Source organism: Pantherophis guttatus, chromosome 8 (genome assembly GCF_059756535.1).
Source record: "Pantherophis guttatus breed Tessera chromosome 8, ASM5975653v1, whole genome shotgun sequence".
Taxonomy (NCBI): Eukaryota; Metazoa; Chordata; class Lepidosauria; order Squamata; family Colubridae; genus Pantherophis; species Pantherophis guttatus.
Window position 1 is genome coordinate 32,778,857 of NC_142070.1, and position 144,179 is coordinate 32,923,035.

The window sequence follows — 144,179 nt, forward strand, 5'->3', positions numbered from 1 at the left end:
GGGTACACTTTTGACATAAATGATATTTTAGAATTTATTTTTTAAATTTTCCTTTTTTAAAAAAAAATAAACCACATGCTGTACTATTTCTTATATTGTGAATTCACCAAACCTTATCCTTTACCTAATACTATTTTAAACAATAAAGCCTGTATAAAAACAAATGTGAAATTATTTTGGTCACATGTTATTATATACTAAATTAAAATATTAAATTTAGTTAAAAATATAGTTCAAATAAGCTATACTGAAATTTGATGATGGTGATGATGTGCACAATGAAGATGACTGTGTCATGGAATAAATACAAAATAGAAAACAGGCAATCCCATTTTCTCTCCATATTTTATCAGTAGCTTAAAAGTTTAATAATTTCCCCTTTTTGATATGGCTCCTACTTAATGTCTCTCAGCTGTAATAGGCATATTGTCAAAGATGGGTTTAAATCTTTGAAATGAAATGAAAGCATAGTAGACATTTTGAAGATTTACATTTCAGCAAAGAGTTGAAATCCAAGACTAAACAAGACATTTTCTCATGAACACTGATTTGATTTGTACAGTTTTTTTGCAGCCCTCCTGTCCTAGCTATGGAGAGTTGTGACAATGTATAGTTTGTGCTCATGTGGCTACAATGGGCTTCTATGCCTGCTATGTGCACAATTATTGCCAGGTAATGATAAAACATGCTATCATGCTATTCTGGGTTACACATATACGTTTTACCCTCTATCTCTCCTTAGGTGGACAACACCAAGTCATATGAAAATAGATGCAATTTTGCTATTCTAAGCAACTAAGACATAGAACCAATTTTTCTTCTATTTTCCTATAGATTATTTCTATATAGTAGCAACCCTGAAGACATGCTTGAACGTTAGCTCTACTACTGTAGTGGGATGCAAATCCCGGCATTACTGGTTCGCCTGAATCGGGAGCAACCCACCACTGCTCTACTATAACAATTGATTTTTGTTACATGTTAGTTTGAATAGAACAGAATATCAGAGTTGGAAGGGACCTTGGAGATCTTTTAATCCAAATCTCTGCTCAGGCAGGAAACCCTGTACCATTTCAGACAAATGGTTGTCCCATCTCTTCTTAAAAACTTCCAGTGTTGGAGAATTCACAACTTCTGGAGGCAAGTTGTTCCACTGGTTAATTCTTCTAACTGTCAGGAAAGTTCTTCTTAGTTCTAGGTTGCTTCTCTCCTTGATTAGTTTCCATCCACTGCTTCTTGTTCTGCCCTCAGGTGCTTTGGAGAATAGTTTGACTCTCTCTTCTTTGTGGCAACTCCTGAGATATTGGAATACTGCTATCATGTCACCCCTAGTCCTTCTTTTCATTAAACTGGACATACCCAATTCCAGCAACCGTTCTTTATATGTTTTAGTCACAAGTCCCTTAATCATCTTTGTTGTTGTTCTCTGCATTCTTTCTAGAGTCTCAACAACTTTTTTACATTGTAGTGACCAAAACTGGATGCAGTATTCCAAGTGTGGCCTTACGAAGGCATTATAAAGTGGTATTAACACTTCACATGATCTTGATTCTATCCCTCTGTTAATGCAGCCTAGAACTGTGTTGGCTTTTTTGGCAGCTGCAGCACACTGCTGGCTCATGTTTGGGTGATTGTCCACTAGGACTCCAAGATCCCTCTCACAGTTACTACTATTGAGTGAGGTACCACCTATACGGTACCTGTGCATTTGGTTTTTCTTGCCTAAATGTAGAACCTTACTTTTTTCACTATTGAATTTCATTTTGTTAGATAGCGCCCAATGTTCAAGTATGTCAAGTTACACATATACAGTTTTGAAATACAGATTAGGGCTGTGTTCTCTTTAGAATTGCTCTTATTCATTAGAGAATAAATAATACAAACAAAAATAAATGAGGGGTTATGATTCGATGAAGTCCAAAGCACTTCTGTCAAATCATTTTTGGAAAGTTCACAGTCCTACAATAGATGAAGTTTAAATTTGTAAATAAAGCTTTGGGATGTGAGATATCTTATACTATATGTTTTCTTCTGTGAATGTATGTTTTACATATGTTTGCATACATATGTATGTAACACATATAAACATCTCCATTTTTATATTCATACACAGAATAATCTAAAAGAAATATTTATTTATGTATGATGAACAGTTTCTAGTGGTTAAGGCTCCAGGCTCAAAACTAGGAGACTGAGAGTTCTAGTCTCATCTAAGGCATGAAAGTCAGCTGGATGATTTGGAACCAGTCACTCTCTTTCAGCCCATGATCTAGACACAGGTGGCAAGTCAATTGGTCAATTTTGTCATAACCAATGGATTGACACTGATTTAGACCAATCTTAGTCCTGTTATAAGTAAACAGTGACAAATATATTGATGGGGAAGAAATTCATGCAAATCTAACAAAGGACTGTTTGAAGGACTATATAAAAGAGTAATCCTAATCTTAGAGATAATCAGACCAGTTTTTATAATTTTATGAGCATAAAGTCTTTAAGTCGTTTAGTCTAGAACATTTCTTCTCTGATCTTTTTAATGTAATGAATACCGAGTTCTAAACACGTGCAAAAGGGTGGAGAAGGGTAGATATGAAAAAATAAGTAACTTCTAACTAATGCCCTTTGATTTAAAATGTTGTGCTCTTTTTGAAATATAAAAAGGAAAACTCCCTACAGGCACAGTTATTATTTCCTAGTACCTTTTAAAGGAAACTAAAAAGAACATTTTGTGAGGAAAATTTTCATTTCATTATGAATATGATAATTTTTTCATGTCTAATATTAAACATGCAAAGACAATATTAGAGATGCAGGAGGCAAAATGAGGTTCATTAATAAGCATCATAATACTAATTCAAAGCAAATCGCGTCGCTCTATGACCTTTTGAGACTATGTTTATCTTGGCTCAGTTCACACAATATGCTAAACTCTATAGTTTTGGTTTTGTTCACATAATGTGCTGTGCTAAAGCAAAGAAATCTTATTATAGCTACACATAAATATTAGGATGATGGCTAAGCGTATGCACTATACTGAACTACAAATTATCCAAACTCCATTTTGGTGTCCTGTACTATGCTGTGCTGTGCAATGTGAACCAAATGCTAGATTACTCATCCATGCCTGGCAGAACATAGTTTTTAGTAAGTATTGTACAAACATTATCAAGGAACTGGGTCTAAAATATATGCCCAAACAACATGCAAACATTAAGTTAATATAGGAATCCAGTGGGGTTTTTATAATAAATTGAAGATAAACCAGAGTCATCATCTGAATATGTTCACTAATCTGTTTCATCTATTTTGCTCATTGTTTCTTATTGTACAAGTGTCATCCTGATAGATACTGTCTGGGACATATTAGTTCTGTAAGATACTACTCTGAAGTGCTGTATCAGACATTACCAGCATTGTTTCTTGAAGAAACTTGGCAAACTATTTGAAGTGTTCATGCTCTGTAATCTCTTCTGAGAGGAATTTCTTTGAATTCTATGTCTCATCCCTGGGACTGCTGTCTGGTTGAAAGCCAAACATATGGTGCCTGCTTTGTGGGCAGAAATCCTCAAACTGGCAGGCACAATCCTTGCTCACTCTGCTAGCTCCTCTGCCATTTCTGTGCTAAATTTCAGGGATTAAATTTTGTTCAGACTCCTTCCAATCTGAACATTCCCTTTTTCCATTTCTTAGTTAATACTTTCAACATGAAAGTCTTTTCTTCGATTCTAATTTTTGAGCGCTTCCAAATAGATCAAAAGAAGACACATAATTTGAACAGAGTCAAAGACTATATATTCTTCTTCCAATTAAATTAATTTTTTCCAAGTGAAAAGTGTATATTATTAGTTATCTATGAGATTAATACTATACATTGACAGTGCAAGCCTGGTGGATTTTAGAAACAATTTCTGTTGGTTTTTCATTTGGAATGCTCAATTGCACTTTGAATCTCCCCAGTGTTGAAACCTGGTCCAATGAAACATCTGTGCAAACACAAAATGTGATCCAACCTGGCTTTTAAAAGCAGCAAAAACAAGTATCAGTGCAATTTGTCTGATTGGTTGTGTCAGATTTACATCTGTAATAAGAGAAGAATATCCCTCTGATAAATTACATATGAAAACATTCCTCTTTAGAGAATCTCACAATATGTTTGAATTTTTTTCCCTTCAAAGAGTTACTTGTGGTGCATAAGCTACGGTAAATAATAAATGATTGTGAGTGTTCAAGCTACTGGGGGTTAAAGAGATTTCTATTTTAAGAAGTAGATGTAAAGGTAGAGAACTCAGTACCTGTTCTCAAAATATGGTAATGTTCATAATTTTATATAAAACTTCTGTATTTTGGAATTATTGATGGGCAATAAAGAACACCATCCATATTGTTACAGTACAGCAAACATGCACAGTCTTAGGACTCCAATCAGTTGGCAAATTGAGATTTTGGATTGTGCACAAATCAATTTGTGCACACCTATATTCATGTACTTCTACATGTCATTTCTTCAATACAAACCATGATGTACAGTACTGTCTTGAGAAAGCCAGAGGAGGAAATTTTGCTCACCATGGCTAAATTTCCTTAGGCAAAAGTGGACAAACTACAAAGTCACATGTGTCTTACAGCATACTTTCATATGTTCTTCAACCTTGCTTCAAAAAGTCCTTTGCTTTTTTGCAATATTTATAATATTTATAATACAAAATATATTTGAATTCTAAAAAGGACTGCCTAATAAGTTAAGCAGGCAAGAGCCATGTTTAGATATGTTTTTTTTTTAAAAAATTTACTCCTTACCAGTTGTCTCTTTACTGGGTTGTTGAAAAATTTATCCTATTCATCATGACTTTATATTTCTTAGCTTACATTATTTTGGTGTCCTTTCCAAACTTCCCCCTCACAATTGTAGATTCTTTCCCTATCATCATGGTCTTATTTAAAAAAAAACAAACACCACAGAGTATAAATCAAAGAGTAAGTACATTCATGCACTGTCTAAAATGCAGGCTACTAGAAACTATGAAATGGAGTTCTTGCTGTATAACACCACTTCTGAATATAACAGAGGATTATATTATTAGGTGTGAGATTTTCAGAGGTAGCCAGAATTTAGTCTTTAAAGGCAATGATAGGAGACTGCTGTGATATGGGACCATCATAACCAACCATAATATTAATATTAATACAATATTAAGTGTTGTACCTTATGATTCTTGACGAATATATCTTTTCTTTTATGTACACCGAGAGTGTATGTACCAAGACAAATTCCTTGTGGGTCCAATCACACTTGGCCAATAAAGTATTCTATTCTATTCTATTCTATTCTATTCTATTCTATTCTATTCTATTCTATTCTATTCTATTCTATTCTATTCTATTCTATTCTATTCTATTCTATCCTATTCCTACCATCAGACAAAGGGTTCTGCCTTCTCTGATAGCCAAGTTTGTGATGCTAAAAGGACAAATTAAATAGTTTGTTGTAGTCAACGTGGTTGATACTACAAAGGCACTTAATATGCTTGTTTTGTAGCCCACCAGAGTTTTTTGCAATTTGATGTTAAGAATGACCATGATATCGGTATTGTTAATAGATCTCATGGGAGGGTGGAGATATTAAACAGTTAACTGAGTTCCAATCTTTTATATGATAAGCTGTAATTTTGCTAGGATAGTTTCAGAAGTTTATAATTATTTGAAACCCTGCACCAAAGACCTTTCTAACCACTCTCCTTAGTAGAATATTTATTACACTGAGAATTCTTCATATAAAAATATATAAATATGCTTTTAAGGAAGGACTGGTGCAAATTGTTTCTGAAGGGAGTAATACTGCTGTTTTCAGCAAACTTGGCAGCAAAATGGTCTTGTTTGCTTTTTTACATATATTTAAAGCAACTAGTCCCAAGAAGGTCAAGTACCAAAAATAACAGTAGAATGCCTATGATGGATAACAAAATGACTACAAAGTGAAATTTGGACACTAGCTGTTTGAACTTAAAGTCCAATGCTAAAAATACAAATAAATAAGTAAATAAAATTAAAATCTGCAAAGTGTAGGATAAAAACTGTTTTTACTAGGACAGAAAGTAATCACTTAGTTCAAATTTCCCAGAAGAATTTACAAAGAAAACTTATTTATTATCTAATGGTAGAAGAGGATGCTGGTGTCATTTTTGTAGTCTGGCATTTTTAAATCTACTTTCAGAGCCATATTCAAGATTATGAATTCACATTATGAATCACATTCACATTATTCTCAGTAAATCTGTTACCAAATATGCCTGAATTTTTCCACAGTTTAAAAACATTGTTCCATTGTATTAATGAGTCACTTCTCCTTTAAATGCAATTTTTAGTTCTCTCTGGTTCCCTTTAATCAAACTTCAAAGCCCACTTTTATCATGTGCCTTTTTTAAACTAATCAATAACACTTTCCCACAAGACACTTTCTTATAGTTAGTTTCAAATTCTCTCTCTGTCTCTCTCCCCCTCTCTGTGTATACACAGATATACACATATATATGTAAAATTCCCACAGGAAATATTATCTGGCTCTTTAATCTGTTTATAACTTTCTAAAGTCTTCTGGTCACTCTTTTGTTGTTTGTTCACAATTAACTAAAAGTCCCTAAACTTACATGAAACTTCTTTCATCCAGAATAGAAGGAAACTCATCCAGTATACTGAAAATTGCCTTTCTCAAGTTTCTTCACATCCAAAAAGCCATTAACAATTTCCTAAGGTGATTAAGATAGGACATAAATGAACCCAGTAACTTTTTGAAAGTGTTGATCCATGGTTTATTGCAAGATGACTTTCCCTGTCTCTGAGAGCTGTAAACCTACCAGAGACCACTATCTTACAGTTTCCTCATGTGGAGCTTTTGTGTGGGGCATTTGTGGGCAATCCTGCCTCTGCACTGCTCCAGAGCCAATCCATTCACACATTCCTGTTTCTGCCCTAGCCTTCAACTTCACTCTCTTTGGACACATCTCCAGCCCACCATTACTTCCCCAGAAGTCCACAAACTCTCTACAGAAGTATTTTTCAACTTCAGTAGCTTTAAAATGTATTGATTTCAACTCCCAGAATCCTCAGCCAGCCAATTCTGGGAATTAAAGTCCATACAACTTAAAGTTGCCAAGGTTGAAAAACAGTGTGCCAAAATAAAAGCTTCTATAAGCAAAGGAAACCAAGTAACTGTATTGTTGCCAGAAAGATGTTCAGGGAGTTACCAGGCAAGCCACTGTAGGAGAAGATTGCATAAATGTGAAAAATGACCACTCTGTCCCTGGAAGTCACTTCTGGGTGAAATCAATGTTATTATTATTTTTTTTCTGTTCTCATATTCAAATGAAACTGGCTTTTCAGCATTTTGAAGCACTTCAATAACTGCTTAACCAGAAGTGGAGGAAGGATGAGCATGTGGCAAAAATATCAGTGTTACAGCTTAAAATTTCTTGAATAAATTATTGCCTAATACTATTGTATATTGGAACCATTTGCTAATATGTACTTAGTCTGATTAATTTGAAACACAGAATTAGAAAATGCATTTATTCATGTAATCCAATGCTGTAGAATACATCTATCGTGTTCACCATTATTTAAAGTAAATTAGAACCTTCTATCCTGTTAGCATCAAGGTTTTAATACATAGCTAGTAGCTAATGAATTCTGAAATATTTTAATATTTTAGGAATGAGATTTTGAATACAGAGATTCTGGTATGAACATCAAATTTGTCAGTTGTGGAGACATATATTTTAAAAATAAGCTTGTCTTCCTAAACTTGTAAATAACTAATTTAGGTGCACTAGTTATGCAGAACAAAAAAGATGCAAATGTATTATTTGCATTGTTTAGTGAACCTTAAAACAAGCTTTTCATAAAAGAGATTTAACTATTATTTCATGCTGTAATTCTTTGAAGAAATAGTTTCTTACATTGGGTATTATCACTTGAATAGTTTCCAAGGACAATTACAATAAGAGATTTGTTATCAGATTTCATTTTGCATAATGCAGCAGCATTTCTTTGGTGATATTTCTAAATATCAAGTTGTTTTTCATATATTGAACATTCATTAAAACAATGAGATTGAACACTTCAAAGTCAGCTGTTGACCTGAGACGTAAAATAATATTTTTATACATTTGCACTAACAAATATTTTAATAACATCTAAAAGGTTGGTCAATTTTCAAAATACTGATTATCTTGAAATATTTGCACACAACCCAAAATTGGAGTCTTTATAAGCAACATATTGCATGAAGTCAATCAATGTCAAGATGCAGAGTAGATAGATATGTTTTACAATTTTTGCAGGAAGTGCCAATCTGAAATTTTTCAGGATATTCATGAGAAAGAAAAAGAGAGAGAGAAAGAGTAAAGAAGCCCAATTATGTAATAATACAAAACTTAAAAAAAAAAAAAGACGTAGTAGCATTGTGTTGCTCAAGTTTAAATGTGTGGATTTAATTCCCAGATTTTCCCATGCTGGCAGGGAAATTCTGGGAACTGAAGTCCATGCATCTTAAGCTTTTCAGGTATAAGAAACACTGTTATAGCATATATTTATACTACTTGTATTTATTATGATGATTATTAATAATTAATATTTTATAAATAATAATATTAATATTATTAATTATTAATACAAAGCTTATATTCTTTTTCCTTTTCCTCTTCCACTTCCACCACCATAAGTTGGAGCAACCTGACATTATGTCTTCAGTATCAAGACTGTATGACCTTGCTGTGTCTCTGATAAAGAATAGTTGAATATATTTAATGAAAATTTATTATTTTCAATCTCCTCCTTATATGTGCACTCATACGGTATCATAGGAGATCGTATGGTTTTATTCATTTGACAAAGCTTCTGGAAGGGTAGTGCATTATGTAGATAAAGAAGCATAATGACACAAAACCTTTTAAAAATTACACGTAAACCACTTAGGAAACCTTTGTGAAATTACCTCATTCGGGTTGGAAATACTAGATTTAAAATTATATTTTGATGCTTGCTGTTTCATTTGGATAAAGAATGGGTGACCTTGAAGAATAAGTGGCCATTGGTTTGGAGGGCCATGATTTGAAATTTGCGTGGCATGCTTCTTGTGGCAAATAAAGTCTAGGTGAATGCAGATTTTAAGAATAATTTTGTTGTATGTGCCATCCTAAATTCAGATTAAATACAAAACAAGACTCCATGCTAAAATACCTAAGATTGTGACATCTAAGAAGCTTTTTTAAAGAAAAGCAAAAGTAGTAAGGCCAATATGGTTGACCTATGCTGAGCTACTATGCTTTCCTCAAGATAAATCCAGTTTGAAATTGAAAGAAGAACTAGATTTGGAAGGTGAATTTGTCATTGCTTCACATATTTCCAATGAATAGAAAGATTTAACCTAGATAAGAAAAGCCAATTTTTGAGTATACAAAAATTGAATTTGAAACTGAATTGTGGGTCAATGATGAACATGTTATTGATACTTTTATAAAGGAAGCTGTTGAAACTTAATTGAAATTTGAAAAATAAATGAATTTGGAAATTGTGATGTCACATGATGTATTGTGACATTTTTTTTGCCTTTGCAGAGCTGGGATGAGTGTGGCCTGCATGTGATGTATCCAGCTTGTGGGCCGCCAGTTTGACACCCCTGATTTAGAGCAGGGTATAACTAATATGAGACAGTTTAGTGTACTGGTTAAGGTGTCAATCTATAAACTGGCCAATCATGAGTTCTAGACTCACCTTGGGTATGAAACCAGCTGGGTGATCTTTGGCCAGTCATTTTCAGCCCTAGGAAAGAGGCAATGGCAAATCACTCCTGAAATTTTGCCAAGAAAAGTACAGGGACTAGTTCAGATAATTGTCAACATTCAACACTGACTCAAAGGCACACAGACAAATTAATATGGGTACTGAATTCATGATAATTATTTATTTAATATATTTATAGTCAATTTTTCTTCTGATTTAGAATTCAGAACACCTTACATTTATTTATTTATATATTTATATATTTATTTATTTATTTATTTATTTATTTATTTATTTATTTATTTATTTTATTGTCATATTTATATGCCGCCCTTCTCCCGAGGGACTCGGGGCGGCTCACAGAATAAAACAACCCAACAATAAATAGAATTAAAATGTTAAAATCCAATTTAAAAACCCCAAATCTCCCAAATTAAAATGCATGGCAGATCAGGGAATTTGCTGAAAGAGCCATGTCTTTAGGTCAGCGCAAAAGGTGCGGAGGTCGGGGGCCGTCCGGAGCCCAGTGGGTAAACTATTCCAGAAGGTCGGTGCGACCACCGAGAATGCCCTCATCCTGGGGGCCGCCAGCCGACACTGTCTGGCCGATAGGACCTGGAGGAGGGCAGTCCTATGTGAGCGCACTGGGCGGTGGGAGGCTGATAGGAGGTAGTCCTGCAAGTACCCTGGACCCATGCCATGAAGGGCTCACATGACAGTGAGTAGTCGCCATTCAAGAGTTGTGAAGTTTTAGTCTTTACTAGCTTCAGGAAATTTATTACCTCATATTCCTCATTTTAATTCCCAAGTGTACATCTATTGTGCTGCATGGATTATATATATATATATATATATATATATATATATATATATATATATATATATATATATATATATATATATATATATATATATACACATACACACACACATATACATATACATATACATATACATATACATATATATATATATACACACACACACATATACATATACATATATATATATATTTCTTACTTCTTCGTAGGGTTTATGTGTATTTTTCTTCTAGCCAGGTTTTCCCTACGTAGCCAAGGTTTTTTTGTAGCTCCAGCTCAGTAGAATCTCATCTACTCGGTTCTGGGCTTTTTTCTTTTCTAACACCTAGCAAGCTCTCACTGCTAGGTGGGAGACCTAAATAGATCCATTTCTAGCTCGTTAGCTGTCATCAGTAGGCCACACCCATATCCTCCCTGTAAAGGCATAGTATCAATTTTCTTACTTCTTCGTAGGGTTTATGTGTGTTTTTCTTCTAGCCAGGTTTTCCCTACGTAGCCAAGGTTTTTTTGTAGCTCCAGCTCAGTAGAATCTCATCTACTCGGTTCTGGGCTTTTTTCTTTTCTAACACCTAGCAAGCTCTCACTGCTAGGTGGGAGACCTAAATAGATCCATTTCTAGCTCGTTAGCTGACATCAGTAGGCCACACCCATATCCTCCCTGTAAAGGCAGGGAAAAGAAAAGAAAAAAGCCCAGAACCGAGTAGATGAGATTCTACTGAGCTGGAGCTACAAAAAAAACCTTGGCTACGTAGGGAAAACCTGGCTAGAAGAAAAACACACATAAACCCTACGAAGATGTAAGAAAATTGATACTATGCCTATATATATATGAAACGATAGACATCACGATCTCCGGAACGTTTAAAAGTTTAAAAAAAAAATATTTTAAAACTTGTGCTAAGCTTTCATTGGCTCCTACCGACTTCGTCAGAGTATAAAATCACCATTGAAGAGCTGCTTGCTTTTATGTATCATTTATATATATATGAATTTCCCTAAAGTAGACAATACAACACAAGAATAAATTTTACCAACCAGAATGATTTACCTTGCTCTATGTTCTGAAGAAATAAAGAAAAGCTAGACAAACTTCTCACAGTAATTTTCAGCCTTTCCGATAATAAGTCTGCTGGCAACTGCTGACAGTAACACATAGATTGCTACAGTTAATTGAAGAAAGCAGCACACAGATTGCCAAAGTTTAATGGTAGGACACAGAATGTGATGTTCTCAAGACCTGAGTAAGCAGATGGTGACAATAGAAAGCCTGTGATTGTTATACATAAAAAGGCACAAAGGAATAGAAAAGAAGAGAAAAATGTAGTTGTGGCTATTTTCTTGACTGAATCAAAGTTTTTTTATTTGATGGGTTTGCCTTTGACAACACCAACTTCAGCTCATGATCTAGCAGATTGAAAAAAATGGTACTGAATTCCTTTCACCTCTTATGTGTTTTGCATAGCATGCTTAAAACCTTTACTTGAAAATTACTTGAAAAACTTATTTCATTAGAGCTCAAATCAGTGACTTGTAAATCATGTATGGGCATAATTTTTACTCTCAATACACACATTGCCTCATTATATGTTAGGGGGGTTTATGCCAATAGGTGGATGGGTCAGAAATTATCTGAGCTGTAATCAGAAACTGAAGTAGGTAGGGTCACAGTTCTCTCTTGTTGGCAGTCTTTTAGGCTCTATTGCATTCTTTCTCCCATCTTTACTTTTTCTTGTACTATTTTTTATTCCTCTCTTGCTCCCTCCTATTTTCTCCAAGGAATACATTAATAGAGGATCATTTTAAGTGTTTGCTTAAAGAAGCATTTGAAATTAGGTGGTGAGTTGCAAGTTGCCTAGTTGCTACAGCTGTCAGTGAAATTGTATTGCATAGTTTTCACATGAAAACATATTTTGTGTATGTGGGAAAAGAAAAAAAAAGAGTGAAGAAGAAATGATAAAAATGTAGGTGGGTCACAAGTAGGAAAATGAATTTCCTATGAATGAATAAAGGGGATTGCATTGTACAAGTTTCTGGCAGAGATGACATCAATCAAAAAAAGATTAATTAGGATTGATACTTTATCTTTTGAATATTGATGGGAAGTACTCTATCACTCATCCATTTCTTAGAAATGTACATTTGCAATGTAGTTATGTAGCTATAACAAAATTAAGTTTAAGATATAATTTTCATTTTGTGAATGGAATGGAATCAAGATTCATAGAATAACACTTCCCAAACATTTCTCTGTTTCTCTTACAACTCCCAACACTGTGCTGTCAGCCCTGGAGGCCATCTTTTTCTTTAGATCTTCAGGGCTGCCACTTGGTGGATGGGCATGCTGTGGGAACTGGGAGGGGGGGTCGGATGGCAATGGGGTGAGATGTATAGCCATAACAATATTCTTTGTGAGATTTGTGAATTGAACAGGAATGGTATTGGATATAATCCACATGGAGAGGAATAAGAAAACAGAAGGAATTGATGGAAATGTGCAGATAGTAGAGAAAATAAAGATCCACGTTAATAAGTGTTTCACTCTTGACTTTTTTTTAAAAAAAAATTACAAATGTTATAGAATAAAAAGGTTTTCATGATAGTTTGTTTCACACATACATTATAGGATGAAAATACAAAAATAAAGTCAATACATGCATGACCTGACATACCACTTTATTTATTTATTCAATTTACATGTCTGCCCATCTTAAATGCATGACTCTGACCAGCTTGCAAAGTAAAAACAAATAAAAAATATATAAATAAATAAAAATAGAACAACAAGTATGCAGCAGCTGGTGAATCATAAAAAGTCCACAACACAGCCAAGAAATGGGTCACATCCCATAGGCCTGGCACAGATTCAAGTCTTCAAAGTGTTGTGGAAGGCCAGCAAGGTAAAGGCCAATCTAATCTCAGAGGAGTTGATGTTTTAGAGGGTAGGTGCCAGGATAGAAAAGGCTTTCTTTGAGCCCAGACAATGAACATTTTTCTTGGCTGATGATATCGGCAGTATGCTCCACTTTGCCAGATCAGAGAAGATGGATAGAAATAAGAGGGAAGAGACAGTCCTATAAGTAACCTGGCCCAATCAATGTGGGGCTTTAAAAGTGATTTACATAACCTTGAATTGTACTATGATGAAATCTTGTAACTAATGCATCTTATAGAGAAGTGGTGTCACATGCACCAAATGACCAACATCATTAATTTCCTGGGCCACTGCATACTGCACCACCAAACCTTCCAAATTGCTCTTTAAGGACAGCCTAATAGAGTAGAGTAACCATGAACAGGACTTCTGATCTAGAAGATGCACAACCAGGAGTGAAATCCAGCAGGTTCTGACAGGTTCTGGAGAACCGATAGTGGAAATTTTGAGCAGTTTGGAGAACTGGTAGCGGAAATTTTGATTAGTTCAGAGAATCGGCAAATATACCACCTCTGGCTGGCCCCAGAGTGGGGTGGGAATGGAGATTTTGCAATATCCTTCCCCTCAGGAGTGGGGACGGAATGGAGATTTTTCAGTATCCTTCCCCTGCCATGCCCACCAAGCCACCCCACACCCACAGGTAGTAAAAAAAATTGGATTTCACCACTGTGCACAACTGATGCATAGCATGAAGCTCTATAAAGTCCCTTCTAACTATGGTTACCATCTGATGTTTGAGCAGGAACCCTGAGTCCAGAAGGATTCCCAGATTGCACAGTAGTTCTATTTCAGGCAGTGCCACAACATCCAAAATAAAAAATCCCCAGAACTAGGAGGTCCAAAAACTCAAAGCCACTCAGTTTTGCTTAGGTTAATGTGAAGAGTATTGCACTTCAGCTCAATCCAAGCATTAATTAAAACATGCAGCCTTTTAACTTGAAATCAGTTAAAGAAATATTCTTGACTCACTAAAAAGTAACTCTCTTGAAACAGTGTTAGCCATCTAATTTTTTTTTTACTTATTGTACAAACATCATGTCCTGAAGCATGTAGAATAGGTATGATTTTTAAAAGAAATATTCTAGCTGGATTGCCACAGAAGTGGCTAAATGTATGTAAACAACACATTATTCAGCTGAATAAATTCTTGAAAAGTGGATGAAAGTACAGAACCCAGATGAAAATGCATTGGTAGGTAAGATAGTACTGTTCTGCAATCTAGTTATATGATTTTGGTTGATACTAGAAGTCCATTTTGAGAAATGGAGGTGCCCACCAGCATTGAGTCCCTGATTATCAGAGCACTGATGTGGTGGATTGGACATGTTATCAGAAGGTACAATCACCATATGCCTTGCCAGTTGCTCTATGGTGTACTGGTGTACTGTACCTGAAGTTGTCCATGCAAGTGCTACAAGGATGTTGAGAAAGACCCTACACTACTGTAAATTCTATCCAAGGGAATTGGAAGCTATGGCTGTGGACAGAATCTCTGTGCTATGAAGTCTCCACTAGCTTTGAAGATAGGCACAGCCAAAAACTGATAGAAAAAAACATGAGCAGCATCACAGAATAACACCCACTTATTACAAAAATGAACTTCCAGTGCCCCCCATTAGGTTAGACTCTGTGGTTCAGTGCCTGACACAAAATGCAAACAACATGTCTTCTTCGAACCTGAAAGACTACATATTCTATATAGTTATTGAGTTATAAATTTATGGTAATCATTATATTCATGGTCAAACCACATCTATATCCATTTTTTTTCAATGGAAGTCTGGTTTGATTCAGCTGTATTGTATGTAATCATTTGTGAGAAGCCCCTCACTCTGCCCCAGAAGAATGAAATATTTTGGGAAATATTAAAAAAAGGCAGGATAGAATATTTTCCCTAAAGGAGAATGGGAAACATCTTAAGGGAGGTAGAAACCAGCACCAGTCTCCCTGCTGCCAAGCAGAAACTGAGGAGGCCAGCTGTTAGAAATGCAGATTTGGTGAACCATTCAAGACAGGATATTTCGAAACTCCTTGCAGCAAAGTTTGACAGTTAACAAAGACAGAATGGTAGGATTAGAAAGCAGTCCCTCACCCAAGATCCAACAGAGGACAAAAGCCATTAGCCACAATAGGAATTGCCTCAAACCTTTTCAGAACACAAGCCCTTCATTGCACAACCCCCAGAACAGGTCAAACTTCAAAGTCACAAAAACCTATAAAGATCCATCCACTGATCCAAACATTTTGTCAGCTGCACCAGAACCACAAACCCTGGTGGTTCTGCTTCATCATTAAACCTTTCTTTCCAACCAGCCTCCATGTTGTTTCCAGCATCTTTCTCCCAGCTTGGAACTGAATCAGATGGATTTTTCTTCCAACAGATCAAAGGAAAAAAACAGAAAGACGAGATAAAATCCAGCAGGGGGATTGAGATAAATTGTAATTCAGCTGATGTGAGTGACAGGTGCTCACACCTACACACAGTGCTAGGACTCGAACCGCTGCAGCAGAGACCATCTCCAGTGTCGTTAATTCACTGAGCCACCATGCCTTTCAAATATCTAAGTTATTAGATTGTTTATTTATTTATTTTATTTTATTTTTGGCCTGGAAAATTATATTTCGAAGAGTGAATGTATCAGTGAGTGAAAGACTTAGAAAAGAGAAAACCAGACTTCATTTACATGTGACTTGTACATAAGAAAAATTTTCCAAGGTTAAGATGCTTGATAGCAATTTGGATATATAGCTAAAATAATATGATAATTAATATAATATAAATATTTTTTGATATGATATAAAAATATTCTAAATGTGGAAAAAGAGAAAAAGGGGAAAGGGGAAAAAGTATCTAAAGGCCTTCAGGTTAAAAATAGCTCCTTTTTTAAAAAATAAAAAGAAAAACATTCTTTTTCTCCTGTGTAATTTGTTTTTATTTTTTATTTTATTTTTTTTAAACCACATTCTTTTCAGCTACTAGGCCCAGAGCGGGTCACATGGAGAATAAAATAAAGACTTAGTGGTTTTTTTTTTTTAAAGCCTTAAAAACCTTAAATGTAGAAATAGAATTGGAAGAGAAGGCAGTGTGCACTTGGAATGAATTGTGTGGGTTGGCAAAGTGTTTCAGAAACCATCTGTTTTTTAAAAGCAAAAACTTTGTTCCATAAAATCTTCCTTTCCCTTCCTTCATTCTTTGTTACAAGAGTTTGCCAAAGTTCCATTGTATTTAAAAAAAACACAGCATACTGTAATCTAAAGCATCTGGAGCTCTACATTTATGCTCTCACTTTCAACCTTGCAATAAAGTAAGAAGCAGTTCCATACCATTAAGAAAGAGTGAACTGTTCTGAAGAAAAAAACCTCTTTTTTTGGTCTAAAATAAACCATCTATATTATCAAGCCATTAATAAGCCTGTGTCTGAGGTACACTCTCCAAATTGACAGCATCAAATGTATATAGATAGGGCCAAACATTTCTGTTACAAAGGAATTCTAATATTTTGTCCTTCCCTCCTGAATGAGTTTGCCATTCAGCCACAGGCTGTAAAAAGGCTTTGAGCCAACATCCTATCCAGTCTTTATTTCTAAAAACTTTATTTATTCAAACATTTTCTCCTCATCTGTTATAGGAAGAGTTTACTTTTTGTAAGTGCTGTGTATTACTCCCCAATTTTAAGAAAAGAGGGATTATTCTCTTTAGAGATTACACATAGGTTGCTATTTCTCAGCCATATCCCAGACTGAAAGTACTTCAACAAAAAGTAAGACGAAAGAAAGAGGAGCAAGAAAACTTAATCCTGGTTACATATGCTTAGCTGTAATGTTTACAAGTATATTTCAGAGTAACTCATAAATCAATAAAGGAAAATATTTGTAGCTCAGGGTTGAAATGAAAGGTCCTTGGTGCTCTTTGAGTTTAGGTGTTTCTTGAAGATTTTTCATTACCCAAACTAGTATCCTCAGTGCCAGTCTGTAAGAAAACAACCAAGCGCAGAGAGCACCAAGGACCCAACTCATAAATATTAATGCAACTATTGAATGGTTTGTCTTTACTGAAAAGATATAGCATATCTTTTCTCAACAAAAGGTCAAGAGTGTAAGACTCATGGAAAAAAGAAGAGCCATCTATTTCAGTAAAGATAACCCACAAGAGATAGAAATACCTTTACTCTAAAGATACTTTAAAAGAAAGAAGTAACAGATCACTGTTACTATAATTTAAGATAGAAAAATATCCAGTGCCTCTGCAGTTCACTCAGGATAGCCATTTAGAACAATAATCTCAACTAACACCAGCAATTAAAATGCATTTTCTTTTGGTTCAATTTATCTCAGAAGATAAGTAGGAAAATAGCACAACTGAATGCCAGAAATCCATAAATGTTTTCCCCAAATGAATTTGTTTTCACCCATCCTTTGATGGAAATGTAAATAAAATGCAAAAATCATTAAGACTGAAAGGGGAATTAAAAGAGATTCAGATCCCAAAATACGTTACTTTAGATGATAACTAATGTGTTAAATTGTTAAAACCTGTAATCTAGTAATATGTAGAGGTAAGATAAACCAGTGTAGCACAGCATTTTAGTTAATGCAGGAGTGAAATGCTCCCGGTTCGGACTGGATCACCCGATCCAGTAGCGATGGAGGCGGGTGGTTTGGAGAATCGGTAGCAAAAATCCCGGACCCGCCCCATGCCCAACTAAGCCACACAATCATCAGAGGCTTTTTTTTTTTACTTTTAAAAGCATTTTTTCTACAACCTCTTCGGCGGAAAAAATGCTTTTAAAAGTAAAAAAAAAAAGCCTCTGATGATCGCGCAGCTCAGCTGGGATCGTCAAAGGCTTTTAAAAGCATTTTTTCTACAGCCTCTTCAGAGGTTGTAGAAAAAATGCTTTCAAAAGGCTCTGACGATCCCAGCTGAGTTGCGCGATCATCAGAGGCTTTTTTTCTTTTAAATGCCTCTGATGATCAAGCAACAGAGGCTTTTAAAAGAAAAAATGCCTCTGATGATCAGGTAACTCAGCTTGGATCATCAGAGGCATTTAAAAGGAAAAAAGCCTTTTTTCTGGGATGGGAAAAAAGGATGGGAAAAGTCATGTACCTTTTTTCCAAGTGCTATTTATGAAATACACATCACTTCTGGCCCAAAGATGTTGAACAGAAGGAAACAATGTAGTCCTGACATAAAGATATCTAAAATGAATCTGTATGGTAGCATTTGTGTGTATCTTTCCTGTTGAATCAGGATTCCGTTTCATTTTTTATTCAGTCCCACATTTTTCCAAATTTTTCAATTTCTTTTGTTGCCTTTCCTGTTATTTTTTAATTTAAAATAACAACTTGTATGAAAAGTTATACGCACATTGTCTTAAAGCAAAAAGCAACTTCCATGGAAATCTGTCTTCACTTTTTGTTTTTACTGCAACAATATTCTTGGGTAGTTTGGTCCAAGAAAGAATAATCAGTCCAATGTAATCCAGTGATTTCCATGATTAAGGGCAAACTCGAAATGAGGTGTTTCCAATCCTAGTCTAATACCTTAACCACAAATAAACATATTTCTCATAACATGTTTTTCATAAACATTTTTTTCTAGTATAATAGTTGTTTTTTTTCACTACACATATCATTTGGGGGCATATTAACACAATTTGGAAGTATATAAAGTTCAATATATGTAACATATTTTTTACTTGCTTTATATTGACCTAATCAAATCAGAATAAAGTATATTGAGAAGGTATTGAAAGGAGGAGAAAACAGAAAGGGAGGTCTCATATTTTCAATAAGCCAAAAACTGTTCTGTTTAGTCAAAAAATATGATACTGATCCCTTGGAATAGCAGTTGAATCCTGCTGGAAATCATATATATATATATATTCTTTCTTGAACTTGAGAACAGAAACCTATCTTTGGAAGTTTGTGAAATTTTATGACAGATTTAGATTATACTATTTTGCATGTATAACCTCCTTGAATCCTCTAAGCCAAATTTCTTTGGTTGATTACCAAGATAAAACAAATCTAATAAACTAAGAATATCCCCCAGGTTCAGTTAACCATCCAATCCCCAACTTTTAGTTTTTCCCAGAAATCAAAAATTATAACGTTGCGGTGCCCCTTTTGGTATTATGTGCCAACAATTTGATTTAATTTTGGTTCAATATATCTTGTGTAACTTTGGTTTATTTCAAGAAGTGCCCAAGGCTAAGAAATCCAATCCCTTCCATCTGCTGCTTCTTATCTCATTGATGTATAGAGCCCATTAGCTTAGCCTGCCTGGTCCTTTATGTGAAACTGGTAGCATTTCTAAGAAAGTTATCTGAGCTATTCTAATTTTCAATCTGTTACTTAGCATTCTAAAGTTGGATTGGCTGACTATATTTTCCATTATAATTGGTGCTGATATAGACATGGTTTATCATGAAATGGATGTGAGCCCCAGCCCCAGAATGGCATAGAACAATCCAGCCAAAGTTATTTATTTACATACAATAGACAGAATTTTGCCAAACTAAATTTTTGCTATTCTCTATATACCCTGGAAGATTCTAGGGAGTATCCTAACTTCCTTCTTGTATGCTCTTCAGCTCTGGGTTGTGTTTCTCATCTCAACCACCCCGTTTCCTTCAAATCTTCTCCCTCTTTTCTGAAAACTGCCACCTCACTGCAGTCCACCACACTATCTCCCCTCATACACATCATTGCTCATGTTGGGAATGACCTTGTGGAAATGCTGCCTAGGAAACAATCAGACAAAAGAAATAGGAAACCCTAGTGATTTAGAAATGACCTGTCCTATTGGATCCAGCAGTGGTGATGCGAAGTTATGTACTTTTGAATTTACAAGTTTCTTCTTGTAACAGAAACTTACAAGATTCTGTTAATGTAGCCTTACAATAAAAGTAGATTTAGCTCATTTAGTTAGGTTTCCTATATAATTTACCCAGGAAGGATGACAATGTCTGCCATCTTTGCCTCATCATTGTCCAGCAATTTACCTATATGCCTAGAACCTTTGCATCAAGCATACAAGTCATCCTGAAATATACACAAATGTCACAAATCCATATGATTTGATTGATCAAATTAACAATCTGTAACAGCTTTCCATCTCTTGGTAGACTATCCTTGGTATAAAACAATGTGGGTTTATCACCCAATAATTGGTTTTATCATATAAAAACATTTTCTTTATGTTCAAAAAATATTCTTTTTCTGTGAGACCCTCTTTGTCTATGACAGTACAGAGGCCTGTAATTCTTGGAATAGGATAAATACATTTTATAAAGTTTTGTCAACCATCTAAAGTTCAACCACCTTGATTCAAGGATACAAATTTTATGTTTGAGAGACCAGAAGCTAGGTCTACTGAATACTCATGACTTATCCCCAGCAGGTAACCTATCATACATTTGACACACTGTGCAATAAATGGAAAGCATTGTCTCTCCTGCTGGCTTTACATAAGTCAATTGGTAACTTGGCAGTCTTTTTGTTTAGAGAATGTTTGACCTAAAAGATAGTCTCTATGTTATATTTTAAGAAAGTTTGGAGCCTTGCCTTTCTCAAACAAGAGAAAATTGCTAAAATTGTCTTGATGCTTGGTCTATGTAGGTGAAAGCCAGCATTCCTGTCCAACTCTGATTTTTCTCATAAAACTCTTCATTTTCTGTTGGCCTTATTGTTCCCATGATTGAGTTGTCAAATTCCAGCTGCTTCTCCTCTGAAAGAATACAGTAGTAGTGCAGTACCATTTTATTGTTAGCATTAGAAGTCAGGCATTTTAAAAGCCTTTCATGAGTTCTCAACAACAATTATTGTGGGTACTTATGGATAATCACAAAAGTCCAACTTAACACAAGACATTTTGTTGACTTTAACAGAAAGGCATCTTCATTAACAGAAACACAGATGTGGAGATCTTCTGGTCCAACCCCTTGCTCAAGCAGGACACTCTATACCATTTCAGGTAAGTGATTATCCAATCTCTTTTTAATTTATCTCCAGTGATGGAACTTCAACAACTTCTGAAGACAAGCCATTCCATTGATTAATTGTTCTGTCAGGAAATCTGTCCTTATTTCCAAGTTGATCTCTTTTTTATTAGTTTCTAGCCATTGCTTCTTGTCCTGCCTTTAGGTGCTTTGGGGAATAGGTTGAGCCCCTTTTATTTCTGACAGCCCCTTAGATATTGGAACACTGCTATCATATCTCTCCTAGCCCTTCTTTTCATTAACATAGACATATGCAATTCTGCAACCATCCATATGTTTTACCCTCCAAGCCCCTAATCATCTTCATTGCTCTTCTCTGCAAACTTTCTAGAGCAGAGGTTTCAAACTCAATTTCATTGAGGGCTGCATCAGGCCTGTGGTTGACCTCAGGGTGCTGGGAGGGCATGGCTGACTGGGTGGGCGTGGTCAGCTTGATGCCACTCCCCAAACTGCTGGCATTTTTTCTCTTTGCATTGGGTAGACCGGGACGAAGCTACACTGACCCGATGTTTCTTCTTTACACTGGGTAGACCGGGCCGGGCTGATGTTTCCTCTTTGCACTGGGTAGATGGGCCGAAGCCACGCTGGGCTGGCCCCTTACTTTTTCCAGGACAGCCCTGCAGGCCGGATCTGACCACATCACGGGCTGTATCCAGCCTGCGGGCCTTGTGTTTGAAACCCCTGTCCTAGAGCCTCAACATTTTGGTTGGGTGGCCTATAGTATACACATACGGCAATGTCATTTTTTCCCTTTTATATTGATCCAATTTGTTCATTGATCTGCTGTATTTCTATAGAGATGTAGTTATTTCTTATGTATATAGCACAACTCCACTTCCTCTTTTATTAAGTCTGTTTCTTTTTAAACAATTTAAATAGCTGTATATTCTATTCTTGAATTTTATCTCACTAAGTTTTGGTAATGGCAACAATAACAAATCTGAGTTCCAGGAGTGAAATGGTACACTGAAAATTTGGCCCTGATGGCTGTGGTGAAATAGGAAGTGGTGAATGGATTAAGTCTTTGTAATTTCTTTCTGGACAGGGAGACAACTGATAAATGCTTCTAATAACTGCTTTTCATGAGGAGAGTGCAAAAGAGAAGTTTCCAGGGAATTGAGAAATCAAAGAAGTCCAAACTGCAGTTTGAAACTGTTAAAAAGAACACAGGATTCACACATTTCCTTTCTTAATCACTTTTGGAGATTATTTGTTAACTGATTTTGGACATTAGGAATCTCGATACTGTAGGTTTTATGTACTGGGTGAGTTTCTTCAAACCTTACGAAAACAAGTCTTATAGAAGATTAAGAACTTTTGTTAATAAATAGCAAAAAGGTGATTAGAATATTGATTTTCTAAAGATATAAATGGATTTAAGGTCCAGATGTATTTAAAATAATATTTTGAAGCTAATTATAAACATTCTTACTTACCATGGCCAAACTCTGTTGTTTTGAATTCTTAAAAAATGAATGAAATGAATTTTGAAGATTGGTCACTAAAAGAACCAATTATATGTTGAAATTAAAGGAAAAGAGCACTTAAATTTGACTAATAAGGAATTAAAATATTTTAATATTGGATGTATTGAAGATTATTTGTGAACAATGGAACCAGAAGTTAATTTTTTAAAATATCAGCCATTATAGACAGACTGTGTTTCAAAGATGATATGGAAGAGAACCAAGCTTTACTGGATAGGTCTGAGACTGATTTGAAAGTGGATCTAAAAATAACAAGCTAAGAAAATGCCTTACCAAACCAAAAAGTAATCTAGATAATTTTCTTATATTGGATTTACAAAAAAGATGTCAAAATTGTGAAGAATTTTGTGAGAAGGGACCAAGAAAAAAAATAAGCATTAATAAAAAATAAGCATACTATTTGAGGGGTTGAAGAATCAAGGTTGTTAAAAGTAAAAGGATTTCATGTCCTGGCTTTCATTCAGGAGCCAGATACAGTTCTTAATCACAGGTGGTGTTAAAGGGAGGATTTGTTGCATTGAGTTCTAAGAACAAGGCAGCAGGAGATAGTGGAGAAAAAAAAGCAAAAACAGGGGAAAAGGGATTACTTGAAGATAGGAACATAGTTGGAGAAAGATAAATTTCAAGTGAAGCAACTCAAGGTCAAAACAAAGATTTATGATGCTAACTCAAGGGAGAGATGAAGTCTTAGTCAGTTAACAAGCTGGGGTCATAAATAACTGGATTCCAAGCAAAAGTCACATAATATGAAGCCAAATGATCAAGTTGCTTCTAGAAAGAGAAAAATGTTACTATAAGATTTTAATTTTCTCCCTACTAAATGTGCATAAGTGTTGCCAATATTTCTTTAAGCTTTGCTGGTCAGTTTAGTTTAGCATCTGGATGCTTATTCTCTATCATATACTTTGGTGGGTTGTAGAAATCTTAGATGGAATAGCAGTGGGGAGGGAGGGGGAGAGGCAAAAAGAAAATACCTGAAGTAGTCTGTGCTGTAACTGAATCTGACTCCAAAGGCATGACAAAGGAAAGAATATACAGTTGGTTTATTTGATCAAGGTTAAAGTACATATGTTGCTATCTCCAGTGATCCTTAATGGACTTTTGCTGATCATATTTGAACAATGAAGCTTTAAATATTTAATTATAAATAAGAGATGCAATATAGGAAGAAGGTAACATTTGTTATTTTAAGAACAGGTGATACATAAACAAAATTATATACTTGTTTTGAAGGGGGAAGTATTTTCTTTTCTTTTTTGATTCTTTCTTTCTTTCTTTTTTTCAGTTTGTATCAATTCTTAGCTTTTTAGTTGCAGTGTTCAATAATGTTACCATGAGAATGAAAGAGCAAGAGAGGGAATTGATTCTGCTTCCCTGACCTTTTTTCAGGCTATTAACTGCCTATATATATATATATATATATATATATATATATATATATATATATATATATATATATATATATACTGTATGTATATATGAATGCATTTCTGCTGAAGTGAACAATTAGTGTGCAACTACTTGCTATTTTTATTTTTCAAAAATAACTGAAATTAAAACCCAGTTACTTTACAAATTTATTAAAAGTTAAAATAATTTTAAAAATAGAGTTGCTTAATGATGCTAAATGAAATACTGTATCCATGGACAAAGTAATCCTCATAACTAAATTAATTCAAATAACTTTTCTAGCACACATAGTTGGTTGAGTTGGTCACTATTTAGGTTTAAAGAAATGTGTCTGAAAAAGTATGCCTGCTAATAGAACTATTTAAACATTAAACATTAGCACTGAATGTCAGTGTTTGGATATCATTGGAAGCAAGGCTTTTAAGTCATACAGCAAAATTTGACTTTATGGCTCACTGTCTCACTTAGGAATGAAATCATGCTATGAATTATGTCTTTCTCCCATCAATAATTATTAATGATGAGATCACTGTTTTTATATGAGCTGGAATAGTTCCAGCACATATTATAAGCCATTAAAACTTACCAGTCAAATGAAATGCAGCACCTTTGTAAAGCTTTGGTTAATGTTGTGTTAATCAAGCCTTTGCAATCTGTATGACCTAATGAGTTTAGGACAAAGGTCTGAGCCTACTGAGTTTGCAAATGCAAATTTTACATTAGGGAATCATATATTGAATACATGCTGCAAAACATGAATTTTGTTGGATTCATGCTTATGTAGAAATCAAGAAGTTTCATATTTCAAAATTATAGAAAGTCTTTGCTAATAGAACATTGCATTAATTTTAAACTTGAAAGGATTGCAAAAGCCAGTCTTTACAAATGTTAGTTACTTATTCCAATTTTCAAGGATCAAATACCCTTGGATATAAATGCCCCTGGCAGAATTACAAAATAAAATTGCTTTACAATAGCAAGCACCACACATTTCTTCTGAAAATTACCTAGCTTGTAAATTTGCATTTCTTTTACATTTTTTAAAATATTTGGTATTATGTAAGATTACCATGCTATCTTTTATAGGGTCCCTTTCACAAAGCTTTACATGTAAAAGGGATACCTGGGAACTTTGCATCATTAAATATATACCAGAATCTGATGAAGTGATGGGAGCAATGCCCTGCAAATGATTTGGTATGCTTTTGAGTGGCATACCAACCAAATATGGAAATTGTGGAAGTGAATAAGTATACTTTATAATAACAAAATTTTGCAACTCTGATAGTGATTTATCTCCCTACTTCTCATATCCCAATGAATCAAGGAAGTGTTATCCTGAGTTTCTTCCAAATATTATCTTGTTGAATGGCCTAGTGGCCTAGAGGTGAAGATGTTTATCAGGGTGCAAAGAGAAAATATCTGCTGTGAACTCTGCGTAGGCATCAGGAATGGCACCCAGCTAGTAAATGATCAGCTACATTCAGTTGCCCAACTCCATCCTGAATAAAGGCATTAAAAAGAAAAAAAATCTTGTTTCTCTTAAAAAATACTTTTACCCCCTTTGTCTAATGACTCTTGCATATTTTCATCAATATCGCCTTCCTTATTTTCTAAAATATAAAAGGGAAATAATAAAATCGTTTTATTTTATTGCCTGGCAATGAGAAATTGCCAGGTAAATTTTATCCGAAACTCTGGATTAAGGGGAATTTAAACTAGCTACAAACATCAAATAATTTAGATGGATTTTATGAGAACCATTGATTGTCAGGCAGTTAATTAGTTAGTTACCTAATGCCAATATAGTTAGAGATCTAGACTAAAAACTTAAAATGACTTTTAAAATCATTTTAAGGCTTTCTGAACTTTTTTATGACAGCAAAGGAAGAGAGAACTAAAATCTGTGAAACCAGTTTTAATTGCAGATCATTTATCTAACTATAAATCATAAAGTCTGCCATGTTCTTAATAAAATGATTTTTTTAGAATGGTTCATAAGATAGTTTTTGTGTTTTCTGCTTTCATCTGTTTAGTTCTGAGAATCCCTACATTCTTTCAACAGAATCATTAATATCAGGGGTGGGTTCTACTTAACTTTACTACCGGTTCGCAACCGGATCGCGGTTAGAGGTTCATGGACCCAGAGACAATTCCTTTTGCTTTCTTGAATTATTATTTTATTTGCTTTCTAAGTTATGCCTATTATGTTCTCTTCTAGCTTTCCTCCATGCTATCAAAAGTGTCATTTTAAAGTGGGAATTTAATTCTTAAATGTTTATTTTTAAGTATGCATCACTGACCTTAAAATTGGTTTGATGCTTGTTTTGATTGTTGGTTTTTTAATTTAATTTTTACATATTTTAATATTTAGTTTTGTAAACAACATCATAGATACATTCTAATAAATAAACAAATAAATAACACACAAATATTGTTTTGCACCTATTGACAGCCAGTTTGGTTGTTAAGGCATTACACTAGAAACCAGAAGACTGAATTTTAGTCCTGCTCTAGGCATGAAAGCCAACTGGCTGACTTTGGGTCCGTCCCTCCCTTCCTCCCTCCCTCCCCACCTCTTTCATCAGGCTAGGGTGATAACCCAATTCAGTGAATTCCTGTTACAACCAAAGAATAATCAAAGATCAAAGAATTGATCTTGAAAAAGTGGATCTTTCCTTTGTAGGATGCTAGGAATCAAGAAACATTGTATAATATTGCACTTCTTACTAAAAAAAAAAATCTACAACTATACTATTTCAATAAACACATTATATTTTAGCTGGGCCATTCAATTTCTATTCAATATTATATCACTTCAAATATACTTTATGGTTGAAGGCTTCTTAAATACTACATCAATATAAATTGAACAAACTGGGAACAGCACCTGTATTTTTATACTATAGAAAATATTACATGGAAAGCTTTATTTTGTAACAGTAGAGTGTATAACAAATAATCTTTATCAGTGTATTGAGAAAATTCAATGGAATCATACAAACTAGTTTCAAAGATTAAAATTAATAAAAGTGGTTGAACACTCTTGCCCTTCAAATGGAAGGAAAAGTTTGACTTATCGTGAACAGTTAATTCAATAATGCATGAGATTTTCTCATCAACCTGACACGTATATGTAGCTCTACTTAGCAGTACATTTCTTATTTGTGCCTTTATTGTTATGCAAGGAAATTAAACTAGCTTGCAATGTTCTTTCATATTCTTTCATACCCAACTGAGAAATTGCAGACAATCTCAGCTTATTCTTTTGTTGCCATAATGGCTACCATAATGAATCTTGCTGACATAATGAAGCATGAAAACATTCAAGATGAGAGGCATGATATTTTCTTAAAACAACAAATGTGAGGAGCCATTTGTTGAAATTGATCCCTACACTTTCCCACATGATTACAAAATGAAAAATAGTGAAAAAACTGATAAGAATATTAGAATTGTCAATACAGAAAAAGGTGGCACTACCCATTGCATAAATAACTATGAAGAAATTTTAAACCATACTAAGACAAGGCATAGGTGTCACCAAGAACAAGTACGACAAGATGATACAATGTCACCTATCCTTTTCTCAGCCTGTCTTGAAGAAGTATTTTGCAAAATACACTGGGCAAAAGATGGAATAAAAATCAATGGCACCTACTTAAATTACTTAAGATTTGCAGATGACGTGGTTCTCTTCCCATTCAGAAGAGTTATAAAGACACATATAAAAGTTACACGAAGTAGGAGAACCATTTGACTTAAAAATAAACCTGAAAAAGCCACATTATGTATAATAAATTCACCCCCCCCCAAAGATTTATATATATATATGGATAAGAACTAGATTTAGTAGAGCACTATATATACCTTGGCCAATGGATCTCAATGGAAGGTGATACAATAAAGGAAATTGAATGATGTGTTAAATGTGGTTGGCAGGCATTTGGCAACCTAAGTGTAATTTTCAAGAACAACCTCCCCCTATGTCTGAGGAGAAAAGTTTTCGACCAGTGTGTGCTACTTGTTTTAACATATGCTAGCGAAAAATGAACAATAATCTCACAATTTATACCAAAGCTATGAATGGTGCAAAGAGTCATGGAAAGATATGTGTGCAGAACCAGAGGACAAGATAGAAAAACATGCACATGAATTAGAGAACAAACAAAGTGTACAAGAGAGTGAAAGAATTGAAAATGGGATGGCCACATAGAAAGAAGGCCGCATAGCTCCCAGAGACCGGTAAGATCCCACAGAGTTGGTCTCCTCCAGGTCCTGTCAGCTAAACAATGTCGGCTGGTGGGCCCGCCGGGGAGGGCCTTCTCTGTGGCTGCCCCAGCTCTCTGGAACCAATTACCTTCTGCGGTCCGGACCATCCCCACCCTATTGGCCTTCCAAAAAGCGGTGAAGACCTGGCTTTTCTGGCAGGCCTGGGGCCGTTGATCTCACTCTTGTGATCTGGCGAGATCCGGCCATGAATGGTGTGAATGAGTTTTTAATGTTTTTAATGTTTTTAATTTTTCAATGTCTTTTATAATGATTTTTCAAATGTATTGTGAGCCACCCTGAGTCTTTGGAGAGGGGCGGCATATAAATTTAATTAATTAATTAATTAAATTAAATTAAATTAAATTAAAGAAGAACTGATGGCAGGTGGACTAAAACAGTTATGGAATGGATTCCACTTTATTTATTTATTTATTTAATTTATATACCGCCCTTCTCCCAAAGGGACTCAGGGCGGTGTACAGCCAGCATAAAACACACAAATATAAAATTTAAAAACAATTTAAAAATATTAAATAGTTTGGCCCATATCTAATTAAAATAAAGCCACCCAATTTAGACATTTAAAATTAAGAATTAACAATTAAAAAATTAAAATTAGGCCAGCCCGGCTTGTTGAAATAAAACCATCTTGAGGGCCCGTAAGTCGGGAATCCTCTGCATCTTGGGGGGCAATTCGTTCCAGAGGGCAGGAGCCCCCACTTGATAAAAAGCATCCACAAAAGAGACCTAAAACAATATGTATCAATGACATCAGCAAGTATTGTGGGCCCAATTGGCAAAAGGAAGTTTAAAACCATATTGGTTGTAAACTTGCAAAAGAGGCCTTCATCCTGCAGTGGATAGACAATGGCTAGAATGATGATGATGATGATGACTAATACAAGATAGTATATTCAGACTAATACAGTCTGAAACTTAAGTCTTCAAGGATCATCTCCCTCACATAACGTCATTTTGTAGATCCCATAATTTTCCCAGATTATACTATTCAAATCCAGCTTCAAAACAGTTAATTTTTATATCAAATTTTGTGAATATTTTTTAATCAAAAATACAGGTGAAAATAAATATATTTATTTATAAATATTTATAAATATTTCAGTTTCTGTAAGAAAAATAACACATTACCTTAAAAACTATTACTCTCCACTCCTCCCCAAAAAGATGATTTTTTTTCTCAGCGTTTCCCTCAGAAATAACTGAAGACATTGCCTGCTGCTCTTATTCTGCTCAAATTTTGTTTCTTGGTTTAAATCCTATTGAATAGGAATATTTTTTTGTTAAAAAAAAAAAGAAGTTTAATAACTAACTTTCTGGAACAGGAGATAATCTTTGGTACATTTGATATGTCTTATACAGAAATGCACTCAGACTACTGATAGCTAATGTGACTTCCTAGACCTTTTAACCCCACCGATTGCTTGGAATGACATGAACTGAACCTGAAATCTCCTCCATGTAAATTGCATGCTCTTGTGCTGACCTAACCTAAACTTCAGGATGTAATTCAAGCTTAATTTGAAGCATATAAAGAGTAGATTTTTTTATTATTATTTTTTTTTAGAAAAAGCAGATTCTGTGAACCATGAAAGTCATCATATTGCAAACTGTTGGTAACCCCTGAAAGGGAAGCAATATTAAAGTTTGTCAAAAGCCTATTAATTACAGTTATTCAGAAGTATTTGAAAATGTCAAGAATGTAAGCTTTCTGTTGATTCTGAAAAGATATTTTACATCTGATTTCAGGCATAAAAATATGCTGAAGTAACCTGCATATTTGAAGCCTCACTTGACTAAATGATAATACAGCATTGCTAGAGGATAATATAAACCCATTTACGCTGGGCTTAATTCAAAGGAAAATTCCATATAAAGATGGAATAGGATCCCCAATTACTAACTATACTTATGTCTGGTATAATATTCCTATACAAAAAGAGAGAAAATGGGACCATTATTGTGATTGGCACTTATTGTCCATTATAATTTCTTTTCCAATGAGAAAAAGAGAGAGAATTGCTCAAATTAAATCCTTGCAAAAATCAATTCATTTTCCAGTGCAATGGAATACACAACTGATATGAAAAAGATAGTGAAATAAATATTTATCAACAGGAGTAAACTAAAGAAAATAAAAAGTAGCATCATTATATATTTGGCATCATAGCTGAAAATATAGTATTTAATAAAGCATAAATCATAAATACCTGGGACCAAATAATTAAAACAAGAGAAACGTTTCTAGCTATTATGGTTGCTAATATGGCATTCCCATGAGAGAAATAAAACATTTTTAATGACTCTTTCCTGCTAGGGAATTATCACATTGCTGTTGAATAAATATTTTTTTCTTTCTGAGAGCGATGCCAGTTAGAGCTCTTGCTATGATTACCCTTCCTGGTAATCCTTTTTTTCCTTTTTTTTTTTTTTAAAGGGAGGATAAATCCCAACTGATATTAGAGTAATTGTAGCTCTGCCAGCATTAAGGAAGCATACCCATCCTGTATCAGATCAAAGGTGATAGCAAATTATTTCTGTATTGATACAAAAATGATGATTTTCTCGACTCTAGTCAGAAGTCAGTCCTTTAGTTACTTTACTCAAAGTGATGATTTGTCCTCTTCAAAAAAGCTGCAATAAAGCTGCATGATAGTCTGATTTAAAATGCAGGAAAAATGTAGTATTAATGAAAAAATATTGTTTACTTTAATGTGACATTATGCTTTCTCATTAGACATACTTGAGGGACAAAACAGGAAGACGTCTTTGATAGAATGGCAAAGCTCAAGAAACCGTCCTCCTTCAGTTTTCATATTATAGAGCAGTGATGGCTAACCTTTTTGCCATTGTGTGCCAGGAAGGGGAGTGGGGGAAATTCGTGTTAGCACGTGCCCACGCCCATAATTGTATGCGCCTGCCCTGCGCATGAGCGTGCAATTCCCCTGTCCCCCACTCCTGGCACGCGAAGGCCCGGTAGGCCTGTTTTTCTTTCTCACCTGGCTCCAGATCCTCTCTAGGAGTCTCTGGATGTTGGAGACAGCAAAAAAGTCACTTCCTGTCCCACTGGGAGTTGGGAAATGGGCCGTTTCAGGCCTCCGGAAGACCTCCCCAGATGCATAGAGTGGATCTGGAGCCAGGTGAGACAGAAAAATGGGCCTTCCTCACCCCCCAAACCCTCCGGAGGCAGGAAACAGCCTGTTTCCGTACTTCTGGTGGGCCCAGAAGGCCCAAAAATCAGCTGGCCGGCACGCACATGCGCGCCAGAGCTGAGTTGGCATGCCCACTGATATGACTATGCGTGCCACCTGTGGCACACATGCCATAGGTTCGCCATCACAGTCATAGAGATATCACACCTTCTTAATCCTACCATCACTACACAATCATCCAGAACACACAAAACAAATTTTACTTGGCCACAACATACAGCATTATCAGCATTATTATGTGCTTTCAACGTTTGCTGGAAGAAGACTTATAGCTTGTGTGTAGTGCCTAGTCTTATAGTTTGGTCTCAGTATGGCCCTCGCCTGACACTATAAAGTGCCTAGCACTTTATAGTCTCTTATCTTATTACACTTACCTTCATATATTTTATATAGCTTTTAATGTTTCCTAAAGCTTTTTTATATCTTTTATGTCCCAATGCTTTCCATTCTTGGCTGTATTCCTTCCTGTGCCTTATGCTGGTCTAGGATTGTAAGAAATATTTAAAAGCTTGGAATTGTTGAAGTGGAAATGAAATTATTAAACAGTATGTATTAGGAATAATAAATGTAAAGCAAATGATTTAACCTGCTGGAGGACTGCTGTACATCAGCTTACATCAGCTGTAAGTATCATTTTTATCTGTTATAAAGATTCTTATCTACACCTTACAGACAGGTGAGTCATGTCTGTAAATTTCTGAGAAATCTTGCACTAGGAACTGAGTTAAGATATGTAAAAATAGGAGATCTATAATTTTCTACAGAATCCTGTTCAAAGAAGACTGACAATAAGATAATTGGAATACACATATTGGAGGAAGAGAGAAGATGGAATTTACAGGAAGGTTTGACTTACAGGAAATAAGTCAATATAATTTTGCAAAGAGAATAATTTGGCAATGCTAGTACCTGCTTCAAGCAAGATGAATATAATCTATACACCTGGATATAAGCAGATGTTCCATGTCAGTCAAATTGTCTACATAGCAAAATATAGAAAAGTATAATCCAGTGAGACAGTAGAAATCCAGATTGTTAAATAGAGCATAAATTATTTGTGTCAAATATACACATCACATTTAGAAAATTAAATTAAATTAAATTTGGGTGAAGAACAATTGTAAGAGGTAAAATAAAATTGTGCATGCACACACTCACAAACAACCCTCCCCCCCCCGCAGTAATTTTAAAGAGAAGAAGCTAGTCAGTTAAAAAAAAAGGAGAATTAAAGTGTTTGGCAAAAGGGAGAAAATATATAATTAAGGTAGGAATACTCAACACATTTTTACATGGATTTTAAATGTGATTATAAAGTGACAGACACTTTTTCAGGGAGGATATATTCACAAAAATAAAAATTAGAAATAGGATAGGTAATGGATTAGCTGTCAAATAGGGAAACACGAGAAATATTTGAAATACCCATTGACTTGTTTAAAATATGAAAAGAAGAAACTTAAACCATTAACATCTCTATACAACAAAATGGAACAAGACGGTAGTCTGGGTAGTGGAAAATATCAGTAGGTATACCTATAAGTGAAGAGGGAAGAAGCGAGTAAAATTTCAAATATTATTGTTGAACTAAAATAAGTTAAGTTGGTTAAGATCTTACAAATGAGTATGTAGCCATATGTGAAGAAGAAAATGGCAAATGAATAAGCAGGATTCTAAATAAGGCTGACAAACATGGAATTACACCTTTTATTTAAGCTGGATAATGGAGAGAGTAGAAGAATACCAGAAGGATAGTTACTTTTATTCATACAAACCTTTGTTTGTATATATCAGGTTGGAATGTGGAATATATTAAAGCTGATGAGAATGTCAGAATATCTGGCTATAAATATTCCTCAGAAGAACAATGAATAAGAAGTTAATGTAAGTGAGGGAAAGATTAGCAGCCATGACTGCTTCGGTTATACAACAAACATTTACAATAATGGCAAGACTGGAAGAGATGATAAATCAAACTTGGAAGTGACATTTTATAAATTGATATTATGCATACAATACCACTTGGTTAGCTGAAAGTTAGAAGAAGTCATCATGAAAGTAAAATAAGACAGTGGAAAAAAATTGTGTTGAATTGTGTTCATAAAATTGATGTCAGTGTGCTAAATGAACTTAAAGTGTGGTGAAGAGATGTAAGTTGTATACATTGACTGCATCACTATCACTGTATTGGTTCATCAAATCAATCTCTTTTAACCACTGGCAATCCACAACTTATAACGGTGCCTGTCCACTATAGTCATAAGTCATGACAATGGTAAAACGAGTCAGTCATGTGACTGATTTGATTTCATAACACTTTTTTCAGTGATCATTAAAGCAAATGGTAGGTCATGAAATAAACTAATGGTTCATGATGGTAAAGTTTTGCCAAAAACAGAAGTAAATGCTGCTTTTCAGCAAAACTGTTAGAAAGTGTAGTCATGTGACTATGGAACAAATAGCCATTAATGCAGTTGTGCTAATGAATGTCCAAAATTTGGTTTCATGACTGAAGGCAGGAGAGGAATTTCTGAACTTCAAATCCAAGTTGTAAGTAGCCCAGGGTAGGTTCGTTGTAAAATCAAACCGTTGCTAAATGATCGGTCCTAAATCGAGTACTACCTTTATACCGTTCTTATTTCTAATTAATTTATAGCAGAAGGGAAAATTGAGATCTCTATTGGATGACCATTTTCAATACAGTTTTGGTTGTGTTTCGTGGACTTAAAAGATCATTATTGTGCTGTCCTGTTTTAATAGGGAAGTGCTAACTCTGCTAATAACATTAAAGAGAGAGAGAGAGAAAGAAATCCTTGACACTGCACTTCCTGTAGTATTATCCTAGTAAGACCAAGGACTCCAAAAGTGTTTCTGAGCATGAATTCATATCATGTCAGCACAATTTATTTTTGATGTTACCTCATTTCTCCAATGTTAGTGACTTGGCTGCTGAAAAGATTAATACTGATGTGTGTGTGTGTGTGTGTGTGTTGACTTAGAAACTTAAAAAATAAGTTTTCTTATTATCCACGTAAATTCAAAAAGAAGTTAACTCATGCCTGAAACATTACAAGTGATGCAGAGTAAGCAGTACTAGAAAGAAGGAAATCATAGTAAATGTAGGGAAGAAGCTTTCATGAATACACATCTACAAAGAGAGTACAATTTAACACTGATTGCTATGAAGGCTCAGGGGTATGCAGCAGTGTTGAATTATTATTACACTGTGGAATTTTTATTTGACTTGCCAAACTCTATAGCACACAGCTGAACTCTCTAATATGAAACTGTCTGGCAGGCATATTTTTCTTCTTACAAAACTTTTACTACTCACATTAACATTTCTCATTTGTTCCAAATACTTGCTGATTGCTGGAGAGATGAGTGAAAAAAAATGTTTTCTTTGCATTTGGAAAGAAAAATACATCTTTCAAAAAAGAGGTGAATCAGAATGCATTTGCTAGCCAATGTTTGGGTTTTCTTGTGCTCTGCAGAGCAGCTCTACCCAATATCATTAGGGCTAACCAATAATAAATTAAAATGTGTATAGCTTGGGAACACACACATGTAATATATATATATATATATTCAATTGTAAATAATGTATTCTAGAGTATTATACTAGGAATTCTTATTGGTTAAACATGTGTATATTTGGATAAAGGTTCAGAAAATGACTACATATTTTTGGACAAACTTTTGATGCAGAAATACATCTGAAAAAGATAATTACCAATGTAAGTAATGAAGGCGAATCATAAATCCTTAACAAAATTGTACACGTTCAATTATATGAATTTAGCAGGGCTTCACACTTTCTAGCTTGACCAGTTGAACAACCAATTAAAATTTTGCTGCTCAAAAAGATGACAAAAAATATCAGAGATCATATTAAAAGTGATGGTTCCACAGGAAATGGGCAAAATTAATTGGAGCTATAAGATTGCCAGCATGGAACACATAATTTTAGGATCATCAATCTAATGCACACCAAAGTTCCCAACATTGCCTGCCCATAGAATCTTGAGGCAGGATCTGTAATTTGAATGAAGAAAAATATATGTGTCCCAGGATAACGTTGGAGGATCCAATCTGGATCAATCACTGGGACTCTTCTGAGCTTTTGAACTCCTGTTGGAGACCATCCTCAGGAAACTTCTTTCTCACCATAATGTATATTTCATGAGTCATAGGTCGATGCTCCAATCTCTGAAAGCGTATGATGTATCTCAAGTTTGTAAAGTGTGATGACAAAATAATCCTTCAACACACACTCTAGTTTAAAGGGATATCATCAAAGCAAATTAGTTTTAAAAGAATCAAGACAGAAACTTGACTGGCCAAGCTTTTGACTCCTCTATTGAAATCCAATGCATGGTTAAAATGTGCATTTGAAACTAATCCAATTACAGTTCTGTTCATTGCTAATAGATGCACTGCCATAGATAAGTTAGTATAACAGACTTCTATTTCCCATCAAATGTTGGTAAGTGAACATCTGAAAAGGATTATTTATTTATTTATTTGTTTATTTGTTTATTTATTTATTTTACTGTTGATCTCTCTGCAAGGTAAAACCTATATTTGGTTTTAATTAAAGTTTGGCTGCAAGATCTGAAATTCTTGTTAAAATATACCATTCTGGAACTGGAACTGGTTTATTATGACATTGCATACATCTTGGCTTCAATTACTTAAACAGTATTATCTTAATATCAAAATAATAGCATTAGGAAACTTCATATTTTAAGATCTAATTGAAGGAAGATTTTCTTAATTTAACTCAGAAAGCAAATATAAATGAAAAATGATTTATTACTAGTATAATCAATTATATTTAATGGTTTAATATTTAATATTAATATTGAAATAATTTATAAAATAACTGTAGCATGTATAATATACTGTAGAGCAGGAGTGTCAAAATGGTTACGTTCAGGCCACACCCATCCCAGCTCTGCAAATGGGAAAAATGTTGTGAAATGTTACATGATAGTAACGTGATATGGCAAATTTGACACCTGTGATGTAGAAGGAAAAGGGAATGAAAGGAAAAGGTTTTGGCGGGAAATGAGAGAGAGCAAGGGAAAAAGAGGCGATAGGGATAGGTGAGTCTCTTTAGGGGAACAGGCCTGACGGAAAAGAGAGAGAAGAGAAGCAGGGCCCATGGGCTCATCTGGCCCCAAACCCACCGAATAAAGGGGAATAAAAAGGAGAAGGTTTTGGCAGGAAAGGGGAGGAGAGCAAGAATTAGAGAGAGAAGGCAAGAGGGAGAGGTAAGTCTCTTTGTGGGACAGGCCTGAGGGAAAAGGGGGAGAAGGGAAGCATGGTCTACCAGCTAAATTGGCCTCCACCCCACTGAGTGAAGGGGAGGGGAAGCATTGACTGAGGATAGGTTGAGAAAAAGAAAGAGAAAGAAGCCTGAGGGAAAAATAGAGGAAGAAGCCTGCGAGGAAGGATAAAGAAAGAAGCCTCCTTTCTCTAGGAAGGGGAAAGCGAAAGATTGAGAGAAAGGCAGTAGAAGGAACAGAGGCAGTGGAAGGAGAGACCAGGAGAAGATGAAGAGAGAAAGGAAAAAGGCTGAGCAGCCATCTGACCACCACTCCACCATGGGACCCTGCTGAAAAGACTGACCACCACCACCGCATGACCTACCCACTGGGAGAAGGCTACACAAGAGATCGGCTGGAATAACAAAACAGCAGAATCCAGCTGACCCAGGCAAGTGCAGGTGCTGAGCAAGGGACCAGAGTGGGCTTACCCCTATAACAATGGAGTGTAGCAGGAAAAGGCACCTGGATAGTTGGAAAAGAGGCCCAGACTCCAATAACCCTTTCAGGGGTAGCACTACAATTGCAGTCTTGGACGAGGACCTAGCTACGAGCTTCAAAAACAGCTTGTATTTGCTTATATGATCTAAAACTATGGAGTCTTTTATTTTGCTTCTTAAAGAAAATACATTTTAAAGCAGAGGTGGGACAATATATAGGTTCCATCATACTGCTGAACTAGAATTCCTAATAATCCTAGGCAGGAGAGCTCATTGTTTTATGCTTGCTTAGATAGGTAAGTCTTCACTATATAGAATTAATAATGCCACTATATCCACTCCAAAGCAAGACCCACTGAATTAACTCAAGGTTTTTGTCATATCACTGGATTTATTTCCAATTTTAAAAGGTCACCTTCAGTAAATACATATGATTATAAGTAATAATAGCCTAGTTACTATAAATAAATAACCACATTAACTGCTTTTTTTCTTTCTTTCTTCATTGCAACACATTCATTTAAAAATCCAGTTGCAAAGTTTGATAAAATGGATTCCAGATTTTATAAGGCTGACATCAGTACGATTGAACAGTTTGAGCACAGCCTTGAATAATTCATTCACAGAGGTTTGAAGTTTCATCAGATTGTAGATTGAGCAAAGAAGCTTGTCGCTGTTCCTCAGCTGGCTAACATTACATTTTGCAGCTTTTTATACCAAAAGCATGTTTCTAATTAAGCTTTCTAATAACATTTTTTCTTATGCAGATCAAACAAGAAGGGGATTTTCTTTTAAGAATTCCTTTTTAGGTCTATTAAATGCAAGTTCCTTCTCCAACTAAAATCTATGCAAGGTTTTGAGAAAGACAGTTTAAAATATGCCATTATTAAATAATGAGTTGCTGTTTTATTTCTGGGAACAGATAGAGGCCAACATCTTGATGTTAAGTGGGAAATTCTTGCCAATGCATTTTATATCATTGCAGGGAAAGTTGGGAAAAAGAAACTTATAAAATAACAGAAATATCTTTATAAGGGAAAGGAATGCTGCTTGTAAAAAAAAATGCTGCTGTTTTCAGAACATCGATTCCTATTGTCAATAAAGCTACAGAGATACTATAGGGAATCTATAATGATTTTATATTGTCCCCCAACTATTATTGATCATGCTGATGGGGATTATGAGATTTAGCATGTTGGAAGGAGCTTGATTTCAAAGTGCCAGAAGATAGAAGGACAAAGGTAGAAGGAGAAAGAAGAGGAAAAGAATGGGGAACTGCAGCTGGCAGTCTGTGTATACATGTGTGCTGCTCAGGGCTACTAAAGAAGTTTTCTATAGCAGAGAAGAAGAGGAAGAAGAAAGGCTTTAGTAGCTGCAGAAAAAAAAACAAGTGAATTTAGTTGTAGCAAGTGGGGGAATAGGGAAATAGAAGACAGACAGACAATAGTCCTGTTTTGCAATGTCAAACTAAGTCCAAGTGGGAAAGAAAGCAGAAATTTTGGTTCTCTCGGAGAACTTACCTTTACTACTAATTCGCAAATGTGAGTGCATGCGAATGCCTTCCACACATGCGCAGAACATCAAAAATGGGACATGATGACATGCGGGTGGGTGGAGCCTTCCACAGCCAGTTCCACCACTGGTTCTTTTCCTAGAGGAGGAAACCAAAGAAAGAGGAATGGAGAGAAAAGTGATTAGTCTTCCTTTATGTGAACTTCCCAATAGTTAAAATCACCATACCATTGCTAAAGTTCAAAAAATGGAAGTGAAGAAATAGTTTTAGTGCTAAAAATATTATGTACTAATATTTACATATTAAATCAGAAAAAACAAATGGAGGAAGAAGGAAGAGTGGGAATTTAGGAACGATGAAGGAAAATAGCAAAGTAGCAAAAAAGATTGAAAACGAAGAGAAGTTTAAATTAAAAAAAACGAACAAGGGATGATAGGAAAATGGCAATCGATATAATGAATTAACTAACCTATGTTTAAATTAGATTCATATTGACCATATCAACCAGTATGTCAGGTTTTTTTTTTTTTTTTTAGTTTTTAATCACAAGTTCTGGCCTAAGGATTGTGAGATGAAAGAGTTTTGTTGAAATAGTGATTTAAGAATTGGATACAATATAATGTAATTCTGCCTCACTTGCATAACTCAAAAAAGTTATTATTATGGGTAAACACATTTAGGCATGCATAATATGGTTCTTATTGCCACAAAGCCCAGTAATAGTACTTGTAGTACTATAAAAATAACTTAATTATAGGAATAGATGTACTTGTTCTAGAGCAGGGGTGTCAAACTCAAGGCCCGGGGCCCAGATCTGGCCCAGGTGGCCACCCAGAAAACAGCAAAGGACCAGCCTGCAGTGGCTCTGCCAGCAAAAATGGAATTACATTTTCATTGGCAGAGGGTTGCAGGAAACTGTCGCAGCCAAAAATGGACCTTGGGAGCCTGCTTTTGCTGGCAGAGCACTTGGGCCGCCACAAGTGCCCCTGACATGAGTGATGTCGAATTGGCCACACCCACCCTGGCCACACCCACCCTGGCCCCTGAGGTGAAACACAACCCTGATGCAGCTCTCAATGAAATCGAGTTTGACACCCCTGCTCTAGACTGATCTAAATATAAAGCCACACATACAGAATATTTATGAACCAATTTATACACACATAAGATATGCTTATGCTTTGTATTCAATTTTTTTTATTCTAGATTTACTCACCACTGCCACCTTTCAATTTGTCTAAATATGTAGTTATTTATTAGATATTATATGAATTTATTTAGAAGTTCTCAGACAGATAATCCAATCTAAAGGTACATCTTTGGATTGTTACAACATTTTGGTAAACATCACATATAAATTTGCACACAGGACCATGGGATCTGACAAAAATTGTTGACTTAGACAACTTTAATAACACATTTTCTGCATTTCACTAAATTCAGTGGGGTTTAATTAGGGAACATGAATTATTGAATATATACTATTGCTTTCTGCAAGCCTTCACTAAAGGAACAAGACAAATAAAGTTTAATTGTTCTCTAGAATTCTTTTACTTCTTTCAACTACATCTGTTTAGCACTAATTTTTATGTGTATCCTTAATACTTTGAATTAAAAATAATCTCTGACTTGAACCCAGAATGGGGTAGCTTCTTAACTCATATCGGTTGTATTATATTATATTGTATCATCTATTCAATATCCTCCTTATTATGTATGGGATTATGTCTGGGAATCTGGCATGTAATTGAGAAGGGTCAAAAAGATAAAAATATTATTGTTTCTTTAAATACCACTTTCTGACACTTGGTAGCATACCTTGGTGGGAAAAAGTGGGAGTGAGAATATTTCATTTAGTTACTGACAGGTCTACCCGCAAATAAAGTGATCTTTGCATTCAAACTAATATTAGATGTTCTAATCTAGGGATGTCAAATTTGTCTTGTCACAGCATCATCACATGACGTATCGGGATTTTCGCCCCCTTTGCTAAACTGAGTTGGGTGTGGCCAGTGCATGATGCATCCAGCCCATGGGCTGTGAGTTTGGCAGCCCTGTTCTAATCATAGCATCTTAGGAATGGTAGAGATGAGAATTTTAAAGAATTCTTAGTTTTACATTTTGCTCACCTCTTTGATCCAGTTGTTGATTCTAGATGTTATGTAAAATTTACAGCTGTGTTCTCAAAATGCCTGGTTTAATTTATTTTCTTCTGTGGAAAAAGATGACTGCATTAATTTCTTGTGCTTCTCTCAGCCCCCTATTCTTATCTTTAAGACTTCTCTAATCCATTAATGAAGGAACATTGCAAAAAAGCATTGGGAAAGAATAATACCACCAAAAGAAGAAGGTAGCATTGTTGTTTACTTCCATGCTTCCTTCTTCACTTTACCTATTTAGCAGTAATTTTCCTTGATTCTCTTCTCTTAAAGCATGAACTTGGAAATATTTTTATGTATTTCCTGGTATGCTTTTTCCCTTAAAGCCATCTAGCTTTCTGTAAATATTTTCTTTCTGAATGTTATTTTGTTGAAAAGAAACACATGTGCACATATACACATATTATAGGCATAACAAATGACAAGGCATAAAGATGAAAACCTGCTTAAAATTCTGTATCATCTTAGCATGCTTATTTCATGTAAAATATTCTATTTTCTCCAGTAACTATAAACCTACTCTAAAACAGCAGAAGCATTGTTGTTGCTTATTGATGCTTCTCCCATGCTAAATACTGGAAGGGAAGTTTTTCTTGATGTTTCTGAGAATCAGGAACCCACAAGACAACAACAACAATAATAATAAAGTTACAAAACAGCCCATTCATTTTGGTAAGTTATAATAGCCTTAAGGAGCATCAAGGCTAATAGCTGGATAGTAGAAGATAGATGCACATTATGCAGTGGCTATCTTAGTAGCAAACCTAAGATAGGACCAAAATAGTACTGCTGCAACCTTCATTAAATGTATGATAACAAAGCAAAGGGGTATTTGATAGCCTCAAAAGCCCTGTTTCAATATCTTTATGCTATTATCTCTTCTTCCAACTGTTGCAGGGACTGACAAAGTTACAACTATATCACAAGAATAGGCAGTGGTAGCAACATGAGCCATCATGAGTGAAAATATAAACTATTTGTCCTACCATTGCACTGGGCAGAATATCAACACAATGGATCCAGGACTTATTCTGTTACTCGTTACACCTATTTATTGCCATCTCCAATGCAATAAGTAGAATATATTCACATACAAATTATATCATGTTTAAAGATACTTTTCTTCATATGTTTCAATAAATGTTCTTAAAATGTTATATGCAGCAGGATTTTCAGTTGTAAGATTGCTCCTACTCTCATTCAGAAAAAGACATTCAGAACTTTTTTACAGGGTCGGTGCCTATGGAGATATTAAGAGTAAAACAAATACGTTTATAACAAAAATACGTCCATGATAGTTGTACAATTCAACGTCGTTCCAACAGTACAGAAATCTTAACTCTATTCATATATTCTCAGATATTCCTTCTTGATCGAATATATGTAAACACAATTTATGTCTTATTTTGATCTCTATATATAATTATTTATTATTTTATTTATTTATTTATTTTTATATGCCGCCCTTCTCCGGAGACTCAGGGCGGCTTACAATGCGTTAAGCAATAGCCTTCATACTTTTGTATATTTTATACAAAGTCAGTTTATTGTCCCCACAAACCAGGTCCTCATTTTACCCACCTTAGAAAGGATAGAAGGGTGAGTCGACCTTGAGCCTGGTGAGAATTGAACTCGCAGTAATTGCAGGCAGCTGGATGTTAAATGCTGCCACTATTACTATTGTAATAGTATTTTAATATTTTAAATTTTAATAAAAGTTTTATGAAAAAAAAGAGTGAATTTGGCCTTATCGTTGATGAATGTTTCATGTTCATATCCTTCAAAATCCATATTCATAAATAGGGCTTATGTTGGTATGATATCATTAGCTCTGTTTTAAACTCCTGAAGGATAAACATTTGAAATATAGAATTACAACATATTTTCTCATTTCTTGTTTCATTTTTGGTTAAAGAAACCATGTGAAGAAGTTTGAATATACAGATAAGATCCTGTGTTCCTTAAGCAAATTCAAGAATTATTTGGGGTCAAAAAATTAGTACATTTTACTTGTTTTGTTTAATGTACTGTATGTACTACCTGCAAGATAATTGTTATTCAAACTCTAATAATGCTCTTTTAGTAATGCATTAATAGAGTAGAGCTGCTTGAAAATAATTCTGCAAAGCAGAAAAAATAGGCTGCTAATTAGATGAATATAGTTCTACTTTGGCACAGATTACTGTGGTTTAGATACGGATGGGCATGCCTTGATATGTCCATGCAACTGTTCTGTGCAATTGAAATGTGCAATTCAATATGATAGTTGCTATCTATAAAGCCCGACATGGCATTGAGCCAAGTTACTTGAGGGACTGCCTGTTTCCCATAGTATCTGCCTGGCTTATCCAATCTGGCAGGCTTGGCATGTTCTAGGTTCCTTTGATTGGATCTACTTAGTGCTTGAAGGGAAGACCAGCAGGATATTCAGAATTCAATTTAAACTAATGAAGTAATAATCTGAAAGAAAGATATTGAAAACAACTTTGGAACTGTCACTAGTTTGCTATGTGTAGGACTCAAGCTCAACTTGAGATTTTTTTTTCTCTTTAATATAACATGCTAAAATCATAGAATCATAGAGTTGGGACAGACTTTGGAGATCTTATAGTTCAAGTCCTTGCCCAAAGTGCAAAACGTCTTTCCACCTCAGACAAATCATTGTACAATCTTTTCTTGAAAATTCATAGTGATGAATGGATGGAGTAACTGCAATTAGTGATGGAGTAACTGCAATCCTGGGAGACAATCTGGTCCATTGCTTAATACTTGTCACTGTCAGAAAATTTCTCCTTATTTCCAGGTTGGATCTCCTTCTGACAAGCTTCCACCTATTGTTTCTTGTCCTGCCCTCAGGTGCTATAGAAAATAAATTGACACCATCTTCCCATAACAGTGCTTCAAATATTGAAAGACTGTTATCATGTATCTTTCAGTCTTCTCTTCATGAAGCTAAATATACCTGGTCTCTATAGTCACTCTTCATAGGATTTGGCCTCCATGCTCTTATTATCTTTGTTGCACCTCTTTGCACTTTCTCTAGGCTCTTAGTATCTTTTTTACACTGTGGTGACCAAAACTAGATGCAGTCTTCTAGATATGGCCTTGCTGGTGTGATATAAAGTAGTACTATTACTTCCCTTGATTTTGATGATATTCCTCTATTGATGCAGCATAGGACTGTGTTGATTTTTTTGGGAGGTGCAGCAAATAGTTGACTTAAGCAGTGGTCCAATAGACCCCTAGATCCCTCACAGTTACTACCTATTCAATATTTGTGTATCTGGTTTACTTTTCTCACCACTAAACTGCATCATGTTGGAAAAGGCCTGGTGTTGAAGTATGACAACATTCTTCTGAATCTTGAATCTATCTTTTGAAATGTTAGCAATTCCCCCCAACATTGTGTCATTCACAAAATTGATAAATGTCCTTCAACCCTCTCATCTAGGTCCTTTATGAAGATATTGAAGAGCACTAGGCCCAAGACAGAATCTTGAAGAACTCCACTGCATACTTCTCTTCACATATTGTAGCTGTAGTCCCATTAAAGACCACCAGCTGAGTGTGGTTGTAAACCCAACTGGTAGTGGTACTGGGTATCCCACATTGTTCTATCTTATCCAAACTTAGGCTTGGGTCTACTATATCAAATGCCTTACTGAGTAGTATACTCAGTAGTATATACTGAGTAGTATAACCTGCAGTATTACATTGGTCCAATAAATTATTCATTTATCAAAGAAGACCATAAGATTCATTTCCTATGTTCTGTATTTAACAAATCCATACTGGCTTCTAGCAATCACCTCGTTCATTTCTAGGTGCTCGCAAACCTGCTACTTGATTACCTTTCTGGGATTTTTTTAGAAATATATGTTATAATGATTGGGCTATAGTTTCCTGGAGCTACTTCTTCCCATTTTAAAAGATTGGAACCATATCAGTTCTTTTCTGGTCCTCTGGCAATTTACCCAAGCTCCAGGAGCTGTCAAAGATTTCATTCAGTGATTCTGAGACCACATCTTCTGGCTCCTTCAAAATCACGGGGTAAAAACCAACTGTTCCCAGAGACTTGAACTCATCCATGGCAGCTAGTTGTTCTCTAATCAACGCTTTACCTATTTTGACCTGCATTCTATGTCCAAAAGTCCAATGTTGGACTTTTTTTCTTTTTTTCTTTATAAAGACAGGTGCCAAAACTGAATTATGAAGTTTTACCTTTTCCCTGCTGCCTGTCACCTTTTTGCCATCTTCTCCACTAGTGGACCAATGATTTCCTTGATTAAATTCTTTCTCTGTACACACAGACACACAAATATACATATATGTATATGTAAAGAGCAAGAATAAAATCAAGGAAATGGTTGGTCCATATATATAAATTAAAAAACTTGCTTTGTTTACTTGTTTGTCTTGTTTACTCCAAGTTTTAACTCATTCTGAGCCTTAGCTTTTCTGATTCTGCCCATATGGATCCAGCCTATTTGCTGGTATTCTGTTCTATTGCAAACCTTCCTTTCCATTTTTTTATACTTATCCTTTTTATCCGTCAGCTTGTCAAAAGGCATTTTGTGCAACCACATTGGTCTTGCCTGGTGACTTTGTTTTTCTTTCTCTATGCTATTGTTTTTGTTTGGGCTTTTACTATATCATTTTTCAGAATTTTGCAAACACCCTGAATGGTTTTTCCTGTATGGCTTCAATCCATGAAATATTTCCTATTCTTTAGTTTAGTTTGTTGAAGTCAGCTCTCTTAAAAGCTAGAACACTAGTCTGATTTGCATTATGATGAACCCTAATATGACATTCTCTCTCTCCTGTCTCTCTCTCTCTGTTTTCCTACAACTTTTACTTCTTCATCCATTACACTTCTATTAGTAAGTGTCAAGTCCAATACAGCTGACCCTTTCCTCCACATTTTGGATGATAAAGTTGTCATAAAGTAAAATGTAAATATAAAGATAGCCACAATGTATCCAAGTACTAAAGTGCTTGGATACAGCTTGGATAGAGAAGTGCTAAACATACATTTCTAAACAAACTTTTTCATACCTTTTCATTATATATTTTATACCATAACATGCCTCTCAGTATCTTTACAGTACAGGTCATCACATTAAAGATTGCTATGTGGTTTGAATTTCAATACCTGAGGTATTACAGTATTGCCGTAATATTCCAGAACCATTCAAAACCTTTGAAAATGGAATGACATACAAGTTCAGTTAATCAATTGTCAGGCCAATACATACAATAACGCTTCTTGCCTCTAAAGGAACTAACACATTCATTAGCACTGTTTTAATATTTGCCATTCTGTTAGCAATGTTTTGGTCTTTTGTTATTCTATCCCATTCTTAAGCTCTTCTTTGCTCTTGTCTTGTGCAGAAAAAGTGTTTATTATAGTAATGGTAGTAACGAAATAAACATTAGAAAAATAATATTAGCAGTGATGATTTATTCTTAGAATGAAGTATACTTTAAAAATAAAAATATATTAAACATACAACTCCACACCTACGTGTCCTTTTCACATTTTCTCATGTATGCTAGAATCCATATGGTAGAAACACCTGTTCTGCACAGTATAAGCTATTTCTTAGTACCATTGATTTCAAAAGGGCATACATACAAACCCTACTTTTTTTTAAAGCATTACTTATTGGCCAAGTTAATTACTCTTTTATTTTTGGCACACTTTACAGTAGTGCTATTATTATCTTACATATTGTGTGCTAATTTTGAGGTTGAGATGAATGTGATTTTCTGTGTAATTCCTTGAAAGCATTCTTATATGAAAGAGAAACAGAGACAGAGACACAGAGCAAAACACAGAATGAAAGAGAGAGAGAGAAGGAAGGAAGGAAGGAAGGAAGGAAGGAAGGAAGGAAGGAAGGAAGGAAGGAAGGAAAAATTAGATAGATAGATGATATATAGATAAATAGATAGAGAGAGACAGAGAGAGATAGAGAGATGGAGAGATGGCTGGCTAGATAGATAGATAGATAGATAGATAGATAGATAGATAGATAGATAGAGACAGACAGACAGACAGACAGACAGACAGACATGCAGAGAATTTTTAGTCAACTGGAATGCAGAGTCCTTACCATATTCTAAAAAATGGGTGTCAAATGCCAATGTTTTCAGATATGGAAAAGAGTACATTTGTACTTTTTCATCTGGCACAGTTTTTCGTAAAGAACTTGAGCTCTAGATTGAACTCTGAGAAATTCAACTCTGAGTAAACCATGAAACTATCACTCAAGCAATTTGGTATAACGTCATAATTTAATGGTGATACTTTGACTAATATACTGTAACTGAACTCTTTTCTTAATTGCCAGCTAAGTTGAATTTAACAAAACTTAGAGGCAAATCAGAGCTGAAGAACAGGGAAAGGAAAAAGGAGACCTTCAAACTTTGATGAATGATATACCAGCTCAAGGACCCAGAAACAGCAGATTCAGTCTCTCTTTGAGAAATAAATCAAAGCATTAATCAGGCTGTCAGTAAAGCAGGTGTTTTGATGCCTTTATGCTTCATTTTTATGCAAAATAATTGTGAGGTACAGAAATCATGGGGGATTGCAAATAAATGGCACTGACAGGGTTGATCCCACTAGGCGAGGGGGCCAAAACAAGGCTGTCTTTTCATATTATGAAATATATTTAACGGCAGCCTCTTTAAGCCCCAGTTACACAATGTGCTGTCAGTGAGTCTAGGACTTTTTCTTTCATTTTTATCCCTTTCTTTTTTGATATGCTGGAGGCTCTTTTCTATTCTTTCATGATAAACTGCTCCAGCAGCCATAGCAGGTTTAGAATGTAAGAGCCATTGCTCACACGATTTGACAAAAGGATTCGGTTTTAAAGGGTTTAAAGGACATTGAACACACTATCTACAATCCCATTTCAGGATAACTTCTTTCCCTTTGGTTTTCATTACTCAGCAGCAGCAGCAACAAATACAACATAAAAATGTGTCAGTGTAAATTTTCCAGATTTGGAGGAGTAGAAAAGCATCAGAATAAAAGAAAAGAAGGTGGAGAAGTTGCCACTGCTGGTGGGGCTGAGACCCAGGGACTTCTGATGCTTTACAGTGGCAATGTACAAGCCTGCCTCTAATCAATTACACCAATCATATGCTATATAAACATAATTTCTTAGGGGTTACTGACAGTTTGGTACCAAATTATAGTTCATATTGGGATACAAGAAATTTCAGTGTGATTGATGAGTATGATGTTAATGGTGCTTGACAAAATAGTGCCCTGGACATCCACAGATATTAGTCCATAAAGAATGGCAGGACAGTACTAATAAATTTTGCTTATCATTTATAAATCATTTAGCAAGAAACCTTTTCAAATGGATTTGTTTCAGTTTGCAAAGACTATGTTTTCAGAAATAGGTAAATTTGGTCCAAAAAACTCTATTCACCAATGATCATCTCCTCCGACTGTATTAAGAAATTGATTGGATTTTGTCCCTTTTTTATTTAATTAAAATATATTTTAAAAGTTGCACAGCTGGCACTTTCTTTGTACAGACAGCCTCGAGACCACTTTATTTAAATCTTTAATGAACCACTTGTGCCATAAAAGAAAAGAACAATGCACCAGAGGGCAATTGTAAAACTCCTTTTGCTGAATCTTGAAAGGAAAACTTTGCACCAAAGTTAGAGGGTAAAAGAAAAGCTTTCAGTTTAACCTAACAACACAGGACATACAGTAAGATCAAGGGTTCTTCATGAATGGACTTTGATTTGTTAAATAAAAATTTGGGTGAATTAAGCTGCTTGTGTGCAAATATTGCATCTCTCTTCCTCCCTCCCTCCCTCCCTCCACAGGCAGCCCCTGTTGTGAGCAATACCAGATGGCCACGCCCACCACTGATGAGGCTCTTTTTTTTTGCTTTAATTTATATGCTGTCCTTCTCCGGATACTCAGGAGTTAAGCAATAGCCTTCATACTTTTATACAAAGTATAAAAGTATAATTTATACAAAGTATAAATACAAAGTCTAAATATAACTAGGGCTTATTTTAGGTATAGGGCTTATATTGCGAGCAGCATGAAAAATCAGGCTAGGTCTTATTTTCAGGGAAACAGGGTAGTTCTTAAAGGAATTTGAAGAAGCTTTTTAAAGGAAAAACATTATTAATCAACAGCTTCAAGGGCAGAAAGCCAGCATTGACAGGCTTGTAAACAATTTATTTTATCAGTGTGGTGCTTTTCTATGAACCTGTCACTGGAAAGAGTTATTTGCTTATCACCTTTCAAATCTTCAAATATTCAAGACTCTTAGGATCTTGGCCTTGATCCTAATGAGACAAACAGTACACAGAAGATGGTTTAGACTAATTTCTTAACTGCATATAAAAGGAGGACATATGAAATTCTAGTCAATTGAAATTTATCCATTTATGCTTTGGGATTCTTAATTTACTTTAAATACAATAGTTCTCTATTGGTACAACTTTATCAATTTATAATAACACTTCATTCATGTTGCTTTCTGATTGACTGATATCATCTTCATCTAACCACTTGTTGATGAGCAACTTCAAAACCACCCTTCCCATTTTGTCCTGATTTATGAATTTTCTTTCTTCTCTTCTGCCCCAGACATCTCCCATTCCATGCCACATGCTCATTTTGCATAATGGATTTTTATGAAAATATTAATAGCTATTCAACTATTAAAAATCAATACATTGATTGCTTAATCATTGCCATAATATCTTGAGACATATTATTGACACCAGTACCACCACTCATGAACTTGGGCGGGCACCAAAATTAAATGTATTTATACATGACCCTCATAAGATCATATAGTTATATGAAAACATACTGTATCTAGATAATGACAACATGAATCCATACTTGTTGTATGGCTGTATATTTATTTTGTGCATTAATCATTTCTTATTTCAGAAGATTTCTTATTTCAATGTTTAACATGTTTGTCTCTTGGTAGTTTCTACAGTTCAAAGGAAAATACATAATCAGTCATGATGCAAGTGCTGTTGTAACAATTGAAAACTTATGTATATAGGAGTAGTATAAGGCCTTGAGTCCAGACGTGAAATCCGGCAGATTCTGACAGGTTCTGGAGAACAGGTAGTGGAAATTTTGAGTAGTTCAGAGAACTGGCAAATATCACCTCTGGCTGGCCCCAGAGTGGGGTGGGAATGGAGATTTTCCAATATCCTTCCCCCAGGAGTGGGGAGGGAATGAAGATTTTGCAGTATCCTTCCCCTGGAGCAGGCTGGGAATGGAGATTTTGCAGTATCCTTCCCCTCCCACGCCCACCAAGCCACGCCCACCAAGCCACGCCCACAGAACCGGCAGTAAAAAAAATTGGATTTCATCACTGCTTGAGTCCCTTGCTTAGTTTATCTTTCTATGTTAACCTATATAAAAGAGTTGTTTTCAATAGGAAAAATCATGCAAAGAAACATGAAGATTCTGGATGAAGACTTTTCAAACATACATATGACTGTGATGCTATTTGTTAATATTTAGCCTTTCTACTGGACAAACCTCAATGTTTGGCAAAGATCAAATTAATTATAGGTCAGAAAGCAACCAGTAAAATATGTTAAAAGAGCAGCAGTGGCATAGTGATTAGAGTGCAGTACCACAGGCTACTTCTGCTGATCACTGGCTGCCAGCAGTTTGGCAGATCGAATCTCACCATCTCAAGGTTGACTCAGCCTTCCATCCATCCAAGGGCAGTAAAATGAGGACCCAGATTGTTGGGGAAAATATGCTGACTTTGTAAACCGTTTAGAGAGGCTGTAAAGCACTGTGAAGTGGTATATAAGTCTAAGTGCTATTGCTATTGCTATTAAATTAACGAGATTAGTTACCAATCTTACTTTGATAAGCTTCTCAGGCCAAGATATAAGCTCTATGGCTAGGCTAAACAGAGTAGTATAAAAGACTGGTACTTAAATCAGTAGATTGAGTATTTGCACATGTAAATACCTTCAAACCTATATCCTTTTTTTTCTGGATTGATATTAATACAGATTGCCATTCTCCTTTATTGTACCATTCTTACAATGATTTAAGCAAAGAAACACTTTGAGCACTGAACACTTTGATGAACAAACCTGAACACTTTAATGGTTCAGGTTCATAGAAGCAAAGAAGTAACATTCCCATATATTTATGACCATAAATGGTGAGAAGGAAAAAAGAATATGCTTTATCTAGCATGAGCAAAATGAAAAAAATAGCATCCACTAAGAGGCAATAAGAATGGAACAGAGATGTCCAGGTGGAAAAGTAGGAAAACATGGTGACCAGGAGACTTTAATGGACTTCATGGTGTTTATGTGGCATTGTTGAATTGAAGAGGAGAAGCAGGAAGAGGAAGAGGAAGAAGAGGAGAGACTAAGGAAACTGCCAGAACCTAATAGCAATCAATGTAAGACGAAATGATAATGACCAAACAATGGAGGAGACATATAGTTGCAGTCAATTGGAACTGAGAATGTCATTAGACTGGGATGAAATTCACTTGAAAAATTGCTCAGAAAGACTTAAGACAGCTCAGAATGGAAAACAATAGTTTTGACACTGAACATTACAACATGAGCAGTAAGTATACTTACGGAAAAATGGTAGTTGATAAAACATGATATTGGCATTCAACTAGAATCATAGAATATAGCTGATATATTGATAATGTGACTAGACAAAAAATGTGATCTGGCCTGGATCAAGCAAAAAGAGCCAAAATAAGAATATAATATTTTGATACAATAAATCACTTTACAGGACTATAATTCCAAAATATACACAAAATATAACCTGAAATGGCTGAGCAAATATAAATGCCCCTTCCATATGGGGAACTATTTAAATCAGAGGTCTTCAAACTTGGCAGTTTTAAGACTTGTGGACTTCAACTCCTAGAATTCTCCAGCCAGCATAGCAAGTTTGAAGACCTCTGATTTAAAGTCACAATTGCCAAAACATCTCATTTACTTAAGCAAAATTCAAACAACTTGATACAATGGTTAGATATGGAACATTTCATTCTATCCCATATAATGAACACGCATGTATTTGCAGAGCAGAAGAGGTAGAAGACCCGATTCATATATTATTTGACTGCTGTCTTTATAAGGGGGTGATAGATAAGTACCTTGATTCATACATTAAACGTATGGCCCAGTGGGAATCCCATATTAAAACAACATACCTCATGTGTGGCCAGAATTTGAAAACAACACTTAACACAGCACAGTTTCTAACTAAGATGGTCCGACTGAGATTGTCATATGTGTGCCTGATTGGGTAGATTGTAGGAATGATACAGAAATATAATTGTATGTTATTTTATTCTATTTTACATATTTATGTATTAAATTATTGTATTTTACCCTATTCTTATTTTAAATTGTTTTTATAGGATTTTATTGGTAATATGTGTTTGAACCTTATACCTTGATATGGCCAGTAGGCTAATCAATAGAGCTAATCTGCCACAAAATATGACAATTGAAATTCAGTTACAGTGTTACAGAGTTTAGTATTATCCAGTTATATATCCACCCATTGCCCAATATGTTATCTCAATATTTGGAGACTATATTTAGACTATATTGCATTCTTTGCATTCATAGAATGTACACTGCATTTTCCTGTACAGTTTACAATGCTACACAGTAAGGTGTACATGTTTATGAATATATGTGTACAAAATGTTTACTTACAAGAGATGTTTATATTATGAAACATCTAGAAATATTGAACAAAAGCAAAAAAAAAATGGAAATCATAATATATTTTAAATTTGAAAGGATCGTTCGTAAAATAAGCAAATAGTTGGGTAAGATCTATTCACAAAACAATATGTGTTAAAAGAAGTCAAAAAGATTTGTTTACATCAATCAGTTCTAAATCTAGCTTGCTGCAGATGGCTTATAATTATTAGACAAGCTGGACAGAACTTTATCCGTCTCTAATAAACCATGTGTAACAGGGCAGCTTCAACTCAACTCTACAATGTAATGTTTCTCTTTGCAGCCGACATCTGCATAGTTATGTTGCCTTTAAGTAATGTTGGATTCCTTCCAGAATCCAAACAGTATTACAGCTGGTCTCAATTATTCTAACTACACTGACTACACAAAAAAATAGCCAGCTTCTTGGCTTGATTCTGTGGCTTAATGAATTAGTTATTTAATAATTTGACAGAAGTGCTTGTGTGGTGTTTGGCCATGTGTGTCTGTTTAATCTTATCTTTAGGACTGTGTTCATACACCCCTGTGGTGCTCATTGACTTCCACTATAGTTTATTTACATGTGCTAGCAGGTATTGGCAGGGTATAAAGGATTATCTTGATTGTTCAGAAGTTCTTATGTCTGAAAACTTAATCTTGGATGGATGACTCTATTTTGCTAACAACCTAACATTCACAGCCCAGCATGTAAAATATACAATTTTTTTCAGGTGCTAGATTCAAAAGGTAATGCTTTTTTCTGTGAAAAAGACATTTTTAGAATCATTAATTCATTGTTCGTAGACCAGAGCTTGCAAAAATTACACATTTCCAATAAATTTGTACCTGGTACTAAAGTAATTTGAATAACAGTGTTCACATTTACATACATCAATTTAAAACTAGCAAACTCTGAATATATTAAAAAAAAAATTGTTATTAAACTGCTATGCAAGGATGATCTTAGAATAATCCATGCTTCTCTATCAGAGCTTTGTCTATAACAAATCACTGAAAGGATTTTGTTACCAGGCAACCAAGGCACACACAGTGCAAAATACTGTGAATTCTAGATGACCATATGAAAATGAATTAGTTATATAAAAATGAATGCCACAGTCCTGGGTAGGCATTTATGATAAAATTGAGGAAACTATCAAATAAATTAATTAATTTATGAAAATGTATGTGTTATCCTACCTTATAGATTCAGGATATCTTATAATTCTGCCAAACTAGTTCTAGTTTAAACCATTAAACTATTTAACATCATTATCATTGATAAAAATATTAGAATCATAGGAGCCATGAATGATCCCACTTAAATCTGACCCTAGTTAATTGAAGAACTATTGATACCCTCTGAGTACAATTTTCAATTTAGTTGAAATCTAGCAATTTAGCTTGTCTATAGTTAATTAGTTTCCTTGTCTGATTTTATTATAGAATAGCATCCTTACAGTTAACTAAACCAGCATGTAGACAATGAAGGACCAAAAAATGGAAACAAAGAACCAAGGAGAGATAAAGAAAAACACTGTGTCTGCAAGTAAACAAGTGTGTTGATAAATTTTCATTCGTAGTTTTTTTATATATGCCTGCATTTCCTGTACTGTAACGTGAATACATCAGACAGTCAGTATGTTTATTTGCTTTATGAATATATAAATGTTAATTAAAGTCTGCTTCTGAAAATGTGGGCATCTGGTCCTCCAACAGTGATCCAATGGCTATTATTAAGAAATTAAATAAATAAATAAAAATATTTCTCTTTATTCCTGTTAGTATACTTTACTTGGCTAAAAGGATTCAGTTGCACAACAAAAGGAGCCTTGGTGGTACAGGGGTTTAAGGCACCCTGTTATTAAGCTTATTAAGACCAGCTGCCTGCAATTACTGCAGGGTTCGAATCTCGCCAAGGCTCAAGGTTGACTCAGCCTTCCATCCTTTCTAAGGTAGGTGAAATGAGGACCCAGTTTGTGGGGGCAATAAGCTGACTTTGTATAAATATACAAAAGGATGAAGGCTATTGCTGAGCACATTGTAAGCCGCCCTGAGTCTTCGGAGAAGGGCGGCATATAAATCAAATAAAAAAAAAAAAATGGGTACTTGATCAAATGCTTTAATGAAGTCAAAGTATATTATACCACAGCTTTTCCATAATCTGTTAAGGAAGTTATACAATCAAAAAATGAAATAGAATTAATATGACAAATCCATGCTAATCTCTGGTAATCACTACATTTTTTCAAATGCTTAAAATTAATTGCTTTAGGAATTGTCATAGAACCTTCCTAGGTGTTGAGATCAGATTCCAGCATCATTTTTCTCCAGCTTTTCAAAGATATTGAAAATCTTTGGTCTTCTCCAGTTGTTTATTACTTCATTTATTCTCCAAACTGTTTCAAACAGTTCCAAACTGTTTCAAAGATATAGAAGACCAAACGTAAGTTACTCTAGTTTTCTAGATTGGAATCATCTGATTCTCAGGATTTCAGTTCATGTAAGCTGTTCAATTCAAACTTGCAGCGTCACTTTGCCATCATGTGCTATATCATGATGTTTTTCACTTTACGGAATTGGAGTGGGTATGGCCTGCACGTGACGCCAGTTTCACACCCTTGATGTAAGCTTTGATTATTCTGATTGTGTTTATGTCAAGCTCAAAAATTGAGTCTACCATTTCCTCCCTCTTTGCTATCTGTATTTTCTATTCCTTTTGTATTGATCATATCTGAACAAGTTCTTTCTGAACAGAAAGAGCTTGTTCAGATATGTTTGAACAGCAATAAATGATATAGTCAAAAAATTAGACTGTGCAATTTATTTTCCCACTTCCCTTTTTGTTCACTTTCTTCTCCACTTCTTTCTTTGAAGAAAGTCTTCAGTTCTTTTTACCACAACTTCTACTTGCAAAGGTTTATCTTAGTTTTATGAAAACACTTTATTGTTCTGTTTTGTCTCTATTACGCCATATGTATTATGTCATAGTGGAAAAAGCTATAGTTCAATGTTACTCAATTTACTTTGCATTCAAAAGGACAAAGATTTAGTTCTTTTACATTTTTTTAGGAGTGGGAATAAGACATTGACAGACAATGTGTAAATACTTAAATAGATAAGTAAGTGGTTTGATTTAGCAAAAATACATTTTTCAATGTTTTCTTTTCCTGGATTGTTTGACACATATTCTTTCAAATCTCATAGAAAATTCCATAGCAATGATTTTTCCATTTCATGTTCGCAATAATAGAAATATGATTTGGTGGAAGTTATGGAAATTTTAAAAGGTTTTCTTTAGGGTTAGTAACTGATTAAATAACAGAAAACAGAGAGTAGGCATACAGAAATAGTTTTCACAATGAAGAAACTTGAACAATGGGTTATAATTTCTTTATAAATGTCTGGAGTAAAGAATGATCAGGAGGATGGCCAAGCCTGCTGATTGCACAAATGTTTGAGAGCAAGGAAAAATAAAATTCTATTCTGGAAACAAGTTTTTTTTAAAACAAACAAACAAATCCAAAGTCAAACTGTTAATACTACAAATAATTCTGCTCAGAGCAATATGTGCCTAAATTTAAAATTCAATACATGGTTCTAATAACCGCAACTGAAGAGAAATATTGCAGAAGGAGAAAAGGTAGAAAACACAAGGGAAAAATGTAAAAATGTTGAATTTATAACTTAGGAAAAAACACTCAAAAGAAGACACAAAATAAAGATATAAAATTCTTCATCTTATTGAAAAGTATAGAAGGATTCCCTTCCTTCAGGTAATACAAAAAACACAACACAAATCACCTTAGTGAAATGATATGGAATGCTGGCCTTAGCTTGAGTGACTTTAAAAGTCCATGGGGCAAATTCGTGGAGATAATTCTATCAATGTGCTGATTTCCATATAAATAGCATGCCTGGAAGCATTACATGAACAAGATGATGAACTTGTACTCATCTTCTGCTTGTGAGCTTTCCATACATATTTTAAAAAACTCCTGAATAGGGAGGCTTTTGCTCTGATCAAGCATGGGTCTTCTTAAGGCTTATGAGAACTGCTTCCTTCTTTTTTTTTGCTATTTTTTCTCTAATCATAGAAAATAACAGAAAATTAAATAAATGGTGTTAAAATGCAATTCCTTTTTTTTTTTTTTTTGAGTGGACTGATGACAGATAGGGTCCAGCATTATCAAGGGCCATAAATTCCATAGTCCTGCAATGTGCAGCCCACAAAAGGCTGGCTAGAAATATGGTAGCAATTTCATAGCATTACTAAGCTTTAATTTTTTGAGTGGTGTGGTGGCCTGGGGTTAAGACACCCATCTCCCTCTCAGAAAGTTGAAGGTTCAATCTAGGCAGCAACAGATATTTCTCTACCAGGGTACAAAGAGAAAATATATTGAACTCCACACAGGCAGCAGGAAAGGCATCCAGCCAGTAAATGTTCAGTTCCATACAGTCACCCTGACCCCACCCCAAAGGAAGGGATTACAGGGTTGAAGATTGTTCAGAGAGGCCTCAGAGACAGTCCAACACCTAAGGGCATGGTGTAATATACAGGAAGGAACAGCATACATTGAATGATATAATATACAGGGTGTAATATACAGGAAGGAAAAGCATACACTGAATGATACAACAAAGTGGCATTGTGTACATAGGAACATCTACACGGTAAATGGGCTAGATTCTCCCAAGTCCAGATGGGAGATTCCACAGAATGTTGAGAAGAAGAATAATGCTAAGATCCTGTGGACCTTCCACAACTAGGGAAATATCAGGGCCTGAAGGAGGAACTAAAGAGGACATGGGAAGTAAAGGGCGGAGTGGTCCCAATAGTGGTAGGAACACTCAGGGCTTTAATTCCTAAACTGAGAGAGCTGCCCCAACAGATTACAGGAACAATATTTCAGTTTTTTCTCCAGAAGATTGCAGTGCTAGGAATCACTGAGAGAAAACATATGATAGTGATTGGGCCTGAACTCTGAAATGTTTTACATGGACATATAATTGAATTGATTACTGAAGGTGAAAAAAAGCTGAAATAAAATGTTTAATGACAATTTACATATTTAAATTTTAAATGTTACTATTGAATATTTCAACATTAAGTAGGGTATAAATCAAGTATCTCCTTGGATATTTGATATATTTGTGGTGGTTTGGTCACATATAAAACTTGTGATGAAGTTATGAATGTGTTGATCGAGACTGCGAATTTGCTTATTTTTGCATATACACAATGGCGTATTGTTGGCTGACAAATTTATTTCAACAAATATTGAATAGATTGTATGATGAAATGAGAAATACAGATTTGAAAACTAATGTATCAAAAATTGAAGTAGTTTTAAAATGAAAAAAAAAGTGAATATTGCAAATAGCAAATATATTTTTTTATAAAAGATGGAGAAATTTTAAAATAAAAATGCTGATAGTGGGTAGTTTAGGAATGGAGGATTGTCAAAAGTGAAAACAACTGTCTAGGACAGTTTTTCTTCCCCTTTGTTATATAGAAGTGACAGTTGATTGTGTCAGAGAAATAAAAAGTAAGGCAAATGTAAGAAAGAGGTTACTTCAGAAGTGAAAAATGATGAGGATAAGAATGAATAAGATCTGAATGAACATGAACTGAAAAATAAATGACCAGATGAAAAGAAATATATTGAGGTGGTTTGGTCACATAGAGAAAATGAATGATGACATAATTATGAAACAGGTGGGTGAACAGATTGAATGGAATGGAAAGATGGATAACATCATGATTCAATAGAATTGATCAGTTCTTCCAAAAAGAAAAAGGTGAAAAGTTTGAATAACAGAACGAAATATTTGATATGATATATGGTAGCAAGAGTGATTTGCTCAGATTTAAGGGTATATAGAATGTTTGGTGTAAATGATGTTTAGTTATATATCCTCTTAATTTATTTCAGGAATGAATTGAGTTATAATTTCTCACAGTATTATCCTGAAAGGTAATAATAGCATAATTTGTATGTACAGTATATACCCTTATATGCTAGCATGTATATGGAGTGTTTCATGTGAATTAGAAATGTGAAGGGCCAGAAAAAGAAAAGTCATGAGACCTAATTTTGTAGCTTTTCATGTATTCAAGAAAATTAAGCACAGTCTTTTAATAAAAATCTCTTGGTGATTTTCAATCAGTCCCTCCATGTGTGGGGAAAGATCTATCCCTTTAATCAAAACCTACTCATTCGGTAAGAAGATAGAGTAGCTGTGCATGAATATGCAATCTTCACAAAATTATCACATATTCCCGACTGTGTAGACCATCTATATGCTTTCTGATGTCTACTCACAGGGGAATATATAGGGAAGAGTCTAGTGAGATGAACTATCAATAGATAGTGAGCCAAGAGGCCTAGTGTTTCTCCATTTTATGTATTTAGTTTATGCTGAGAAACAGTAATGGGAAGCTTCTTCTATACTTTTAAATTTTGCATGACAGGGAAAACTGGCAAAGCATCAGAAATGGGAACATTAAATTTCATTTTATCTCTGAAAGTACTGAACCTTTGCAATTCTCATTGACAGTAATGCCTACAGTATGATCTACAGTAGTTTAACCCAAATGTATGGAAAGATAGCACCTTACATTGGTCTCAAGAAACATTTTCAGTTTTATTTCTACCAATGTAATGAAATAAATGTACTCATCCAATTTCACAATGTATGCTGTAATAAAAAGCCCAAACAGTTAAAAATGAAGCTAAAAGGCCATCACTGTCATTTGTGCCAACACTTTTCTTGAAACAAACAAAATTATCCAGACTTTGTTATTTACCATCTATTTCAACATAAGATGACACTCCAGAATGTGGAATTAAAAAGAGGAAAATCAGTTACCACTCACCAAAAAGGAATTTTTTTCCAAATTTTGTATTGAATAGATCATAGAGATAAAACAGAGATACAGTAAGAGAGTGAGAGGATAGAGGTATCTGTAAAAAATCTGTCAATAATTTCAGTGGCTTTGCCAATATGTGTGTGACTGTGTGTATGAGTGTGTGCACAAAAAACATACTGGCAAAGCCACTGAATGAATACACCCACACACACACATCACACACACACGTTTTGCTAGATTCATGTCACTGAAATTATTGACAGATTTTTAGTGATTTGTAGTTTACATGCTTTACTGCCTCTTTTCCCTCTTATAATATTCGTGCTGGTGTTTGAATATATTGTTGTGATTTATACTGAACAGATGTTGGAACAGACCTTTGTGAATTTCAGAGTCAGCAATCAAAATTAAGAGATGTAAATAGGCAAGCATAAAATCCTCACTAAATCCAATGAGGAAACTCTGTGCATGAGTGGAGCACAAGGGAAGGGAAGGGGAGAGCAGAGGAGGGGAGGGGAACGGAAGGAAAGGAAGGACAACTTGCCCTCCCCAAAAGCCCCAACAACAAAATGAGCAACACCATCTGATAAAGAAATGAAGAAATCACTGAAATAATATGTAGGGAATATATATAGCAGGAGGTAGAAAAATCTAAACTTCAAATGAATATGGTTCTAAATCCCTAACTGCTTTGTAATGTTGGTCAGCTATCTATACTGGTTTCAGAATTTGAGAGAGCTTTCTCATTCAAGGCTATTTTTCATTCATCACTGCTTTGACTGTTGTCAATCATGTAACCTGTATAAGTCTATACATTTTTTAACATGGCCAGAAAGAAGAAAACTGAATGGAAGCTTGGTACTATAGCCTTCAACTGTTCTTGTCATTGTAGTAAACATCTTTGATACATTCTTCTACTGTATATTACTTTCCTATCTATAGAAGACTAATATTAGTGGAAACTCGACTGGCTGATATACTTTAACTCTGCCACTTTGTTTTTCAGACCCTAGAAGTCCTCCAGGTCATGCCATGGATATTTGATGGTAAAGGCCTTTCTCCCAACACTCTCCGCAGACAGGTGGCCACTATCTCGTCTATCCTGACATACAATTCCAATCATTCATTGTCGCAAGACCCCGCTGATTTGTCATTTCATTCGAGGAGCAACTAATCTCTGTCCACTGGTACTGCATCGGTACCCTTCTTGGGAACTTTCAGTTGTGTTGGACTCACTTATGGGTTCACCATATGAACTGCTAGATTTTACCAGTCTGTGCCTGTTGTCAGGAAAAGTTGCATTTCTGGTTGCGATTACTTCGGCGCGACGTATTTCGGAACTTGCAGCATTGTCTGTCCAAGATGATTTATGTATATTTCACATAGATAGAGTGGTCCTCCGATTAGACCCTACATTTATGCCTAAAATTAACTCTTCTTTTCATCATTTGCAGGAAATTGTTTTGCCAGATTTCTATCCATGTCCTTTTTATGTCATAGACATAAAAAGAAATAGGGAGTTTTCTTGTATTTTACATTTTACACCGTGAAAAAAAGGCCACACCTGTCCAATGCCATGCATGACTTTGCCATTCTCCTTGAAAGACTTGACAACTAGTTTTACAAAATGTACATAACACTCTGATTCATTTGAACAGATTTCAAAATTTCTAGAACACTATTCTGGTGCACTGATGCAAATATAAGCATCTTAAAATTTAATTCCTATAAAAATACAAAGTCAAAAGTGGGAGAACCTTGTTTCCATCGTATGGATCTAATCTGAATACCGTATTTTTTAGAATATAAGACACACTTTTTTCCCCCTAAAAGAGGCTGAAAATTTGGGTGCGTCTTATACTCTGAATGTAGCCCCACCCACCCTCTGGCCCCCACCCTTCAGCCTCCGCACGTCCTATTCCTGGCTGCAAAGATGGCCACAGACAATGGCTTGCATTTTTGGGCTCCGTGCCTTGCGTTTTCAGCCTTCAAAAGGTCCATTTTAAAGGCATTCAAGGCTACGGGGATCACCAAAGCACATCGCCTTCTCTGGGGATCGTGTTTCTGGCCTCTGCACATTGCATTTTTGACCTCTGGATGCTCCATTTTTGGCCTGCGCATGTCGCATTTTCCGTGCTTTGGCGATCCTGGAACACTTGCTGCCTTGTCTTACCACTTTCGTGCTTCACCTGCTTTAGTCTTTACGATCAGCTGTGCTTTAGAAGCTGTTTATCAGCCCCAATGAGGTGCATGCGAGTGTAATGTGCTCCCTCTGATGATCAGCTGTGCTTTTGAAGCTGTTTATCAGCCCCAATGAGGGTTGTGCGCCAGGGATGGGTTCTAACTGGCTTTAGCACTGGTTCTCTTTGTGTGCACACTTCACGCGTGATTGCCTCTTCAGTCGCGGACTTTGCGCACGATCGTCATGCGCATGCTCACTTTGCTCACCTGTGCGCCAAACTTGCGCTTTGTGCAAGTGCGTTGCGAATCTGCCCAGCTGAGGTGCAGCAATCCACTCTGCCGCACCTCTCAGCTGGGCGAAAAAAGAAGAAATATAAGGTTGGCATAACACCGGGGCGGGCGGGAGGGCCCAGCTCCCAAAGACAGAGAACCGGTTCAGTGACATCATATCGTCACTGCTACCGGCTCTCGAGAACCGGTGTGAACCGGGAGCAACCCATCACTGTTGTGCGCGTGCTCACAACCAGCGAACCAGCAATGTGCTGAAGCTGACCAGGCTAAGGATGCTAGGCAGATGAATACCTGGTAGGCAGAGGCAGGATTTTTTTTTCTATTTTCCTCCCCAGAAACTAAGGTGTGTCTTATACTCCAGAGCATCTTATACTCCGAAAAAATGGTACTTTCTGTGCACATCTGTTTGAAGCACAATGATTAGAGATCATTGTGCGTTCCACAACATATTCAGTGTAACATGAACTGTTACCTCTTGTAAAGTTATAATGTTTCTTGTAATTTCAGAATGTTCCCACAAGTAAGGCCTATACTAAGAATTCTGGGAATTGAAATCTAGTCATACAGTAAGAAAAGTTCCAAAGCAGAAGAAAAAATATGCATAAATCTTACACTTCTAACATTTAATTTTTCAACTCACAACTCATATTTAGATTTTAATCTTTTTATCAACAAAGGTCTGCAGCTTCCCTATATGGTTTTTAATGGTTTCAAAAATGCTGAATTTATTATTTTCTTAAGGTAAACAGTACTGCAGATATGAAAGGTTTTTTATATTTTATACACACTCAGGAGAGCTTACTTAGGATATAATTTCTTATTTATGGTGATATGTTTGCTTTTCTGCCAGTTTTACAGTTACTGCAGGGTGAATCCATTGTCAGGGCTGCAGACTAATTGAATTGACCTGGGTCATTCTGTGAAGAAGTGTTTTTTGCTGTGATAGCATTATTGGATAAAGTTCTAGATAACTGCAAGTTTTAAATCAATTGGGTGTCTGTACAGACACAGAAGGTGTACAGTAGCAGATAACAAAGCAGTACCTTTTATAAATACATATTCTCTTGCTTCCATTTTTCATAGAAAATGTTTCCAATTACCACCTGTTGTGTGTATATAATTTTTTGTGTGTGTATGTATAGTAATAGCAATAGCACTTAGACTTATATACTGCTCCATAGTGCTTTGGAGCATTCTCTAAGCAGTTTATAACATCAGCAAATTGCCCACAACAATCTAGCTCCTCATTTTACTGACCTCAAAGGGATAAAAGACTGAATCAACCTTGAATCGGTCAGGACCGAACTCCTGAATTGCATTATTTATTAATGCATATTATTATTGTATTTGTTAGAAATGTACAAATATTACAATGCCATATATTCTTTCTTTATGCCAGTGTGCAACAATTGATTCAGCTATTAGTTATTCTAAAGTTACCATATTTAAACTGCACTTTTAGACCTAATTAGCTAATTCTACAATTGGTTAGCTACAGTGAGTATAGACTCAGATTAGATAGGCCAGGGGTTCAAATCTTATGGCACTGCTTACATTCTAATTTTCTACGTGTAACTATGGATAATAGCCTGGTCTATACTAAAAAAATTATATGAAAACTTTGATCAAAATTTTTATGGATAGCACAAATTAATAACTATGGACCCATTTACTGATGGTTATAGAGGGATACATGATTACCAGAAAGCATGTGTGAAAACGCATGGAATGTTTCATAAATGTTTCACATTGACCAAGAAATCAAATAAGGGTAAATGATATCCCCTAGATTCCTTAATACATTTATGGAAAATGTATAATGAATTTTTTTGATTATATTATAGGTGTGTTGAGTGTGACATATTTCTATATACATTCAATTGGTGGACAGCCAATTTATGTGTAAACATTTGTACAAAGGCAATGCCATTTTGTTGCCTAAAAATCTAAATGATTTGCAACAAATATTAGATAGAATGTAAGATACAGTATGGTTCTTCAAATTAATGTTTGAAGTCCCAATTAACTGTGTTTCATATGAAAATGCATATAAATTCTGAAATATTAGAGCACAGAAGTCAATTTATGTAATATAATTATGTACATTTATGTATAATAATTCCCATAAGTGAATTTATTCAGTACATACACACACATACTGTATATACTATATTTTATGGATTCAAAAAATCTATAGGCTAGATAAAGCATGAAAAAAGATGAATGTTAGAATTATTTTCAGTCCCTTAATACCCAGTTCCAGCCAAGATCATGTGAAGAGTAGAAAGGACTTAAGTAGACAGCCCAGTTTAACCTATTTTACCCTATGAGAAGCTTGTTTACAATCTCAGCTCCTAATAGGATAGCAGATGAAGACTATGATCAGGAGACTGTCTAGAGTTACTGAGAGTCAGGTGGATTATACATTTAATAAATTATTCTGTTTAGTCACATAGTCAGCCAGATGTTTAAACTGAATTTGGCATTTTTGTTTACCTATCAAGTTCTTCCCAAGGACCAGGGAGAGACAGATGTTGTTGTTTAATAATATTTAAAAATATTAAAAGTATTTTTTTCAGGATGTAAGCAGTTCCAAAGTTTTTGCAACTGATGACGGTGACTTTGGACAAGTTCAAATCTCCAGGACCAGATGGTTTACATCCCAGTTGGCTGATGTGATCTCGGAACTACTGAATGAAATTTTTCAGAGCTCCTGGGGCATCAAGGAACTGCCAGAGCACTGGAAACAAGCTGGTATAGTTTCAAACTTCAAAAACGGAAAAAAGTGAATCGAAGAAACTATAGACTAATCACCTTGACATCAATAACTGGGAAAATCCTGGAAAAGATAATCAGCCAGTGGATTTCTGACCACCTAGAAATGAACAAAGGATTACTAGATGTCAGCATAGGTTTGTTAAAAGCAGTTCATGCCAAGCAAACCTCACTGCCTTCTTTGGCAAAGTGACTAAAGTAAGAGATTTGATAAAACTTACTTCTTGGTAAAATAGATTGGATCACCAGATGGATTTGTAATTGGCTGACCAAAGATATTGAATGTGATCCTACAGGGAACTACATCCACATGGAGGGAAGCATGCAGTGGAGATAAATTATCTAGATGGGGATTGAAAGGGCTCTCACCAAATTTGTAGATGACATCAAGCTGTGAAGAATTGCTTAATCCTTTGGATATACTCAAGATTAAGAAGGATCTTGGCAGACTTGAACATTAAGTCCTATCCAACAAGATGCAGTTCAGTGGTGAGAAAAGAAAGTCCTATACTTAGGCAGAAAAAAAAGCCAAACACACAGGTAGATAATAAGCAGTACCTGGCTCAACAATAGTGCCTGTGATAGGATCTAGATCTGGGCTGTCAAACTTGTGGCCGATGGGTGTCATGTGCTGGCCACGCCCATGCCTGATTTAGCAAAGGGGGAAAAAGTTCTGCTATGTCATGTGATGTCGCTGTGACAATGCAAGTTTGTCCCCTGATCTAGATGTTCTGGTGAATGATACCTAAAAATGAGCCAGCAGTATGCTATAACTGCCAAAAAGCCTAATGCAGTCCTAGGTTTGCATCAACAGAGAGATGGCATCAAGATCACGGGAAGTGACAGTACCATTCTATAGTGCACTACTGACACCACATACTGCATCCAATTCTGTTCACTGTGATGCAAAAAATATGCTGAGTCTCAAGAAAGAGTACAAAGAAGGGCAACAAAGATAATAAGGGGTCTGGAGGCTAAGTTGTATGATAAACAGCTACAGAAAGTAGGTATGTTTAGCCTAATGAAGAGAAAGCCATATTCCAATACTTGAAGGACTGTCACAGAAAAATGTTAATTTATTCACCATAACACCTGAGAGCAGGACAAGAACTAATGAGTAAGATTAGTTTATCCAAGTAGAATTCATTCTGAACTAAGGAGGAATTTCCTGATACTGAAAACAATTGAACAATGGAACAGCTTGTCTCCTGGCACTGTGGATTAGTGCTATCCACTGGAAGGAGCTGGGTACTTTCTTCTCCACTTCTTCCACCCAACAATGGGTGGTACGGAAGAACCCATGACATAATCATGTTTCTGTCTGTAGCAGTCACCTCTACAGGTAAAGTAAGTGGTGTTTAGACACAAGGCCAGAAGACAGCAGATCTGGTCTGGGTTGTGGTTTATTATTATTATTTATTGTTTATATTTATATACCGCCCTTCTCCCGAAGGACTCGGGGTGGTGAACAGCCAACAGATAAAACACAAGAAATACAAAATTTAAAAACAGTATTAAAATCCAATTAAATTAATTTGGTCCACAATTAAAAACACCTGCTTCTACAGTCAAGGGTGTCAAGTACTGTTATCTTCTAGTCTTTTCCTAACCACTGTTAAGGCATCAGTAGTAGAAATGCTGGTGAAGAGACATCAAAGGATAACATAATTTCATCTATATCCAGTTTCGGGACCCTGACTCTTGAAGCAAGCTCTTCAGAGTTCTGAATGAGGTCGTCAGTGTGTCCAACCAGAGTACTAGAATGGTGACAATATGTTTAGCAATATTATATGTCATTGAATTAATGCTGATGATGGGTCCATGAGGTCCTGAAACTGGATATAGATGCACTGAGCTTGAGTGGTTTAATATCAAATTTCAATTGCACAACTTTATAGTTCCAGAAGATATAGAAAAACATTGTGAACTGCAGATAACAGGCATATTGTGAGTTGTCACAAGATCTGTAGCTGTTTATTTCTCTCTTCAAAAAATGCTTACGGATTTTTTAAAAATGAAATTAACCATTAAAATATTTATGGTGATCGTATGCTCTGGTTTTTTTTTAAGGTAACGGTCTAAGACATCCAACTTTTCTCTGCTGTTTCTGCTTAGCATCATGTTGACATGCCAAAAAATGGGGAAAATGTTTCTAACTTTAACTACATTCTTTCACTGAGAACTGGTGATTAACACGAGGCCTGGAGTTAGGAAACTTTCAAATGTCTTTAATTATAACCTGACTGGATGGCACGGAGAAAATGGAATCAGTTTCTCTATTCTTGTCAGATACTTGCAGGATTTACTTGAAGTGGACCTCACAGACTAAGATTACACTGCAAGCTACCGATCTGATTTCAAAAGAATTGTGCAAACCTTGAGATAAAGAATTCCAGGTAAAAGAATTTTAACAGAAATGAATCTGTTTAGCAGCAAGGGGGAAAGTACATGAGTTAAACAGATTTGGACATAAGGAGTACAATTAAAGCTAAAAATGAAGAGGACAGTGGATACAAAGGAAAGAGGTTTTCATAATCTTTAATTTAATCCCTTACAATGTATTCCAGTCTGATTTCTTTTGGATTGTTCCTTTCTAGCAATTATTAAAGTCAGCATCCAATGGGCCCAGTGGTGAAATCCAATTATTTTACTACCGGTTCTGTGGGCGTGGCTTGGTGGGCGTGGTGTGGTGTGGCTTGGTGGGCGTGGCAGGGGAAGGATACTGCAAAATCTCCATTCCCACCCCACTCCAGGGAAAGGATACTGCAAAATCCCCATTCCGATCCCATTCCAGGAGAAGGATACTGAAAAATCCCCATTCCCTCCCCACTCCTGGTGGAAGGATTTGCAAAATCTCCATTCCCACCCCACTCTGGGGCTAGCCAGAGGTGGTATTTGCCGGTCTCTGAACTACTCAAAATTTCCACTATCGGTTCTCCGAACTGCTCAAAATTTCAGCTACCAGAACCTGTCAGAACCTGCTGGATTTCACCCCTGAATGGGTCTCTTTCATATCACTTCACACTCTGCTCCTCTTGTACTCTGATAACCAAAAAAAATGTTTGTTATTTTATACCATTCAGATCCTTTTTTAAAAAAAACAACAAAGAAATCATTTTGATCACTCTAAAACAAATCTTAAACACAAAAAGGAAAAATAAAGGCATAAACTTCCTTCTCTGACATCACATTTTACTTCCTTCTTGCATCCATAGTCAGGTGCCTGACTATATCATGCTGTCTAAAAAAAGAAATGGTCAAAAGATTCCACATTTGAATTCACAATTTAGTTACTTTATATAATGGGTATATATGTGTGTGCGTGCATGAATATGTCTCAACGGATGGGTAAAGAGATATTGGTGTTCTGGAGATATTTTCCCACTGTTAAACTGTATCTTTCCTGACTTGCATCTAATTGCAACACCAACAATGTGTTTTTCTGTTGTGTCATTTATCCTCAGTCCATACCTTTGGCATTTTAAGATTCCTTGGCTATACTGGCATTAAAATAATGTTTTCTCCTTTACTCTGTTATAGTTTTGTGCTATGGATAAATTACCTTCTCCTTCACTGATCAATCTGTCCATGCAGTTAGGTGACCCCCAAAGAATCCCAGCACCTATTGGCCACTGAAGAAAACTCATTGTTTACAAGGTCCAGATTCTGCTTTAGAGAGAAATGAATTCCATCTCTGTCTAGTGTGGCTTTCCCCTTACACACACCAGGTCTCCAGTCCAAACTAGGCAGTGGCACCAGGCTGTATGAATCAGCAGAGAAAAATATATGGCTCTCTCTTTGCTGCTTAATTGTACATTTCTCTCCATATCTGTGGGATGTTATTTACGCTCCTTTTGGAAACAAGTCCAGTAATCTTCGGTAAATAGCACTAAGGAATCAAAGGAACATGTCTATCAGCTATTAGCTTGAACATACTAAAAAAACCACGTGTGCCAAACATGAATTTTGACAGACAGCTAAATTGGCTGGTCAAAACTCACTTCCTCCCCCAGTTTTTCATGTAAAGGAATAAAGAGTGATGAATGTTTTCCTGCTGACAGTTGTTGAAAGAAGAAAGAAAGAAAGAAAGAAAGAAAGAAAGAAAGAAAGAAAGAAAGAAAGAAATCCACCAGTCTCTATCTTTGACGTGCCCAGCACATTGCAAATAATGACAGCAGTATTTGCCTGCATGGCTGCTATTATTGTCATGGGAACAGTAAATTTTATGGCTGCAGAGTTTTCTTTCAGCACAAAGAATGGTGGATAGAAATTTTACTTATTCACAAGGAAGATACACAAGAAAAGAATATTATTAGAAAACAGAAACAAAAGCTCTTTTCAAGTTCAGAGGAGGAGAAAGCAAATATTCATCTTCTGACATTAACTAATGACATCTTCCTCATTTCACTCCTTCTGCCATTATCCATTCACTGCAGGGATAGATAAAAGCAGGGAACTTGCTGTGCATACAGAGTGACTCAAAGAATTCAGGATTCCTGAAAAATCAGATGGTGGGTCTATTTGCATGCTGGAAGTTTTCTTGTAGATGGCAATGGGGCTAAGGTTGATGTGAATCAGTGGTAAAAATGGAGCAAGAGGTCCCTCTACTTCTAATTGTATGAACAATGAGGACCAATAAAGGAGAACAATGAGAAAGATGCTGAATACCAATGTATTCAGATACATTTACATATTGATATCACCTTTCTTTTTTTTCATAAATAACATTACAGTATAAACTGGAACATTTTCATTAAGCCCTCATCCTTTCATAAACAGTTTTGAGCTAAGACATTTGGAGACTATATTGGTATACATCCACTCTTCATTAAAACAATCAAGATTAAATACCTTGCAATCTAAGATATATGCAATAAGAAGTCAAACAAGCTTTGCGCTGCATCTTCAGTAAACTTTATTTCTTTTGTTCTGACCACCTAATGCAGGGGTGTCTGTCAAACTAGATTTCATTAAGGGCCACATCAGGGTAGTGTTTGACCTCGGGGGGCCAAGTGAGCATGTCTGGGGTGGACATGACTGGGGTGGGCGTGGCCAACTCAACATCCTGCAGACTTCTGCCAGTGAAAACAGAGCACTCCAGAGCTCCATTTTTGCTGGCAGAGGGCTGCAGGAGACCATCGCAGCTAAGATGTTTTCTCTGGCAGTGGCACCATGGGCGGTCCTTCACTGTTTCCAGGGCAGCCCTGCAGACCAGATCTAAGCACCCTACAGGCCACATCAGGCCTGTGGGTTTTGAGTTTGACATCCCTGATAATGTGAACAATACAAGATGTGATATATCAAAAACTGGTAATTAAAGATGTGACTTAATGAAGTAGGGCTTTGATATTATTTAATTATGACATTATTTTATTTTGGAGCCATTTTGATTAGTTCTAGTCAGCCAGATTGGACTTGATTAAATTAGGATTTTTGATCACTTACCAAGTCCTTCCCATTGCTCTTTGTCATGCCCCCATTGGAGTCTGAATCTATGGTGGAAGATGAGCTGGAACAAGAACTGACAGTGAGTGAGAGGGCAGCTCCGTTGGCCTTGGAGGAAGCTGCGGAAGGGCAGAGTCAGTCCAGGCAAGTCTGTTCAGAATTAGCAAGGCCTTCAGGCAGGGAGGAGAGATCAGATGATGAGCAAGAACCACGCCCTCCTGATCCAAGGGCTCAGAGAGTGCAGAGAAGGCAGGATCAGTGCAGGCAGAGAAGGCCACATGTGAGGAGAGTGCCCCACCCAGCTTCACCAGGAACACCTGAGAAATGAGATTTAAGAAGATGCCGTGGGAAGGGGCATTTGTCGGGCACAAACACTGAGTTCCTGAAGTGTTGTGTGTCAATGTTTGAACTTGCCAAGGGTCCTTGCATTCCTTGTTGGCATTCTGGACTAATTATCTGGATCTTCTACTCCCTGAACTCCTTGCTCTTGGCTCTTGTTTTGCCAAATACATTTGGGATTTATTGCCATGCAGCCTTGGTACAGACAGCACTGGGCTTGACTAATTGCAGCCAGAGGCTGCTTGAGGTTTGTGTGGGGGTTTGTTCCCACTCTGCTTTAGGACTTGCCAGTAACATGGGAGTGTTTGGAGAGATTTGGAGCAATAAAGGGGCTGTTTGAACTGCCAGCTGTTTGTGTTATCTCTGTGCTGTGCCCTGGGTCATCACACTCTTTAGTAATACTAAAGGTATTGTCACAGAATATAAGCTGTTCCAAATAATGCTGCCTTTTGCAATTGATTAATGGTGATTTTGCCAATGTTCATTACATTCAAGTGGTGCTCCAGATATATTGGGAATGCCTATTACTATTGGTATTACCTCTGCTTTCTTCTGCCCCAGTCATTCTACTTCAATTTGCAGGTCTTTGTATTTTGTGATTTTTCTCTACTTCTTTCACTTCTGTTCTGCTGTGTCCAGGTACTGCAACATCCACTTTCCAGACTTTTTTTTTTCTTATTATCTCTCTATTATTGGAGCTGAATTTCTGAGCAAATACACAATAGCATCTCTCTTCAGAGGATCATCTAGTAAAGTAGGTGACTCAAACTCTTTCAGATTTTATTTTTATGAGTATTAATAATCACAACAAAATACAATACCCAATCATAATAAACAAAATATTATGGAATATTATGGAAAGCTCTATAAATAATTGTAGCCCTACAACATTCAAAATCCCTCAAGCCAGATTAAGTTGATTAAAGAAAGCAAGAAAAACATAAGGACACATTAAAAAAAGCAGCAAAGTTACTCATCAGTTGTACCAAAATAGACAAAAATGAGAGGAAGAATCAAGGCTACAGTCACAATTCCAACCATTACTGGGTTTGCAGTAGTAATTATGCAGTGTGGTGAGAACAAATAAAGTGCTTGTTGAGTCATTTCAGCTGGATGGTCAAAAAGAAGGTGGTGAATAAGATAAAACATATGTGCTAACACATTGTAATGCTACTGCATTCTTATTTTGTGCAATCTGGATACAATCAAATTTGACCTAAAGCTCTATCCACAGATATATGATTGAATTCTGATAACATAAACTTCCATCTCCACTTCTGTATACATAAGTCATTTGTAAAGTATTTAATACATTTAGTCTGTCACAATGTTTTTTACATTCTCCCAAGGATAGGGAATACTGATAAGACTGGGTTCCTGATCATGCCTGAAGATGAAAGTTAAAGTTAAAGATGAATGGCTTACTTTCCCCTTGTGAAATATGTGCTTAGATATTTATAATATGCAAATACATTATACAATTCTTCCTGCCATCTAAGGATTTATTGAACCATCCTGAGAATCTCTTTTCCTATGTTTATTGTGAAATGAACGAATGAAAGTGTTTATCACTGTAGCTTCATAATCTTTAAAAGGTCAAAGATGAATATGAGATATGAGAAAAGATGCAACAACTCTAATGGCAGAAAGTGAAGAGGAACTAAAGACCCTCTTGATAACGGTGAAAGAGGGCAATGGAAAGTTGACTTGAAACTCAACATTAAAAATAAAAACAAAAACCTAAGGTCATGGCATTGGCTCTCCTCATTTCCTGGCAAATAGAAGGGGAAGGAATGAAAGTAGTGACAGATTTTATTTTCTTGGGTTCCAAAATCACTAGATGGTGATTGTATGTATGAAATTAAAAGACGCTTGCTCCTGTCATGGCCCCATTGGAGCCCAGTTCGGTGGTGGAGGAGGAAGAGTGGAACTGGGACCATTCAACAGGGATGGCACATTTCCCTTGACATGTTTGGAGAGGCAAAGGGCTAAGGATGATGCTGTCCCAGGTCCCTCAGGCATTGGGGGAGGTACCTACCTGCAGAGACACAGGAAAGGGTTGGATGCTGACAGGCAGTGGTGCAGCAGATCTCCTCTAATGAGGAATATATGCTTCTTCCACTCGATCCAAGGGCAAGGAAAGTGGAGCATAGGCAAACCCAGAGGAGGGCTGCAAGGCTACTTGGGAGACAGTCATCCCACCCTTCTCATAAGGAACACCTGGAGTGGAATAACTTAAGGAGAAGCCACAGTTAGTCAGGAACAATTGTTTGCCAGGAACAATTGTTTGCTTTGGCTTACACCCCCTTGACTTTCACACGTGCCTGTTACTGTTTGCCTTGCCTAACTTGGAAGATTGCTCTTCACCTTTTGTCTTGTACTAACCCTTGATTGTGGACTGCTTTTGGCCTTTGCTTCACTGTGCATTTGGAGCTGCTTCTTGCCTTGGATCTTTTCTTTGGCTATTGTCTTGTGCCTGGACTCCGCCTTCTGGACTGGACTTGGAAGCTTGGACCTTGCCCAGTGGGTATGCTTCTATTCTGTGGGCTTTATTTGTACTATAGGGCAGGGCTGTCAAATACCTGGGCCGTGGGCCGGATGTGTCATATGCTGACCACATCTGGTTCAGCAAAGGGGAAAACAGTCCCAATATGTCACATGATGACACCGTAATGATGTGAGTTTGACAACCCTGATATAGGGGCTGTTATTTGGAGGACTGAGGGTGGTTGCATGGCGGTGGAATCTTACTGGTCATTGGAGGGCCAGTTGCTGGAATATTTGTTGAGAGAAATAAGGGCTTCCTAGAGGCCTGCCGGGCTTTGACCACCTAGGTCATAACAGCTCCTTGGGAAGAAAGCTACGGCAAACCTAGACCACATATTAAAAAGCAGAAACATCACATTGCTGACAAAAGAGCTGTGTAATCAAAGCTATGGTTTTCCTTGCAGTAATCTATGGCTGTGAGAGTTAGATCACTGAAGCTAAAATCCAAATACTTTGGCCACCAAATGAGAAGAGAAGATTCATTGGAAAAGACACTGATATTGGGGGGAATTGAAGGCAAAAGGAAAAGGAGATGGCAGAAGAAGAGATGATTCAATAGTGTCATCGATGCAGTGGGCATGAGTTTGGATGGACTCTGGTGGAGGATGGGGGGGGTCTGGTGTGCTATGGTCCAGGGGGTCACGAAGAGTCAGATAGGACTTAGCAATTGAACAATAACAACAATAAAATAAGAGATGATAGGAATGGCTCCAGCATACTTGAAATGTATGCTCTTCTCTGTGTACATTTCATAATGAAGATAAAATTGGAAAATAAGATTGGAATGGTCCTAAAATGAAAAATAAAATTAAGAACTAGAAAAGAGAACTGCAGATTGGCTTGCAAACAGTGATATGATTTAATTAAATACACATTAAAAAAAAACAACAGACACAGCTGCACCAAACATAATAGTATCAAGATGTTATATTTTTTAAGCCAGCATCTTTAGAAAATAGATAAGACATTATTTCTAGCTTCATTCTTCACTGCAATTCTAAGACTCAGCATGGTTTACAGTTATAAAACATAGGAAATAAAATATCTATAGAAAAAAAAACCCCTAGAAAATAATAAAACCCAAAAAACAAAGTACCTCCATCCAGCATTATTCATCTCAATAGTGGTGCTTCTCAACAATACATCTATTAGATTGTGTCTGAATGTCTATCAAGAGCTTACACCGGCCCAATGTCTGAGTTTTTCAACATAGATTATCCTGTCCTTGAATGGCTGGGTGGACTGGACATTAATATTTGAACCACTATAAGTCCATGTATTTGCCATATGCTAAATAAATAATTAAATCAATAATGGAAGACTATCAGCAATTTGTCCTGGGCAAATGAATTGGGATGGTTGATTCTGATTGGAGCAGGCATTCCAGAATGTAGCTTGGTGCCAAATGAAATATGGCTTTATGTATGTAATAACCAGTATTTTGAATCGCAACCTAGAATCAAACTGGAAACCTATGCAGCATTTAAAGCACTCATGTTATTTCTTTACGGTGACAAGTGTCATTTAGTAAGTGGGATATGGCTTCTTGGATTTCAAAGAAAGTCCCATGTAGCACACACTGTAGTAGACAAAGGAAAAAGAGGGGCATGATATCAACATCCCTCTAAAGGACATCTAAGGACACCCTCTTGCAGTGCCTGGAGGCTGTTAGGGGCTGGATGGGGAGCAATGGGTTGACACTGAACCCTGGCAAGACTGAGTGGTTCTGGGTTTGGGTTCTTTGGCCCATGGGGAATTGCCACCTTTGATTTTGGATAGGGTGGTACTACCCCAAACAGACCGTGTGCATAATCTGGGGGTTCTCCTAGATTTGCGATTCCTGCTCGAAGAGAGGAGGGCCTTTGCGCATCTGTGGGTTGTGCACCAGTTACGCCCTTTCCTGGACTGATAATTCCTACTCACGGTTACTTATGCCCTAGTCACTTCCTGTCTTGATTATTGCAATGCTCTCTACATGGGGCTGCCCTTGAAGAGCATCCGGAAGCTCCAGTTGGCGCAAAATTCAGCGACTGCATAGTTTTGTGCAGACCTCGGTATGCACACGTATCACCACTCCTGCAGGAGCTGCATTAGTTGCCGATTTGCTTCCGGGTACAATTCAAGGTGCTGGTTGTCCCTTTTAAAGCCCTTCATGGCTTGGGACCAGGTTATCTGAGGGACCGTCTCTTGTCGGTCACATCTACCCAACCCACTAGAGGCAAGGAACACATCTACCCAACCCACAGGGAGGCAAGGAATGTTGCAGGTCCCAGTGAACTCCTCTGAAATTAAAGACAGGGAATTTTAAAGGTTGCTGAATTCAAGGAGGACTCCTTAAGGAAAGATACCACAGCATGCACAAGACTGCACAAACCAATTAATGTGGGCATGAATGTGAATTTAGCTCAATACTAACTTCAAGGATAAAAGAAAGTTTACTGCTGTTTGAGGCTTCAATTCAATGAAGCTTTGACTGAATTATCCCTGAAGAATGAATCAAAGTGGGGATCTGCTTTGAAGCAGTGAATCAAATCAAATGGCTTCAAAGCAACCTTTTGAAGTGCTTTGCAGATTTGATTGCTTTTCTACTGCTTCTGAAGTTGTCACAGACAATATTCAATGTTGCAACTTAAATTCCATATATGGATAATGTGTGTGGAGGGGCTGACAGGTGTGAAGGACTCTCTGACATTGACGTGAATAACCAGCCAATCAGTTTAATGCCTCATTAAACTCTGCTTATCAGAACTCTGGGGATGTCAAAGCTAACACTGCTTAGGATTTATTCACTTTTTAAAAGTCTCAGTTTCCTTAATGTGATCATTATAGAAGAACAGCCATGTTATTCCATGGTAACAAAGAATCAGAAGCCTGACAACCCTTTTCTGACTAACAATCTGATCAGTCTCACCATTCTATGAATCTGATGAGCCATTTAATAAAATGTGTGAACAAGAAAACATGCTGCCTGATTTTTCCTCATTTTATAACGTGGTCACAACCTGTAACTTTGCTCTGTCTTGTGGTAATACATTATAATACAAACTGTGAGGTCAACTCAGCATCTTGAATATAGATGAATGTTTGCTATTTACTTTTCAATTCGGCATGATTCAGCAAATTTAAATCTCCTGACAGTAATAAATAGGGAAGACTAATATTTAAAGGAGCTAACTCAAACTGATGCTGTTTGAAAATTAGTCTGAAGGTGGCAATATCACTTTGATGGTATCTTTCTTTATGGTTCACCTGGTTCTATAACATTATCTAGCATTGTGCCATATTGTCAGCAATCATAACTGTGAAAAACTCTTCTTGTTCTTAGTTGCGAAGTCATGTCCGACCCATCACGACCCCATGGACAACGTTCCTCCAGGCCTTCCTGTCCTCTACCATCCCTTCATGCCAACTGCTTCAGTGACTCCATCCAGCCACCCATTCCCTGTCATCTTCTTCTTCTTTTGCCCTCAATATTTCTCAGCATTAGGCTCTTTTCCAGTGAGTCCTTGGAAAACTTGGAGTCCCAGTGGAGTCCCAGTGGAAAACTCTAGGAAAATAATTATTCAACAGGAAAATTATTTATTTTTAGGAGGGCCCAAGTTTGCTAACAATGTATGCCAAACATCTTGGCTTGCTGGGAATTTCAGTGAACGGAGATTGCAAAGGTGTATTTCTCTGCTAGAGAAAGTCAATAGTCATTCCTCCAAGTTCTGGCCATTCTGGCATTCCACTCAGGGCAGCGAAAAGATTCTTTACAGGAAGGGTCATTCTTACTTAATGGTTGTGTTAATTTTTCTGGCACTCCAGAAAAGCTAGTAATTGGAGGCAGCAAAGAAGGATGCTTAGCCAAAAAGGAAGCCCATTGTTATTTTCAGTGTTAGTCAATCTTAGAAAATAAAGTATAAAGGTAAGAACAGATTTATTAAAACAGTTTTTGAAAGTTTGATGTAGGTAGAACTGAGGGTTACCAGATGGCAAAAGGAGGACATGTCATCCTTTGTGTGCTTATGTGCTTCATCTGGAAGGCATAACCTTAAAATCAAATACTGTTTGGCTTTTTAAGTGTCTTGATTTATACATACATATACATATACATATACATATACATATACATATACATACACATACACACACACACACACACACACACACACACACACACACACACACACACACACACACACATATATATATATATATATATATATATATATATATATATATATATATATATATATGAATATGAATATATATGTTTTCTAAGGTTTTTGCGGGTGTTTGTATGTAGGTCTTTGATTATTCGGGTTTTCTCCCACGTAAAATTGGAAGTGTCTTGGCGACGTTTCGATGAAGTCTCATTTGTCATCTTCAGGCTGGTGTTTTTGCTTCGTGCTTCTAGTAGCAATGTGTGATCGCAGCTGTTTCTTCCTTTTAACTGCCAGTGGGGGTGTGAACTGATTGGGTGGGAGCTTGGCTGTGTTCTGATTGGGTGGAGGTGTGTTCTATTGGTTGGGGGCTTGGCTGTGCTCTGATTGGATGGGGGTTGGCTGTGCTCTGATTGGATGGGAGTGTGTTCTGTTTAGGTGGGGGCTTGGTTGTGCTCGGGTTAGTCTGAGTTGCAGGGGATTTGAGCTGGTGAGCTGCGTTGCTGTTATTTGGCTTCTCGTTCGTGGTCGGCTTCTTCACATCTTCATGGTGGGTGTCAGTTTGCTTCATGTATGGATTGGAGGGGTTTAAAGTGGCTAATGATGCAGCTGTGGTCTGGCTTCTGGTTTGTGGTCGTGCCTCATTGGTGTGGATTTGGGTTTGCTTTTTGCATGGATGTGTGGTGGTGACATCCTGTGTGGTTTTCATGAGTGTGGTTCTGGTTTCATTCTTTGTGTCAGGGACTCGTTTCTCAATAAGGGCGGGTTTCCAAATGGCTGGTAAGCGGGAGGTATCATCTCGTTTATTCATGCTGTGTGGGCATTTTTCTATCTCAATGGCTTCTCTGATTATTCTGTTGTTAAAGTGTTCAGTTTTGGCGATAGTTCTGGTCTTTTTAAAGTCAATTTCATGTCCTGTGGCTTTAAGGTGCTGGACCAGGGAAGAAGTTGGTTCCTCTTTTCTGACTGAATTCTTGTGTTCTTCAATGTGTGCACTTATTCTTCTGTTGGTTTGTCCGATTATGTGGTGGGCAGGTGGTGCATGGGATTTCATATACTCCTTGATTTTCTAACTCAATTTTGTCTTTGGGGTTTCTTTCTATCCATCATCCTAAGAAACGAGATGATACGTCCTGCCTACCAGCCATTTGGAAACCCGCCCTTATTGACAAATGAGTCCCTAACACAAAGAATGACACCAGACCCACACTCATGAAAACCACACAGGATGTCACCACCACACATCCATGCAAAAAGCAAACCCAAACCCACACCGATGAGGCACGACCACAAACCAGAAGCCAGACCACAGCTGCATCATTTGCCACTTTAAACCCCTTCAATCCATACATGAAGCAAACTGACACCCACCATGAAGATGTGGCATGACCACGAATGTGAAGCCAAACAACAGCAATGCAGCTCACCAGCTCAAATCCCTCTGCAACTCAGACTAACCCAAGCACAACCAAGCTCCCACCCAAACAGAACACATCCCCAGCCAATCAGAGCACACCTCCACTCAATCAGAACACAGCCAAGCTCCCACCCAATCAGTGCACACCCTCACTGGCAGTTAAAAGGAAGAAACAGCTGCGATCACACATTGCTCCTAGAAGCACGAAGCTGAAAACACCAGCCTGAAGATGATGAATGAGACTTCGTCGAAACATCACCAAGACACTTCCAATCTTACATGGGAGAAAACCCGAATAACCAAAGACCTACATATATATGGTTTGGGCTCTTTCACAACAATAGTCATTTAGACATTTGTGTATTGCAACCTCATAAATTGTTTGTTTATTTCTTTCCCTTGTCCATTGACAAACTTCTCAGACTAAATTTACATTATTTAATTTATTTCCTGATTCCAGCAATCTGCTTCAATCCACCTCAAATCAATGACTGGTTTGCAAATCATATGACTTACAATACATTTCAATGGTAAATTGTTAATTCTATATTATCACATTAGCATAACAAATAAAGATTTGTGGGGGGAAAAAAACCCAGTCTGTCTGATGCTGGCAAATGTAATTTTATACCCTATACATATACAACATAAAGTAGGTCTAAGTAATTTTTTCAACATTTTTGTAGTTTTGCACTGTACCTTTTGTAGATGCCAAGAAAAGTCAAGCTTTTTTCTCCCACCCTCATTTGTCCTCCTCTCCAGTTCTCCATATTCTCATCTGCCTATTGGGATATCTTATAACCTTAGTAGAACTACCATATCTGGGTCTCAAAAAAAATAAAGTCTACCAAACAACTACCAAATGGCAACAAGGAATTACTTTTCTATTTCTATTTGATGCCACCTTATGAATTTTTGCTGTCCCAATATGAAAAACCTACAATAGGTCTATTGGTATAAATAATGCTTTGGTAAGACTAGACTTGAAATATTGCATTCAGTTTTGGTCGCCACGTCATAAAAAATATGTCGAGACCAGGGGTGAAATGCTCCCAGTTTGGACTGGATCGCCCGATCAGGTAGCGATGGAGGCGGGTGGTTAGGAAAACCCATAGCAAAAATCCCTGCTCCCCCCCCCTCATTGCCCAGTTGAGCTGCGCAATCATCAGAGGCTTTTTTTTATTTTTAAAAGCATTTTTTTTTACAATCTTTTTGGCTGAAAAAAATGCTTTTAAAAGTAAAAAAAAAAAAGCCTCTGATGTTCGCGCTGCTCAGCTGGGATTATCAGAAGCTTTTAAAAGCATTTTTTCTACAACCTCGTCTATAACCGAAGAGGCTATAGAAAAAATGTTTTTAAAAGGAAAAAAAGCCTCTGCCGATCAGGCAAGTCAGTTGGGATCGTCAGACGTTTTAAAAGCATTTTTTTTACAACCTCTTGAGCTGAAGAGGTTGTAGAAAAAATGCTTTTAAAAGTAATAAAAAAAAGTTGGCCATGCCCACTCAGTCATATTACCCCGCCCCCCCACACACACACCAAGCCACGCCCACAGAACCATAGTAACAAATTTTACATTTCACCACTGGTTGAGACTCTAGAAAGAGTGCAGAAAATAGCAACAAGGATGATTAGGGGATTTGAGATTATAACATATGAAGAACAGTTGCAGGAATTTGGTATATCTAGTTTAATCAAGGAGAAAAACCAACCTACAATTAAGGAAAAATTTCCTGACAGTTAGAAAAATTAATTAATGGAACAACTTGCCCCCAGAAGTTGTGGTGTTTCAACACTGAAGGTTCTTAAAAGAGATTAGACAATCATTTGTCTGAAATGTTATAGGGTTTCCTGCTTGAGCAGAGGATTGGACTAGAAGACACCCCACCCCCCAAGGTCCCTTCCATCTTTGTTATTTTGTTATTCTGTCTATAGGATATTTGCTAGACAATCTGGAAGCTGCTACATTATCCTTTCCTCATGTATGATACCACTATCCTTAAAAAGGTACAGAAGGGCTATTTATTTATTTATTTATTTATTTATTTATTTATTTATTTATGTATGTATGTATGTATGTATGTATGTATGTATGTAATTTATATGCCGCCCTTCTCCTGAAGGACTCAGGGTGGCTTACAAAGAAAACATTCAACAATTTGAAAATTACATAAAAATTAAAATCCAATTAAAATTAAATTAAAATTATTTCAATGTAAAAATTCCCCAACGGCTCAGCCCATTTGATAAAAGAGCCACGTCTTCAGTCCGCGGCGGAAGGAGAGGAGGTCAGGGGCTTTCCTAAGTCTGGTGGGCAAACCAGTCCAGAGGGTCGGTGCTCCCACAGAGAACGCTCTTCCCCTGGGGGCCGCCAGCCGACATTGTCTGGCTGACGGCACCCTGAGGAGGCCTGCTCTGTGGGAGCACACAGGATGATGGGATGATGGCAGAAGATGGTCCTGCAAGTATCCTGGGCCTCAGCCATGTATGACTTTATAGGTAAGCACCAGCACCTTGAAATGGACCTGAAGGACCACCGGCAGCCAGTGCAGTTCGGGAGAGGTGAGAGAGGTGTCACACGGGAGTAACGAGAAGCTCCCGTAACAACCCGCACGGTCGCATTCTGGACTAGCTGTAGCCTCCGGGTGCATCCCAAGGGCAGCCCCATGTAGAGGGTGTTACAGTAATCCAACCGAGAAGTAACAATGGCGTGAGTGACCATGGCGAGGGCATCCCGGTCTAGGAAAGGGTGCAACTGGCGCACCAGGTGTACTTGTGCGAAGGACCCCTGGTCACGGCCGTCAGATGACCTTCTAAAGATAGCCGTGAATCCAGGAATATAGGCAGATATAAATCCCTTGAAAGTATCCAACTGAAACAGCAGAATTGCAATACCCTAAAGGTTTGGTCATCCTTCCTATTTTCATATAGACTGATAAAAAGTAAAATAATTTCATTTGTTTTTAAATTTGCCTATTTTATCCTTTTGACATTTTCCTTTCATATTGAACCTTGAAACAGTTTGATTTATTGGATTTGATTTGTACCTTACAAACTTGTAACAAACCATACTACCTTGAAATAAGCTATCTGTATTGGACTGATTGCAGAATTCTAATATAAATTTACACAGTAGAGTGTCCATCTAATTAATGGTCTTATATTCAATTAAGTGCATATAGAAGATTTGATAGTCAAAGTTAGTGCTATGCCAATAACTAGCTATTTATTTCATTGGTATTGTCTCCTCTAAAACATGTATAATGTTTTAGATTCTTTTTGAGTAAGACAACAACAAAAGTGTTCACTGCATAATTCTGTCAGAGGCTTCTCCTTCATTTCTAAATTATTTGTGTCACATAGCTAAATTTACCATAATCTCAGAATAAAACTGTGAAAAATATATACATTTGAGATGTTTTAGAGAATATCCCAGTCTCCCAACAAGACAAAGGCTTAGTAAAGTGATTAATATTAATTTTATTTATTATTAATGTTAAAATAATTTATGTGGCTCATAAATTAATATTTAATCAGTGAAAACTATAAACTGTTGCTTCTAAAGGTCCCAACCAGGAGAATTTTCAGGAAGGATATACAGTATAAACATGAACAAAAGAAGAAAGGAAGGAAGGAAACAATTCTTTAAAAAAGAATTCTGTCGCATCAAATTTGCACCAGATCTGCAAAATTACTAAGGTCTTCAAAATTTAAATTCAATTAGAAATGCCAGAAATATATATATATATATATATATATATATATATATATATATATATATATATATATATATATATATATATATATATATATATATATATATAATAAAGTAAAAGTTCCTGTGGCATATTTTGTTTTGATATTGACTCTCTTGACAGTTCACACTTCTTCAAACTATAGTTTGACCTTCAAACACAGTTCAAAAAGCAGACTGCCGTACCTAAATAATCCTCAGGCTTGTATGTCACATGAATACTAAAGATTGTAGAGGACAAAAGATGCTTAGGCCCTAAAGTAATCTTGCAGTGCTGTGTCTCTGATAAAATGTCCACACCCTGTAGGGTGGACATAGGCCATGTAAACAGATGTTCACTAAGAGAAAGTGTTCCACTGAATAGCTGAATTGTTCAGTTGATGCTCAGCTTAGAATGACAGTTCAGAGTTTAAAAGCGGGTGCCATGACTAACAACACAGCCAGTCTTTTGACAGACTCCAACAGAATGATTCAGCATTATGTGTTTTGCCCTTGAGACTCTTTGAATTCAAGAATTACTTAGTTTGACATAAATGCATGTCCAGATGTTGAAGAATGCTTCATTCCATGCAATAAATCAGAACCAGATAGAAGCTATTGTTTTCTTATGGCTTTCCAGTATATGAGTATCTATCTATCCATGTATTCATGTATCCATATATTCTTCCCTCCCTCCCTCCCTCCCTCCCTCTTGTATCTATCATCTTTCCATTATATACTGTAACTATGTAGCTACAGTAAAGGCTAATGCGACATACTTTTTTAAAAAAAGCAAATCCTAATTTATATTCTAGTTAAACTATATTTTTGAAATGCAGCAATGTTTGAAGTACTAGTGGGCCTAGTAAGCAAGAATTTTGCTTCCATTTCCTAGCAGAAAGAATAGTTTTACATACCAAAAGCCAACAAGAATTCTACTCTCTCTCTCTTGTTGCCACTTCTCAGAAAGTAACTGAAAACCGTAATACGTTGCTGCTTGAACAAAACTGATCAAAATCACTTTTGTTGGAAGTAGTGGCTGCCTTGGCATTAATTTAATTAATTTAATTTAATTTAATTAATTATATTAATTAATTCAATTTATATTCCGCCCCTCTCCGAAGACTCAGGGTAAAGTAACAGCACCAAATACTTTATTGAAACTGTGTAAAAATGTGGAGTTTGGACTTTTATTTAGTATACATTCAAAACTGCCTGAATAATAGCACATTTTCTTCATCAAAATATGGTTTTCATATTAGTATTTAATATATTTCTAACTGATCAGGAATTGAGGAGGAAAACTTTCCAGATAAAATTCAAACCTACAGTAAGTTCTTATCATTACAGTATTTCATGGGAAAAAAACATAAATTCTTTGCTGCATTTTACTGCCTCCAGAGTTCTGGGCAGCTTAGCCAGCAACACTGGGCTGTGACATAGATTTTCTCAAGCTAGTTCTATCTTGTGATGCATACATTCTCAGTGAATAGATTAAATGGTTGATCTTGTGCCTTTCTTGTTCTGCCACACGCTTTTACTTTGGACCACATGTCATTAATAGAGCTAATGGGATTTTGGCGTGGAACCAAAGAGGAGCAGGTTAGAAGGATGGGAGGGAGAAGTGCTGAATGAAAGAGCGGCTGCTTTTCTCTACTCCAAAATGATGTCAGTCTTCTTGATGGGACTGCAGGCACTTCTATATACATGACTGTGTCTCATACATTCATGAGGTTCTTTGACACTGGGGCTTCCTTTGTTAACAGATGAAAATGCAGCCCATAGTCCTGGCTTTCTCTCAGCTGCCATATGGCATTGTGGAAAGAGGCCCACAAAGGAAGGAAGGAAAGAGGGAGGGAGGGAGGAATGGAGGGGAAGAAAAAAAAAAGTCCAGAAACCAAACTACTAGCAGATGAAAATGATTTATGTTCACAATTGGGAAAGAGAAGAGGGGAGGAATGGGAGGGTTTTTGGAATATAAACCTGTTCGAGTGCAGGCCAAGAGGCTGCTCAGATGACAGCTCTGGCAGACATTAAACAAAATAACATGGCAGAAAATAGAAGTGCCATTGTTTCATCTCACATCTGAAGCAAATGCACATGAAACAAAATGCTTCATACATGAACCAACTGCTGTGGTTTTTGAAAAGCAGGAAGAGATTGAGGGAGATTTCCAAAGGTAAAGGCTTTTTAAAAGAAGCCTCAAACATCTAATGCCATCCATTTTGTGATCTGTATTTTCTTAAATTCAAATGCTGGGTTTCTTTTTTCTTTTCTAAACTTTATATAAACATTGGACAAGTTAGGCAACAGGTGAATCAATTTAACAAGCTGCTTAAAACAACAAAGAAACATATTTGAATGAATGACCGATAATTATGTTTTATTTTTAAATGACAAAAGGAAAAAATGATGGCAAAACAATAATATTAGAAGCAAAATAATTTGATTTGTTTGGAGAGAATTAGACGCAGTGGTTCAGTGGCTAAGACACTGAGCTTGTCGTTCAAAAGGATGGCAGTTCAGAAGTTCGAAATCCCTAGTGCTGCATAACGGGGTGAGCTTCCATTACTTGTCCCAGCTTCTGCCAAACTACAGTTCGAAAGCACACAAAAAATGCAAGTAGAAAAATAGGAAACACTTTTGGTGGGAAAGTAACAGCGTTCTGTGCCCCTTTGGCGTTTAGTCATGCCGGCCACATGACCACAGAGACATCTTTGGACAGCACTGGCTCTTTGGCTTTGAAATGGAGATGAGCACTGCCCCCTAGAGTCAGAAACGACTAGCACATATGTGCAAGGGGAACCTTTACCTTTACCTTTTATTAATAAAAAGGAAGGAACTCTAAAAAGCAGTGATAGGAAGAGGAGGAACCATTCTTAAGGTGTCTGTGCAGATTTATTTATTACAAGCATCCTAAGGCAATGCAGGGCAAGATGAGCTTTTCATTGAAGGCTGTGGACCATAATCTATCACACTAGTATACTGCAATTTCTAGGTAGATGATTTTCATCATTCCTGTCCAGGGGTTTGAAAAAGTAACTAGCTCAAACTCACTCAGCTGGAATCTGTGCTTAAGAAAGAGTTGGAATTCAGACTATCCACTCCTATTCCAGCACCTTAACTAAACAATGTTTTTTTTAAAAAAAAATACTGGAGTGTCTATCATCCCACAAAACTGGGACTGTTTCTCTCCCTGTCCCCCAAAAATCATGCAAGTTAAGATATACTACTTCCAGACAAAAGTGAGATGAGATAGGCAACTTTGGAATCCAGTCTGTGAATGTGTGAGTTGGATAGTTTTAGCCTATGAAAATCAGTTCTATTCCTACTGAAACAATTAAAAAGCATATGCATAAAACTAAAAGTGAATTTATCCAGTGCCCAATCCAATTAAGTTCTGTACCCTAGAAATTGGGTAATACAATGAAAAAACAAATATACTAATGTGGCCTTGAGATTCCTTGTCCAAAATTTCAATGGCATTTTGCAACTTCAAAAATATTTAACGCTTGTTAATTATGTACAAAAGAAGTATTATATATTAATTCCTCCATTATTTCATATTAATATTACTAAAATATTAATGAGATTACTCTTAGGAATGCTGTTCCAAGAGCCATGGGGTTAGTTACATATCTGCTCTTAGTTAGAGGAAGGGAACTAAGCTGTGAGGAGAACTTTGACACTGGATTCTCTTTCCTTCCTTATTCTGTCTCTTTTGGCTACTGGGAATTCCCTAGTTAGGAATATAGAAACAGAAAAAATGGGAGGGATGGGAAGTTGGTTGATTGGGGCTTATGACAAGCAGGGTTTCTCAAAGATTTTAAGCTTTGTATATTGAAAACCCCAAGATAAATGATCAGCCTTTCTGAAGTTATTATTTTTTTACCATTAACATCATCACTTATAAAATAGAGTGATAACAGAACTTATTCACATGAATGAAGCTATAAATCCATTCAGATACATTTTGAACTCTTTATGTTGGAAATTCTTTTTTTCTGTTTAGACTGCAATATTCTCATGCTCATATATTTACAATCTCTCTCTCTCTCTCTCTCTCTCTCTCTCTCTCTCTCTCTCCCTCCCTCCCTCCCTCAGTGGTGAAATCCACATTTTTTACTACCAGTGTGGCTTGGTGGGCGTGGTGTGGCTTGGTGGGCATGGCAGGGGAAGGATACTGCAAAATCCCATTCCTACCCAACTCTGGAGCCAGCCAGAGGTGGTACTTGCTGGTTGCTCAAAATTTCTGCTATCGGTTCTCCAGAACCTGTCCGAATCTGCTGGATTTCACCCCTGCCTTCCCTCCCTCCATCTCCCTCTCCTTCTTCTGTCACTATTTTTAATAGCAAGATGATTACAATGTCATTGTATGGAATTATACCTTCAGTTTTATTACTAGAATGGCAATATTCATTCTGCATCATATTCCTATTGTCAAAGACATTTAGTATGTATAATAATGTACACTACTTTCAAAATGGAATTCCAAATGCAATATGTTTTTTTGACATTGGGATCACTTGTAATATATTCTACTATTCCTGCTAAGTTTGGGCTACATTTCTTTCAATAGTTGATTTTGCTTGAGTTCTTGTTTTTTAAGGAGGAGAACATTAGATTACACAGAAGGCTGAACTACATGCCTTTAATTAAGTAAAGCAATTCTTATACTGACAATTGTCAGTTGAAAACAAACCAGCAACACATTAAAACACTAAGTAAAGTATATTTGGTCACTGCTCACTCATAATACATAACGATTATCCACACTAGTGATTTCCAATGTCATCCAGTGCATAACACTAATACATATGATCTTTATACTGCCACAATTATTTATTTATGTAATTAGGCCTGGTATGAGGTTATTTGTTTTTTAATGTGGAGAGTTTCATAATTATTGATGAAACCATAATAATGTCATAACTGGTGAAAAAGTGATATATGTAGCTAGTGGACAGAATTGTGTAGGAAAAAAAGCATTACAGGTAGTCCTCGACTTACAACAGTTCATTTAGTGATTGTTCGAAGTTACGGTGACACTACAAAAAAAGTAACTTATGACTATTTTTACACTTACAGCTCTTGCGGCATCTCCATGGTCATGTGATCAAAATTTAGACACTTGGAAACTGACTCATATTTATGGTGGTTGCAATTTCCTGCGGCTACATGATGTCCTTTTGTGACCTTCTGACAAGCAATAAATGGGGAAGCTGGATTCATTTAACAACCATGTTGCTAACTTAACAACTACAGTCATTCACTTAACAAATATGGCAAAAAATGGTAGGAACAACAACAAAAAAAATGAGACAAAAGTAACTTAACCACTGTCTTACTTAGTGACAGAAATTCTGGGCTCAGTTATGGTTCTAAGAAAGATTACCTATAACAGGAAGCAATGTTAAATCTTACAATGTTGTAAGAAGGACTACCTGGAAAGTGAGCAATGTAACAACAGTAATTATTCTTGATTTCTAATATGGGAACATATTTAAAGAACCTAGAAGCAACCGTTTTTGAAGTTTATCAACCATGTCTATGTGAGTTTAAAAGGTTAGGACTTAGAAGCAAGATTAATATGAAATGGTGTGATCAATGGTGGGTTGCCCCCGGTTTGCACTGGTTCTATAGAATTCATAGTAAAACCGGTGGGAGGCTCCCCCCACCGACCCCGAAGTCATCAAAATGCTTCTGCGCATGCGCGCATGGCCCCGTTGCGAACCAGTAGTAAAGGTAAGTAGAACCCACCCATGGGCGTGATACAATATGATAAAATATATAATAATAATAGTAGTACCTTATTGGTAAAATGGCCTAACTAGAGAATTATACCTTATTATCCTGTTTATTTTTAACATTTTTATAGAAACATAATCTTTTTAATTGGTTATACTGCATTATTATTCCCATGTTCCTTCTTATGATCTATTTATATTCAATTATTTAATTTCATTCCCTTTCTCCTACCTTTCTTCCCTCCCTCTCTCTTTTCCTTTCCCTTTCTCTTTCATTTTTTTCCTCCTGATATTACAACTCAAGAGCAAACTAACAAATCATTTGACATCATGCAAGGGACTTAGGATAAAGGAATGTCGAACGAGAGACAAAGACTATATATATTTAATTTTAATGGTTATTTCAAATTTTTAGAAACATGTAAAACAATAGCCATGAGTTCTTGAATTTAAGTTTTCAGAAGTAGTGGAACCAAATGGAAAGTCACATTTCTGTTTAAGCTTTTGAGCTTAAAATGCCAGCATCAAGATAAATATTAGCTATTTAAATGTGAAAGTTAATTTAATAGACATGGAGTTTAATAGATTTATGAATAATATATTTGGCCAAGGTTCACACAAATAAAAAATTAGGGAAGAAAGGAAACGTTTATCCACTTCCTTTTGTGAACAGGAGGCACAGCCCAGTCAGTTAGACAGCTGAATATCCATGTGAATGAAGAGGAAAACTATGATTCATTTTTCCTGTCTAATATAACTGTAAAGTGCAAAGATTAACATCTTTAAATGGCACAGTAACTTCGGATATTCTGCCCAGAGATATGAGATGGGCAGCAAATAAATTTTACAAATAAATAAATAAATTCAGGGATGGGCTTCAAAAATTTTAGCAAGGGGTTCTCTGCCAGGTTGCTGGGTGGATGTGCCTATGGTGGGTGTGGCTTAATCAGCCTCCTGCACCACAGCAGAGCGTTTTTTTAAAAAAATTTGATTTATATGCCGCCCTTCTCCGGAGACTCAGGGCGGCTTACAATGCGCTAAGCAATAGCCTTCATTCTTTTGTATATTTATACAAAGTCAGCTTATTGCCCCCACAACTGAGTCCTCAATTTACCTACCTTAGAAAGGATGGAAGGCTGAGTCAACCTTGAGTCTTGGCAAGATTTGAACCTGCAGTAATTGCAGGCAGCTGGTCTTAATAACAGGGTGCCTTAGTTTTTGCCCTCCGTGGGCTCTGGAGGCTTTTCTTGAGCCTCCAGGAGGGCAAAAGCAGGCTCTCTGGAGAACTTCCGGCCTTCCTGAACTTCCAGCAGGCCCATTTTTTGCTCTCCCCAAGCCTTTGTGCACACCCTACACTTACCTGCATCCAAAACGGGCTGGGTGGGGACTCCTGGGAGAGGTGGGATGGAGTGGGATTTGGCCAGCCAGGAGTGGGATTTGGGGGTTCTCCAAACTGCACAGAATCTTAGCTAGAGGTTCTCCCGAACCCTTGCAAACCCCAGCAGCCCACCCCTGAATAAATTTCATTGTATTTGGAATCTTTGGCCATGAAACCATCAACCTACTTTTTCTTCAGACTGTCTGTGCATTGCCAGTTGAAATCTATATTAAGACACCTTGCTTTTAATCTTTTGAAACTCTTACATCTTTAATACATTGGAAGAGTTTTGTCATTTGACAAAAGAAAAGTAGGCCCAGAAGCTAAACTCCTGAAAAATATTTGAAAGTTCTTAATATGTCTGCCATACTTTTCTGATTTAAGGTTTTAGGAAGGGGGGGGGGATCAGGAAAATTTTGAAAACTGCTATTACAATGCAAAAATGCTTGCTCAGAGATTTACTTCCAAATAAAATATGTAGAATAGTGAAGATCACATATCTGCAAATTAAAAAATGGACTTCTTTGACTATGACAATATCTATATTTTTAGTGACTGGAATTGCTTATGGATTTTGGGCATAAAAATGAAAAAAATGAACTTGTGATTTATAGTTTTTATGATTAGACAAAGTACGCTATAGAAAGAAAAGTAATATGATATAACTTTGAAAGAGATTAAAATATATTTCTACTTTTAACTGCTGTGAAGAATACCAGAAATCACTTCTTATGTTTTTCTTCCTTATCTACTTTTCTTCAACTTTTTTCTTTCCTTGAAATTATTGTTTTTTATTTGATTTCTCTCTTTTCTTCTTTATATTAGTTTGTGTTAGTTTTTATCTTCTTGTTTAAATGTTTTAATAGAAATTATATAAAAATAATATACATATGGTTTCAAATACACCTTTCCATAACAGCATGCTGACTCTGAACATTCTGGCCCTAAGTAATAAAATTTAATTTTTAATGTGGCTGCTATAATCAGCTATTAAATACAGAGACAATATTTACATTAAAAGTAACTGAAAGGAAAGAACAATGACAGTTTGAAATGTACTACATTTAGTATGTCTATAGAGTAACTACCCTAATTTTGTTGGTCTTTCCCACTTCTTTCTTTCTTTCTTTCTTTCTTTCTTTCTTTCTTTCTTTCTTTCTTTCTTTCTTTCTTTCTTTCTTTGTCTCTCTCTCTCTTTTTCTTTCTTCTTTCTAAAGAAAAAAATGGTTAACATTTTTATTATCTTATCTACTGATTAAATAAAGCATTATTTAATTAGAGTCACTTTAAGGCACCAAGCTAAAATCAGATTGTGAGTTCTAGTGTTTTATGGCTAATATATGTTAGCCATGAAAGCTAACTAGGTATCTTTGAGGCAGTCACTCTTTCTCAGTCCAACTCATGAAAAGAGTTGTCGATATGGGGACAATAGGGGGAGGAAGCTGCATTACATGTGTTTGCCACCTTGAATTATTTGTAAAAGTAATAAAGGCAGTATATAAATAATAAATAAATATTACACTTAAACATTCCAATACTAACATTTGATGCAGTATAGTAAAAATATGAAACTAACAGCTTTAAAATATGATGGATTACAGAGTTCTCAGCAGCAAAATTTGTAAGTGATTGGGTTGCATTAAATCTTAGGATACATTCAGGGATAGGCTTCAAAAATTTTTAGCAAGGCTTCTCTGCTAGGTTGCTGGGTGTGTGTGGTCATGGTAGGCATGGCCTAGTTGGCCTCCTGCACCATGGTGGGGGAGGGACTTTTTGCCCTTCCTGGGCTCTGGAGGCTTTCCTCAAGCATCCGGGAGGGTGAAAATGGCCTCCCCAGGCTCTGAAGGCCCATTTCCAACCTTCCTGAACTTCCAGTATTTTGCCCTCTCCGAGCCACCGTGTGCACCCTGCACTTACCTGCATCCAAAACGGGCCACGTGGGAACTCCTGGGAGGGGCAGGGTGAGGTGGGTGGGGCCAGCCAGGAGTGGGATTTGGAGTTTCTCTGAACTGCACAGAATCTTAGCTAGAGTTTCTCCTGAATCCCTGTGGACCCCCAGCAGTCCACCCCTAGATACATTCAAGCAAAATAAAAAAGAATATACTAAAGCTAGATAATGAGTTCCATTATACATGATGGTTCAACTATAAAAGTATAGTTGAATGTGTTTATTTTTTTTCACCAAAAATGTTAACTGAATGACAGAAATATGTGTTTTAATGAGTTTTGTTTTAGTGAAGCACTACAATGGATACTTTATTCAGATACATTGTCTTTTCTATTTATATGAAACATCTGTGAAGATTAAGATAATACTATTCTTACTGAATTTGCATGAATACAATCTTCATTGAACTCAGTGAAACTTACTGACAAATCAAAATATGTAACTTAAGTTATTAGATCATAATGGTGCAATTATGATTTAATTAAATTCATCATATGAAAATTACTATTTTAATATTTAATACCTAGAAAGAGTCCATGTATCAGAATTATGGCATATAACAGGTAATGGTTAAGATTTATATTTTCTATCATGACCTTGACTTAAACTTCTACAAAGGAGCTTTGTTAGCAGGTCTGTACAAAATCTCAAAGGGGTGCTTCACTTTGCACAGTTATTAAGTCTCAAAAGCAAATTCCTTAAGAACATATGGTGGCTTGCCTTCCAGGATAAATAAATGCCATGGGGGACAATTTTCATCAAGATTTGATCATGTGGAAGAAAAGCATTAACCCCCCTGTTTAATTTAACAGTAATACAAAAATGTTCAAATTTAACTGGTCCAGTATTGGGTATATGGTGCATTAAACTTTTGTAAGATATATAAAAACATACCAAAGTCTTATCTTGTATGTTTTTCTTTCTTTCTTTCTTTCTTTCTTTCTTTCTTTCTTTCTTTCTTTCTTTCTTTCTTTCTTTCTTTCTTTTTCTTTCTTTCTTTCTTTCTTTCTTTCTTTCTTTCTTTCTTTCTTTCTTTCTTTCTTTCTTTCTCCCTTTCCTTCCCTTTCCTTTCCTTCCCTTCCCTTCCTCTTCCTTTAGCACTTAGCACTTAGACTTATATACTGCTTCACAGTGCTTTACAGCCTTCTCTAAGTGGTTTACAGAATCAGCATATTGCCTCCAACAATCTGGGTTCTCATTTTATCCACCTTAGAAAGATAGAAGGCTGAGTCAACCTTGAGCCTGGTGAGATTCAAACTGCCAAATTGCAGACAGCAGTCAGTCAGCAGAAGTAGCCTGCAGTACTGCACTCTAACTACTGTGCCACTTCAGCCCTTCCTTCCTTCCTTCCTTCCTTCCTTCCTTCCTTCCTTCCTTCCTTCCTTCCTCCCTCCCTCCCTCCCTCCCTCCCTTCCTTCCTTTCTTCCTCCCTCCCTCCCTCCCTCTCTCCCTCCCTTCTTTTTTCTTTCTTTGCTCCCCTCCCTTCCCTTCCCCTCCCCTCCCCTCTCCTCTTCTCTCTTTTATCCAGCCAGCCAGCCAGCCAGCCAGCCAGCCAGCCAGCCAGCCAGCCAACTAGCCAACTAGACAACTAGCCAACTAGCCAACTAGCCAACTAGCCAACTAGCCAACCAGCCAGCCAGCCATCCTTTGGGTTGCTTGTGCAAGCTTACAAGTAATTTGGTCCTTGAGAAGCAATCCTGATGTGACTATATTATTATTATGCAAGAACTTTAACTGCTTCTCCAGTATAATGTGTGTGTGTGTGTGAGAGAGAGAGAGAGAAAGAGAGGGAGGGAGGGAGGGAGGGAGGGAGAGAGAGTGGGGGAGGGAGGGAGGGACAGAGAGAATCAATGGCTAAGTAGAATTACTTTACATTTATTCATTAAGAATGATACTACATTTAAACATTCACATAAATATTCAATATCATCCTAGAAATTTCTAGTGTCCCAGTGCTCTATTTTCCTTCTCATTGAGCTGAGGCAAATAAGGCTGATACATTACCTGTAGCAAGATCCAGACTCAAATTAGTTAAAAATAAATGTGTCGTATCACAATGATTTCATGATCTATAAAATCTTTGCACCATTGCAATAAGTTGCAATTATTCATTTCGATGGCAGGAGTCCTGTGAGTCTAACGCAGCAGCTGCTGAAAAATTATATGCATTAATATAATAGCCATGGCATTAAAAAAGAACTAGTGCTGCAGAGAAGGTATTCTAAAGATGCTCCATTCTTCACAAGACCTATTATCTTTTCATCTTGAACCTTTGCTGTGAAATAGCACAGCATGGAACCAAAAACACACAATTTTTTTTTGCAAGATTCAGCTACAAAGTAAAGTTTTATATGACTGTTTCCCCCTTTCCCCTTTCAGGATGTAGTGACTATTCCGTTATCACTTCATCCATAACTGCCAGACACTAAATACATGAGGAACAGAAAATAATCTGTTTAATTTTAAAACATGCCTTAGGCATACTTTCGTATTCTTTTCAGCTCAGTTCTCATCAGGTTCCCAATGTTAATGATTCATTTAAAGACACTTCTACTAAAAATAGAAAAAGTGCTGTTTTCTGTCAAACTGAAGCAGCATGGTACTTCATCTCAACCTGAAGAGCTGCATTTGATTGTGCTATCTCCACATCTGCATAGGGACACTGAATACAAAAAAGTACCTGAAATAGCCTCTTCAGTTTTTTCATATATTCTTTATTTTAGAATGCTCTCTTCATTTGCCAAAATGATTCTTGGTGCTTATTACATTTATTGGCAAATATTTACTGAGAGTCAGTATGGTGGTTTAGTGTGGTGTAGTAGTCGCGGTTAATAGATTCACATTAGGACTGAGATGATTCAGATTCAAGGACTCCCTTAGCCATCGAATCTCAACAAGTGACTTTCGCCTTTTTCAGTCCAAATTATCTTTTACAGATCTACATGTAATCTGGCTTTTCCTTGGAGTAATTGTAAAATTAACAGATCAGAGAACAGTAACAATTTTGCTATGTCTTTAAAGCAGCGGTGCCCAACTTCTGTGGCTTGGTGGCCCAGCTGCGGGGAGGAAAAGGGAAGTGGGCCACACAAGCAGTAGGCTGGCACATGAAAGGCGCACACACAGCCCTTGAAAAAGTGGCAGACTGGCGTTCATGTGCGCAGCTCAATTTGTCTGAGCGATGGGCTCATGTGCATGCGTGCAAGTGCCCGCTGGCCTGCCGCTTGCACAAGTTCAGCTGCACACACACATGCCTGTTCTGGCCAATCACTCGCATGGCCCAATTCTGAATACACCACAGCCTGGTAGTAAGCCATGGCCTGGGGGTTGGGTACCCTGCTTTACAGGAAACATAAAGTACCATTATCTATATGACTTTAGCAAAAATCTGAATGAAATTTCGTTGACAAAGTCTATTTTCTTTTCTTTTAATATGTGGCCATTTCAAGTAAATAAAATTATCTCTAAAGGCATCAGTTCGTAAAATATAATGGTGATATGTGTCTTTATTTCATCTATTATCTGTATAAAGAGATCCTTTTCCTTTTGTTTTATCACTTACAATTCTTGTGTCAAAACCATTTATTTATTATAAAGCTTATTCAGGTGCCCATATTGTAATCATGAACTTGAGTGAGTCACAAGACAATAAAACAGTAAAAAAAAAAAAAAACAGAAACCATTTTTGATAGTAGTAGCAGTAGATTTCATTTTCTTCTGTCAAGTGATGACAATAATTACTTAAGGATGACATGTTTCCTTGAAGATGTTGTCTGCACCACACTTTTAATTGAGTTTAAAAGGTGACAGGGCATATTAAGGAGATGATATATCAGTAGTCCCCAACCTTTCCAGCTCCGCGGACCAGTGGCAGTGATGGTAGTGGTAGGGAGAGGGAATAGTTTTGCGCATGTGTCTGCTGTTTGCACAAATGGAGCTTTGTGCGCTCACGCACTCACCCGCTGCTTGCACAGCCCAGTTCCCAATGGGCTGCAGTGCAGTTCTGAGATGCAGCCCTGGGATTGGGGACCCCTGTGATAGACCATATGCAAAGTATATTGTATAGATCAGTTAAAACAGATGAACTTTACATTTTACTGTAATTTAGATTCTGACTATATATATTTATGCAGATGTATTTCTGTCAACTTTGCAGACGGAAGATGTCATATTGTGTAAGACTGTTATTAAGATTTTCCAAAATTTATTATATTGTGTGGAAGTCCGGAGGGAGGGGAGGGCTAGGGAGGGTTAGGAAGGTTGGGAACTTTGGGGTGGGTTGAGGGTGGGGGAAAGGGGTGAAAATGTAATTGTAAAACTTTTGCAATAAAAAAAAGGAAAAAAAAAAGATTTTCCAAAATTTCAACAGAAATGGGTTTTTATAATTTTTTTCTGTCTGACAATAATCCAAAAATAATATTTTTCTTGTTCTCCAAAACAACAAACTGAATTTTGTATTCTATCTGCTTTGTTGCATATAGAATACAGTCAAACTGTCATTGCATTCTTTTCTTTTTTCTTTTCTTTTGGATCTAGTTTTATTAGTTTTTTTTTCCCTCACACACCCCTACATATTTTATGAACAGAGTATTGGCCATATCGTATCTTATACAACTTGTCATATCCAAATATATTTTACTTAGTTACGATTTCTGCCAAAATATTCTTTTTCCATATTTTTAATCATATCTTAATATTTCTATGCTTATTTATGTAAACAACATCTTCTTTCGCCCTCTAGTTCTAATTTCTCCATTTTTAATCATATGTATTGTCTTTTAATTCTTTGATAACTCATTCTTTATCCTAATACATTTAAACATGTTTGGGGTTGCCTTTCTTCCATTTCATTTTTTTTGTTTTACAGCAATCTTTCTTCTCTTTCTCTTTCCTCTCCCTTCCTTCTTTTATCCTTCCTACCTTTTTCTTCCCTCCTATCCTACTCCTTCTCTACTTCCCCTTCTTTTCTACCCCTCCTCCTTTCTTCCTCTCTTTCTAACCTTTTCTCCTACTCTTATTTCCCTTATCTTTCTTCATCTCCTCTTCCCTTTCTTCTATTCCTGTCTCTCCTTCTCCCTTCCTTCCATGTCCCTAATCCTTCTTCCATCTCTCTCTATTGCTGTATTCATTTTCATTTTCAATTCAGTATTTTTCACTATGGTGTCCAGACATCCCCAATTTTTATTGAATGTATTTCTCAAAATTCCCATCATATTTTTTAATTCTTAACAACGTATTTCAACTTATTCCATTTTTACCTTAAAACCTTTTAACTATGTTAACCTTCCACCTCTTATTTTCTTCAATTCCTAATTTCTTACTTCCACATCAATGATTGTTTTTCTCTTTTACTAGCATTTCAATTTTATATCTTACTTTCAATTATTTTCACATATAAACCATTCTACCTTTCACAGTGCATCTGCTGATGAAATGGATGTAAGAAGCAAAAAAAAGAAAGAAGCATATTGCTTAATGTAAAACTGTCATTACATTCTTATGCGATGAGCTGAAGTGTAGCACTTAAGACTGTTATTATGATTTTCCAAAATTTCAACAGAAATGGGTTTTTATAATGTTTTCTGTCTGACAATAATCCAAAAATAGTACTTTTCTTGTTCTCCAAAAACAACAAACTGAATTTTGTGTTCTATCTGCTTTGTTGCATATAAATACAGACAAACTGTCATTACATTCTTATGTGATGAGCTGAAGTGTAGCACTTAATGCTTTGGGCCAAATGAACTTCCTGATATAAAGGTTTTCTAAGTTGCATATTATTAAAAGACTGGCTCGTGGTTCTGCAAGCTGAATAGCCCTCAATCATTTGAGCAGCCAGCAGCAACCAGACCCATGTATTCTTTTTATTTCCATATCTATGGAATGGAATCTATTGCTGGGGATTCAGCTACATTCACTCCCATTGTTGCCGCTGCCTTTTCACAGAGGCATGACTTTTTTTTAATGATGCTTAACAATAGCATTAACAGCCTGGAATCCATTCCAACGCTGTTCATTTGAAAATGGAATGTCATACTGTTTCTGATTTTTCTGCTCACCAAAATAGTTATATTTTCCTATTCATAGCATCTGCCAATAGTATTCTAGCACTGTTGGCAAAATTTCAGGAGCAACTGAGTAAATACTGGAAATAGCAAAAATAATGTTGCATGCAGTATTTAAAACTACAGCTGGCACAAATGGCCTTTTCAAACTTTCAAAGTAATTTGGGAGCTGATGATTCTTTTAATTTATCCAAGAGAAGGAATTTTTTCAACAGCTTCACATGAATTGGAATCCCCATTAGTTGTGACAGAAGCAGCACTACAGAAACAGACCAATGAAAAAGATTCCTTGTAATATTTTATCCTAGGATTTAACTGAAGGGTGCAAGCCAAGGAGGCTATAGTCCATTGTAAAATATAACTACATAATGAAAGGAAGAACATTCACATATCTCCCTTGGGTTTTTCATAACTTTGTGTGCAAGAACAAATTTAGACCCATGAAATAATTGGTCTAACATTGAATAAATTGAAAATTGCTTAAAAATACACAATATAGTTTGAAAATAATTTAATATTTTTAAAATTAAAAAAAAACTAATTCACAATTGCTTTATGGATAAAATATGACTGTTGAAACACTTCCTTTTGATGGCTATAATGTCCTCAGAACATCAATCTCACAAAGATTCAGACAATTTAGTCATTTTTATTTTCAGTATCAATTATAAGCCTGTTTAGTTAAGTTTAAAATTCCATTCATTATCTTAGTAACATATACCAGGGGTACTGCAATGAACTGATGGTCAGATTTCATGCAATGATAGTTAGCTTCATTATGTTCAGTCTGAAAACAAGGCAATTTTTCCCAAGCTGGTTCTCTTCCTGGTATATTGGAAAGGCTACTCTAGGATTAGTCATCCTGACTCTAACTCCAATTTTCTTATTTTGAAAAGAACACAGTGGAATTGTTTGGAGTCAACAACTCTTTACCCCATTTTCTTATGCTACAAAAATCTCAAAGTAGTGTCAGATTCTGAGTACTTTTCTTAAAATGCTCCAATATGATAGTATCCTTGTTTTAATTATGCTAAAAATAACTTACAACAGCAATACTTCAAAATCATTTGATTATATTTGCAGTTCTAAACAGGAAGCAGAGGGAAATGACAAAGAAAGCCATTAAGGAATTTGGAGTGCACATGTCTGCAAAGAAGAAAGATAAACAGAAGAATAATATTAAAAGTTTTGGAAGCCTTTTCTCCATGTGTGAATAAGGTGAAAACGAAAGACACAGATATTCTATATGCTTTATGCCATACATGTCTATACAACTATATGGATCTAAAATAGAATTTTTGGTTAATATGTGCTGTTATAAATAAGCAGAATCCAGTATGGAATGGCATCTTGATTTGAATGTTGGGTATAGAAAGCATAGGAGATTGTACTTTGACAATTTTCATGGTCAACTAATAATAGTCACTGTTATACAGTAATTAACTAGCTCTGGTATTTCACAAGGAATGTAGCAGACATATCAATATTGTGAGGAAAATGCTTCTGTTGACACCATTGATGCCAGCCCATTCTAGGAATAATGCTTGTCTGCACCTTCTTTGCAGTCTGGCAATTTCCTTGAGGATAATGGAATGCGATTAAATTAAATGATATGAATATCCAACCTCCGAGATTATTGTGCCAGACAATTCAGTTTGTAGTTAAATGACACGGTGCTGTAATTGTTGCAGTAAGTATTTATGAGGGCATAAAGATCACTTCCAGACATTTAGAGTAAGAGTGCACAAGGCTTACAAGAATTAGCTTTTTTTTTCTAGCCTAGCCACTGTATATAAAGAAAATCAATACAAGATGTTTTACAGGTGGCATTACCCATCCACAAGACTGGCCAAGATGTGCAAAAATTGCTCACCAAAATGTTGAAAATGTAAAGCAACACTAGGCACTTATTATCATATGTGGTGGGGGTGACCGAAAGCCAAGGACTTTTGGTGCCAAATAAAACAGTGGCTAGAAGAAATGTTAAACAAGATGATAGATATGACGCCAGAACTCTTCTTTCTGGGTATAGTAAGGGATAATTACAGAAAAGAAGAAATATATCTTATGGTACACATATTAATGGCAGCGAGGCTGATATTCGCACAAAATTGGAAATGCAGAGAGAACCCACAGGAGGTAGAAATAATAAACAAAATATTGACCTGTGAAGAAATGGACAGGTTAACAATGGAGCTCAAAGATAAAGATGAATCGGAATTCTATGTAACCTGGAATACGTTTTATAAATGGCTAGAGAAAAGGAGGAATGTAGGGATAGAGAATTAGAAACAGAGTGAAGAAAAGGAGAGAAAAATAAATAAAATAATATAAGAAATATTAGATAGGAATAAATTGGATTTGAATAGATACAAAGGGAATATGTATGTAACTGAAGTGATTGAATGTACAAAAAGTATATATGAAATATGCATGATATTATATTGTAATATCATGCATATTCCATATATACTTTTTGTACATTATTATTGTACATTATATTGTAATATGCAGGAAAGAAAAAGTGTTAGAAAAGTATGTACCAGACAAGACAAAACATAAGTCTAATGTTTTGAAATCGTATATTTAATAAAATTAATAATAATAATAAAAAAAGAATTAGCTTTTTTTTAAAATTGAGAAGTCCCCTCCCAATCTCAAGTTAAAATGGTCTGAATTAACATTTTTGTTAATTTAGACCATTAACAAAGCATCTGGAGGATGCTTACCCATGTATGGGTAAGCATCCTCCAACAGCATATGGAAACACATTGTAGGTCATGATCAATTTTCTTTTCATAAAGTATGAGCAAAGCACCAGACACTAATGATTCTTGACACTCTGGAAAGCAACCTCATACTGTTAAGTCTAGAGTCAGGAATTCCCCAGTAAACTCTAAAGTGGTTTGCTTATGATTGCATAAGATACATACATACATAACCAGAAACTTCTATACATTTGTATTTTATTCTGAAAGAATGTGGACCACCAAGTCACTTATTTCTTTGTATTCATTTACATTGCTTTACTTTCACTGTAAATAAAAAATAAGTTGTTAGAGTTTGAAGAAAGGCCTAATTCTTTAGTGAATCACTGTTACTCTTTGTTAACATCAAGGACACAAATTAAGGCCACTATTTTACATATACTTAGGAAAGGGATAGTTTTAGAACTGTTCTCAGCTGTTTTGTCCTTACAGTTTACCTTGATCAATTCTGTGTTCAGGATGTTTTGTTCCCTTGCTTTAAATTTTAAGCATACAGATATCTTACAGCATAAAGTTACAAGATTACATTCTTTGTTTTCTCAGTGTCTTTTCTTAGTGTTCCATCTGATCTCATGCTTCATCTTTTATTTTAATGAATTCAGATCTTCAAAGAGATCACTGTACAATGCTTTCCACTACAAAAGACAATTAATTTGCTGCTCTTTTTGATGGTATGTGATTCTTTCAATTTTTAGGCATTAAATAATTTACATACAAGAGTGGAAAAAAGACTTTGTTGCCTGCTAGGCATTGCTTTGGCTTTTAAAAATGCCAAACCAATGTTGAATTAATAAGGCAAACCCATGTGGCCTTCCCAAGTTAAGTAATAAATCAGATTCCAGAGGTCAACTGGAAAGAGAAGAAAGATTTGGGCCCCAAATTAAAACCATCAGCTTTGCTCTGGAAACATTTAGAAAAGGAAACACAATGGTAGAAACTATGAAGGGGACAAAATAGAAGTATTCAGCAAAAATGCATACAGAACTCATGATTTAATATGGGTTGTAGTTTAAGAATGTAAGAGACCTAATACAGCTTTGACTATGAAGAAATCTAGATTAAAATGCAGGTAGCTGTGATGTGAATAAACTGTTAGAAACAGATGATTTTTTCCTTATATGAGGTCTTATTTATTATTTCTATTTATTAATCAAAATTCATGGCTTCCTATCCTATGTAAAATGATTCTGGGAAGAGTACCACAATCCAGTCAAACAAATGAATAAATAATTATATAAATTATTAAATAATAATTATTACAAGTAATTAGAAATAATAAAAGTAGAACTAAAGCAGAAAAAAGAATAATAGAGGGAAGTTAATAATAAGGGAGCCAGCTCACAAGTTCACCTGTCCCCTGAGGTCTCAAGATCTGCTGGCATAAAAAGATATTATGGGATCTTTGGAATCTCAGGAGTAGTGGGGCCAATCTTATCTGTGAGATTCCACAGAAGATTCTACAATATAGTAACCACAACAAACCATCTGCAAGGACCCACTGAATTTAGCTGTTTAGATGAATAGTGGGTTCCACTTACCTTTGCTACCAGTTTGGAACTGTTGGCAAGTGCGTGTGCATTCACTTTGCTCGCACATGGCACTTCAGAGCATCCGTGATGACGTACAGGCATGTGGACAGAGCCTCCTGCTGCCACTACTAACGGTTTGCCCAAACTGGGGCGAATCAATAGAAACCCATCACTGGTTTAGATGAAAGAATCCATAATATACCTATTCTGTGAGATCTGTTCAGGACTGGGCATTGAAATCAGAAAAAGACTGTCCCTCATATAACCTGGTCTTCCTATGGAGGTCTGGATGGAAGTCTTATTTAAATGTCTAGATTCCAAGTTCTATGCTTTTCTTCAGCTAGGATTCTACCAAAGCAGATAGTGTGGATAAGATAAAATCATAATATGCCAAATCATCATTAATTTATTTTCTTAGGTTAGAAGAGAACCTATCTAACAACATGAGATGAGCTAAGGAAGTTCCCTAGTAGACTTGCTTCACCCAGAATCTAAGATAATAACCTTAATTGGGCCCCAAAGGAAATGCAATGAATTTAAGTTGCCTTAAAGCATTGGAAGGTGAACAAGGAATTTGCAGTAAGATTTTCTAGGCTTTTGATTGTATTGCTTCTAAATAAGGAGACTCCTTATAAATACCCAACCGAGCGTGAAACCTGAACTTTGGTTTTAAATAGTTTAATAGCTGCTGGGATATATTTGTTATAGCTACATAAATGCAAATTTAGCAATTTCAAAGAATGCTTTTGGATTTTTACTAGTTGTTCTCTTACTTAAGTAGAAAATATCTATATATTAAAAAAATATCTATATATTAAAAAAGCATTCAGTGTTCAGTTCATTAATTTTTTAACTAATTCTTAAACCATTTCTTAGCAATTACTAGTACTTTCATTTTGGAGTAATTTATTTCAAGATATTCTGTACAGCAGTAAAGTAACAGAGGTTTAAGGCATCTTTGGAGGCCTGCAGTATGACTGCATCATCAGTGTTGAGGAGAATTTACATGGGTTGCAGGCAAGTAAGGAAGGACAGAATTCTGGCTTAGCGAAGTTCTTCACAATATTATTAACCTAAAGGGTAAATTATAGGGAGTCAAGGATACAGTCTTGTTTTATGTCTTTGGTAGAAAATAAGATTCAATTTAATCCTCAAAAATGATACCATTAATTTCAATAATTGTGTTTTGCTATAATATCATTAATAGCCTAAGAAAATGGTGGTCCATCATTCTAACATCTAATTTCCTTCAGAATTGTTCTAATAGAATCAGATCAAACATTGGCCTTGTCTATGAAGGCTACCTGGGAGGCTCAATATAATATTTCTCAGTTAAGTAATGTATGATGCTATGATGCTCCATGGTTCAGACCTGTAGGCTGGCTTGCTGTGGGCCCAAAATGTTTTCAGAGGATATCCAGTCCAGAAGTTTATAATATAAAATTCTAGTATATAATGGAACCCTATACATACAAAATAGTAATTTATAAGAATTATGTGAACTTTTGTATTCTTTTAAAAGTTTACATAATTCTTATAAATTACTATTTTGTATACTAGATCAATAATATACTAGATTTTAGTATATAGTTTAGTAACGGTTACATGATAGGATCTAAGAAACATAATAACCACTGAACTGTTTACCTGCAAGTAGGGCTTTAAAATAAAGCCATAAAAATTACTTGTCAGCACGAGGCACGTTGGTGTACCTTATTCATTCTGCCAATTGACCCCTGTTATATCAACACTTCACAATGATAATGTTGGTTAAATCAATAGAGATCATTCTTATTTAATGGCCACTGTTTCAGCAACCAGTCAAATTTATGTACTGTCAGTCAGTCAACATCATAGTCAACCTATTCAATAACTAAATGATCTCAATGAGCTCAGTGTAAATAAATTTCTTAAACAACACCAGCTCTAATTTCAATTGAAAATAAATATTTCCTTTATTCAAATATTCACTTATTGAAAAATGGAACATTACAATTCCAGTAGATGATCGCATTGGCCAGAATGGAGCACTGGAATAAGTTAGGTGCTAAACCTAAGGTTTTATCTGTCAAAACCAGCATTATAAAGTGTAACATGTTCCTGATGTGTGCCTGCTATCACATAAGCTATTGCTGATGAAAATATAGCTTTTCCATTGTCTTTAATGCCACTCCATATACCAATTGGTTTTTTATATTTACCAACATTTATATTGTTGATAAGTCATTGTAAGGATTTTTATGGGATTCTTGGAAAGTGAAGTTATTGAATTTTGTTTTATTTAAGTATTATAGGACTAGCAGGTAAAATATGAAGAATTGAGCACGATGGATTGACCCAATGACATAAAGAAATTAAAATAATTTAGATTTTCAGGAACACATCCAAATCCAGCAGTATGAATTGTTAGACATATTTATACCTTTTCCCCTCTCCTTTAGCTATCTGCTGTTTTACAACATTCCACACCCACTTATGCTCTTTGGTAATTAGATTCTGTCACGAAGGGCATGATTCATTGTCATTATTTTTCTAGTATTTCTATCCAGAGCTTTTAGTTCTGCCTGAGTCCAGTAATTATTGCTCATTGCATAGTCAACCAGGTGTTCAGACTGAATTTGGCATTTTGTTCACCCATCAACTCGTTCCCAAGGACCTGTGATAGGTGGATGTTGATCTTTGATAGTATTACAGGTATCATCAAAGTGTGTAAACTGTTCCTAGTAAAGCTGCTCTTTGCAACTGACTGATTGTGAATTTGTCAATGCCGATTGTGTTCAAGTAGTGCTTCAATTGTTTTGGGATTGCATCCAACATGCCTATGACTATTGATACTACCTTTGCTTTATTTTGATGCAGTTGTTCTATTTCTATTTTTAGATCTTTATGTCTTGCCATATTCTCCAGTTCTTTCTCTTCTATTCTGCTGTCTCCAGGTACTGCTATGTCCATTATCCAGATTTCTATTATCTTCTTATCAACAATTGTTCAGTCTGGGGTGTTATGTGGCAGGTGCCTGTCAGTTTGAATTCTAATCTCCTAGAGCCCTTTAGTTTCTTGATTACTTTCTGTATTTTGTGGTTCCATCAGTTGTAGGCAGATGATATTTCTTGCAGATCTTCCAAGGTACCATTGTTGCTACTTTGTCATGGCATATTTTATTGCCAGTCTGCATGTTCTTCTTGCAGAAGCTAAACTTGAAGGATGCCCAGGTATTTGTAATAATCATCTTCACCCAGACTCTTGATGTTATTTTCATACAGTGTCTTGATTAGTTTTCATTATTTTCCCCCATTTGATAATAAGCATGGCAGATTGTCCAGTCCAAACTCAATTGCAATATCTTGGCTGTATATAAAAGTAATTATTATTATTATGTACACAACAATGTGCAATCACAGCTGTGAGTTCTTTAGCTGGTATTGGCTTTCATATGCACTGAATCCTTCCCAGAAACCTAGGACAGTTGCATATATGCAGATCCAAGCAGTGTGGCCTTTTGTAATTGACAGATGGAGATTTTGTCAATGCACAGATATTCTAAGCAGCAAGTTTTTAGTTGCATGACACCTGTTATTATTATTATAATATTTTTACCCACCTTTTAAAAATATATTTGATCAACTCAAGATGTAAATGAAAGAAAATAATGTTCAAAATTAAAAACTGCCCTGTACAAAAATAAAAATAAAAATAAAAAAAAATGAATGAACTGGTCTAAGCATAGAAGCTCTGGATCCTGCAATCTTTGATTAATTGTCCATGCCTGATGTAAAGGTTAACCATAGAACCATAGAAATTGTATTTCAGCTACACATGTTCCTGGGGATAGCAAAGAAACATGTAAACTTCGTAGTATTATGGAAGTTAAGCTTCTGTGTGGTAAACTTATTCATAAGTGAGGATTAATGAAAAGAAAAGACTAGCAATTGAAATGGGACAAAGAAAGAAAGTAGAGTAGGAACATAGATGTACTTTGTATCTTCGGTGGTGCATGGGCATTAAAGACAATACAAGACATATATGAGCTTGCTTCAATTACTTATGCTTTATATCGCCTAATTTAAGAAAATTGAAAATTAATATCACATTTACTATGGACAAATTATTATTTTTATATAGCTCCTATCTGCATGCACATAAGTCATTGATAGCTCCTGAACACTTCTACCCTTACTTGCCTGTTTAATATAAAAATTAATGTATCTAGACACAATAGCCTTAACTGCTAAACCATTTTTCTTGTATGCATGTCACGATTACTCACTCATGACTTATATTCTTACAGAATTGTAATCTTCAGTATATTAATGGATGGCGTGTAATTCATAAACTAAATGTCTCCATAAACTACAGTATTGCCAAGGACACTGATAATGGGTGTGTTTACAACTTTCCTCATTCAAAGTGGGATGCAGGGTCAAATTGTTAGAGTGATTATCAGCTTGATTGACATACACACTTGTCAACAGCTAAGTATCCTGCATTACAAAGTGTTCTATTTTCAGACATAGGAAGTTCTATGTATCCACATCTACACTCCTTATCAGTGTAAATCATTCCTTGCCAATGGTAAAGTGTATGCATATGCTAATCAATAATCTCTATGAGCATATAAAAGACTTGGTTGACCAGTTTCTAGTAAAGTTTTCCCTTAAGAATAGGAGACCAGTAACTCACTTATTGTATTTCACACAACCAAGCCTATAGTCATTCCCCATGTGAGCTGTCTTTTTAAAGTCCATTTCAAACAGCCTGGATGTAACAAAAGTATTGGGGAGAAAGTCAGAATGCAGTTTCTTCTGTCCCTTAGGCATGGGAATGGTGCCAGAAAAATAACAGTGCCATGATGCTCAGGGTTCAAGGCGCAGCCAAGACAAACACAATTTCAAAGGATTTAAGGCACAAAGGGTTCAAAGCAACATGACTCCAGCAGTTTCCAGGCATTACATGTTCTCAGTGAGCTCAAAGCACAACAAAGGCAACTTGGCTTTGATGGGTTCAAGGCATGATAACAGCAATATGTTTTCAGCAGGTTCAAGGCATGCAGAAGGCAGCTTGACATCAATGGGTTCAAGGCACAACATGGTCTCTATGAGTTTAAGGTGACAAGTCAAGAGTATTCATGAATGGATAGTATCAGGGTTCCAAGTAACATCCCCAACCAAAGAAGACTCCATGGCTGGAAGTCCCAAAGTTTCACTTTATTAGAGATATCATATTGGCACATTTGGAAAACCCGAATCTGAAAGCTTCTGAGTTTTCCCCACCCAAAGGAAAGTCAAAGTCCTTTTCTCTGCACCCACATGTCCATCACATGGTCCAATCAATTCACCGTCCCAACTGGAGATGCCTCCTAGTCATGCCACTCCAGGTGCAGGCTGAATGTCCTTGACTCCCAGAGAAAAGAATGTTGTTATGGCTAGATATTTCTACAACTGAATGCAATCTCCACTCCCAGTTTCCCACAGCACTAAATGTGGCAGCCCTGAAGATTCAAAGAAAAAGATGGCCTCCAGGGCTGACAGATAGATTATGAACAGTTGTCTCCAACAACCCCCAGGCTATAAACACCAAAGTAAATAAGTGCCAAACAGTACACCTAATTAAGAGGGTCAAGGCTGCCTCTTTGCAAGTAACCTCACCAATCTCTGTTGAGTTTCCCTCCACTCAGCTCTCCATGACCTTGGATTGAGTGAGTGTGGCAATTCCTTCTCTTCTCCACTGCAGCTGTACCTGCTGCAGCTGTATCTATTCTCTGGTCCACATGACTGGCTGGTCATCTGTGCTAATTGGCTGAAGCTGCCTGCTACCTGCAGCCAGATGTTGATTTGTCTTTCACAGATTCCCCTCATGTTTCTGGCACAGCTTTACCTTGATGCCATACAATCTTCCACATGCCCCTGGTACTCCCCATAGTCTCAGTCAGACATCTCCAGAGCCGGATCTTCCCCATCATCCAAGCCAGTGTCCGAGGGAGTTATCACACTGATTTTATAGCCTTAATAAATCAATTATAGGCTTCTCAACAATTGAATGTGTGTTCTTAGGTGTGTTGTTTTACCACAATAAAGAATGGACTATAGAATATGTTAATCACCTAAATAATAAGTTTCCTTTATGAGCTTTATCAAGTAATAAACAGATAGAACAGAGACAGGCTTTGCATGGAACTGTTCAACTTATCATTTCTACTTATTTGGAAACTTGATTGTTTTTAATTTTATTGCTTATGAACTTCCAAGTCTGGAATTGGGCAGCATATTCAAGCTGTGAAATAAACAAACAGATGACTAGATTGTGGGAAATGTGTTTTTCTTCTGGCTTTGTTTAAGCAATCCCTTCTTGCTGTGTTTGAAATGTGCCAGGAAAAAAAGAAAGCAGTTTTATCAAAAACCTAGGATTTATCCATCTAGTCAATGATTAGTCAACTTCATTCTTTTGTAAAAGAAAAGAAGAAAAGAAAACAAAAATAGCAGCATTTGATTTTTCCTGCCTATAATAGGTAAGCAGCCTATAGTTGGCCTAGCAGATCTTCCAGTTTCTGAGTGCCATGAAAATACTCCCATTCTGATACATTTGCTATGAATTTAAAGTTATAGAACACAAACAAAAAATATCAGCAATTCATTGAAACTTATAACCATGGTTAGAGAACTGTGACAAGTACCTGGTTGTAAAAAATTATCCAGCTTCCTTCCCAGAACCAGAGCTAAAATAGCTTGGGAATGGATCATTATCTGATAATTTTTTGATTTCTTTTATTGGCCCACTGTGAGCAAAATTGATTGGGAATTTTCAGTAGTATATATATTTTTTTAATATACAAAAAAGTGATCAATATGAAAATGTGGATGATTGTACTACATTGGCATTTTGTCAAATGGTAAGGAGAGAGAAAGGCAGTACTTTACACATGTTAAAATGCATGGCAAGATGTTTCAGAATGTTCAGAAAGATGTTTCATCTGCACAAAAATGATTTTAATGCAATTGTGCTGTCCTGCTCTTTCACACACACACACACACACACACACACTCACGTAACTGTGGTTTAGTGGGTTTATTAATATTCCCACACAACTACCTTCACCAAAAACCCAGAAGTATCCCAATTAAGTCCAATCATAAGCAGATCAATGCTGGTCCACAGAGCAATGGACAAGGAGGCACTTGAAAGTTTCAGTGTCCCTATGTCCCAAACATGAATACACAACTCCAATTGAAAATGAATTGTACTCTTCACTTGTAGAGTGATGTACTGGACCTAAAAAACTATTTGTTAAACACACCATACCAGATTGAAATGAAATATGTAGACTCAGGGTAGCTTTTTCTTAATTCTCCATTTCTAAAGAGCTGACTGACTTAAGTGGACAGCTCTATTCTGATGTACTAGATAAGGGGTGTCAAACTGGTGGCCCATGGGCTACATGCGTCACGTGTAGGCCACGCCCAGCCCAGCTCTGTGAAGGGAAAAAACATCGCGAAACATCATATGATGGCAACGTGACGCTGCCAGTTTGATACCTGTGTACTAGATGATGCAATGTGATTATCAGCATGATGTCATAAAAGAAGGTATATCCCTAGACCGGACCTATTCCCAACTGGGCACAAAGATGGTCTTTATGGTATGTTGTGCTTCAAACTGTAGGTTTCATTCCATAGAAAAGAGTTATGATTTGGTAGGTTTTGATGAGGAGGCACATGTGGTATGATAAATTTATGTATTTTGTTTGCATGAAAATAAAGCAGGTGAAGCTAAGCAGAATCACATCAGATACCTGTACAATTAACACAGGGGGCCCACAAGGCTGTGTGCTCTCTCCACTTCTCTTCTCTCTATATACCAATGACTGCATCTCAAACGATCCATCTGTTAAATTACTGAAGTTCACAGATGACACAACAGTGATCACTCTCATTCAAGATAATGATGAATCTGCATAGAGACGGGAGGTTGAACAACTAGCCTCGTGTTGCAACCAGAACAATCTGGAACTGAACACACTCAAAACTGTAGAAATGGTGGTAGACTTTAGGAGAAACCCTCCCATACTATCACCTCTTACAATACTAGACAACACAGTATCAACAGTAGAGACCTTCAGATTTCTAGGTTCTACCATATCTCAAGACCTAAATGGACACCTAACATCAAAAATGTCATCAAAAAAGCACAACAAAGAATGTTCTTTCTGCGCCAACTCAGAAAGCTCAAACTGCCCAAGGAGCTGCTGATCCAATTCTACAGAGGAATTATTGAGTCTGTCATCTGCACCTCTATAACTGTCTGGTTTGGTTCTGCAACCCAAGAAGACAGACACAGACGCAGAGGATAATTAGAACTGCAGAAAAAAACAATTACTACCAACCTGCCTTCCATTGAGGACCTGTATACTGCACGAGTCAAAAAGAGGGCTGTGAAAATATTTACAGACCCCTTGCATCCTGGAAATAAACTGTTTCAACTCCTACCCTCAAAACGATGCTATAGAGCACTGCACAACAGAACAACTAGACACAAGAACAGTTTTTTCCCAAACGCCATCACTCTGCTAAACAAATAATTCCCTCAACACTGTCAAACTAGTTATTAAATCTGCATTACTATTAATCTTCTCATTGTTCCTATCACCCATCTCCTCCCATCTATGACTGTATGACTGTAACCTTGTTGCTGGTATCCTTAAGGTTTATATTGACTGTTTCCCTATGACTATCATTAAGTGATGTACCTTATGATTCTTGACGAATGTTTCTTTTCTTTTATGTACACTGAGAGTGTATGCACCAAGACAAATTCCTTGTGTGTCCAATCACACTTGGCCAATAAAGAATTCTATTCTATTCTATTCTATTCTTTCTATTCAAGAAACTTTAGTATTCAAAATGTAAAGATTTATAACTTCATTGTGCACATTGAAGACCGATATAATTGTTTCCTCAAAAATACTTACTTTTTTCTAACTTGAAGCTATTCAACACTATAAAAACACATATGGAGACACCGAAAAATTCAGGATAAACAAAAGAAATCTGTATAGAGAATGGGTGGAGATTCTTACTGCTGTTTTATGTGTGTGTCTATTTGTGTGTGCGCACGTGCACACACAATGTTTCTTATATATGTTTCACAGCCTTGCTCCCTTTGTGATTTCCGTTCTCTGTCTAAAATGTGAATAACAATTAAGAGCATCTGCGATGTCAGGAAACAGAAATAATAGGAAAAGGAATTCTTATTTTTAAACTTTTTTGAGTTCTAAACAAGTATTGATTCATTCCTTCCCAACAGCTGATTAGTTCTTATAGAAATCTGATGCTGGATTTTACTTGCTTATTTTTATGTTGAATACTGTGTGTGTGTGTGTGTGTGTGTGTGTGTGTGTTTCTCTGTCTCTCTCTGTCTCTCTGTCTCTCTCTCTCTCTCTCTCTCTTGTGTTTCTTATTTTTACATTGAAAGAGCAGCAAGGAAGGAAAAATATATGTTATAATGAGAAAGGTAGAGAGAAAGTATGGTGTTTCTGATGAGTGTGTCTCAATACATACTTCGATTTTGAATGTAAAATTTTAAAAGTATAGAACTTTTCTTAACAGTTTGAATATTTTTAAAGTAAGTAAAATTGGAAAGCTTTCTGTGTAAATGAAGATTTAAGCCACCCAGACTTGTGGCAGAGGGAATGAATATCTGTTTAAAGGAAAACAAGACCAGCTGGTGTTAATGCCTAGTCTTTTTTGTTTTTTTTACGTTTTCTTTGGCCTGTGTGCTGAGGATGAAGAGACAAGAAATACGAATTGTGGGCAGCAAAAGACTCAGCATTGGCTCCAGCATCAGTCCACCAGCTGCCACTTCATTGTGTATTGTGTCCATTTCCACGGTGTAGCTTCTAATTCAGTTTTACAGTCAGGAAAAAAAAGGAAGCAATCACGACAACATCTATCACCAACCATCATGATAAATAACCTGTTGTTTGGCTCACATATTTAATCCAGTCAAGAAGCTTGAATGGAAAAGGAATTGACAGAACGGGTGAGACTTACATGTAAGTCTCATGCACAACACAGAAGAAGAAAAATCTTAAAAAATCAAAATGCACAATCCCTGCCTTTAATATAGAAAACTTTCAAAATAATGGCAGTAAGTACAACATTGTACATTTTGAAATTGGGTTTCACTGATTTCTATTTGCTAGGCCACTGCTAGAACTTCTTTCTAATTTACAGGTTTTGACTGTATGGTAAGGTTCCATAGTAACAGAAGATTTCAGACAGACAGAGCACAGAAGAATAAGAACAAGTATTCAGTTTCTTAGTACAAATAAATGTAAGACTATAATTATCATTCCTCTGAGAATCAGGCAATGAAAATCCATACTACAAAATGGATAATTGTTTTATAAAGGACATTCATACATTAAAGGTAAAGGTTCCCTTTGCACATACTAATCGTTCTCGACTCTACGGGACGGTGCTCATCTCCGTTTCTAAGCTGAAGAACCAGCACTGTCTGATGACAATTCCGTGGTCACGTGGCCGGCATGACTAAATGCCGAAAGCACACGGAATGCTGTTACCTTCCCACCAAGGTGGTCCCTATTTTTCTTCTTGCATTTTTACATGCTTTCGAACTGCTAGGTTGGCAGAAGCTGGGGCAAGTAACAGGAGCTCACTCCGTTATGCAGAGATAGGGATTCGAACCACCAAACTGCCCACCTTTCTGATCGACAAGCTCAGCGCCTTAGCCGCTGAGCCACTGTGTCCCCATATTTGTACATTACACAACAGCAAACCTGGGTATGAAATCACTAACATTTATGTTATGAATGCTGTATGCAATGAAATTTCATTCTAATGTATGCCGATTAGAGTACATTCAAAGCAGGGGTGGGTTCTAAAATTTTTTACTACCAGTTCTGTGGGCGTGGCTTATTTTGTGGGCATGGTTTGATGGTCATATGACAATTCTTTAGGATTTAGCAGAGGTACTGGTCTACCAGGCTTTTAACTGCCTCCAGAGTTGTACTTGGAGCGTTCTGGTCTACCCATTTGTTTTTGGAGGCACCAGTCTACCCATTTGTTTTTCGAATGCACTGGTTTACCACCACACTGCCTTTTAACACTGATCAGCTGTAGGGCGGCCCTTTGAAGCCCCACGGCAAAAGTTTAAACAGTTTTTTTCCTTCTAGCCGATCAGCTGGGACTCAGGAGGCAACGAATAGATTGGGGGCAGGGCCAAATAAAAGATAAGAATAACGCCGGGGGGTGGGAGGGCTCAGCTCCCGAACAAAGAGAACTAGTTCGGTGACGTCATATCGTCACTGCTACCGGCTCGGCCGAACCAGGCCGAACTGGGAGGAACCCACCACTGATTCAAAGTGACATTAAAGTTATTCTAAGTCTTTGATAGATCCACCAATCTATTCCAGTTCTCCACTAAGAAAGCATGTAGGTAATCATATGCTATATTTTAGGACTTTAAAAAAAATGTTAATCTAATCATTTTACCTCCACTCTATCATCTGTTTGAATCAAATAGAGAGCAAAACAGTTGAGAAATGAACAGTTAATCACCATTCATTTGAAAAATAAGCAAGTTTTTCTCTCCCAGGTTGTAACATCTGGCAGGAACATTATCGTATTTACCACTATTATTTCATTCAGTTTCAAACCTCTACTGTGAGATATGAATAGGAAGTTGGGTTGAAGGTGGAGACTTCCGCAATATCACTCAGTGACTCTATGACTCAGCAAGGATTTGAGCTCAGCATTGCATTTTCCTGAGTTTTCTGTTGTAGCACAGACTTGTATTAAACCTTTGAACTTCAATTTCTGGGTCAGAATATGGGTTAATTTTTCGTACGTAATATGCAGCACCATTTCCTCTTCTATCTCCATATTCTTTACTGAACAATTACAGTCCATTTTCTTTTATCATTGGATTAAAAGTCAATTTGCAGAGCCGATCTGAGCCTGGAAGAAGGTTGATTTACTTTTGTTCCTTTGTGGTAATTCTTACTTGCTCCAGCATACACAGTGCAAAGAAACTATGTGCTTTTTCCCTATGCAGTGTTTGTTTTTAAAAGCTAAAGCATGTATGAATATGAGCATCTGCATTTTTGTATTCCTACTATGAATGTCAAAAATTGGAATGTATTCATCTTTGTGAGAATGACTCCTGGACTCCAGATGTGGGTTCAGCCCAGATAGTTCAGCTAAAGTAATGTTTTTATAACATTACAGGAATATGCCAAGAGAACCACTCTCAGACTTAAACAAATTTACACACACACACAGACACACACAGAGAGAGAGACAGAGAGAGACAGGGAGAGATAGAGAGACAGAAAGGAAAAGAGAAAGATTTCCAAGTGGTGATGTCAACATAATTATATAATTTTGTTTTTGAAACACATTAATCAGAAGTATTGTTGGAAGAAATATCCTTCTGGGTTCAGTTCCAAGTGGGGAAAAAGACACTGGATTCATGGAAGTTGCTTGGAAAGAAGGTTTATTGATGAACAGGATCACATGGCTTGAGTTCCTAAACAGGATCACATCATGGCTTGAGTTTCTGAGCAGGATTACATGGGTTTCTGAGCTCCTGAGTTCCTGAGCAGAAAAGGGAAAAGATGCTGGGAGTGCCTTGGTTTTATGCCCTCTGTTGGGCTCCACCTTAGAATTTCCTGTTCCTGTACAAGAAATCTATCCCATTGGCTGTCAGACTCCCAGGGGGCTGGGGTCTTAGCTAACAATGTAAGCTGTCTCCCAGGCTTGGTTGTAGCCTTGCTGGCTGATGTAATCTTCCCAGGTGCCATATGGTGAGTTCTGTTGCTAGATGGGTAGAAGGCTAATCCTACCTTTGTTAGGTAGAATGGACTGGTTCAGGCCTTAATGGCCCATTAACAAAGATGGGGGCTGAGTTTCTGCCTCCCTTTTAGGGGAAATATTCTGTCCTTTTAATGTTTCCTAAAATATTTAATCTTTCCAGGAGAGGAGTGGGTGCTAACTTCCTACAGTATATAAAGGGTTTTATTTTTCAAAAATATATAATAAAGATAGGACAGCCGTCCAAATTAAAAGTTCAGCTCATTGTGAACTGAATTGCACAGTAGTCACCCTGAAATATTTTGTATTGGAAAATAAAATTGGATAAGGAAGGCGATTGGAAAGCCTACGTGGAAGAAATGAAGCACTGCAAGGAAGGCTATAGATCTCACTTGTTTTTCTATACAGTGGAATAGCCTTTGGGCCTTTGGGCCTCTGTTTAAGTCATATCACTGTCTATATATTTTTTTTCTTTTGAAAAGCAAAGGCCAAGTTTTGTGCTTCACCACTGAAGCATTTATTGGACAATGAATTTTGACTGAAGTTCATATTTATGTTTGAGAAAATGAAGCAATCATTGGATGAGTACAAGGGAGCCATCTACTGGACAAAGTATGCAATTACTTGAGCGAATAGTTTTCTGAAACACTAGTTTTTGCTTGTAGATAAAAAGGAAAAGAAAATGATGAAATATCACAGGGGACTTCCATTTGACCCACTTTTGCTACAGCATAAACAAGAACATTCAAAGAAAACATTTTGCTTTCTTTTGACTATAATATGCTTTCTTCTTAATATCACCATTGTATAGAATTGTTAAAAAGGACATGCTGAACTAAAAATGTAATATTATGGAACTTGTGTGACAGTTCAGCTGCCTTTGACACAATGGGTTCTTTTATGCTTTGGGCCATTGCTAACCTGCTAACCTTATCTGGTGACTAAATAAGAATAATAAAAAGCAGGTAGGAATGACATGAAATTTGGAGAAATAAAACAATTTTATTTTTTATATTACATGTAATGTTCTCAATAAATATTATACATTGCAAGTGGTTTTCATTTGTGAGAAAGTGTATACTGTATAGCTAATCCAAGCAATCTGAACCCACAAAGAACACTTGGAGTCAGAAATGCTGACCTATATAGATGCAATTTCCATTTTCAAGATATATTTACAGAATGGTGCTATCCCTGCTCTCCAGTGGTGGGTTGCCCCCGGTTCGCACCAGTTCTAGAGAACCGGTAGTAAAACTAGCAGGAGGTTCCGCCCACTGACCCTGATGTCATGAAAACGCTTCTACACATGCGCAGAAGCTTCTGCGCTTGCGTAGAAGAGCGTGCATGCATGTGAGCCAAACAAGCGTGCACGCACGGCCCCGTTGCGAACTGGTAGTAAAGGTAAGTAGAACCCACCCCTACTGCTCTCCCTTTATTCCTTGTTTATTGGCCATATAGAATAGAGAATGTCATATAGAAGAAACAATTGCAGAAGAGAGACAAGGTTAAATATGAGATGCACTGCATACTTTGGAAAAGAGAAAGAATGAAAAAAACATCAGAGAAAGAAGGGAACAGGCTTGAATATCAGCTGTATCATGTGCCTTCGAATATTTGAAAATAAAAAAATATGCATTTTTTTTCTCAAATGATAACCAGAAATACCATTCATGAAGTAGCTTCATGAAGGAACAGATTCTGCTTATAAGAAAAGGCAACAATTTCTTTGTTACTTAATTTGTTTTCCTTATTATTCTACATTTTGTGGCAGAAATGGATAGAAGTGATATTATGATCTTCTATATTTGCTGAATTAACACTGATTTTGGACCCTGTGGCTAATTATTTTGAGCACTATAGGATTTGAGTTTAAGTCTGGAAAGAGTGTCACTTGCTATTTCTATGCCCCAGGCAACAAAATGTCATTTGGGAGAACCCATAGTATTAAGGCCAAACACCAAATAGCAAAAATGATAAGAAATGACAGGAAGGATTGCACTTGAGTCTAAATACACTGACTTGGAAATAAGTCATATTGATTTTAATAGAACTTATTTTCAGCTTAGTAGTGAGGCTAGCAGAATTTGAAGATTAAAAACTAGCTGTCCAAGTCCTATTCTAATGGCTGTCTCCAGGTCAAATTTAGATTTAATCAGAATTTAGAATTAGTGCAAAACAGTTTCCCTCTGCTATGAATATGTGCTGTCCTGCCTCGTTTCTTTTTTTCCTCAGATATTGAGGGAGGGGGGGGACTTGCTATAAAGGACATATTGCTGCCCAGTGATTCCAAAGTATGGTTTGGAAAATCATTTATCATAAGATTCTTGAAAATCTAGTGCAGAAAAGAATTACTTTCCATAATCTTTCTTCTGCTGCATTCATCCTGACTTGTGAAGATATTGGGTGTGATAAAGCTTCTAGGTTTGACTGGTGCCTGGTATTAGCCTAATTGGAAACTTTCCTAAACCTTTGTCCCAGCAGTGAAGTGTCTGTCTTTGCAACCATTGGTTGAATAGCAGCAACCATTCACTTTTCAGACTGGCAAGAAACTAGATGTCAAGCTGCAAGAATAGGACATTCCTGCTTAGAAAGAAGACCACTGAAATCATCTTGTTTAAGGTAAAGGTAAAGGTTCCCCTCGCACATATGTGCTAGTCGTTCCTGACGCTAGGGGGCAGTGCTCATCTCTGTTTCAAAGCCAAAGGGCCAGTGCTGTCCGAAGATGTCTCCGTGGCCATGTGGACGGCATGACTAAATGCCAAAGGCGCACGAAACGCTGTTACCTTCCCAGCAAAGGTGGTTCCTATTTTTCTACTTGTATTTTTTACATGCTTTTGAACTGCTAGGTTGCCAGAAGCTGGGACAAGTAACAGGAGCTCACCCCTTTACACAGCACTAGGGGATTCAAACTGCTGAACTGCCGACCTTTCGATTGACAAGCTCAGCATCTTAGCCACTGAGCCACCACGTCCCTACAATCTTGTTTAGACATCCCAAATACCTAAAACCAACACTATACCTAATATAATGACATGTAGGAATGGCCTTTGGAGATGGGATTAGTGGTGGGAGAAATGCTGCCTAGGGGCAGTTAGGTAAGAAAGATAATATCCTGAAGCGGCATAATGGAGAGAGAAAGAGGCACAGCTTGTCCCCTGGGTTCTCAGGCTGTAGAAGAGATGGTAGGAGATTTGTACTTTCAGATTCATATGTAAATTAAAATGCTGCCCTGCACATTTGTTTTTAATCAACATATTAGATTTTCTCACTTACAGCATGCTTACAATGGTAGATATGCTGATGGTAAACAATAATTTACTAGAAGCCATAGTATCGTGATGGCGAACCTATGGCACGCGTGCCACAGATGGCACGCAGAGCCATATCAGTGGGCACATGAGCATTGCCCTAGCTCAGCTCCAGAGCGCATGTGCGTGCCGGCCAGCTGATTTTTGGGCCTGATTTTTGCCGACTTCCGGGCCCACTGGAAATCGGCAAATGGGTCATTTCTGCCCTCTGGGGGGATAGGGAACGCTGTTTTTGCCCTCCCCAGGCTCCAAGAAAACCTCTGGAGCCTGGGGAGGGCGAAAAACGGGTCTACTGGGCCCACTGTGCCATCACATGCCAAAAGCAGGGGGAGTGCAGGGGTTTCACGTGTGCATGCAGGGAGGATGGGCGCACTGAATTATGGGTGTGGGAATGCATGGGTGTGACACCTCCGTACTCCCACCCCGCTTTTGGCACACAACGGCAAAAAGGTTAGCCATCACTGCCATAGTATGCCGCTTCTATCTCTTCCAGGCTTCCAGGAACCATTAGCTATTCATTCTCTCCCTTTCCCTCTCTCCCTCCCCGCGCTCTCTTTCTCTCTCACGCTCTCTCTCCCCCTTTCCCTATTTTTTTCTTAAGACAGGGGTATTTCCTAAAACAAAAATGGAATGGAATGCACTATTTATCTTTATTGCCTATGAATATTTAGGTATATTCCTCACTTACTAACTCCCTCATTTAGGAATCATTCAAAATTAAATGGTTTGCAACAAGCTCTAATGCAACATTGCAGTGTCTCACAATCTGATGACTACCACTTGGGCACTTCATAACAGATGTACATTTATGACCATTGCAGCATCTAGATTTCATAATTTCCATTTGCGTGCTTTACAACCAGCTTCCAGTTAGCACAGTTCATGAAGAAGCCCGCCAGGCTGGGCTATCAATGTAAAGATTTTAATTGGTTTTAAATGGGATTTTAAATTGGGGGTTTTATAAATTGGGCCTATTATTTAATAATTTTAATTATTTTTAAATTTTGTCTGTCTTTGTGTTTTTAATTAAGCTGTACACCGCCCTGAGTCCTTCGGGAGAAGGGCGGTATAGAAATAAAATAAATAAATAAATAAATAATAAATGAGGAAGGGGGGTGGAATCCCATGATGTCACATGACATCTCACTTAATGACCACAGTGATTTACTTAATGACCAAATAATAAGTGATGCCATAAATGCAATTGTGGTTACATGATTTTTTTTTGCTTAGTGGCCACAGTACTGTACTTAGCACAAAGTTGCCATACCCAATTGTAGTTGCTAAATTAAGATTATCTGTATGTGGCATCTTAGAGCCAAGAAACTTGCTTGAAAATAAATAAGATAATAGCAATAGCACTTAGACTTATATACTGCTTTACAGCCCTCTCTAAGCGGTTTACAGAGTCAGCATATTGCCCCCAACAAAATGGGTCCTCATTTTACTGGCCTCCGAAGGATGGAAGGCGAGTCAACCTGAGTCAAACATCATAAAGTGATGTTCCACTGCATATTAGGTTCCTTTTAATTCAAAGAATCTTAAAATGAATCAGTCTGGACAGAGAATATATTGAGGAGAAGGAGAAAACTTTATTGTCTGTAAAAACCAGTACATCACAAAACTCATATATTTTAAATGGTATAACACTTAAATTTGGTTTAAGTTTCTACATATGACTGGTTCTGAGAATTGTTCAATAGTACTCTTCTCACGGAAATACAGTTTTCATTGATCAGAGTTTTAAAGATATGCAAGCCACATTTAGGCCACTAAGTCAGTCACAGTTTAAAATTAAGCACCAGCTCAAAAAAAAAAAAAAAAAAAAAAAACACACTACAGTTTTGATTGCCAAAGCAATTGCAAAATTATAAAATATTGCTTTGGCATTCAAATAATGCTTATGTAATTCTTACCCATTTCATATACAATTAATTATTTATAGACCGTCTGTCCTCTAATTTTACAAGCCATGGCCCCATGTTTGGAAGCTTTAAATATAATATCAGTATTAGGAAGAAGGTTAGCCTTCTCTGTGGCGGCCTCTGGAATGAGGCCTCTGGAATGACCTACCCCCAGAGATACGTATGATCCCAGACCTCCGGAATTTTCATCGGGCCCTTAAAACTCACTTATTTTATCTAGCCAGGCTGGCTTGATCCCATCTTTCGGTTTTAATTTGTAATTGATTTTATTGGGGTGTTTTTAAATTGTGGGCCGAAATTATTTAATATCTTTTTAAATTGTTTTAAATTTTGTATGCTATGTTTTACCTTGGCTGTTCACTGCCCTGAGTCCTGCTGGAGAAGGGCGGTATAAAAATAAAATTAAATAAATAAATAAATAAATAAATAAATAAATAAATATAATCTATCTGATTTGTAAGAAAATTTATTAAAATAGAAGTAATAGAAAGAGAATACATATTTCTATAAAACAAGCAATACTACAATGCAGGATTTTAACCACTTCTATTAGAAAAGAACAGAAACATTGAATAGAGGATATTCATGCCTTTCTCCTTTCTATATAAAAACAGAAGGCAAAGCATAAAAGAAGTTTAGAAGGATTAGTCTACTAGAATAAAATATTACTCTAGATTATAACTTCCAAATACAGTAGTGGCCAAAATTGTGGAAATCTTTTTGGGAAAAGTGTATTTTCTAAAACTAACTAATAACATCACTTTTTTTTTCTTAGTACCATAAAGTTATATATCAATGGAAAGATAATTTAATCAAGAATGTAATGCAATAACGTTTATGAAGGATTTGCTATTAGAATAGCAGTTACAGTATAAAGAAGAAAAGTGAAACACGTAGAAAAAATGAGATATTATCACCCTAGAAAAAAATATACAAAAATTATCATGTCAGTTAATACTTAGTTGGGTAATCTTTAGCATGAATTATGGCCTTACAACATCTTCCCATGGAGTGAACCAAGTCTTTTAGTTCTGCAGCTGTTATAATGTGAAACCAAGATTGAATGATTGCTTCTATTAACTGGGTTTTATTGCTGGGTCGCTTCTGACTAACAGGTTTCTTTAGTCGGCTCCATAGATTTTCAATTGGGTTAAGTTCTGGGCTATTCCCAGGCGATTCCAGCAGTGGAATATGATTATCTTGAAACTCCAAAAAGAAAAGTGGTGTTATTAGCCATCAAACCTCAAAAATACACTTTTCCACAATTTTGGCCACTACTGTAGCATGAAGTTTCTGTCCATTTGAAGATCTACAGCAAAAATCTCTGCTAATGTCTTTTTTGCCTTAAGAAATATAAGAGATGTAAACACAGAGGTAACTTATCATCCTCATTAAGTTCTGTAGAGAGCACATTGGGCAGCAAGTGTTTTCCAGCTGTTTTGATAATTTGTGGTGTCTTTATCATTGTCCTAAGGGACATTAATAATCTTAAAATCTTCCTTGTGTGTTTGGCAACAACTTATCTGAGACCAAGTCTTGTTTCTTCTTTTCTCCGTGAGATATTCAACTTAGTACAATTTTTGGAGGCATATGTAAGATATGGCCAACAAGCCACATTCGGCATTCATTCACAGCTCTCAACAGGTGTTCTAAATTTGATCTTAAAATCTACCTGGGCCAACTAACTCTGTTCTGAAGTAACCCAGCCGGTGCCAAGTCTGGATAAAATGAGGAGTATTGGGCATAGGGTTAGCATTCCTACCCTGTAAAAACAGTAAGCAAACTGAAAGTTCGTAGTGATCTCGTAGTAATTGTAATGATTGTGATGATCATAATTAGCAACAACAGCACGAAGGTGTCAAATCATTAAATGATGGTGTTGGAGTAAAACCAAAAGGCCATCCAATGGCTGATGGTAGATCGACATTTAGTACAAAATTTACAACACAAATTGCAACAGGGGTAAATACAAGTATTTATTTATTTATTTAGAAGAGTTATATGGCCACCCACTGACTCTCAGTGACTCTGGGTGACTTACAAACAATAAAAATATATAAAAACAATAAAAACAATAACTCCCTACCCATCTTTTTGCTTTCGATAGCAAAAAGTCCAGAACAATTTGGGTTACATAGAATTATACAAAGAATTTTAAAAATGCAGTTGAAACAGAACTCTCCTTGTTGAACTAGTGGGTACACGGCTAGCAACGAGTTATAGAAGACTATTTTTATATGTGGTAACTGATCTAAAGTTTATTATATGAATAAAAATGAAAATCTCTGAAAATCTCTTCATTACCCACAATGGAGGAATGGATAGGAAGATGACAGTAACAGTGATGGAACAACAACTTGTTTGATTATAGAAATGATAATAACTGCATTCATTAGTGACTGGAAACTCCTTATGGGCTTTTTGCTAAAAAAGAAAAAAAAATGACACTGTGATTTATAGGTTTGATTATTAGAAAAGGTAACTATAAAAGAAGGAAGTTGTATTATAACTTTAGAGAGACAGGATAAAATATGAATGTACTTGCAACTGTACACCAGAAACTGCCTCGTTATAACTTTTTTTTCTTTCTCTTCTCTATTTCTTTCTTTGTAATTTTTTCACTTAGTTTTTCCTTTACTTTCCTTACTTTTTCTTTCAAAATTTCTACAGTTTTTATTCTTTTAAAAATGTGTGTGCGTGTGTGCTTGTGTGTGTTAGTGAATAAAAAAATGCAACATAAATATTCTGCTGAGTTTATTTGATTATTTTGTAGCTCTGACACTTTTCCTGGGCATCATTTCATCAGATTTGTTTTTCAGTAACCACTTCTTTGAGTTTTTGTAAATTTATATCAGTGATTGTATCTATTCACTTTGTGTATTGGTGGCCTCTTTTTCAATTGCTCTTGATTTTGCCAAGTCTTGCCTTCACACTATGTATCCCAAACATTACTCTACTATTAATAGAGCTGCGGTGGTGCAGTGGTTAGAATGCAGTACAGCAGGTTACTTCTGCTGATTGCCGGCTGCCTGCAATTTGGCAGATCAAATATCACCAGGCTAAAGGTTGACTCATCCTTCAGTCCTTCCGAAGTGTGTAAAATGAGGACCCAGATTGTTGGGGGCAATATGCTGACTCTGTAAACTGCTTAGAAAGGACTGTAAAAGCATTGTGAAACAGTTTATAAGTCTAAATGCTATTGCTATTATTAATGCTTCCAGTTAGCATATGTTTTTACTTCATCTATTTATTGAAATGTATTCTTCTTACAGCCCAAGGCATTCTCAATAGTTTTCTACAGCATCACACTATAAAGGCATAAATTTTCATTTGTTCATTTTCTTTTCTGGTGATCCAGCTTTCACAGTCAATTGGTAAAGCCTTACCTTGATAATATGTCACTTCATTGTAAGTTTAAGATATCTATATTTTTGTCAAGATTTTACCTATTATTTCCCTCAAGTAGAATCCATCTCTTCCTTTCATGGTTACAGTAACAATCCATGTGAATCTAGGAAAATAAAGTCTGCTTTTATTTCAAGTTTTTCACTATGTGTTTGCCTTGGGTTGGCATTCCCTTGTGGCATAAGCTTGTTTTAACATTGAGCAGCACATGGGATTTTGCTTTCCCTTCTTTCATCTTCAGTAAGATATTTTAAAAGTCTTCTTCATTTCTAGTCATCAAACCGGCTATCATCAGTGTATCTTAGGTTGTGATGTTTCTGTTTCTATTTCTTTTAATTCAACATTTCTATATCCTGCACAAAAGTTAAACACGAAAAGTGACAGCATATAAACTCCATGCATTTCTTTACCAGTTTTGAACCTTTTAAAAAAAGGTTGCTTCTTGATAATCATAACACTCTTCAATATGCAGGTGATGTAGCTTTATGTGTGTGTTTAAGAGCTATCCAAATTTGATGTGGTCAACGTTTATATTAATCATTCAAGCAAAATTCACCAGACTTTATTTTGGAAATTCTTTTACTTTGATATTATCCATTGTGATAGTATAAGTATAGTAGTCTGCTTTTGACTCTTCTAATTGAAATATGTAGATCTGCATTTTTCATTCCATATATTGCTGAGATCTAAAAAAACCAAAATATTGAAAGTTACTATACTAACATGTGAGATAAATTCAGCTGTCCAATAGTCTGAAAATTATTTAGCATTGGTTTAGATAGATAGAATCCCCTACTGATTCCAATGTCATTTTGGAAAATTTTGTCTAGTTTAAAAATGCCCGTGAAAAGAGGACAAACATCAAAAGAAAAGAGACAGAGACAGGTGCCATGTCACAGAACTCTGAATAAAAGAGAATGTGAAAGAGAATAGAGTATTGACTTATTCCAAAGTCTTAGCTCAAACAGAAAAAAAAAATCTTTGTAAGCTTTGGCAAACAGGATTTTAACTAGGTGCTATTGATGAATGCTAAACTGAATGCTAAATTGTGGAAAGTTATAAAACAAAATCTAAGAAAATCTAAAATACAGTTATTTCTGTAAGGCCTCACTCCAAATCTAAGAAACAGTTATTCCTGTCAGGCATCACTCCAAGTGCAGTGATGTATCTTGGCAATCCATAAATTATGCTGCTGGTTAATTTAGCAAGTGGTTTACTTGACAAAAGGCTCACAGCATAATTTGGCAAGATATATATATACACACACATACAAATGTAACCATTGCATGCAGGAAAAGTAAAGATTTTATATAGATCCACGTTTTAGAGTTTAAATTTTAGTCATTTTCAATCCTATATTTCTTAGGTACTTTGCCATTGTCTTCCTTTGTACTGTATGTGAGATTAAAAAAAAAAAAAATTAAACTTTCTACCAGTTCCAGTATGATATATTTCAACAGTGTTGAAATCAGGACTATACTCCACTGATTTTGGGTGATCCAGGTATGATTATACAAGAACACAATTTCTTTATCCAAATATTTTAATTGTTACACTATATGAATTAAAGGAAAGGGAACACAGAATCATTCAAGCCAGAGGTGGATTTCAGCAGGTTCTGACCAGTTCTGGAGAACCGGTAGCAGAAATTTTGAGTAGATCTGGGAACTGGTAGTGGAAATTCTGACTAGCCCCACCCCCATCTATTCTCTGCCTCCCAAATCCCAGCTGATCGGGAGGAAATGGGGATTTTGCAGTAACCTTCCCCTGGATTGGGGTGGGAATGGAGATTTTTCAGTATCCTTCCCCTGCCACACCCACCAAGCCATGCCCACCAAGCCATGCCATGCCTTCCAAGCCACACCCACAGAACCGGTAGTAAAAATTTTTGAAACCCACCACTGATTCAAACCAATGATTGATTATTTATAATTGTTTATTGTATAATGTATTTTTATGTTTTTGTCATATGTGTTATATGTGTTTTATCCCTGCAATGTTTTTTTTCAAGGTTTTTCTGAAGTGATTTGCCACTGCTTCCTTTATAGGGCTGAGAGAAAGGCTCTGACTCAAGGTTACCCAGCTATTTTCATGCTTAAGGCAGGACTAGAATTCATAATCTTCTGGTTTCTAAACTGAAGCCTTAACCAATACACCGTATTGGCTCTCATGCTTATATATATAGTAAATATTAGTTGAATGTTAATTTAGGCACCTTCATCAAACTGTTTACATTTTTACCATCACAAAATAAAGGTAGACACAACTTGCAAACTTGAATGCTTGTTTACAATTATTTAAATTATTTACAATTTACATTTTTGTTTATGTGTGCAGTTAATTAACAGATTCAAATATATGAACCTGGTGGGTGATTAGTTCCATGAAACAGAAACTTTGAAAAAGCTTGATAGTTTGCACAATGTACATGTGGAATAGATCAATAAATGTTTAGAAGTCAAAGCACACAATTGTGCCTTTCAAATTTATGAGTGCATAAAACATATGGGATACACATATATGACAACTCTAGTTATGAAATGTAAATTTCCAATAATAATGACGTTAGCGAAGACAATAACAACTTTCAGGTGTCTGTATATCATGTTGAAGGTCTTTGTGACTTTCTCAATGATCTTTAGGCTGTACTTTAAAAGAATATTCATTTTTGTTATTAACAGAATAAACTGTCTAGAAAATTTCGAAATGGATTCATTACTATCTTTTCCACATAAAGGCTCTGATAATTTCTATAAATTGTTCTTATTTTCTGCCTTGGCTTTAAGCTGGTTTAATAAGTCATGTGTTTTGGCAACAGGTTACAAGTTATTTAATTCAGACTACATTGGACAACTGTCTTCTCCTGTGCCTCTTAAATTTATGTGTGTGAATTTGTGTGTGTATAAGGTAAAGGTAAATGTTCCCCTCGCACATACGTGCTACTCATTTCCGACTCTAGGGGGTGGTGCTCATCTCTATTTCAAAGCCAAAGAGCTAGCACTTTCTGAAGATGTCTCCATGGTCATGTGGACGGCATGACTAAATGCCAAAGGCGCATGGAACTCTGTTACCTTCCCACCAAAGGTGGTCCCTATTTTTCTACTTGCATTTTTTACATGCTTTCGAACTGCTAGGTTGCCAGAAGCTGGGACAAGTAATGGGAGCTCACCCCATTACACCGCACTAAGGATTCAAACCGCTGAACTGCCGACCTTTTGATCGACAAGCTCATCATCTTAGCCACTGAGCCACCGTATCATTCATATATACATAATCTCTTCTTCACTCTTTCTCCATGCAAAATTAAATCTATGTATACAGCATTATGTTTTATTTGCAAGGTTAATGAACCAAAATGAAGATACACAGCAAGCATAACAAGAAGCTCAAAAATAATCTTTCTGTCAATTTCAAAATGGATCAGGCCTGCCACAGCCATCTTTCTGTTTCTCAGCTTGCCACACAGTATGGGATGGGGAGATTTTTGGAATGTCAGACCAAACAATAATAACAGATCATCCCACGGGAAACAAGGTCATCTTAACAGGTGCTGGCCAGAGACTAGAAGGAGTTGCCAAGGATATGCCAGAGCAATTGGACAATGTGACCTGTGACAATGAGGGACGGAATTATCTATTCTTTAATTGTACTGAAACCGCGGGAAATAGATCTGGTTTTGTTTTCGTCTGTGCCAAAATGATGTACTCAATAAAACAGTTCTTTGAGAAAGCTGTACGTCTTGGAGTGCTGAATGGGTTGGGTTCATTAGTCGGGACCTTGACATTTTCTTTCCAGCCTGAACATGTAGTTCTAGACCTCACATTCTACTATCACTGCTTATAACTAAGCATATTTTAAAATATTTTCCATATGTAATTATCCTGTCTGATTTAGGATTTGGAGGATGCTTGAAAAATAATTTTCAATTTGTCCATCTGACATTTCCCCCACTATTTTTCCATGTGATTTTTCTTAGAAAGAATCTATTATATAAGAAAAGATGGAATAATATATTCACAGTTAAGCATCTAAGCCACGGGGATTAAACTTGCAGCATCACGTTGCCATCATGTGATGTTTCGTGATGTTTTTTCCATTTGCGGTGCTGGGGTGTATGTGTGTGGCCTGTGCGTGATGCATCCAGCCCACGGATCACCAGTTTGACACCCTTGGTCTAAGAAATTATAAAATATTATTTTATTAAATCCTTTGATTATCACAGGTAGAAGTATTTATGGAATTGCGATTCCTATGCTATTCAATAAACAGTAAGCTTTTTAGAACTGAAATAATCCTGGACTTTTATTTGTATACTCAAGCTAGAGGTTGATAGTTTCAGTCAAACCTAAGGAGTCTGTTTCCTAACCTGGTCTACCTGAAAGGGTTAACAATATTGAGAACTGTATCTAATTGATGAAGTAGCTTGATCATATAAGAACTCTGCTCTTTTTGTCTTCTTCCTCCCCATCTGAGCCATATTACAAATAAATTTTAGCAGAAATGAGTTACAAATGAATTAGAACAGAAACAAATGCTTGAAAGAATGCTAATATTATATTACAAATGGAGCCGTAAAGTCGACTGAAACCTTTAGATCAGTTTTATTACATGGGAAAAAAGTTATACTTGCTGAGAAAGAGACATAAAGTTTTATTTTGAAAGGAGGAATGCATCCTCTCTTTCATAAATTAAAGCAAAAACTATGTATAAATTAGAACCCAAGCATCCCTTATCTCATTTGAAGCAGATGCCTCACATCTTCACATATGCTCTAGATCTATAAAGCTCTGCATAGAATTAAAAATGATTCCAAGCATGACATATGGAAAACATTAAAGGATCTGAACAATGACTCTACTTGCACATCTGCAACCTATAACATAGGAAATGGCCATTTGCATTGAAATGCCAGTTCCTACCTGCTGTTTCATATAAAATCTCCAAGAATTGCTTTCCTTTCCAAATGAATTGTCTTACACAGAGACAAATTTATCATTACTTTAAATGGACACAAATAAGCTTTACACGTATGCAGGCTTCCCTGAGAGATAACTTGGGAAAAGAAACCAGAGCCATTAACTGTCATCTTTAGCTGAAGAGTATGAAACATTTTTCACATTAACTGTCATCTTTAGCTGAAGAGTATGAAACAAAGTCAAGTTACATGCTTATGTTACAGCTTTAAAATTCCATGATGTAATCCAAAAGAAGTCATATATTTTTTTAGTAATCTGATCCACAAAATACATATTACAGGGAATTTTTTTCCTTTTTTTTTGCTTTAAGAAACTCATTCTAAAGCTCCTTTTATTTTCTTTCTCACATAATTAAATTAAGGGCTGCTTTTGTTTTGTTTTGTAAACCTATAGGAAAGTTTAGAAATGTTGACAGTGATGACGAAAATTGCAGCTTAATATAAAGTCTATATAAACTCAAATTCTGTAAAACACCCAGTGCAATTATTTTGACATTAGCAGATATTTCAAATCTATGACTCACATTTATTTTGCTCCTATCCTTGCAATATACAAGCAGAAAAAATGCACATCTTTCATTCAGTCTTTTTCAAAGTATGGCTCCAGAGGTATTCAGCAAGTTCTGACCAGTTTTGGAGAACCAGTAGCGGAAATTTTGAGTAGTTTGGAGAACCGGTAAATACCACCTCTGACTGGCACCTCCCCCATCTATTCTCTGCCTCCTGACTCCCAGTTGATCGGGAGGAAATGGAGATTTTACAATATTCTTCCCCTGCCACGCCCACCAAGCCACACCTACCAAGCCACACCCACAGAACCAGTAGTACATTTTTTTGAATCCCACCGGTGTATGGCTCGTAAAACATTCTTAAAACTTTGAATGTGTCTTTCTGCTGATGTTATATACCTGATTCCCTCCTTCCCTCCCTCCCTCCCTCCCTCCCTCCCTTCCTTCCTTCCTTCCTTCCTTTCTTGAACGTCTGGAACTGTTCAGCTACAAATCCATTCTTACTCACTCTTTGTTTTGGAACTTGAATATAAAATGCATGGGTGTTATTGAAACAGTGAAAATACTTCTGGCCCTCTTGAACATGCCTCCATCATTACAACAACAACAAAAGTTGGATTATTCTCAATTTCTCTTTGAAGCATCTCAGATACAATGGGAAGATTTTCAGACTCTTTGAGAAAACATATGTCAAATGAATTTTTATTTGATGTGGATTTTTTAGATTGTTTACCCTTCAGAGGAAAATGAGGCAACCCATCTGCATTTGTGTGATTGATTATTTATTTATTTGAATTCTGTGTTAGATCTTTTTCTTCCAAAAAAAAAAGCTGCTGTAAATGGAGTTTCTTTTTATGGATTGAATAATACAGGTTGAAGTGTTTAACTCCCCAAACCAAACTCAGTTCTTATCTGTTTATTTGTGCTTTTTTCTTCTTCTCTGCAGCTGTGAATGCATATTCGTTAAACGTTATTTAATACTTTTAAAAACGTTGCTTAGATTCATTCTGTGATATAGCAGAACAAGTTGCATTAATTTTGTTATTTGTTTCTGATGCAACTGAATTGCTTGTCTCATTTCATCTTTTATGTTATAGATTTCCAAGTTAGCTCTCTTTGTTTCAGGAACTTCATATATACTCTGCATCTTGCATTACTTTTTAAATAATATTTTGTGCATATTATCAAATGGCTTGCTTAGGGTTGCCAGGTGTCCACTATTTGAGCAGACAGTCCACTTTTTTCACATTATGTTCACTATTTTTTTTCACAAAATAGTGGACATTTTTTTTATTCAAAAGCTTTATGATGAAATGGTACGTAATCTAAAGCTGTACAGTCTAAGAGAATAAGGATAGGAGAATCACGTTTTGTCTTTTTTTTCATAAGTTAGAATGAAACAAAGATTGAATGCTCATTGCAATAATCACATTTTACACAACAGCGCAAAAAATGCATTAAAGCAGTTATCTTTTGATATCGAAAATGTAGTGCTGAAGGTTTTTGCTGAATTTTTGAATTCTGTGAAGAAACGAGAAGAGTTGAAATCATTTTTTGAGTTTTGCAAGTCAGAATTCCGTGAAGTTTTGCACCATGTTCCAACACGTTGGTTAAGTTTGTTTAAAGCGGTTGAAAGACTTCTTTTAAACTGGATATCTCTAAAATCATATTTTATTTCTCTTGGATCTGATGAGTGCCATAAGGTTATCTGGAACCTTATTTCGGATCAGGAAAATGAACTCGCAAAGGACGATGAACCAACAATTTCAGAATTGTATTTATATTTCACGCACTTCTTCATGTCAATAATGCAAGACACCCTACTGAAGCTGGAAAGCAAGAAAATTCTTGCATGTGATCTTCACATTATCATGTGTAAGCTGTGTGATTCTTTGCAAAAAAAATACGATGAGCAGTTTTTTGGAATGAAAGTTTTATTTGCCTTATGTAAAAAAACATTTGCCTGAGAATGCCGTGCAAAAGTTCAAGAAAGAAGCCATCAACGTGTATCAAAGAGCCATTGTGTACCTAGAAAAGTGGTATAATTTCACCGATTCAGTATATGAGATACTAAGTTGTTTCAATCTAATTGATCACAATAATCCTCCAACTTTAGAAGAAATGACGAACATCTGGTTATTATCACCATGGCGAGAAGAACTTCCACCCAACACTCTCTTCGATGAAATTTCTGCCTTAGAAGAAGTTTATGTTCATCTGCAGGGCAATTCATCCCTTGATAAGTGGACATACTTTTCAAGAAAGAGCCAGCTCCGAGTTTACTGAAACTGTTCCAGTATTGTGCATCAATTCCGGTATCAAATGCAAACGTTGGACGAATTTTCAGCGTCATGGGAAATTTGTGGACTGACGAACATAACTGACTGCTTGTATCAGTTCGAAGTGAACTGACGAACATAACTGACTGCTTGTATCAGTTCGAAGTGAACTTTGTATATTTTTTAATATTTCTCAACGTTTTACTGAAATTAAAGAATTATTCCTTAAACACAAAGAATTGATCAAAGCTGCACAGTCAAATAAAAAAATACACACGACAGCAAAGTAAAATGTAATTTAATATTTTACGTATTATTATAATATATTTGATGTTTTGAATTTTAAGTAAAGTTTTGAAGTGATTATTTTAATATGTGTTAAAATGTTTGTAAGAAAATATATAATTTTATTGTAATTTTTTTTTTTTTTACTATTTAACACCCCCCCCCGCTTGTCCGCTATTTTTTGGAAGCAGACCTGGCAATCCTAGGCTTGCTTTTCTCTGACAGGCCTTGTTCTTTAAATCTACACTGAAGTTTTTGCTTTTGTTTTGTTTTGTTTGTATCACACATTCATTGCTATAGCCCAGTGGTGAAATTCAAATTTTCTTACTACCGGTTCTGTGGGTGTGGCTTGGTGGGCGTGGTGTGGCCTGGTGGGTGTGGCTTTCTGGGCATGACAGGAGAGAAGGATACTGCAAAATCTCCATTCCCACCCCACTCTGGGGCCAGCCAGAGGTGGTATTTGCCAGTTTTCCGAACTACTCAAAATTTCTGCTGCCGGTTCTCCGAACTACTCAAAATTTCCGCTACTGATTCTCCAGAACCTGTCAAAACCTGATGGATTTCACCCCTGCTATGGCCTCATGTTTTCTACTGATCCAACAAAAGACACTAAACAGAGGCAGGTTGTTCTGCAGACTCCATTCCAAGAGTTGTTGTATATACAGACAGTAACACTAGACCTGTGATGGCGAACCTATGGCACGCGTGCCACAGGTGGCACGTGGAACCATATCTGTGGGCATGCAAGCTGTTGCCCTAGCTTAACTGTAGCGCGCATGTGCCACCCACACCGCCCTCCCCTCCCAAGAGTCTCCATGCAGCCCGTTTTGGAGGCCAGGTAAGTACAGGGCTCACACGGAGGCTCTGGGAGGACATTCTCGGCCTCCAGAGGGCCTCAGGGAGGGGGCGTTTTCACCCTCCCCAGTCTCCAAGAAAGCCTCTGGAACCTGGGGAGAGCGAAAAATGGGCCTACCGGGCCCACCAGTAACCTTTTTGCAGTTGCATGCCAAAAGCAGGGGGAGTGTGGGGCGTCGCACACACATGCGTGTGGGTGCAGGGGGCATTGAATTACAGCAGTGGGCACGTGCAACCTGCCCTGCTCCCCCCGTTTTTGGCACACGACGGCAAAAAGGTTAGCCATCACTGCACTAGACCATAGACATTGACCATTGATAAATACAGTCGGTTATATTTCTAATAATTCCAATACATTATAGATCTATATCTCTGCATCAATCAATCAGTCAGTCAGTCAGTCAGTTGTCTATAAGTTATTTTACATGAGGACAGTTTATTAGCTAGCATGCTTGCCCCAAAAATCTGAAAGGGCAGGAATCTGGCTGAAAGAGAGGTAAATAGAGTAGAGTTGTTGGGGTATTCTTTAGTTTTTTATTCATCCTAAATCATACGCAGATGCATTTTGAGACCAACTGGTAGCAAACTGCAGTGTAGATTATTGACAAGGTAGATTGGGCAGCAATTTAAGAGACAGCTTGAGTGATTATATAAAAGCATCTGGGATCACCCAGAGAGTTGCATTAAAGGTTTAATAAAAGCATCTGAGGGAAGGAGAAAGTCAACATTATAAAAGTATAAAGTGAACATTTATGAGGAACAAGCAACTCTTTTCAAAAGCTTTTCAAAGTCTGCTTGATATATTAATTTAAAATAGTTCAGAATTTATTACCACCGGAGGATAAGGAAGAATTGACATTAAGAACAGACTTTCACATGTACACACATATCCATATTCCTATAGCCAACAATATTGTTATATCCACCAGTGGTGGGTTTCAAATGTTTTTGCTACCAGTTCTGTGAGTGTGGCTTGGGGGGCATGGCATGGCTTGGTGGACGTAGTTTGTTGGGCATGGAAGGGGAAGGTTACTACAAAATCTCCATTCCCTCACGATCAGCTGGGATTTGGGAGGCAGAGAATAGATGAGGGTGGAGCCAGTCAGAATTTCCACTACCAGTTCTCCAAACTATTCAAAATTTCCATGGACCGGTTCTCCAGAACTGGTCAGAACCTGCTGAAACCCACCTCTGATACCCACCCATTAGACCAACATCCACTGGAAACTTTCCCTGGCCTTGCTGGCTTTTTACAAGATCTTAAAGACCTGGCTATGCCAGGGATGTTATGGTACAGAAGAGCCTGTCCATTTCTTGCTTATGTTACTTGACATCATTGTTAGTGTTGATATAAGTTGGTGCTCAGCTTTTATTTATGTTATGCATATTTTTGAATATTGATTTTATTCTGTTTTTAATTGTAAGCTGTTCAGAGTCATGTGTGAGAGATAAATAGCCATATAAATTTAATAAATCACTATTATTTAAACCTTTATTTTGGGGATGATAATAATATCAGGGAAGTCTGTGGATACTTTTTTGCTGTCTATACTTTTTTAGAGTTCGGTCTTGTTATAGCATGGAAAATGCATAATCTGCTCCTTGGTTTTCGAGGATGTGTATATAAATGTGTGCAGAATAGTGTGCCACAGTGACACTGTACATTGCTTTGCCATGGTCAAAGAAGATAAATACCTGACATTTCTCAACCTTTTATCAATTCTTGATGGGAAAAGGATTTCATCAAAATGGTTGTTCATGGGACATCTCAATCCCAATCAATTAAAGCAAATAATCAGAACAGCATGATCAAACCAGATAAATGTTTTAGATACGGTGTGTCACCCAACAGAGCATATATATTCCATACTGTGTATAGAAAATACAGTATGGCAAATTCATATTTCTACCATTTTAAAATAAAATATTGCACCACCCTGTATCTTAGTACAGCTAATTTATTATAATTTCTGATACTAATATGTAGATGACTAAAGATGACTAAATTAGTATTATATAAAATATGTACATTTTGCTTTGAGGACTGTTGAAGATTTTGTGTTGGCCCAGCTCTTATTTCACTCCTATGAAAACAATTGAGTTAGCCCTTCACTGAAGAGATTTGTTTGGCTACTGCTAATAATATACTAGTAAAATCCCAGTGTTTACTTGGCAATAAAATGAGCTCTTTCCAATTTAATCCAGATTCTCTTTTTGTGTGAAAGGGAAACAAGCCCTGGATGGTGGGTTGAAAACTGTAGGACTTAATTATATGAATGGTAATGAGGCTGAATAAGTAACAGATGCTCACGTGTCTTTATAAGCCAAATCCCACCAACCAATTCCTTCCACAGAAACTTTGAGGAATAGCTTGGCACCCTGGAGATAGTTATAGAAACAGCCTCTGAGCCACATGACACCTGTTAAAACTATTGTTCAAAGGAGAACAAAACTGCTCTGCCACACAATGCAGAAGTTGTTTACTGTTGTTTGCCTTGACAAAGGATCTTCCTATCTTATCATTGTTCTTCGCAATGCCTCTTTACAGCATTAGCTATGCAAGCGCAATAAAATATTCAATACATTTAAAACAACATCTGAGTCTTTAAAAGCAACATTTCTATGTAGCACTATTGTTAGCAAATTTCATGCAGATAGCTGAGCCTTCTCAATGATACATATATGACCAGAGCCTCTAACCCTTTTAATTAATCTTTTGTATCACTCTACCCACTTTCTCCATTTTCCATGTAACTGTTTCAACATTTAACACTTGCTCCCTTCAAGGCCTTATCATTTGTGATTGCATTTTAATGTATTATCATTATCACTGGGGGAAAAAAAGAGGATTTTTTCTATATTTGTGTAAATACTGAATTATGAAGGTATGTTATGTCCACTTATATTTCACATTTCCTTCCACAATAATCCAAACAAATCTAAAAGAAAGAAACAACTATATACACAATTTTGCCTTTTACATTTTTTTTTCTTTCTGCTCTTACCCAATTGTTTCCTTTACCTGTTTTGAACCACTTCTCTTTTCTCCCAGACACCAAACACCAAAAAGAATAGAATTAATAAAAACATGCCATAGTCTTTATATTGTAAACAAGATTTTGTTTTCTATTTTTTATTAGAAATAATAAGAATGCACACTAGAATTGTATCTGTAGAAGAAGGAGGTGTAAATTAAAATATGTAAATATGTTTTTAATGTCTCTGATTAGGGGTTCAATAGTTGGCACAAATGATATCACTGAGCAATTAGCCTCCTTGCAGAGTCAAATTTCTTTGTTTCTTCAATGAAATCTAATAAGTTCATAGTTTTAATTTCCTGCCCATTTGTGCAATTATGCCAGGTTATTTGGTCTGACTCATAAAGTCCCTAAACTACATACACATTTCCGTTGCTGCCCAATGCTGTGGGTATAAAGGTTAAGATAATGCTAACCTGTATGCTTTTGTTTGGAGAATATTAGAAGGAGCTGAAGTGCAACTGAAATTTTATTTACACATAAAACTGAACGTTACAGCAATATGAGATCATATTATTTCCAGACAAAGGAAATCTCTCCTCCCTTTCTCATTCATTCTCTCTCACACACAGAAAGTTTGTTATTGACCAACTCAATGCCAGTCTTGGGTAGCACAAATGCAATAAATACAAATTTGCATAATGACAATCCATTGAAAAATATAGGCAAGCGTATCCAGCAAGGGCGTCCATGTATCCTATCCTAGCAGTGGGAGAGCAGCCAGCTCATTAAGGTCTTCCAGAACGCCATTGGGATGACAGCTGTCTGGATCTTAGAGGGGCCTCATTCTGGAGAGACAGAAAAGCCATGCCTTCTAGGTACTAAAAGATTACACCCGTTGTATGGTGTGCCTGTTCTTTCAGCTCTTACTGACAAGGCAGAAATTTCAGGAAATAGACATTCACTCAGATAACGGCTCTATGCCATGTGGGAATTTAAAGTGATAACCAGGACCTTGAATTGCACCTGGCAAACAGGAGACATACTGGCAAACAGTAGAAACCTGGCAAAACCTGGAAATATACTGGCAAGTGTAGGTTGTAAAGTAGGCATGTCATATGGTTATGCTGAGGCAAACCATCACGGCTCATTCCATACATTCTGGAATACTTGTAGCATTTAAGTAGCCATTAGAGCCAGGCATAGCAAAGTACATGAAATAGTCAAGCCATGAAGTGATGAGGCCTGAATTAGTCTTGGAAGGCTTTCTACAATTAGACAAGAAAAACAAAATGCACAGGTACAGTGTATGTGGTACCTCGCTCAATAGTAGTAACTATGAGAGGGATCTTGGAGTCCTAGTGGAAAACCATTTAAATATGAGCCAGAAGTGTGCAGCAGCTGCCAAAAAAGCCAACACAGTTCTAGGCTGCATAAACAGAGGGGTAGAATCAAAATCATGTGAAGTGTTAATACTACTTTATAATGCCTTGGTAAAGCCACACTTGGAATATTGCATGTAGATTAGAGATCTCACCTCCAGGGTAAGAATATTCCATAGGGAGGATATTATGGCAGAAAAGGATCTGTTCAGTTTGAGTTCTTTAACTGATGGTTCTGTAACATACCGTCCTTGCCTGGCCAGGTGTGACAGACTGATGTAATTAAATAAAGACAGTTATGTAGGTAGCCTGGCCCGATTCACCAACCATTTTTCCATTGTGGTTATTAATGTCAATTTTTTTCATCTTTGTATGTACAACAATCTTGCTGCAGATACACAAATACAAAAATTATCATATACTAAAACAAAGTTCTATATCAACTTTGACTTTTCTCCACATAATTATCCATGGGACCCAAATATTAAATTCTAACTCCAAAAGCTTTCTATTTCTCAGTAGCACCTAATCTTTCAACCAAAGCAAATAGCAAATTACAAATATAATTTGAAATCAAATAGGCCCAATTTTCCTCTTTCCTTTGCATCTTGTAATACCTTATATTATTATTATTATTTTATAAAACTATTGTCTGAAGCAAAAATATCATTCCAAGCAAGACATTCATTTTTACCACAGAAATTCTCCACAGACATGACAATTATAACTTATCCCATCTTAAGATGTCTTTTTTAACCTCATTCCATGTCTTAACGTTTATGCTGTTGTTCAGAGAATATTAGCAAGTGTTTAATATACAGTTCATATTTGTCATAGTGACACTCAGATATGTTACCTGCTTCTTAGTAGAAGGCCTTAAAATCCATTTTATTTATCAGCTCAGTTTGATCTGATTTAACATCTTCACCTGTTTATTATTTTGAAACCTGCTAATGCACCAAATTCCTTAAATCTGCCCATTAATTTTTAATTTCCTTTACAGGATCTTCCAAAACCAAAGCCAAGTCATCTGCAAAAGACTTTAACTTATATTATTGTTTTAAAACCTTTACTCCAATAATTCAGTATTTCAAAAACCAAAATAAACAAGAGAGGAAAAGTGAGCATTCATGTTTGGTCCCTTTTGTTTCTCACAGGGTTTTCTTAAATTTCTATTAACAATAATTTGTGCTTTCTGCAAAGTCAAACTTAATCTTGCCCATTTTACCCAAGAAAGACCAATTCAAAATGTCAAAGGCCTTCTCTTTAACTAAGAAAATAAATGTGGCTCGTTTTTCATTATGTTTTCCAAATAGTCCAAACTGTCCAGTATGTTTCTAATATCCTTTAACAACTGTCTTTTAGGTTAAAACCCACACTCATCCTTATGAATAGTTTATTAATTGATTAGTCTTGCAACTTATCAATAAGATAAAAGAAGATATACATAATCTGGTCCCCGGATAAAATACAGTAGATAGAAGATAAAGCAGTGATAAAACACATATGTGATAAATCAGCACTCTCATAAATGAATCTCCTTGCATGATATCTCAATTTGTTTGAACTATTGGGTCCTTAACTCAACTGCCTTAATTAAGAATTTAGCAGTTCTGCTTACAATATATATATATTATTGTCCAGGAAGAAATATGATAAACTGTAGTCATATTCCATTGGGCTTTTCTTTCCAATATGGATTATAATTATCTAAGCCTGCAGGATGCATATAATTGAAAGTGAAACAACACATGAGAAATATTTTCAATGGCTGAGGTATCACATATGCAAGTCCTGTTATGATATGACAACTGATGGAAGCACCCATATTTGGCCATGGAATCCAGCAACCCAAATTTCCCCTTAGGTAGGCCCTTCTTAAAAATTGTGAGAAACTCATTGACAAATATTCTTCAGATTGGAAAATAAATTTGTTCCTAGCCAGACCACTTAAATATTTGAAGATTTCAGCCCAGGAAACCATTGACTTCTACAACAGTAAATATGTTGTAGAAAACGTGTGCTGTGAAATAATCTTGGTGAGTTGCCTCACCTGGGAAATAGGCTGAGCTATATTTATCTCTTCTTCTAACCTTTTTTGGGGAAGTCTTTCTGGGTTCATAAAATGGATCATCTGCCAGTATGTAAAAATATTAATTGTATATGGAATGGATATCTGTTTCTGTCCTGACTGCAGGGGCAGATGTATACTGAGGGAAATGAAGCACCGGGAAAGACGCCTGGAGTGCGGTTGGAGGGCCAGTCTCACTGAATCTGATCGGACACTGGTAAGGTTGCATATTAAGGCCTACCTAGTGGCGATAAAGATGGCAAAGTTTAATTACTTTTCTGCCTCTATTGCGTCATCAGGGAATCGTCCGGCCGCCCTGTTTAGGGTGACCCGCTCCCTGTTCCATCTGGGAGTGCGGGAGGATCCCTTAGAAGGCAGGGCGGAGGATTTCAGACAATACCTGTATGACAAAATCGCTCAGATCCGGGGTGATTTGGACTCTGACTGGGTAGATCAGGGCAGGGTGATAAGGAATAGTCTTGAGAATGTTATCTGGGAGGAGTTTGATGCTGTGACTCCCAATGATGTGGACAGGATTTTGGGGAGACTTAGTGCGGCCACATGTTTACTGGACCCGTGTCCCTCCTGGTTGGTACTGGCTTCCCGGGAGGTTACACGAGGCTGGCTCCAGGGTGTTATTAATGCTTCATTGAGTGAGGGTCACTTCCCCGCTGCCCTGAAAGAGGCGGTGGGAGGCCTCTCCTCAAGAAGCCGTCCCTGGATCCGGCAATATTGGCCAACTACCATCCTGTCTCCAACCTTTGCTTTATGGCGAAGGTTGTTGAGAGTGTAGTCGTGCGACAGTTTCCACAATTCCTGGAGGAAACATCTTATCTAGATCCATTCCAGTCGGGTTTCAGGTCTGGGCACAGCACGGAAACGGCATTGGTCGCGTTGGTTGATGATCTCTGGAGGGCTTGGGACAGGGGTTGCTCCTCTGTTCTGGTCCTGTTAGATCTCTCAGCGGCTTTTGATACCATCGACCATGGTATCATGCTGCACTGGCTGGAAGAGTTGGGGGTGGGAGGCACTGTGTTGCGGTGGTTCTCCTCCTTTCTCTCCGACCGGTCGCAGTTTGTGTTGGCAGGGGGGCAGAGGTCGACCTCGAGGCCTCTCATCTGTGGAGTGCCACAGGGATTGGTCCTCTTGCCCCTTCTGTTCAACATTTATGTGAAGCCACTGGGTGAGATCATCCATGGCTTCGGGGTGAGATACCATCAGTACGCTGATGACACCCAGCTGTACATCTCCACCCCAGGCCACCCCAACGATGCCCTTGAAGTGATGTCCCAGTGCCTGGAGGCTGTGCGGATCTGGATGGGGAGGAACAGGCTCAAGCTCAACCCTTCCAAGACAGAGTGGCTGTGGCTCCCGGCATCCCAATATAGTCAGTTGACTCCATCACTGACTATTGGGGGCGAGTCTTTGGCCCCCACTGAAAGGGCTCACAATCTGGGAGTCCTCCTGGATATGCAGCTGTCCTTAGAGGAACATCTGACGGCTGTAACCAGGGGGACCTTTTGTCAGGTTCGCCTGATTTGCCAGTTGCGGCCCTTTCTTGATCGGGATTTCCTGTGCACAGTCACTCACACCCTCGTCATCTCTTGCCTTGACTACTGCAACGCTCTCTACATGGGGCTCCTTTGAAGAGCACCCAGAGGCTCCAACTGGTCCAGAATGCAGCAGCGCGGATAGTGATGGGAGCAACATGGTGCTCCCATGTAACACCGCTCCTGCGCGAGCCGCACTGGCTCCCGGTGGTCTTCCGGGTGCGCTTCAAGGTGTTGGTCATCACCTTTAAAGCGCTCCATGGCATAGGGCCTAGCTATCTGCGAGACTGCCTGCTGCTATCGACGACCTCCCATCGACCCGTGCGCTCCCACAGAGAGGGCCTCCTCAGGGTGCCATCAGCCAAACAATGTAGGCTCGTGACCCCCAGGGGGAGGGCCTTCTCTGTGCGGGCACCTACCCTCTGGAATCAGTTGCCCCCAGAGATAAGGAGAATCCATGACCTCAATGCCTTCCGTCGTGCCCTTAAAACCCATTTTTTCCAGCAAGCCGGGCTGGCTTGAGAAGAAATTTTTTAAATTGTTTTAATCGGTTTGTGATTTCTTAACTTCTGGGCCAAATTTATATATATTTGTAACTGTTTTTTAATATTTGTATTCTATGTTCTTATTTTGGCTGTACACCGCCCTGAGTCCTCAGGGAGAAGGGCGGTATATAAATTGGAAATAAAATAAAATAAAAATAAAATAAAATACTTATCTGTTCCCAATATGTATGTTAATGGGTCTGAATTTGTTCAAATGAAGTGTTTTTTATCAGGTCAACCTGGTCTACCCAAATATGGGATGGAGCATACTGCTTCCCTTTCGTCTTTCCGCCCCAATCCAGGAGCCTTCACAGGCAGTCGCTTTCACAACAAACTATTTTTTGTGTTAAGTTTATATTTATCGACAAAGAAATAATTATTTCTTTGTCAATAAATATAAATTTAAAGCAAAAGTAGTTCAAATGAAATAGCTTTGTTAAGGTCCCAGTTCTGCACCATAGGTCAACACTGGGACTATTTTTCCCTGAATACTTTCAGTATAAGGAGTCAGGGTACCTAACAATTATAGTGTGTGTGTGTGTGTGTGTGTGTGTGTGTGTGTGTGTGTACACACATAGTCAGACTTACCTCAATCCTTGATGAGCTTCTTTAAAAATGATTTACTCATGACTCTATGTTGATAAAAAATACCCTGTCCTAAATGGGTAAAAAAATTCACTTGTTCAAACTGGCATTTATCTGCTAGTTAAGTTTCACACTTTTCCTGCTAAATACCATCACTTGTGATTTGGTGATTTATTGATATTTAAGAAATTAAGAGCACAGTAGGTATTTAGCTTTAGCAACAGTCTTCTCAGGCCTATTTGGGAATGTGCCATTAGAACTATGTCATTAGCATATAAATTTGGCTTGAAAGTTGTTTATTTCACACTATAGTTTCTTGTTAGTCAAATTTTGTGCCTTGTTAGGTATTAGTGTTATATTGGCATCTTTCCAATTCTCTCATATCTTTTCTTCCAGTAAAATAGAGTTCATCATATTTTTTAAAGACTGTAAAAATTCATCTTCAAAACATTTATGGTAAGAATCCTTATAGTTCATTTGGTAATTTCCTGCAGTCCAGTCACTTAGAATAGCTAAACTGTCCAAAGCGGAATTGGGCCATCTCATAATCTTCTCCTTTATCCAGAAAGATTGTACCAACCAGAATTCATGATCTGGCTACTGATCTCCACCTCAGTGCCATTCCTGCTTTTTTCAGGGATAACAAGTTCACCATGAAGCTCCCTTATTGTATTCTTTATGAAAATCATGGATGTGATATTTTTTGAATTTGCTTTGGTCTAATCCATTGTATTTCATTATTTTAATTTTGTTCTTTAATCTATAAATCACACAGAATTAATTGGAGTGTAATAAAAGTGTCACAATTGTATAGCTATGTAGCAAGAGAAAAAGAAGAATTCCTTGCCTCCTCTCGCCTTTTTCTCTTTTTTAAGCCACGACTCATGGATAATTTTTCATTTGTTTTAATTTTGCTTCTTTGCTTCTTTGAAATACACCTTACATTATATCCTTGACCCGTTTTATCTCCTTTTAGAGTAGCTATCCTACACTAACCATTTCCATTTCTTTTTCCTAATTGTTTCTCTCAGCCTTAATCTTGCTAAATCACATCTGTATGCTTCAAGCAAAGTTCTTATGTCTATTCTTGGCCCAGGGTTATTATCTTCCTTTTTATACCAATAACTTCACATACATTATTTCCAACTCTAAAATTCATTTCGTTTTCTCATTGTTTAAAAGTGATCTCCTTCATCTGCTCAAAAAGTTTCCAATTATGATTTCCTTGTATGTTCCAGTTTGCCCAATGTGATCCTATTTTTAAACTTTTTAAAATCACATTAACAATAGCAATGGCACTTAGACTTATATTCCGCTTTACAGTGCTTTACAGCCCTCTAAACGGTTTAAAGAGTCAGCATATTTTCCCCAACAATCTGGGTTCTCCTGAGCCTTCCACCTCAGAAAGATGGAAGGCTGAGTCAACCTTGAGTCTGGTGAGATTTGAACTGCCAAATTGCAGGCAGCCAGCAGTCAGTAGAAGTAGCCTGTAGTACTGCATTCTAACCACTGCACCACCACGGCTGTTTGTCACAGTACTATATGACCCTGGACAGTGGTAGCGTTTCTAAACATTTCCTAAATGGTTTCTATTTGATCTGGGCAACCAGTAGACATTTGGTGAAAGTTTTACTTGAAAACTATGACCGTGCAGGAATCTCCCCTTGTACACAACAGCCAGTTAGGGTCAGATTAATTTATACCTGGAAACTATTAGGAAATACCTGTCTGTGGGGGCGGGAGGGGAGAATGGCAGAGGGCTGTAATGGCAAATTATTAACATATTGCTGTAGCAAAATCCACTGAAAGTTGACCTTCTAACTCTTCTCAGTTAACATTATTTTATCCTATAAAAATATTTCTTTTTAATGGACTTGCTGTTCTTGTTTGGTCTTGCTAAGCAGTTTGGTCTGAATGATATTTCAATTACTATAAGAAAAAACACCAGTATTGTACAACCTAGGATTATCAGGAATCCTGGAAAGTTTAGAATCATATTTTGGCCAGGAAAATGGCTATATCAATGAAATCCTCCCCCCACTACTTTATCTACATAAAAATGAGAGTATTATGCTACCTTTAAAAAAAAAGAGTTTATTATATTTTTTCATCATGGTGTGGATGTTGCTTTATAAATTCATGATAAATGGAAAGCAAAATTTATTATGTTTAAATCAAACTTTTTAAACCTGGACCTGGTGGCTCAGCAGACTGATAGCATTGTGATTAACACCAGCTGTCTGCAATTACTGTAAGTTCGAATCTCACCAGGCTCAAGGTTGACTCAGCCTTCCATCCTTTCTAAGGTAAGTAAATTGAGGACCCAGTTTTTGGGGGCAATAAGCTGACTTTGTATAAATATACAAAAGTATGAAGGCTATTGCTTAACGCATTGTAAACCGCCCTGAGT